This window comes from Rutidosis leptorrhynchoides, chromosome 6, assembly GCF_046630445.1.
Source record: "Rutidosis leptorrhynchoides isolate AG116_Rl617_1_P2 chromosome 6, CSIRO_AGI_Rlap_v1, whole genome shotgun sequence".
Lineage (NCBI taxonomy): Eukaryota > Viridiplantae > Streptophyta > Magnoliopsida > Asterales > Asteraceae > Rutidosis > Rutidosis leptorrhynchoides.
Genome location: NC_092338.1, coordinates 149,379,051 through 149,523,229, shown reverse-complemented (window position 1 = coordinate 149,523,229; position 144,179 = coordinate 149,379,051). Strand labels below are relative to the sequence as shown.

At 33.7% G+C, this 144,179-nt stretch overlaps 1 protein-coding gene and 1 pseudogene across 1 annotated transcript; one reads left to right on the top strand and one right to left on the bottom strand.

The window, feature by feature from the left end:
* Nucleotides 1–38,073: 38,073 nt before the first annotated feature.
* LOC139853082 (fumarate hydratase 1, mitochondrial-like) lies at nt 38,074–98,817 on the bottom strand (annotated as a pseudogene).
* A 23,947-nt stretch (nt 98,818–122,764) lies between these two features.
* LOC139854154 (uncharacterized) lies at nt 122,765–124,058 on the top strand. The gene is made up of 2 exons (XM_071843476.1): nt 122,765–123,563; nt 123,793–124,058. Exons 1-2 carry the CDS (start codon nt 122,765–122,767, stop codon nt 124,056–124,058), a joined length of 1,065 nt encoding a protein of 354 aa, XP_071699577.1.
* The last annotated feature ends 20,121 nt before the right edge of the window (nt 124,059–144,179 follow it).

Genomic DNA, 144,179 nt, shown 5'->3' with positions numbered 1-144,179 from the left:
GACAGCTATTCCGACATGAATATTTACCTAAGCTTCGAAAGCGGTGTCACCAGAATGAATCAATCGATCAGTCATCCCCAATTCATCTGATGGGTTCGTAGTCGACTTAATCAATGGAGACTCGAAGAAGGCGATTCCTTCCACCAACCGAATTCACCTCTTGACAATGAACCTGAAGCGTTTACCGGCGAACCTGTTCGAGACACCATTTTCTCTCATTTCCAGAGTATCTCATCACGATCATATACTATCTCAAATTCAAAACCTCATTCATCCGCTCGTTCCGAACGACAATCATCCCGGAGTAATAGCAAAAGTCAACGAGCTTCGCGCCCGATTTGTAGCCTTGGAAAATATGGTGCAAAACGTACCAGCTTCAGCAACATCACCGACACCAACAGTACCATCAACAACCCAAGTTTCAACGTCACGTGCCTCAACATCTCAATCTGTACCTCGAGCATAACCATCGTTCTACATGATGTTCTACATCATCTATCTTCGTTCGACATGTCGATTATGTAATCTCTAATGTTTTAGAAATTATATATTCTTGTTCTAGTGGTAAATCAAATGAGTTTAATATCATATTAACTCATTAAATCCATGATTACGTCTGAAGAAAATATATATGTATATATATTTTCATAAAGATTGTAATTAAAATTTTTTTCGTACAAACTGTTAATGGTGAAAATATTTTAACGGGTAGGTAATACCCGAGGAATATTTAGATTTCACGTTAATAGTTAATGGTGAAAATATTTTAACGGGTAGGTAATACCCGAAGAATATTTAGATTTCACGTTAATAAGTTACACTGTACATTCTTCGAATCTGATTCAATAGTCATTTACTATCCTACTTACATCCACAGATATACGTATCCATTCACCACAGAATAATCAATTTCATTCAATTTCATATTTGGATTTTGACCTATCAGAATCCAACAAGTGGCATAATGAAGAAAACATTGGACAAAATAAAATTTGTTAGAAACAAACAATTTAACTATGAGAAGAATTTTGTTAAGAATTCACGCTAACTGTTCCTAGCTAACTGTTTACATTTTATTATCGCAGTTTATTTATCGCAATTTAATTATCGCAATTTTAATTATCGTCATTTAATTTCTGTTATTTACTTTACGCACTTTATTTATCGTCATTTAATTTCTATTATTTATTTTACGCACTTTAAATATCAGGACACGTATACAAGGTTTTGACATATCATATCGACGCATCTATATATATTATTTGGAATAACCATAGACACTCTATATGCAGTAATGCTGGAGTTAGCTATACAGGGTTGAGGTTGATTCTACAATAATATATATAATTTGAGTTGTGATTGAGTCTGAGACGTATACGGGTCACGACACGTATTAATTAATTCGAATATAATATATTAAACTATATATGAATTACCGGACTGTTAACTGTGGACTATCGACTGTGGACTAATAACATTGGACAATTAAAAAGAATTAAAATATTGATTTTTAACATATGAAACTAAACAATTCTTCAAGTTTGCCACTTGATTTCATCCTAAACTTCATTTGTATCTTGACATTTACGATATGCGTTTAAACCTTTCATGATTCTTGAAAACACCTCAAGCAAGAGAATGAACCAACCGCACTTCATCTACGGAAGGAAAGATTTATGCATATAGCTATGTACGTGAAAAACTCTCGGGAACTGAGTAAACGTTTAACACGTAGCTGTGCTAACTCCTTTAGCGTTATTATTATCGAAAATAACTTTTCAATTTCTTTCCAAATTAGTCAAATTTTGTCACAGCTCCAGCAAGTCAACTTCGACTTTTCGTTCAAAACAACTTTATTATAACCTTGATATATACGTTGTCTTTTCGCCTTTGTTACTGGGAAACCTTTTATATTCTGCAATATTACCAACATATGTACCAGCAACCTCGTTGCTTCTTGGCTTAAATCTCTCTGATAAATCATTATATTTATTCATTGAGATCCTATCATATACTCATCCGCATCTTGTAACGAGAATTGTCATATCAATTATCGGGAATCAGCAATCAGTACTTTGAAAACTCATAGCATATCTACATCAACAGTTATATGTATAACATTTGTCTCTTAGAATTATGATCTTTCATTCTGAAATTCTGAAAAGCACTCAGTCTACAAATTAATACTCTGAATGTTGAAAAAGCTGAATGAAGTAGCAGAAACCGTAGACGACCGTAAACGACCTTAATCATCGGAAGTTTGATGATAAAGAATAGTATGTTGGAAAAGCTCAGAAAAGTTGGAACTGAAAAACTGATTGAGCAAACTACGAAGGAGTCTCTGAACAAATCACAAGGGCTAAACTTGTACATTAAGAATCCTGATGATTCTGATTCTGATAAAATCTTTAGCGAATATCTTGCTCCGGATTCATGTAAAAATCTTGCGGAAAATCTTTCTTCATCAACCTTCGAACTTAGAAATTCCAAAATATCATCATAAATATCTTCGATATTTCTGAGGATATTTTCATAAATATTTTTGTCTAAAATTATTTATCTCTTCCTGCTATCTATATTACATCATAAAGGAAACCATTTTAGTTTCTAAATTTCTTTAAAATTCAAATTTAAAGTATGAATATTTTTGAAGTAGTGTTAGGAACTGATGCATGAGTTAGTATAATATAATGACACTTGATTAAAGTGATTATATTACAGTAAGTCATGCTGAGTTTCTAATGAAATATGATGATTCACAGATTATAACGTCATCATGTGCCATGTTACACGACTCTTACATTCTATCTTATATATAAACATATCAAGAACATAATTTCTTAATAGATCTATATTTTCTCTGGAATTCTGGTAATTTAACCAATCAAGATCGTGATATTATAATCACTCTCTTAGAACATTAGTCATATTCATTCGAAACTCCATACCTACAAATTCTGGACAATTGCTCGCTTTACTAGAGGTCGAGAAGAGAATAAAAAGGCAAAGAGCTCCAAAATATAAGAGAAAATATAAAGCTCAATAACAACACGGAGGTTACAAACTGTGGATATTAATACAAATAACAATATAAAGACACGGTATAATTAAGAATAGTATCACCCCAAGGTAATAGTAGAAGTAAACAGATTTTTCTGGTGGAAGATTGAAAAGAAGGATGAAAGAAATGATAATTAAGAAAATATTAGGGATTAGAACTGGACTAAGCATTTTCACAATCTTTTGGATGTATGAACTAAGAAGGAAAGTATAGGAATGGTGAGAATATTGGAACGGAGGAGTTTAATTTATAATGGAAATATCAGACAGAGTAATCGAGACAGATCACCGTATTTAATTAAAGAGATCTTAATCTCCTTATTCGCCGAAGAATCAAATCTCTTAGATTTCGAAGATTTTCTTTAAATCTCTTGAATTTCGGAATTCAAACGTGACCACGTCAAAGGTTAAGACGCACCTTATTTTCTAAATTCAACCATGACTCTGTCAAAAGTTAAGACGAATCTTTACTTATTCTATTTCAATCTTTTTGTGATAATTTCACTTGTACGCTTCGAATAATTGAGTTGTTTTATTCAAATCACCTGATGGTGATAAAACTTTAATTATTGACTCAAATTCGTCATGAAAACATTTTTATTGTTAGCCATGACGACCACACTTAAATTTCGGGACGAAATTTATTTAACGGGTAGGTACTGTGACGACCCGGGAATTTCCGACCAAATTTAAACTTAATCTTTATAGGAATTCGACACGATAAGCAAAGTTTGTAATGTTGAGTCTCGAAAACGTTTGAACTATTTTTTTTTTCATGAATCTATTTGTCCTTCGACCAGTGCCGACGATTCATGAATAATTGTTTGTAAATAAAAATACAAATATATATATATGAATGTAAGTATATATAATAATTTGAAATTTATGAAATATTAATTAAACATTAAAACTAGATATGTAAACTAAAATACAAATTAAATTAGTGTAATATAGAAATGAATATATATATATATATATATATATATATATATATATATATATATATATATATATATATATATATATATATATATATATATATATATATATATATATATATATATATATATATATATATATATATATATATATATATATATATATATATATATATATATATATATGAATATGATTGTCACATATAACTAATGATTAGATGTATATTGTAATACATAAAATATTAAATATATGCGATCAGTATTATTACTTATTATTATTTATTTGGTATTATTATTTAGAATTATTATATATATTATCTAATTATATTCTATAAATTAGGAAATTGTACAATTTGTTATCTTTCACAATCAAAGTTACATACTCCTGTCTCTAATATACTAAAAATCAACTTATTCACTATAACAATCCAAGAATTAGTTAGCAATCCATTCAATCCTTATCACACTTTATGTTAATTATTTTATTTCTGTACGAATGGTGATCCTTAACGATTTCATTTGGCTACAAGACAATCGACTATCTCATATTTGTTAAAATTTCATTTGAATAAACAACACCTCTAATCTTGTGTTCTTGTTGAGAACAACCTATCTTCCTCAAACGATCCTGTACGTCGAACAATATCTTCATAAACCCAATATCACGACAACCACGACTGCTAATTCTTTCCTTCTATTTTGATTGAGTTAACAACAACCAAAAATCATCACCAAGCACACCTGCGAACCTACTTTGTTTTTCTATTTCAGTCAGCACAATGAGTAACTATCTATCTTTTTGTGTTTTCGTTTCTCGCCACTGCTATTTTCCTTTGTGCCTTTTGTCCGAATACAACCATAACCCATCGTGAAATATAAATGAACACGTTATTAAACTGCTGCAACTTCTATTGTTATTTTCTGCTGTAAAACCATCACCATCTTAAACAATCACACACCACCATCGGCAACATTATTTTTTTTCTTTTCGTTTTAAATTACCAACCCAAGAATCCATAATCACACCATCCTCCACTGCTACTACTGCAGTTTAGCTTCTGCTTTCTATTCCCATCGTGAACACCCTAAATCACCACCTCAAACTGTCGACATCTCCTATTCTTTTGTTTCTATTCTTCATGAAAACCTCCACTCAATCTTTACATTTTTTTTAGCTAATTAAAGAAGTAAGAAAGATAGAAAGGATTCAGGCTAAGTTACCCACTTTGTTACATCATATATAAAAGGCGAGTAACAACAAGCAAGTGGGATTAAGTATCCTTTCATGGCCGACAAATTTCCTAATTATAAGGTAATGGGTAATTGTTTATTTGAATGAACCAAGTGTGAATCTATAATAAGAAACAATTATGGACATATATGTGTATACAGCGAATGGGTATTAAACAATTACATGTTGGGTCTCAAATTGTGTGGATACCAGTTAGTGGACGATTATTTAAACGGTTTATATTTATTTTTTTTCTTCTCTGGTGACCAGTTTGTTCCCCGAACAACTTAATCTCATCACCATTACATTCCAATTAAACTAGTGATTGGATCTCACCTTGGGCCACAATGATTCAGATTAACTAATTAGGTTTACAGTGGGCCGAGGTTATTGATGGGCCGTCTAATTAAATCTGTTGTTGGGCCAAAGTAAGGTTGGGCTGCCAGATTACGTCCCCTACTAAATCGCTAAACAAGCTGTGATGATGATGTTTGAAGGATACGAGTATTGATGATGTTAGTTGATAATATTGATGAAGAAAACTGAATCATCATAAATAAAATCAAAAGTCATGGTTTATCAGAAAAAGGGGAAAATAGATGGGTGGTTGAGTATTGTGTTGATGAACTATAGGTCCTGAGATCGAGCAGTCTCCTTCAGTCCTATATTCTTTTTTTTTACAAAAGCAACCTGTTATTGGACTGCCATTCTGTTGGGCCGTAATTAGTTTGGGCCGAGGAATAGATATTCTGTTGGGCTTGATCTTATAAATGGATTAATTATATTTGGTTCCATATAATATCAGAAAAAAGGATTTGTAAGGGTGGTTTGGTGTGTTACTGAGTTAGCGAGAGGTCTCAAGTTCGATCCGGGCATAGGCGTTTATTCTTTTAGGACTTGATACTATAAGGTAGCCTTTTTATTATTTACTATATCTATTATTATTATTATTATTATTATATTTATTATTAATAATATTATTACTATTGTTATTAGTATTATAAATTATTTTTGTTATTAAGTAAATTATTATTATTACTAACATTAATAATATGATTATTAGTATAATTAATAGTATTATCATTATTATTACTAGTATTATCATTAAGTATCATTATTATTATTTTCATTAACACAAATTTTTTTAAAATTTTTTTATCATTATTAATAACATTAGTAGTATTATTATCATTATTATTATCATTAATATTATTATTATTATTATCACAGTATTTTTATTACTACAAACAAAACGGTTATTATTATTATTATCAAAATTATTATTAATTCACCTAAATAAAGATTATATATATAAGAAAAATATATTACATAACTTGTTCGATTACGATTATATATTTTAATATATATATAATTGATATAGGTTCGTGAATCCGAGGCCAACCCTGCATTGTTTAGTTGTTCAATGTCGTCATATGTATTTTTACTACAAAATACATTAGGTGAGTTCATTTGATTCCCTTTTACTCTTTACATTTTTGGGACTGAGAATACATGCGCTGTTTTTACAACTGCTTTATTAAATGTTGTTGAAATATATTTTGAACTGCGAATACATGAAATGCTTTTAAAAATGTTTGACGAGATAGACACAAGTAAAACATTCCTCGAATAAATTATTATGCAGACAGAAATTCTGCGGATTATTGTTGAATTATGTGGACATGATAATTGTCACGGTTGAATTATGTGGACATGATAATTGCCACCATTGAATTATGTGGATATGATAATTGCCACCATTGAATTATGTGGACATGATAATTGCCACCAATTGATATGAATGTTATGTATCAAGAGAATGATTTTATACACAGGTTATGTGTATGTTATTTTGTGCACAAGATATGTGTACGGTTACTAAGATTATGAAAAATGGTTTCGTACACGAGAAAGGTGTACTGTATTTAAAAGATATCGCATGTGCATTACAGGTGGGTATAGGATTCGGGCCCATTTGTACCATGCAGGATTTAAATCTTGTGGTTTATCAAAATGATGAATTTTATTGTTTTATGATAAACTTATGAACTCACCAACCTTTTGGTTGACACTTGAAAGCATGTTTATTCTCAGGTATAAAAGAAACATTCCGCTGTGCATTTGCTCATTTTAAAGACAGTATTTGGAGTCGATCATCGCAATGGAACCAGTTGTTGGTGACTTCGTCCAGATGGATTAGGACGGGTCCTTTCAATCATAAATACCACAACACAATTAGGATGGATTTACAAACCAACCCAATTCGACACTTAGTGCAATTTCGACCGAAATGCACTTTCAAGCACAAACCGTGCCCAAACTAACCAACATTCACTAACGCAAGTGAAAATGGTCCTAATATGCCAATTAAATCCAAACACAAGTGTTAAACAATAATCGTTCTCAAAATCGCCCATAAACCCTAATTTTGACCCATAAAGTCAAAATCTCACCAATTACAAGTTTCGACACCAAAACATATTTAACTCGGTTTTATACTTCACTTAATCCATTTTAAGTTTATAAACCTCATCGAATCGACATTCGGGTCATAATCATCAACAAACCCTAATTTTGACTCTAGTCAAAATTAGTCAACCACAAGAACCCTAAAGGTCTCCAAATCATCAATAATCACTAATACTAGTGATTATACACCATTCTCAAGTCTTAAACATAGTTAAATCATTAACCAACCCAAAACCCGCCTTTAACACTTATAAACCCGAATCTTGGTGTTAATCTTCAATTAACAACTAAATGGGTTCCATCTATGAATCATACAATCAAAAGCCCCAAATTTGAATGATGAACACAAAAACGAAATTCGAATTTAGAGCTTACCACTAGTATCACCGTGTAGCTAAGAACGAGGAGAACAAACTTGTCTACTACGCCAAAGATCAAAACCCGCTTCTTCCTTTCCAAAAATCCCTTTGAATCAAATGGGTGTTTGAGTTCTTGAGAGAAATATGAAAAGAAAAGGAAAAAGAAATGAATAAATGAAATGGGTGGATGAGGTTAAGTCCAAAAATCTGGCTCAAATGTGAAAAGACCAAAATGCCCTTTTAAAAACTCTAAAATAGCAAAAGGGGTCTGCCAGCGACATATGGCGCGGCGCGCGGCCAGGGTGCGCGGCGCGCGACTTGCCAGAATCAGAATCCAGGTCTTACAACTCTCCCCCACTTAAAATCGATCACGTCCTCGTGATCTTCACCACTTAACCAATCCGGACCCACTCAACGGTCCTAAATCATATCCCAATTCGAACTTTCCTAGACAATTCTTCCCCATGAATCACCTTTAACAACTAAATCGTCACCCGCGATTTATCAAGTCTACTATCCGAGCACTAAAACCCTGCTCATTCTCTCTCATCGGGAAAACTCATCCAATCTCTAACCGAGATATCAACCCCTAGCATACCATTACCAAGTACAATGCTAAAGTAACCACATACCAACTTAAGGTCAACCATCTAAACCGACGAAGACTGAGAAGAAGTAAATCCTTACGGATAACACTTACCACTAAACATCCCTTGTAGTGCGCAATACGACCCATATGCAACTACCGTAACATCATAATCCAACGGCTAGAACCGATAGCGCCCAAAACGACTAGGGAAATGTAAATCCCAAGGTGTACAAAATCAACTATCGTCACACCCGTAACAACATGTGAGCGAAACACGGCTATCGCCTCACAAATCAGAAAACACGGTCCTCACGACCCCACCATCGGCGTATAAAACAACCGATAGTTCCCACAACATGGTCCTTACGACCCCACCATCGGTGTATAAAACAACTGACAGATCACATAACACGAAGGCTGGCCGAAAACACACGCGCCTTAGTGAATCTGAACTACAGGCGACTCACTACCTTCACCACAACAACAATCAGGATTGGCTGAACTACACGCGCCTTAGTGAATCCGAACTACACGAGAGTCACTATCCCAAATGAATGACCGAACTACACGAGTCATTTGTGAATCCGAACTACACGAGACTCACTCCTCAATACCATGACCGAAACCACACGAGTCATTTGTGAATCCGAACTACACGAGATTCACTTCCACAATAAGATGACTGAACTACACGCGTCATCGTGAATCTGAAAACACACGCGATCCACATTCTCACACAGGAATGGTACTCGCATTTCCCAAGGGTACTCGCATTTCCCGATAATGTTATACCATACCGACATAACACTACTCCCTTGATAAAATCAGCGGACCCCGAAGGTCATGCTCCACCAATCTCAACACCGGATGAAGTCAGCGGACCCCGAAAGTCATGCTTCACCGATATAACACCACGCTCATGATGAAGTTAGCGAACCCCGAAAGTCATGCTCCACCAATCACGTACTCCCATGATGAAGTCAGCGGACCCCCGAAGGTCATGCTTCATCAATCAACGCCCTTTTGGCCTCGAACGACGAGTAGCGTAACATCGCGCTCTGCTACGCCATAGTGAATCCTAACGGATACCACTAACCATTCACACAATCGAGCAAGAACCACCTATATAGAACATAGGCACAAAACAATAATTCTCTAGAAGAGAATCCGGTACGCACATCCCTTAACCGTGGGATTTCACCTTGCTCGCCAAGCACGTCCGTTATCTCTCAACGAGATTTACCACATTACCACATCAGTGATAATTTAAATCCAAACCATAAGTACAATCTAACCGAAATTGTACTCTACCACTAATTGACCAAAACTAGGCCCCAACACAATTTTCGGATCTACTAAAAACGTCATCCAAAATCTCACACTAGAACTTCCTCGTGCGGGAGTGTAACTCCCTGATAGTGTTCCAAATGAACATATATTTAGTAGCAATATCGTTCCAATATGTAAAGTTTTTAAATGTAATTTCCTTATTTTTAGTTGTAATAGTTAAATAAATAAGTGCGAAGACGAAAGACGCAAATCGCTCGAAAATGAAGATTTAAAGACAAAAACGAAGATTTGAAAGACCAAAACGTCCAAAAAGCTCAAATGTACAAGATACAATTAAAAAGGTTCAAATTATTGATGAAGAACGTCTAAAAATGATAAGAGTACAAGTTACAAAACGCAAAGTACACGATATAAAATAGTACGCAAGGACGTTCGAAAATCCGGAACTGAGGCATGAACCAACTTTCAGCGCTCGACGCAACGGTGTAAAAATTACGAGTCAACTATGCACAAGAATAAAATATAATATTTAAATAATTCATAATAAGAATAATATTAAATAATAAAAAGTTGTTAATTGAGCATAGTTCAGGGGTCGTAAATGAAAATTCAATTTCTAATTTCGCCTATAAAAGGCGATCTATGTAACGATGAATTAAGGAAGAACTTTTCTATCTTTTTTTTTATCCGATCAAATATCTATATCAATTATCAATATCTATATTCTATATCTCTATCATAATGTTAACTTAATAAGATATAACAATAATCTTAATTTTAATTTTAAATTATGATAATAATAAGATTTATGATAGAGATCGTTTGAGTGTGTAAGTCGAAATTCTGTCCGTGTAACGCTACGCTATTTTTAATCATTGTAAGTTATGTTCAACCTTTTTACATTAATGTCTCGTAGCTAAGTTATTATTATGCTTATTTAAAACGAAGTAATCATGATGATGGGCTAATTACTAAAATTGGGTAATTGGGCTTTGTACCATAATTAAGGTTTGGGCAAAAGACCGACACTTGTGGAAATTGAACTATTGACTATTAATAGATGGGGGGTATTGTCTAATTGAGTGACAACTCATTGGAGTCTGTCGAACCTATCTTCAAATTAATTAACCTAATAATTAATAATGATTATGGTTGTCCTATTTAGTGATGTTCATATGGAATCTGTTATAATCATTTAATTAATCAATTGGGTTGGGTAATTGATTATTCATTCTGATCAAGTGGATGAATTAATATTCATAAACTAATTAAAACAGGGGTGGATTACATACAGTGATAACTGGTGTAATTGTTGACAGAAGTGATAACTGCGTCACAGTTTAAATCCTTAATCAGTTGGAATATTTGACTTCGGGTATAAGGGTAATTTGACGAGGATACTCGCACTTTATATTTATGACCGATGGACTATTATGGACAAAAACCAGATAGACGTATCAAATAAACCAGGACAAAGGACAATTAACCCATGGTAATAAATTAAAATCAACACGTCAAACATCATGATTACGGAAGTTTAAATAAGCATAATTCTTTTATTATATTTCTCATCGTATCTTTATTTACTGTCATTTTATTACTCGCAATTTTATTTACTGTCATTTTATTTATTGTCATTATTTTACGCACTTTAATTATCGTCATTTATCTTTACGCTTAAAATATAGAATCGACAAACCGGTCATTAAACGGTAAAACCCCCCTTTTATAATAATATTACTACTTATATATATATATATATATTTATATAAATATAGTTTTATAAAAATATAGTACGTAATCACTAGCTCCCTGTGGAACGAACCGGACTTACTAAAAACTACACTACTCTACGATTAGGTACACTGCCTATAGTGTTGTAGCAAGGTTTAGGTATATCCCATCCGTAAATTAATAAAACTTGTGTCATATTTTGTAGTATTTCCTAGTAAAAATAATACTATTTCGTACCCTCACGCTACATCATCAAGTTTTTGGCGCCGCTGCCGGGGACTCGGCGAAACACTATATTTTTAATTTATATTTGAAAAAAAAAAAAAAAAACGTAAAAAAAAAAAAAAAAAAAACGTAAAAAAAAAAACGTAAAAAAAAAAACGTAAAAAAAAAAAACGTAAAAAAAAAAAAAAAACGTAAAAAAAAAAAAAAACGTTATAAAAAAAAAAAAATTATAAAAAAAAATATATTTTTAAGATTTTGTCTATAAAAAAAAATTTTTTTTTTTAGTTTTATTACCTTTAGATTTTTAGACTATATTCGCAACTTTTAGTATTAAGTTTAGTTTTGCCATAGTTATTTTTACTTCTAGAATTTTTAGTTTTGCCGTAAAATCCCTTAAGTGCTTTTTCTTTAGACTAAGATTTAGGTGCCTTAAAATTTTGCGACGCCATTTTTCGCGCTATTTTCTTATTTTTATTTTTCGACGCGTTTACCTATGTATCTATTACAATTCCAATTAGTGATCTCCATTTGTAGCTTTAATTTTAAGATAGTGATAGTTATAAGGTTGGATTAACCGCGTGTTTACAAACCACTCTTCGTCTTTTTCATTTTTCGACACTTTTCGACGCGCAATCTATTTCTTCCTTATTTCTCGTCATTCTAGTTATAGGACATAGAATTTTATCTACTTCTTATCTAATATTTCTTAAACGAAAAGGAAAATTATCTAAGTGGTTAAGTTAATAGACGTTGACATTTTTCTGGTTCGTAGTAATAGTTGGATTTGTACGTGGACCGGGTTATTGGAGCCAAACAGTCCTCAATTATATTGAGACCAAACGAATCCTGCCCCTCTGCTGCATCTTTTGACTATTCGAAACGTGGGCAAAATCAGAAAAGTCTATTAATTGGATAGCTTATATAAGTTTTTCTTATTATTTTTATAACTAATAGGATATTCTGTGAATGCACCGAGCAAGACGTTCACCACCTTTTGTACGTTCACCACCTGTAACTAGATCAAGACATTTAACAAATATAGCTGCCGTTGATTTTTCTTTAGACTCGTCATCAAGTCGACCGAGTACTTCAACTCAAATTTCCGATAATCCAGTTTTTGAAACCAATATCACAATTGAGAATCCGGAGAATATTCAGGAACGGTTTGTAGATCCCGAACCATTAAACTTTCCTCCGGAACCACCAATCATTCAAACAGAGATTGTTGAGGAAAGAAACCATTAAATCAGAAACCTCTAGTGATTCAGATACAACACTTCCAATCATGGAAAATCTAGAACCTCTAAGTATGGAAGACCGAATGAGAGCTACACGCACGGGCCAAGGTCATGCCATTATTAAACCAGAAGTTAATGCTCCAGATTATGAAATCAAAGGACAAATTCTACACATGGTGACTAATCAATGCCAATTCAGTGGTGCGCCGAATGAAGACCCAAACGAACATCTTCGTACGTTTAATAGAATTTGTACACTATTCAAAATCCGAGAAGTGGAAGATGAGCAGATCTATCTCATGTTATTTCCCTGGACTTTAAAGGGAGAAGCCAAAGATTGGTTAGAATCGTTACCTGAAGGGGCGATTGACACATGGGATGTTTTAGTTGAAAAATTTCTTAAACAATTCTTTCCGGCATCTAAAGCCGTGAGACTTCAAGGAGAAATTGTTACGTTCGCGCAAAAGCCAAATGAAACATTATATGAGGCGTGGACAAGATTCGGAAGGATGTTGAGAGGATGTCCTCAACACGGTTTAGACACTTACCAAATAGTACAAATATTCTACCAAGGTGTCAACGTTGCTACACGAAAAGACATCGACATAACAGCTGGTGGTTCCATTATGAAGAAAACCGCAACTGAAGCTTACAAAATTATTGATAACACAGCCTCCCACTCGCATGAGTGGCACCAAGAAAAAGATATCTTTCGATCATCTAAAGCGGCTAGAGCCGATTCTAGCCATGACTTTGATTCCGTTTCCGCAAAAATAGATGCTTTCGAAAGACGAATGGAAAAGATGAATAAAGATATTCACGCAATACGAATCAGTTGTGAGCTATGCGGTGGACCACACTTATTGAAAGATTGTCACATTGAACCAACATTGGAACAACGAGAGAATGTTTCCTATATGAACCAAAGGCCTGGAAATAATTATCAAAATAATTATCAACCGCCAAAGCTAAACTTCAATCGAAATCAAAACATTCTTTACAATCCAAAAGGACCCGAAAATAACTGGTATAACCAACAAGGTCCGAATAACCAACCAACTCAAAACAACACTTTCAATCAACAAAGACCTGGCTTATATAAACCACAACAACAAACCGAAGAGAAAAAGTCAAATATGGAAGACGTGGTATTCAAGCTAGTTGAATCTCAAACACAATTTATTGAAACTCAAACCCAAACGAACGAGAGATTTGATCAGTCATTAAGAACTCAACAAGCTTCCATTTTGAATCTAGAAAAACACGTAGGTACTCTTGCTAGCATGATGAGTGAGAGGGAACAAGAAAAGCTACCGAGTAATACTGAAGTAAATCCTCGGAATGAGAATGTTAATATGGTTTCAACGAATTCTGAAAAACCAGCACCAGAAGATGGGAAGGTTTTAGATGAGAGTAACAATGAAGAAGTTACACCACCACCACCCGAGTATGTAAAGCCAGTGGTGGCACCATACAAACCACCCATCCCGTTTCCAAGAAAAGGAGTTGAGTATGAGCAAGTGATAGGTAATAAAGATTGTGATACCTCTGGAAAGAAGAAGAAGAAAAAGAATAAGAAAGTGCAAGAAACAAAAGCCGTAAATATAAACCCGGTGAAGACAGTTCCACCAAAACCTCCACCTAGGGTAGGTGATCCGGGTGAATTTATTGTTCCTTGTCTACTTAGTGATTGTGTCATGTATGATGCACTAGCAGATTTAGGTGCAAGTGTAAGTGTTATGCCTCTTTCCTTATATAAGAGATTAGGTGTAGGTAAGTTAAGTCCAACGGATATGAGTGTTCGACTCTTTGATCAAACCATTAAGCACCCAGTTGGAATTGCTGACAACCTACCCATTCAAGTAGGTAATTTAACCTTTCTAGTCGAATTCATTGTCATTGACATAGAAGAGGACTCAAACATTCCTCTAATTTTAGGACGACCATTCTTAGCGTCCACCGGGGCGTTATTTGATGTAGGAAATGGAAGAATGACACTTAAAAGTGGTGACAAATCGATCACCTTTATGATTCGAAAGTCTAAATCTCCACCAGCCAAAACCGTTAAACCAGTAAAAACAATTGGTAAGAACCATGTGGTTTTACCAACTCCAACGGTAATACTTAGCAATAATGAAACGCCTAAGTGTGGGGAAAATGAAGTAACACCTAATGATGACATGATAACAAAGAACCCCGTTGTTGATACGAAATTAAATGATCCCGTTATTAATAGTTCAATGAAGAAACTTATTAAACGGATTCGCGATGCTAGAACCAAGGGAAACTTTAAGTTATGTAACCGGTTAGTATCCAATCTATCACCTAAAGAAAAGGAGAAACTAGTTGAAATTATGGATATTACACAGGAATCCGACCAATGGCTTAAAGAAAAAGTCACGGATATGCAAGTTGATTATGGACCAAGAGAAATTGACGATAAAGTTAATCACAATTTCGACACCACAGCTACCTAAGTGTGGGGAGATTCGAATGTTATAAAAAAAAATGCTATCTAGAGTTAGTTGTTCTGTTCTCGTGTAGTTCCGAGAATGGAATCCGATAGGTCTTTTCCGCTAGCAGACACTAAAGAACTAGTTTTCTCCCCCCATTCTGAATTTTTGTTTTTTTTTTAGGTTTTATATGAAATTAATATGCTTTTAAGTTTTGTGTGATATTTAAAAACAAAATTTACTTTAATTCATTAAGTTGAAAAAATGATTTCTAAAATTCGTCGTGAGTTGAAGACTAGGTCATTAAGCCGAAATTGCTTTACCCGAGGGTGGGACGGCAAATTTTGTTATCATTATTTTTAATTTTATTGATCTAAAGTATGCCAAAAAGATATTAGACTTTATAAATTTTTGAACGTGGGGTAATATACCCAACTTCAAAAATATGTATATATATGTTTGTATTTTATATTATGTACAAAACAGGGTAGAACAACGCACTTTCAAAGACTAACATTAAGTTCAGCAATAGCTACTGATTTTGACGACAAGAAGCAAAATATCAAATGTGATGTAAAATAATATGCTTACAAACTGGGTATTTTTAATCACTTTTCTACACTAATCACCCTCATGAATTTATAATTATAGTCCGATTTCATGCAAATGAGGGCATTGCATGATCTCAAGTGTGGGGAAGGGTTATAAATTCTCTCGGGTTTGCACTTAGTTTATTTGCCAAATTTTGTGAAAATTTGAAAAATTTTCAACTAAATGAATTTAAAATCATGCTTATACATATTTATGAACGGTGAAAACTAGGTGATAATACCGAAATTATCGTTACCTCGAAAAGGACATAAATTGAGAAACACCCTAAAACGCTTGAATTCATTTAAAATGAAATAAAAGAAAATAAAAAGGCAAAGAAAGAAACTAAGTGTGGGAAGAATGTACCAAGTTATTCAATTTAAAACATATATCACATATTTTTGTACAAGATTATTGCAGGTACTTTTGCTTTGGACGATACTAATCAGTTTTACCCGGTTTACTGTAATACATTTGAAAGAAAGATGGATCTACACGATGAATCAATTCCATCATTAAAAGGAAGTAAAGTCTTCCGAAAAAGACACGCGCTTCTTGATTTAGGTCATGAAGTTGTCGTCCAGACCAGCTGTAGGTTGACGAAAAATCTAGAAAAGTCATCACTAAAATCAGCAGGAAATCCACGGACCTCAGCATCAAACAGGGTCGCCATGTGGTCAGATTTATCCTAACCATGAGAAGGATTTATCTCGTACAATGGGGAGGCACCGTGCAAATTAGCTGGATAAGACTATTGAATCAGATCCCCAGAAAGGATAATCTCCTTAAAAGATCAAAAATCAGCTTTTAAGCCTGATATTACTCAATCCTTGAGATTGACTTTAAAGATTGAGAATTACAAACTCATGGAATTCAATGATATCTAAACTCGAGCTTGAACGAGAAAATATTTTGATCAAAAATACAAACCGATTTGTTTTCTGAAAACCCATTTTCAATGCGTTCATTACCATTGAACGTAAAATCCTAAGAAATTCACCTGGAATTCATTAGGTCACCTGAACCAAATCGGGTGTCAACCGTAAGAACGGTGGTTGCATAGCATGGTCGGAGACAGGACCTTGTGCCAGACCGAAAAATTATAGGATGATCTTTACTATCGCTCCTACCAAGGATAGTTCTAGCATCCGACACGTTAATAAGACCATAATCATCTGCATGTCACGGGACATTGCCTTAACAGTTTCTTGTTCATCGCTTTCCTTTACAACCGGACGGTAGTTTGCCGAAAGGTAATATACGGGACAAGTAAACTGGACGTGTTGCTTTCCTAATACAAGGTTAGCAAGTGGGTAACACAAAACCACAAGTGTTGAGCTAAAATTTTCAAATCTGAAACCCACACAACCCACAAAAATATTTTGCAAACACCGGTGAAGGGTTATTCCGGAAAACTTATCTAGGGTAAAAGCTAGATTAAATTTTCAAAAAGATCAAATGTTTTCATAAAGATCCAATTTCCTTAAGGATCTACATTTTAATAGTCATGTGGGACTGTAAACCACCTTTCAAATGTGCACTTTGCTTTGGAAACCGAAAGTATATCGGCTATTTGATTGCAAGTGTCGTTGACCTAAACCCGAGGCAACTGTGGATAACACACCCACCTTTAACCATATCGTTACTATCATTGTTTATACCGCTATATCAAAATCACTGATGTACAAAATGTGATGAATAAAAAAGTGATTCATGTATGTTTTTATTTCAAGTTCTGTATTGCTTGAGGACAAGCAACGCTCAAGTGTGGGGATATTTGATAGTGTTCCAAATGAACATATATTTAGTAGCAATATCGTTCCAATATGTAAAGTTTTTAAATGTAATTTCCTTATTTTTAGTTGTAATAGTTAAATAAATAAGTGCGAAGACGAAAGACGCAAATCGCTCGAAAATGAAGATTTAAAGACAAAAACGAAGATTTGAAAGACCAAAACGTCCAAAAAGCTCAAATGTACAAGATACAATTAAAAAGGTTCAAATTATTGATGAAGAACGTCTAAAAATGACAAGAGTACAAGTTACAAAACGCAAAGTACACGATATAAAATAGTACGCAAGGACGTTCGAAAATCCGGAACTGAGGCATGAACCAACTTTCAGCGCTCGACGCAACGGTGTAAAAATTACGAGTCAACTATGCACAAGAATAAAATATAATATTTAAATAATTCATAATAAGAATAATATTAAATAATAAAAAGTTGTTAATTGAGCATAGTTCAGGGGTCGTAAATGAAAATTCAATTTCTAATTTCGCCTATAAAAGGCGATCTATGTAACGATGAATTAAGGAAGAACTTTTCTATCTTTTTTTTTATCCGATCAAATATCTATATCAATTATCAATATCTATATTCTATATCTCTATCATAATGTTAACTTAATAAGATATAACAATAATCTTAATTTTAATTTTAAATTATGATAATAATAAGATTTATGATAGAGATCGTTTGAGTGTGTAAGTCGAAATTCTGTCCGTGTAACGCTACGCTATTTTTAATCATTGTAAGTTATGTTCAACCTTTTTACATTAATGTCTCGTAGCTAAGTTATTATTATGCTTATTTAAAACGAAGTAATCATGATGATGGGCTAATTACTAAAATTGGGTAATTGGGCTTTGTACCATAATTAAGGTTTGGGCAAAAGACCGACACTTGTGGAAATTGAACTATTGACTATTAATAGATGGGGGGTATTGTCTAATTGAGTGACAACTCATTGGAGTCTGTCGAACCTATCTTCAAATTAATTAACCTAATAATTAATAATGATTATGGTTGTCCTATTTAGTGATGTTCATATGGAATCTGTTATAATCATTTAATTAATCAATTGGGTTGGGTAATTGATTATTCATTCTGATCAAGTGGATGAATTAATATTCATAAACTAATTAAAACAAGGGTGGATTACATACAGTGATAACTGGTGTAATTGTTGACAGAAGTGATAAATGCGTCACAGTTTAAATCCTTAATCAGTTGGAATATTTGACTTCGGGTATAAGGGTAATTTGACGAGGATACTCGCACTTTATATTTATGACCGATGGACTATTATGGACAAAAACCAGATAGACGTATCAAATAAACCAGGACAAAGGACAATTAACCCATGGTAATAAATTAAAATCAACACGTCAAACATCATGATTACGGAAGTTTAAATAAGCATAATTCTTTTATTATATTTCTCATCGTATCTTTATTTACTGTCATTTTATTACTCGCAATTTTATTTACTGTCATTTTATTTATTGTCATTATTTTACGCACTTTAATTATCGTCATTTATCTTTGCGCTTAAAATATAGAATCGACAAACCGGTCATTAAACGGTAAAACCCCCCTTTTATAATAATATTACTACTTATATATATATATATATATATATTTATATAAATATAGTTTTATAAAAATATAGTACGTAATCACTAGCTCCCTGTGGAACGAACCGGACTTACTAAAAACTACACTACTCTACGATTAGGTACACTGCCTATAGTGTTGTAGCAAGGTTTAGGTATATCCCATCCGTAAATTAATAAAACTTGTGTCATATTTTGTAGTATTTCCTAGTAAAAATAATACTATTTCGTACCCTCACGCTACATCATCACTCCCCCACTTGGAACTACGTCTCATAACCGCATCTCGTACAACCGTACCATGCTACCAAAGGTAGACTTTACCAACAATTGGGTTCACACGACCCATCACCATATCTTGCTCCCACCTTGAGCATACGAAGGATTTCAACCAATCCTTAAACACTTCGAACGAAAAGTGTACCGCAAATTACACCACTCTACTCTCGTAATCATCCAATTGCTTTAGTTTGTCAAATTTCACCCGATCACTCATGTACCTAAGGGTTTCACTTCGGTACCCTAAGTACAATGTAACCGCAACACAATCGGAGTTGAACACCACGCTAGTAGGTATAAAAGAGGCACCTAATGTCGCGTCATATAAACTCCATTACCAACATACATCGAGATTCAAAACACTCAATCTCAAGGGTTCCAACCACCCGACGAACCACACGGTTCATCCATTTCAACACAAAAGCGAACACGCACTTAACAACCGATACCAAAACCCATTTCCATGGCTTAGTGGAAACATTTCCAAATACTAAGGAATGCTTGGTTGCACCAAGTCTTATGCCCTTCACCCGACAATCAAACGTCACCATAGGGTACTTCCATTAGGAACGTCACCCATAACAACAATATGCACAACACAAGGCACTTAATCAATCTCAAATTCAAATGGCACTTAATAAATAATCAAAGGACATATTTATTAAAATGAAACGTACCTTAACGTCTCCTTGCCACACCCGTCCCCGCTAACTTGGGACATTCCGACTTACGATGTCCTTCTTCTTGGCAATTGAAGCACACCATGCCATCACCCTTTGGTACCGGACATTCCCAAGACTTGTGACCCCTCATTCCACAATTGTAACACCTAGACGTACTAGCATCCGATATACCCGTCCGTGTACCACCCGTGCTCACACTCGGACCCTTAGTCCTCTTACTCGGAGCACTATACGAAACAACCCTTCTCTCACTTGCAGGTACACTCTTCTTGGATCGTGAATACGACTCGAAACCTCTAGCCAAGGCGAATAACTCCGCAAATGATTTTGCTTGACCCCGGCTAATTTTATTCTTCAAGTCATCATTCAAAGTCCGATAGAAATCTTGCATCAACAAATGATCATTCCCCAAATACTCCGGGCAAAAACGAGCCTTCGCCATAAAGGTCGTCTTGAGAGTATTCAAATCCATAGAACCCTGTTGCAAATTTCGCAACTCATTACGCATTTTCGACAAATCGGCTGAAGTTCGAAACTACTCGAAGAATTCCTTCTTAAACTCGTCCCATGATAACTCCATAAACGGTTCACCACCGACAAGATCAATCTTACCATCCAACCAATCTTTTGCCCTACCCCGCAACAAACTAGTAGCGAGTCTTGTACTCTTCTCAGGAAGGCATTCAATAGTACGAAAACACCCTTCGACATCCGAGATCCAAGTTGTGCTTATCAAAGGATCCGGTTTTCCGTCGTACCTCAGGGGTTTAGTCCTCATGAAGCTCTTAAGACAATGCTCCATTTCACCACTACTCCGAGATTCGGAATACTTCCTATCCATTTCTTCTCGAAACGCACTCATTTGCTCCGCAACGGCGGCCGCAACTCTAGCATTAAACTCCACGTCGTTCGTCTCGATCCCATTTCCCGTCACCATTCTAAGGAATGCAAAGCGATTAGATCACGAACATAAAAAACCACACACACAACACCGCCCCATCTTGCTAAACACTCGTCGTACATCACTTGTTAGACACGATTTGCACCCGTAATAAGGTTTGCAAGTCCTTATTACGCACACACGCCGTATCGACTTGTTAGTACAACGGCCGTCTCGCTCGATGTTATAAACAAACACAAACAAAATTCTACGCGATATAACACACGCGAGAATTATCATCACAACACAAATAATATATTAATAATATCTGCATTACTAATATAACGTTAGTCCACCTACAAAGAAGGCACTAACTATAACCTATTTCGACCCGTAATCCTACAAGTCCCGCAACAAATTAAGCACACACAAAATTCTAAGTCTAGGCACCTATCTCAAGTCACCTAAATCCCTTAGACCATGCTCTGATACCACTTGTAACAACCCAACCCTTTATCCAACCAAAAACGCAAGATAAAAAAAAAAATTTCTTTGTTCAGCTATTGGCGCGGCGCGCCAAGACCCCGCGCGGCGCGCAGAAGGGCCTGGACATGCTGCTGTCCCAAAAAGTCAAAAACGTGAAAATGTTTGACCACTTCCCGGCGTATTTGGGCAAAACGCTTTTCAAAACACATTCATATATGTAAAACTAACACGTTCTATTAATAAAAATGGTTTTACGACACCGAGCCCACATATGCCCAAATTACCCCTTTAAGTACAAAATACAAGTTTTCGACCACAAAATTTTTAATACAAATAAAGCCGAGCATGGCGATTGGGGATACGCTACCCAATACTAATCAATCCAAAAGCAAGCCTTCTAAAGCAACTACGCAAGTCCACTAGTCCCCGCTTACCCGAGCCACTGCATCTATGCAAATCTATAAAAAAAAAGTCAACAACGAGAGGGTAAGCTAACGCTTAGTGAGTGAAAATAAACTACATACATATATATGCATAAAATGGACACGCCACAAAATATCAATTACCGCATACCGGAGCATCCAAGCATAAAAGTAAGCTAAACTAAGCATACCGTACGATCACTAAGCAACAAGCTAAATATGCATCAACAAATATAAGTTCACCAACGACGATGTGAACAACGCCAAGAAGCTACACCCAGAGGGTTAGCTACACCACGACAATACAACAATATATATATATATATATATATATTCGTTATATATATATATATATATATATATATATATATATATATATATATATATATATATATATATATATATATATATATATATATATATATAAACGAATAAGGTTAACCCCTTAACCCATTACCGAATACCAAACACCACAATGAAGATTGGCCGAACTACACGAGCCTTAGTAATCCGAAACCACACGAGATTACTATCTTCAACAAGACAACATCGAGGTTGGCCGAACTACACGAGCCTTAGTAATCCGAAACCATACGAGATTACTACCTCAATAAGATGACCGAACTACACGCGTCATCGTGAATTCGAACTACACGCGACTCACTTCTCAACATCAAAACCCTTCGCCATTGGGGTTATATCATCCACATCACAACCACGTGTGATAATGTACACACCAAATGTGTACTTCGCCAAAGGTGATTAACCAAAACGCACAACCGTGCCAATTGGACCTATACACAAGTCCATCAAAACCACCTATATGTGAAGTGAGCTCTATAACCGAGAACCACTTCACCCGACCCGCACCCATCCTACACATACATATGCACATAGGATATTAACACTCACCTTGTCGCCTTGATGAAATGCTTCCAAATAATCCGCAACTCGTCAATGGAAATTACCTATTCCATAATCATAAATACCACAACACAATTAGGATGGATTAACAAACCAACCCAATTCGACACTTAGTGCAATTTCGACCGAAATGCACTTTCAAGCACAAACCGTGCCCAAACTAACCAACATTCACTAACGCAAGTGAAAATGGTCCTAATATGCCAATTAAATCCAAACACAAGTGTTAAACACTAATCGTTCTCAAAATTGCCCATAAACCCTAATTTTGACCCATAAAGTCAAAATCTCACCAATTACAAGTTTCGACACCAAAACATATTTAACTCGGTTTTATACTTCAACTTAATCCATTTTAAGTTTATAAACCTCATCGAATCGACATTCGGGTCATAATCATCAACAAACCCTAATTTTGACTCTAGTCAAAATTAGTCAACCACAAGAACCCTAAAGGTCTCCAAATCATCAATAATCACTAATACTAGTGATTATATACCATTCTCAAGTCTTAAACATGGTTAAATCATTAACCAACCCAAAACCCGCCTTTAACACTTATAAACCCGAATCTTGGTGTTAATCTTCAATTAACAACTAAATGGGTTCCATCTATGAATCATACAATCAAAAGCCCCAAATTTGAATGATGAACACAAAAACGAAATTCGAAGTTAGAGCTTACCACTAGTATCACCGTGTAGCTAAGAACGAGGAGAACAAACTTGTCTACTACGCCAAAGATCAAAACCCGCTTCTTCCTTTCCAAAAATCCATTTGAATCAAATGGGTGTTTGAGTTCTTGAGAGAAATATGAAAAGAAAAGGAAAAAGAAATGAATAAATGAAATGGGTGGATGAGGTTAAGTCCAAAAATCTGGCTCAAATGCGAAAAGACCAAAATGCCCTTTTAAAAACTCTAAAATAGCAAAAGGGGTCTGCCAGCGACATATGGCGCGGCGCGCGGCCAGGGTGCGCGGCGCGCGACTTGCCAGAATCAGAATCCAGGTCTTACAGGTTTTTAATTATTACCCAACGACCTTGAAGTACTCCAAAAGCCCGTTCAATATAGCTTCTTGAAAGCTCTTAAATTTTGCTGCCTTAGGTGTTGGTGGACTTTTGAAAGACTTAACCAAAGTCGTCCATTCATGATATATCCCATCGGTTAAATAATAACCTTTATTGAAATTACATCCACTAACCAAGTAATTACACGCAGGTGCCGTGTCTTGAAGTAGATCGTTAAATAAATCAGATTGATTAAGCACATTGATGTCGTTGTTTGAACCGGCGGGACCACAGTAAGCGTGCCAAATCCATATGTCATACAATGCAACCGCTTCTAACATTATAGTTAAGTATCCATGATCGCCTCTTGTTAATGACCTTTGTATCTATATGGGCAATTTTTTCATGTCCAATGCATGTAATCTAGACTATCCAACATGCCCGGAAAACCGTGTATTTCAGCATGCGCGATTACAAGACGTTATACGTCTTGTGGAGTCGGTTTTTTCAAATATTCATTAGCGTACAAATGAAATACACTTTTACAAAAATTATTCAAACAATCGTATCACGTTTGTTGACCCATATGTAAGTACGCATCAAAAGCATCAGGTGCAGTACCGTAGGCTAATTGTCGTATTGCGGATGTGCATTTTTGAAAAACATTGAAACTAAGCAACCCAGTAGCATCCCGCCTTTGATGAAAATATAAAAAATAATCCGGAATAGGTTCTTGAGAATAATTAATTATACCTTGGCATATGCGTGTGAATAGTGGTCGACTCATTCTATAACGTCTGCGAAAATAATCTCCGAAAAAAATGGGATTATCGGAAAAATAATCATTCCATAACCGCATGCAGGTTCCCTCTCGGTCTCTTAATAAAAATCTTCTAGGCGCTCTTGGGATCGGTTGGACGATTTCTTCTTCTTCTTCTTCTTGATCTATCTTATCAAGCAGATCGAGTGCGACATAACCGAAATCCGAACTCGCAGCATCTATTGCAAATTTTGTGAGACTATCCAATTTTGGAGGCATTGGTTGTGATGACCCGGGAATTTCCGACCAAATTTAAACATAATCTTATATGATTCGACTCGATAAGCAAAGTCTATTAAACCGAGTCTCATTATGTTTGAACTATTTCATGATAACATTTGACCTTTAACTATTTCCGACGATTCACGAACCTTTAATTGTAACTAAGAATGTAAATATAAATAATTATATATAAAACTAATTATATTAGTATTAATGAACTATTAAGTAATTTTGTTATTATAAAAGATAACCTTTAATAACTAAAGATTTTCATTTTGAATATATATAGTATATTGTATATAAATGATTCAAACATATTTTACCAACGTTATCAAAATATTAAATGTACAATGTTATACTTTGTAGTTAATTGTTTAATATACATAATTAATCATCTACTCAACATTTAAAACATGATTTTATATATATGGTAGTATACATATATACATAAATATAACTATATATATATGATTTTATACATAATTATTATATTATGTATATGTAGAAATTTATAATATATCTATGATGAAATAATGTACTATTTTAATAAATATATATAATACTTACATATATAAAAAATTTATATTTTTCATAATTACATACATAAGTATAATATAATTAGTATGTAAATAAATATTATAATATATTTATATTAAAATGCATAAATATATAATATTCAGTATATGTTACAATACATATTACATAATTATTAAATATTACATAATAATAGATGATATTAATAAATTAAATTTAAATACAAATATAGTTGTTGTAGTAATGTTATTTGTATCGTCAAATATCAATATTTGTATTCATAATATCACTTTATATCATATAAAGATGAAATTGGATGTATAAATTAGATTATTATTACTAATATTATTATTATCGATAAAATATTAATATTATCATAATTAGTATGGTATTATTATTATTATTATTATTATTATTATTATCATTTTTACAATTATTATTATCATTAATATTATATTTATCATTATTATTAATTTTATTAATATTATTAGATATTAATAGTATTGTTATTATATATTATTATTATTAATTAAAAAAAACAGTAGGGATCTATATTATACGCTTGACCTCTGTATCCTTTATCTCTATTATTATTATTTTTTTTGTTTCTTTCCTGCTCCAAACTCGTGAACCTGTGTTGACATTTTCTCAATTTTTTATCAACCGATCTCTATTATTACAAAATGATTATGTATAATTGCAAATCAAATAAAAAGGAAATCCAATGGGATTAAAGAGCACAGCGATATTTTTTTTTTCTTCTTCTCTGCACGCTCCAATTTTTTTTCTCTTAATTCAATTTCGAATAAAGTTTCAAAATCTAAAAATGCAGAAAGGTTAGAAATCTTTCTTTGAATCTATCTGCAAAATCTCAACTCTCAAATCTTTATATCGATCTTGAATTTTGAAGTCAAAGTTTAATTTAAAAAAAGTCAACAATTGTTCTTGAGACAAATTCGCATTCGTGTATATGTTTCTGATCAAATTGACGATTCCAGTAGTTTTTATACATGTTTAGAAAACTATTTCGTGTTATAAACATTATCTATAATGTTATCTATTACGAAATCAATTTTTTTTTGTTCCAAGAACCGACGCTGCAGTAGGCCTTTAGTATTTTTTTTTTATTTTAGAACCCAAATTATTTTTTTTCTGTAATGTTTTGAAGCTTTAAAGGGAACCCCGATTTTGTTTTTTGGTTATTGATGTTTTGTTGAATCCATGAGACTTGTGGAGAAGAAGAGGAATAGAAGAAAAACATTTTATATATAAAATTTAAATTCGATATTAGTACAGAGAATCAGAATTGGTGGGATGGTCGAGAGTGTTTGTGTGTGAGCATGTGGTCACGAGATCGAGTCCAGAGGACGGCAGTTTTTTTTTTTTTTTTTTTTGAAACTCTTTTCATGTGAGGTAGTTTTCTTTTCTAATTTTATTATTGTTATTATATATTAATTATTATTAGTATTATTATTATTATTGTGATTGTTTTGATTGTTATTGTTATTGTTATTATTAGTATCATACTTGTTATCATATTTGAAAGTATTATAGACATTACTATTATTATTATGATAGGTATTAATAATATTATTATTAGTAATAAACTTATCATTTTAGTATTTTATCATCATTAGGATTATGATTATGATTATCATTATTATTATTATTATGAAGGAAATAAAAATATATTATTATCATCAATATTAGAATTTGTACCGGTTTATAAATAATAGTATCATCAGTACATTTACAATTAATAATATCATATTTATCAGTATCATCATTAATATTTACTAGTATTATTATGATTATCATTTATCATTTTATAAATATTAGAACCTTATTATTAACATAAGTATGGTATTAGTATTAATATTATTTTAGAGTTATTATTATTAGTATCATTAACAGTTATCATTTTCATTTTTTTTGCTATTAGTATTATCATTATAAAATTATTATTATTATTAGTAAATCATTATTATCTAAATTATTATTTTAACAAATAAATCTTTTGTACACTATATATATACTTATGGTATATACTAGGATTGTATTAATAATTCACATAACAAACTAATAAAATTTCATAAATACAATACTAACCACAAATATATGTATATAAATATATTAATGTCACTATTTATATAAACGTAAATCATTATAGATATATATACATAAAATCGATATATATATAAAATATAACTTAAAATATAATATAAGTATACGTTTTAAAATAAAGGTTAGAATAAATTCTACAAAACTATAATATATAAATAATACATATTAATAAATGAAATTTTGTAACTTACATTATACGTATTAATATATACACAATTGATATAGGTTCGTGAATCCGAGGCCAACCCTGCATTGTTCAATGACGTCATATGTATTTTTACTACAAAATACAGTATCGTGAGTTTCATTTGCCTTTTTACCCTTTATATTTTTGGGCTGAGAATACATGCGCAACTTTTATAACTGTTTTACGAAATTGACACAAGTACGTGAAACTACATTCTATGGTTGGATTATCGAAGTCGAATATGCCCTTTTTTATTAAGTCTGGTAATCTAAGAATTAGGGAACAGACACCCTAATTGACGCGAATCCTAAAGATAGATCTATCGGGCCCAACAAGCCCCATCCAAAGTACCGGATGTTTTAGTACTTCGAAATTTATATCATGTCCGAAGGAGGATCCCGGAATGATGGGGATATTCTTATATATGCATATTGTTAATGTCGGTTACCAGGTGTTCAATCCATATGAATGATATTTTTGTCTCTATGCATGGGACGTATGTTTATGAGAAATGGAAATCTGAAATCTTGTGGTCTATTAAAATGATGGAAACGATTGTTTAAGTTAAACTAATGAACTCACCAACCTTTTGGTTGACACTTTAAAGCATGTTTATTCTCAGGTACGAAAGAAATCTTCCGCTGTGTATTTGCTCATTTTATAGATATTACTTGGAGTCATTCATGGCATATTTCAAAAGACGTTGCATTCGAGTCGTCGAGTTCATCAAGATTATTATCAAGTCAATTATAGTTGGATATATTATGAAATGGTATGCATGCCTGTCAACTTTCGATGTAATGAAAGTTTGTCTTTTCAAAAACGAATGCAATGTTTGTAAAATGTATCATATAGAGGTCAAGTATCTCGCGATATAATCAACTGTTGTGAATCGTTTATAATCGATATGGACTTCGTCCGGATGGATTAGGACGGGTCTTCACAGTTGGTATCAGAGCGGTGGTCTTAGCGAACCAGGTCTTGCATTAGTGAGTCTAACTGATAGTCGTTAGAATGCATTAATGAGTCTGGACTTCGACCGTGTTTGCATGTCAAAAGTTTTGCTTATCATTTAGTGTCGAAAAATTATTTGCTTATCATCCTTAAAGTCTAAGACACGTCTTACTGCCTTTATTGCATAGACAGTGTATAGTTAAATTCATATCTTAGCGTATCTGTTATTGTTACCTTTGCCTGACAGCTTCCGTAGATTCCTCCGTAGCTTATGGGATTTTAGTATTATATATGCATATGTAAATTATGTATTGCAGGGTACTAATCTACATCCTATAATCTATTTCTTATCGAAAATCCTTCATCTGATCGTACGAGATGAATCCCTCAACCAGTTCGAGTCCATCTGATTTCGATAGCTATTTCGATAGTTATTCCGACAGCTATTTCGATATGGATTTCCACTCGAGCTCCGAAAGCAGAGTAACCGGAATGAATCGATCAATTAGCCATCATCTATTCTGAATGAATTGGAGATGGGTTCGTAGTCGACTTAATCAATGGAAACGCGAAGAAGGCGATCATTTCCACTAACCAAATTCTCCTCTTGACAATGGACCTAAAACGTTTACCGGCGAACCTGTTCGAGACACCATTTTCTCTCTCATTTCCAAAGTATCTCATCACGATCATATACTATCTCAGATTCTAAACCTCATTCATCCGCTCGTCCGAACCGACAATCATCCCGGTGTAATAGAAGAAGTTAACGAACTTCGCGCATAAGTTGTAGTCTTGGAAAATATGGTGCAAAACGTACCAGCTTCATCCAAATCACCGGCACCAACGGTACCACCAACAACCCAAATTTCAATATCACATGCCTCAACATCTCAATCTATACCTCGAGTATAATCATCATTCTACATGACATTCTACATCAGTTATCTTCGTTCGACATGGTGATTATGTAATCTCTAATGTTTTAGAGATTATTTATTCTAGTTCCAACTGAAAACTAAATGAGTTTAATATCATGTTAACTCATTAAATTCATGATTACATCTGAAGAAAATATATATGTATATATGTTTTCATAAAGATTGTAATTAAAAATTCTTTTGTACAAACTGTTAATAATAAAAATATTTTAACGGGTAGGTAATACCCGAGAAATATTTAAATTTCACATTAATAAGTTACACTGTATATTCTTCGAATCTGATTCAACAGTTATTCACTATCCTATTTACAACCACCGGGATACTTATCCGTTCACCAAAGAATAACTATTTTCATTCAAATTCAATTTCATATTTGAATTTTGACCTATCAGAATCCAACAAGTGGCATAATGAAGAAATAATTGACACAATAAAAATTGATTAGAAACAGACTAATTAACAATATTAAATTTTATTAAGAAACCACGCTAACAAAATCCTAGCTAACTGTTCCTAGCTAACTGTTAATTCCGTATTACATTTTATTTATCGCAATTTATTTATCGCAATTTATTTTATCGCAATTTATATTCTCGCAATTTTATTTATTGTCATTTAATTTCTGTTATTTACTTTACGCACTTTATTTATCGTCATTTAATTTCTGTTATTTATTTTACGCACTTTAAATATCGGGACACGTATACAAGGTTTTGACATATCATATCGACACATCTATATATATTATTTGGAATCACCATAGACACTCTATATGCAGTAATGATCGAGTTCTCTATACAGGGTTGAGGTTGATTCTATAATAATATATATACTTTGAGTTGTGATCGAGTCTGAGACATGTACACGGGTCACGATACGTATTAATTAATTCAAATATTATATATTAAACTATATATGAATGATTGCACTGTCAACTGTGGACTATCGACTGTGGACTAATAACATTGGACAATTAAAATGAATTAAAATATTGAATATAACATATGAAACTAAACAATTCTTCAAGTTTGCCACTTGATTTCGTCTTAAACCTCATTTGTATCTTCACGATTACATTCTGCGTTCAAACCTTTCATGATTCTTGAAAACACCTCAATCGATAGGATGAATCAACCGCACTTCATCTACGGAAGGAAAGATTTATGCATATAGTTATGCACCTGAGAAACTCTCGGCAATTGAGTAAAAGTTCAACACGTAGCCGCGTCAGATCCTTTGGCATTTATTAACAAAAACAACTTTGCGATCCCTTTTCAAAATTAGCCAATTTTGTCACAACTCCAACAAGTCAACTTCGACTTTTCGTACGAAACAACCTTATTATAACGTTTATATATACGCGTGCTCTTTTATTGTTACCAGGTAACCTTTCATATTCCATCATATTACCATCAGCGTTTAATCATCTAAAAACACAATTCTCCTGAAACCACCTCGGATTAATAACCGATGATTCAGATATCATAGCATTAAATGCAGAGGAAACAGAAAAATGGTAGATGGTCTAAACGGACAAAAGTTTGATGATAAAGAAAGGAGTGTTAGGAACGCTCGATAGAAAATTGGGTATTGAAAAACAGATTGAGTTACCCATGAAGGAGACCAAGGACAAATACAAGGACCAAATCCTATATTCAAAGGATTCAGGTAATTCTGGATCCGTTGAAATCTTTAGAGAATATCTTGCTCCGAAGTCATGTTAAAATCTTGCGGAAAATCTTTCTCCATCAACCGTCGAACTTAGAAATTCCAAAATATCATCATCAATATCTTTGATATTTCTGAGGATATTTTCATAAATATTCTCGTCCGAAATTATATACCTCTTCGTGCTTCCTGTGTATCAATATATTGGAAACATTCAATAGAAAATATAGTACCGAAAAGCAGATTATGCGAAACTATGAAGAAAGCCGTGGATAAATCACAAATAATAAGTTTGACTTCAAAGAATCCAAATAATTCAATGTCTGCTAAAGTCTATAGTGAATAACTTGCTCCTTACTCTAAACCCTTGCAGACAATAGTTTCTATCATCCTCTGATCTTTAGATATTCTGAGATATTATCGTACCTTTCATTATAAATATCCTCCATATTTCTGGAGATATTTTTATAACTATTCTTATCTGAAATCATTAATCTTTTCGTGCTATCAGTATTACATCATATAGAAACTGTTAGTTTCTATATTCTGTAAATTTTCAAGCTTAAAATATGAATGTTATTGTAGTAATGATGGGAACTGATGCATGAGTTAGTATAATATAATGACACTTGATCAACGTGATTATATTACAGTAAGTCATGCTGAGTTTCTAAATGAAACGTGATGATTCACAGATCATAACGTCATCATGTGCCATGTTACATAACTCTTTCATCCTACTTAACTCCGTAACAAATCAAGAAAATGTATTCTTGATGGTTCTATCTTCCGTGATGTTGATAAATTTGAAAATCAAATCGTGCTATCACGTTCCTTCATGCTTAGAACATTATAATCATTCGAAACTCTATATCTATAAATTCTGGACCATTATTCGCTTGACTTGAAGTCGGGAAGAGAAAACAAAAGCATAGAGCTTTGAAATATAAGGGAGAATATAAAGTCCGATAACAACACATAAATTACAAACCGTGTATATCAATGTTTATCGCAACATAAAGACACGGGAGAATTAAAAACATTATAATCCCGAGGGTGAAGTAGAAGAAAGCAAATTCCTCTGGTGGAAGTTGGAAAAGGAGAATGATTGTTGCGATAGTAAGGATGAGGACAAGGATCAGAACTGGATTAATCATTTTCAGAATCTTTTGGATGTATGAACTAAGAAAGAAAGTATAAGAATGGTGAGAATAATGGAAATGAAGAGCTTAATTTATACTGGAAATATCAGACGTAGTAATCGGGGCAGATCACCGTATTTAATTAAAGAGATCTTAATTTCCATAAATCCCGAAGAATCAGATTTTATAGATCTTCAAGATTTTCTTTAAATCCCTTAAATTCCGGAATTCAACCAAGGCAATGTCAAAAGTTAAGACGCGCCTTATTTTCTAAATTCAAACCTGACTACGTCAAAAGTTAAAAACAAATCTTTGTTTCTCATTTCATCCTTTTGTGAATAGCTTCATTCGCACTCTTCGAATAATTGAATTATTTTTATCCATATTACTCAATGATGATAAAACTCAAGTTATCAACTCATATTCGTCAGGAAAACATATTTATTGTTAGCTATGACGACCTCACTCAAATTTCGGGACGAAATTTCTTTAACGGGTAGGTACTGTGATGACCCGGGAATTTCCGACCAAATTTAAACATAATCTTATATGATTCGACTCGATAAGCAAAGTCTATTAAACCGAGTCTCATTATGTTTGAACTATTTCATGATAACATTTGACCTTTAACTATTTCCGACGATTCACGAACCTTTAATTGTAACTAAGAATGTAAATATAAATAATTATATATAAAACTAATTATATTAGTATTAATGAACTATTAAGTAATTTTGTTATTATAAAAGATAACCTTTAATAACTAAAGATTTTCATTTTGAATATATATAGTATATTGTATATAAATGATTCAAACATATTTTACCAACGTTATCAAAATATTAAATGTACAATGTTATACTTTGTAGTTAATTGTTTAATATACATAATTAATCATCTACTCAACATTTAAAACATGATTTTATATATATGGTAGTATACATATATACATAAATATAACTATATATATATGATTTTATACATAATTATTATATTATGTATATGTAGAAATTTATAATATATCTATGATGAAATAATGTACTATTTTAATAAATATATATAATACTTACATATATAAAAAATTTATATTTTTCATAATTACATACATAAGTATAATATAATTAGTATGTAAATAAATATTATAATATATTTATATTAAAATGCATAAATATATAATATTCAGTATATGTTACAATACATATTACATAATTATTAAATATTACATAATAATAGATGATATTAATAAATTAAATTTAAATACAAATATAGTTGTTGTAGTAATGTTATTTGTATCGTCAAATATCAATATTTGTATTCATAATATCACTTTATATCATATAAAGATGAAATTGGATGTATAAATTAGATTATTATTACTAATATTATTATTATCGATAAAATATTAATATTATCATAATTAGTATGGTATTATTATTATTATTATTATTATTATTATTATTATCATTTTTACAATTATTATTATCATTAATATTATATTTATCATTATTATTAATTTTATTAATATTATTAGATATTAATAGTATTGTTATTATATATTATTATTATTAATTAAAAAAAACAGTAGGGATCTATATTATACGCTTGACCTCTGTATCCTTTATCTCTATTATTATTATTTTTTTTGTTTCTTTCCTGCTCCAAACTCGTGAACCTGTGTTGACATTTTCTCCATTTTTTATCAACCGATCTCTATTATTACAAAATGATTATGTATAATTGCAAATCAAATAAAAAGGAAATCCAATGGGATTAAAGAGCACAGCGATATTTTTTTTTCTTCTTCTCTGCACGCTCCAATTTTTTTTTCTCTTAATTCAATTTCGAATAAAGTTTCAAAATCTAAAAATGCAGAAAGGTTAGAAATCTTTCTTTGAATCTATCTGCAAAATCTCAACTCTCAAATCTTTATATCGATCTTGAATTTTGAAGTCAAAGTTTAATTTAAAAAAAGTCAACAATTGTTCTTGAGACAAATTCGCGTTCGTGTATATGTTTCTGATCAAATTGACGATTCCAGTAGTTTTTATACATGTTTAGAAAACTATTTCGTGTTATAAACATTATCTATAATGTTATCTATTACGAAATCAATTTTTTTTTTGTTCCAAGAACCGACGCTGCAGTAGGCCTTTAGTATTTTTTTTTTTATTTTAGAACCCAAATTATTTTTTTTCTGTAATGTTTTGAAGCTTTAAAGGGAACCCCGATTTTGTTTTTTGGTTATTGATGTTTTGTTGAATCCATGAGACTTGTGGAGAAGAAGAGGAATAGAAGAAAAACATTTTATATATAAAATTTAAATTCGATATTAGTACAGAGAATCAGAATTGGTGGGATGGTCGAGAGTGTTTGCGTGTGAGCATGTGGTCACGAGATCGAGTCCAGAGGACGGCAGTTTTTTTTTTTTTTTTTTGAAACTCTTTTCATGTGAGGTAGTTTTCTTTTCTAATTTTATTATTGTTATTATATATTAATTATTATTAGTATTATTATTATTATTGTGATTGTTTTGATTGTTATTGTTATTGTTATTATTAGTATCATACTTGTTATCATATTTGAAAGTATTATAGACATTACTATTATTATTATGATAGGTATTAATAATATTATTATTAGTAATAAACTTATCATTTTAGTATTTTATCATCATTAGGATTATGATTATGATTATCATTATTATTATTATTATGAAGGAAATAAAAATATATTATTATCATCAATATTAGAATTTGTACCGGTTTATAAATAATAGTATCATCAGTACATTTACAATTAATAATATCATATTTATCAGTATCATCATTAATATTTACTAGTATTATTATGATTATCATTTATCATTTTATAAATATTAGAACCTTATTATTAACATAAGTATGGTATTAGTATTAATATTATTTTAGAGTTATTATTATTAGTATCATTAACAGTTATCATTTTCATTTTTTTTGCTATTAGTATTATCATTATAAAATTATTATTATTATTAGTAAATCATTATTATCTAAATTATTATTTTAACAAATAAATCTTTTGTACACTATATATATACTTATGGTATATACTAGGATTGTATTAATAATTCACATAACAAACTAATAAAATTTCATAAATACAATACTAACCACAAATATATGTATATAAATATATTAATGTCACTATTTATATAAACGTAAATCATTATAGATATATATACATAAAATCGATATATATATAAAATATAACTTAAAATATAATATAAGTATACGTTTTAAAATAAAGGTTAGAATAAATTCTACAAAACTATAATATATAAATAATACATATTAATAAATGAAATTTTGTAACTTACATTATACGTATTAATATATACACAATTGATATAGGTTCGTGAATCCGAGGCCAACCCTGCATTGTTCAATGACGTCATATGTATTTTTACTACAAAATACAGTATCGTGAGTTTCATTTGCCTTTTTACCCTTTATATTTTTGGGCTGAGAATACATGCGCAACTTTTATAACTGTTTTACGAAATTGACACAAGTACGTGAAACTACATTCTATGGTTGGATTATCGAAGTCGAATATGCCCCTTTTTATTAAGTCTGGTAATCTAAGAATTAGGGAACAGACACCCTAATTGACGCGAATCCTAAAGATAGATCTATCGGGCCCAACAAGCCCCATCCAAAGTACCGGATGTTTTAGTACTTCGAAATTTATATCATGTCCGAAGGAGGATCCCGGAATGATGGGGATATTCTTATATATGCATATTGTTAATGTCGGTTACCAGGTGTTCAATCCATATGAATGATATTTTTGTCTCTATGCATGGGACGTATGTTTATGAGAAATGGAAATCTGAAATCTTGTGGTCTATTAAAATGATGGAAACGATTGTTTAAGTTAAACTAATGAACTCACCAACCTTTTGGTTGACACTTTAAAGCATGTTTATTCTCAGGTACGAAAGAAATCTTCCGCTGTGTATTTGCTCATTTTATAGATATTACTTGGAGTCATTCATGGCATATTTCAAAAGACGTTGCATTCGAGTCGTCGAGTTCATCAAGATTATTATCAAGTCAATTATAGTTGGATATATTATGAAATGGTATGCATGCCTGTCAACTTTCGATGTAATGAAAGTTTGTCTTTTCAAAAACGAATGCAATGTTTGTAAAATGTATCATATAGAGGTCAAGTATCTCGCGATATAATCAACTGTTGTGAATCGTTTATAATCGATATGGACTTCGTCCGGATGGATTAGGACGGGTCTTCACATTGGTTATTGTTGAGTAATGTCGAGGGTATATATGTTGGTATGAGATGAGAGTAAAAATGTGATTTATGTTGATATGGGATAGGTTATATATTTAGTGGAGGTATTGGAAAAAAATAAAAAATAAAAAAAGGTTTCAATGGCTATATAGCCGTGAAATTGCATCAAACACCAAACAAGCTCGTTCTGAAAGATGCTATGATATGAAACTTTTGAGGGCGAGTAAACCAAGGGAGGCCGAGGCCGGAGAGATTGCCATCGGCGCCCTCGAATGATGGAAGTGATGACTCCTTCGAGAATGTGCCGCTAGAAATGGTGTAACACAAACTACATAAATCTAGAACGGATAGATATTACTTTTTAACTAAATTCAAGTTTCTAGATAATTTATTTAAACTTTTAAAATTTTATATTTTCAACTAGGAAAAGAATTCAAAATTATATATTGAATTAGGTTTAAGTTATAATTAATCTAATAACTATTTTTAAATTTAGTTTGTAGTTTTGATTGGATTCCGGATTCGAATTTTAAAGTTCAAAAACTAACCCAATTGCATATGACGATATCATCAAAATGATCCTTTTTTTTTTTGGATGTATTATAAAAAAGACACCATGCAGAAAAGTACCTGCAACCAGATTTATTAACTAAAATAAATATCGATAATAACTTGATTAGATTTATAAACCAAACCAAAAGAAGAAGCAATTCATGTGGTAAAAATTTGTGCTGGTCACATGGATTCCTCAACAACTTATGTTACATATTCCGTGAAACAGACTTCACTCATAAAAAAATTAGAGGCCTTGAACGAATGATTTAATAGCCAAGTGATGACTTTATGTCCCATCTCAACCCTTACAATACATGGCTTCAACTTCAATAAACATGCAACCATATCATATCTTTAATTAACATGTTGCTTCAGTCAATCAGAGGGACCAATCATTTTTTCTGGCACTACAAGCTGATCAAATTCTTCACTAGTCAGCACTTTCAATTGCAGAGCAGCTTCCTGCAATCCTGCACCATTATAAAAAAAGGTTGCAACCAGTATTGTTTAGTTCTTCATATGTTTACTCCATATATATTTTTAATTTACCATCATATCTTTTTTTTTTTTTTTTTTTTTTTTTTTTGAAAAGCAAAATTTATTTCTATGAACAAAACCCCACGAAGGGGGTATTACCATCATATCTACATTTGTAATTTTCTTACAATAATGTGTTATTTGTTTTTGAGATGTTTTTGTCTGAAGATATGTGGACCATGTCTGTAAAGAAGATGCGATCTAAAAGACTGTAAGCTGCATACTGAAGACTGTTTGTTTTTATGACTGCAAAATAACTTAATCATGTCTGCAGCACTTAGAAGCACATTTCTATGTCTGCGAGATTGCAGACAGAATAAGACATTATTTTATCTTATGTCTTCAGAAAAACAAACAGTCTGCAGTAAAAACGTATGTGAGCGCGCAGACATAAGATATAATAAGTTCTGCAAACCGAAAAACAAACGAGACCTAATAAAGTGTGTATTGCTAATACGAATTAACTCCACTATTGTATTACTATTTATATTTATAGTATATAATAAGCAATCAATGATATGATATTTAACTTAAAGATAGACAAACAGTACCTTGAGTGTACATCCCTGCTTGTGGGCTGTTTTGGCAACTGCTGCAGCATTGTTATAACCGATTTTCTGTGGCAAACATTTCAAATGGCAATTTACATTATATTTTGTTACTAAGTAGAAAACAATACTGTGTCTAACATGTAGAGATGTAAAAGCTTACAGGATTCAAAGATGTCACAAGCATAAGTGACTGCAAGGATCAAGGAAGATTAAATGACATTAAGGATAATCAGATTACACAAAATAAATTAGATTACAAAAAAAATTAAATTTCAGTTTGCAGGTTAACGTACCTCGTGCAGCAATTTTGAAATCCTCTCCCTATTAGCTTGAACTCCTCTGAGGCTAGAAGTCGTATTGACTGTAAGCAATATCAATGTAAGTTACAACAGTGGAATGTCTAGCGTAACACACGAATAATTAGTAGATGAACACACAAATATGATTGTTTAGGGCAACTTACATGTAAAAAAGTAGTAGCAATCATTGGCTTAAAAACATTGAGCTCAAAATGACCATTTGAACCACCCACTGTCAGAGCAACATGGTTTCCAATTGCCTGCATCTGATCAGACATTTTTAGTGATTAATTAAAAGAAATATGTCGACGATGATTGAAGTGCCCACTCACATACAAAGGTGGCGGTTTGGACCAACTTATTTATAAATGAGTTGATTTGGGTTGTCTTTATCTCAAAAGAGTTGAATTTGAAATTAGCTAAAAAGGGAACTAACAGAGCAGGTCGAAAATTTCCTATCGTCTATATCATTGTATATAACCTCTTTAACTGATTTTAAATTCACAATTTGTCAAGGATGTAAAAGTCGTGAGTCAAAAAAGAGTCGATCTGGACCTTGGAGGGACAAGTTGATCAAGACAGGGACGAGTCGGGCATTGACCAACGTTTGACTTTTAAGAATAAAAATTAAACATATATATTACACATAAATATATCAAACATAAATATTTCAAACATACATATATGGCACGGAATCTAAATTTAAAAAAATAAATTTTATTACCTAGCTTTGATCTTGACCTACTCGGCTGACTCAGCCAGACTTTGACCCGACTTTTTAGCATTGACTGAATTAAAGCGTCTATGGGCGATTCGTGACGGGCTAGTCACCAAGCCGACCGGGCCGACTTTTACAACTGTTCAATTTATAAATCAAGGACTGTTAATGCTATGCTTTTACAGTCTAAACCAAAAGTCAAGAAAAATACATACCTGAGCACAGATCAGATCATAGTCAGAGCTTCACACTGTGTAGGATTCACTTTCCCCTAAAGTACAATAAGATCATAAGGTAAAAACAATAGTGTTAACTTGCTAAATTGCATCCAAATTTGAGAATTTCATGATTTTGATGAAGAAGTACGTATGAGATAGTGACTTTACAGGCATGATGCTGTTACCAGGTTCATTCTCAGGAAGAAAAAGTTCCCCTAGACCGCATCGTGGACCACTGTTGACCAAAAATTCGATTTTTATAAACCAGCTGACTAATAAAGTGGATATATAATATACAACCACCATACCTTCCTAGGAATCGTATGTCATTAGCGATCTTCATAAGAGAAACAACAATTGTGTTCAGGGCTCCACTAGCTTCAACAAAAGCATCATGTACAGCCAGATTATATAATTCGACGAAAATAACGTAACTATAATGATGTAAACATGACATAAAATCCAGATACACAAGTTCTTTTCTTCTGTAGAATGCATGTCATGCAAAATTCAATGTAGAAAAAGTAAGAAGAATGAAGGTAACCAGTTCTTCAAACTTATTTTCAGCTGTTACAAATGGTAAACTTGTTTCATCAGCAACTGCGGCAGCAATCTTTAAATCAAACCTGTACAAAAATCATATGCAGGTATATAAAACGGAAAAATAGGTACCAAATTAATCAGAAAGAGTTGCTATATATAAAACAATGAATTAGCTTAAGTACCCTTTCTTTGTGTTCAATCCTGTTCCTACAACAGTGCCACCTTGTGCAAGCTACAAACATGAAAACGGATGTCGATTGGTCACATACGCAAATCTTGGTTACTAAAAGAGGTGGCAAGATGGGTGCTTCGGGATCAGTGGCGATTCTAGGATGAAATGCCAATGAGGTCCTAATTTTTTTTTTCTAAGGCTAATTATATTTGAAGGGTACTTTAGTGGTTATTTACCTCTAAAAAAACACAAATTTTAAAAATATATGGGGTCCTATACTTAAATTTAGTGGTGTCCGGTACAATTTGAAGTATACATCGTATAAATTTTTTTTCCACTAGTGGGGTCACAGGACCCCACTCCCTTCAAGGTAGAGTCGCCTCTGTTCGGGATGGTTAGGTTTGGGTTAAAACGGGCACTTTACTTTTTGGCCAAGTTGGATTGACATGCTAACACAATCTTGGTCCATTTTGAAGATACATAAACACAGTGAAAGCATTAATAATAATAACTAGTCTGGTTTGGCCCGCGCAATGCGGCGGGTTATCTCGGCCTGCATATTCATTTTTAACATAGCGTTGTGTACGTACAGATGGGGAAACGGCTAATGTGTTAAAACCCGTTTTAAATATCGGTGTTTTTAGCGTTTTAAAAAAAGTGTCTGTTTCGAACGTAGTTAGTCTCGTTTTATTCGTAAAATTATTTCAAGTTTAATGGTGGTAGCGGTAAAATTTAACTCGCGTCGAGTACGGAGATAACAGGCGTGGAAGATAATGGTGGGTGTTGTTTTTTGATTTAAATTAAAAATTAAATTTTATAGTTTATATCCATGGAAAAGTGTATAAGTTGAATTGTTTGAGAGGGTGAAATGAAATTTTATAGTGTGAAAGTAAAGTGCGGAACGAGATTTTTTTTGGTTGGAACGACTCTAAGGTCCATCACTTTTAGTATATAGAGTTTAATTTAATAATAAAAAAAAATCAGTCTTAATCTTTGAAACAATTATTCATTTTGACGTTTTTTGCATTAAAAATTAGACCTTGTGTAAGACCCTGTTTCTGTTTAAGGTCAATGGGACGCCGTCCCAAGCATTTAGACGTCGTCCTGTCCTTTGTTACTGGACGCCGTCCAGGAATCTGGACGCCGCCCAGATGAACTGGCGGGCCAGCTGTGCAGTTTTGATATTTTAAGAGGGGTATTTGTGTCTTTTCACTTGGAGCCGGATGTGTAGCCATATTATCAGTTTGGGATCCAATTTTGGATCATTTTTCACATTCACAAACACTCCCATTTCATCTTAGAGAGAGAGGGAGATTCTAGAGAGAGATTTGGAGATTTGGAGAAGAAGGAGCTTGAATTGATCAAAAGCCCAAGTGCTAAGGTTGTTCATCTCGCTCTTGGCTACGTTATGGTAGTGTTGGTAAGTTCTCACTCCGAGTTTTTATAAGCTTGATTGTTGTTCATAATTAGGGTTTGAACTTGTTTGTTGTTGAAAGACCCACTTAGTTCACAAATGAGTTTATTAAAGCTAGTTATTGTTGTTGTTGGTGGGTTTTGGGTTGGAAAACTAATTGGCCAAGTTTATGGCTTTGAATTAGGTATAATCACTAGGATTAGTGATTATGTTGTAATGGAACCCAAATGGGTGTTGTTGAGAGCTTGTTTTAGAAATGGGTCAAAATGGGCTTTGTGTAACTTGTGCTAGCAAATGTTTTGAAAGATCAAACATGGGGTTTATTGTGGAATTAGAACATAATCACTAGTTGATGGTGATTATTGACGGTTTGGGCAAGTTTTGACTTAGCCAAAATAGAAGTAGGTGCAAATGGGTCGAAATTGCACTTGTGATGTTTTGAGTACAAGCTAGAGTGTTTAGCTTATTTGTTTGTGAATTTCTTAGGTGTTTTACATTGGTTGATTGGAAGCTCAAGCGGAATTAGCGTTTCAAGTAATCGAGGTGAGTGGAATTTTTATACGTTTATGTATATAATTTGGTTGCTTGTGTACGATCTGGCGAGTGTTATTCGGTAGAATACACTTCTCTTGGGCCATATTGGGACCGGGGTGCGGGATGAGGGTTAAAGTTCGATGCGGCGATACCTCATATGTAACGACCCGGCTTTTTCGATTTGCTTTTGTGCTTTATGCTTTCACGAAACTGCGTATTTGTGCGTACTGAACTATATTATACTCAGGGATCTTACTACATGTGGATTACTTTCGTTTATATGTTAAAACGTGTCTTTAAGTACGTAGGGTACTTAACTTGATCCTCGGAAGCCTTTATGACCGTTGGTGTCACTTGACGTTTAAAACGAATTGCGTACTGTGTACACGTTTAACTTTGGTCATAATCGGAATATTATGACTACGAAATACTAATTGTTATTTTATAATAACAATTACTTGGGTTTTTGGTTGCTTAATTACCCTTAGTAATTTACTAGAGCACACTAGTTAGTCTTGTTGAACTTTCTACTTTGTTGGACTTTAGCCCACCCTACACTAGTTAGTGGACTATCAAATTAGCCCAATTATAAGTAACTAGTGACCCATTAATAAGTAAGACAAATGCCCATTTATTAGAGGGAACATGCTAGCATTTTTGTCAAGTATTATCCTTAATGTTGCATGGGATCCTAACATAAGCACCAACTTTAGACAACCATTAACCAAAAAGCAAAAATTTGTCCCTCTTGTCCCCCCCCTTAAACCCACGGTTTTGAGACACCACCCACCTCCTCACCACCTATAAATACAAGCGTTATTCCATCCATTTTACACTTGCTCTCATTTTCATTTCACACACACTTACTCTCAAATTCTTTCTCTAGTCTTTCTTTCTCTAAAAAGTGTAAGTAATTGATTTTTCTTCTTCTTCTTTCCTTCCCCATTCACGTGATCATCATCATCATCTAAGGATCTAGCTTTTTAGCTTTGATCTTGATTACATCTTGTAGATTCAAACATGGATTTGAATCCTTCAAGAACATGGAAGATTCAAGCTTTCTAGCTTTGAATCTTCACCTACTTTGTAGATTTAAATCTTTTAACTTTAATCTTGTTATTTTGTTATAAAGATTCAAACTTGTGTTTGTAATCTTCATGTAACTTAAAGATCCAAGCTTTATGCTTCAAAATCTTCAAGAACAACCAAGATGCAAGTTTTCTAGCTTGAATCTTCATATCTTTTGTTGGATCTAAGTTTTCTAACTTATGATCTCATTACTTTATTATAAAGATCAAAACTTGTGTTTATGGTCTTCATGTAACTTAAAGATCTAAGCTTTATGCTTCAAGGTCTTCAAGAACACCAAAGGTTCAAGCTTTCTAGCTTTGTAATCTTATAACTTGTGTGAAAAGGATCCAAACTCTCTAGCTTAGGGTTCCATCACCTTATTTGATTTAGATTATGTTCATACTTGTTTGATTGAAGTAAAGTTTGTAGCTTTAGTTGTAAATGGAACTTGTATTTGTGTTAAGACTAAAGATATGATGTAACCTTGGTTCATCGTCCATCTAAGACTCTTAAATGAGTTGTATTCTTACTTGGTCTTAACATATTATGTGTTGATGGTATAATCTTGGTCAAAGTGATGCCAACCCATCAATGAGTTGTACACTTGAAGCTACAAGCATCAAGGATGAGAACCGTTATGAGCATCAAGCACCAAGAACCCCACCGGAGCACTTGTTTACTGTTTTTTGGGATCTGATCAGATTCCAGGACTTCTGAAAAATTGATTTTCAGTTAGTTCGTTTCGAGTAGATGACTTTTCGTTTAGGCCTCAACTTAATCCGACATACGGTTTAGGATTTATAGCCCTCCGAAAGTCACTACGCCGTTGTAACGTTGTGCTGAAATTTCTGACCTACTCGCACTTAAACCATCGCCACGGTCAAACAAAGACGAGTTAGGTTCTGAAAATTGGTCAGCGGTTAGAGGACTCACATACGGAGCCATAACCACTGACTACGCATCTTTTTGTTTTGTATAGAGGTCGTAGAAGCTGACCGAAGTCAGCCTATTTTTTCGATCTCTATTCTTGTCAAACTTACTTAGCTTTTATGATGATGAATGATGATGACACTTAAACTTAATTTATGCACTTTTAAACTTATGGGAACAACATACTAACCTAGTGACCTTTGACTTAGATTGACGACCTTTCAGACCGACTTACTACTTGCATACTTTCCGTACCAACTTTTACTGCTTATACACTGTGAGTTATAGCATCCCTTTTTTACTTTAACTACTTTGGGACTGAGAATACATGCGATTTTTACGTTTTACATACTAGGCACGAGTAGTTAAACTTTATATATGTGTGGGTTATACAACGGCATAAACTTTCCCCTTAGCTCGGTAACATTTAATCATTGGTTTTTGAACCGGTGAACGCGAATCTTAGATATGGATCCATAGGGTTTGACATCCCCACTCGGACTAGTCGCGCTAGTATTTAACGGGTGTTTAATACTTCGTAAACTTACGCACTCGCCAAGTGTACTTTTAGGGGGTAATATTACGTTAAGTTAGTTACCGGGTGCCCACGGATAAACATATACTTTATCATACCGATTTGAAATACTGATTTGAAATGCGGGTTGAAGCACTGAAATCTCGTGGCCTACATTACATTACTTATTACAAACAAACTATAGCTCACCAACATTCGTGTTGACTTTTAAGCATGTATTTCTCAGGTGCTTAGACATTGTTGCTTCCGCTGTTAGACTTGCTGTCTTGGTGTTATAGACTTGCTGTTACGGACCTGCTGTATTAGATTTCCGCTGCATTACTTAGAGATGTCACAATCATGAAACTTTTATTTTGCATTCGTAACTTACGTTATTTTCAAACAATGGATTTATAACGACCTTTGGGTCACATACTTGTGTCAACGCTTCTATTCATAGCAAGCACATTATCTTTTGTAAAACACTATCTTTTCATGAATGCAAAAGTGATTTTCAAACAGCATATAGTGTTTGACCTTGTAATGATCCTGTTGTTGACGATCCGTACACGATGGTTTTGTGCGGGGCGTCACATTTGGTATCAGAGCATTGGTTGTAGGTGTCATACCCCGTCCAAAATCTTCCTGAACGAATACAATAACATCTGGTACCATCGCGAGGTTCTGACCTCTATATGCCATGAACGACTCCATGTAATATGAGCAAATGCACAGCGGAAGATTTCTTTCATACCTGAGAATAAACATGCTTTCAAGTGTCAACTAAAAGGTTGGTGAGTTCATAAGTTTATCATAAAAGAGTAAAATTCATCATTTTGATAGACCACAAGATTTAAATCCTGCATGGTACAAATGGGCCCGAATCCTATACCCACCTGTAATGTACATGCGATATCTTTTAAATACAGTACACCTTTCTCGTGTACGAAATCATCTTTCATAAATCTTAGTAACCGTACACATATCTCGTATACAAAATATAATATACATAACCTGTGTATAAAAATCATTCTCCCGATACATAACATTCACATCAATTGGTGGCAATTATCATGTCCACATAATTCAATGGTGGAAATTATCATGTCCACATAATTCAATGGTGGCAATTATCATGTCCACATAATTCAATAATAATCCGCAGAACTTCTGTCTGCATAATAATTCATTCGAGGAATGTTTTGCTTGTGTCTATCTCGTCAAATATTTATAAAAGCATTTCATATATTCACAGTTCAAAATATATTTCAAAAGCATTTAATAAAGCAGTTGTAAAAACAGCGCATGTATTCTCAGTCCCAAAAATGTAAAGAGTAAAAGGGAATCAAATGAAACTCACATTACTGTATTTTGTAGTAAAAATACATATGACGATATTGAACATATGCAGGGCTGACCTCGGATTCACGAACCTATACCAATGTATGTATATTAACACATATAATAATATTCAAATAAATATATATATCATTATTAGTGATATAATTGTTATATTTAATATTTTATAGGTTTTATTAATTAACTAAGTGTATTTATTTTATATATACCTTTAAAAATATTATATAGTTATGTTATATGTATCCAATATATTTTTATATAATAAATATTTATTTGTTATAATATTAATAATATGATTAGTATTAATAATAACGATGCTTATGATAATAATGACAATACTAATAATAATGTTAGTATTGATAATAAGATGATAATATTATTAAAATATATAAAATTTTAATAATGATAGTAATAATAATAAGATAAAAAGGTTGTACTATTTTTACAATAAAAATACTAATTTTTGATAAAAATTCTTAATACTAATAATACTTAATAATAATACTTATTAATAAATATATTAATGTTAATAGTAGTAATAAATATAATAATGATAATAATTATTATGAAAATGATAGTAATAATAATAATAATGATAATAATAATAATAATAATAATAATAATAATAATAATAATAATAATAATAATAATAATAATAATAATAATAATAATAATAATAATAATAATAATAATAATCATATTAATAAAAGTAATAATAAAATAGTACAACCTTTGAAGAAAGGAGCTCTAAAAATAAAACGCCACTACCCGGGTTTGAACCCATGACCTCTCAAATGAACACACACATGCTCAACCATTGAACTGCTCTCTTATTTCTGAGTTATATATATATATATATATATATATATATATATATATATATATATATATATATATATATATATATATATATATATATAATTTATATAACACGTATGGGACTGTTTAACGTCTACCATTATCATCAACACAACTTCACTTATCATCATTCATCCATCTTCTAATTACGTTTATCATAAACTGACATCATCATCATCGAAATCGTCTTCTATCATCATTAACCCAATTGTTATCATCATCATTATTATCAAAATTACCATAATCATAATCATAAAATCTTATTAATATCTTATATCATCATCATCTTACTAATCTAATCATCATCATTTTCTATCATGATTTATTATTATCATCTCCCTCACTCATCATTGTGGCTTCACCAAATTCGTTGGTATATAAAATACGCGCAGGTAGCAGCAATACATTGGCAACAACAACGGCTCACCCAATAAATCATCACTTGGCCCAAATAAAAAAAAAGATTATTTTGGCTTAAACAAGATAGATAGATCACAGCCCAATCATCCTAGTCCAAGGAGGACTCTTCGGCCAAACATATATATAAAAAAAAATGTCAAGTGATTCAATTCATACTCATCATCCACTTGATGTTTTAAATACTTCCAAAAGAAAACTGTGCCTATACACCTTTCCACGTCATGTTTCCATATTCTATCATAATTAATAGAAAAATTCGGTGCCTCATAATTAAAAAATAATAATACACCGAATCCCATATTTTACAAAAAGAATTCGAGGGTGTGAGGTAGAGTTTGTCTGCCATAAAAAGATACCCACTCACTTTGCATTTAACATGTTTTCATCATAATCAAAATATTCGCATTACTATAAACGTTTGGGAGAGAGAGAAAGGAAAGGAGGGATAGATGGTGACGGCTTAAATTGAAGAAGATGGAAGGTGGTTTTTGATCGAAGAAAAGGAGAGAAGAGTGAAAGAAATGAAGGTGGGTTTGTTGTAGCCATGATGGTGATAATTTAGAGAACCAAAACAGGAATATTAATACAAAAGTAGCGGTTGTGTTCGGGGTTAGTTCATGGCTGCAAAACAAATGGATTTCGTTGTTGGGTTTCGAGAAAACAGGATATAGGAGCAAGTATTAGTTCAAGTAAGGTGATGGTAATTAGTAGTGGTAGTGGTGTTGTTCAAAGAAGTTGTATAGCCGCAGCTATAAATAGAAGGAACAAAGAATGATAGCAATGTGGTCTTTTATTGGTGATGGTTGGAACAAAACAGTATTTGTCGCAGTAATAACCCGAAGTAGTATATTAGCATTAAAAATCCATGTGGTTTTCGATTTCATGTGAGGATGGTGGTGTTCGGGTTGCAGGAAACTGGAAAACAAGTGGGTGTATGTGGTTTATGTCGATGGTTTTTGGTTTGGTGTTCATGGGTTTCCACGAGAAGCAATAAAAAATATATGTAGAGAGAGAGTAGAGAGAGACGGTTGCTTCAATTTTTGGAATTGAATATCTATTTTCTCCTTTGAATTATGTTAACAGAAGATCTTATAGAGATTAAGTGGTAATTAATAATGAAGATCAAGAATTGGATGATTGTCAAAATACAGCTATCACTCGTTTGTTTTATAGCTTAAAGGTGTCGACAGCTTCTTCATTCGTGAGCAGAAGGATGAAGAAAAAAATAAATAAAACAAACAGAAAAGGAAACTGATTACGATTCTATAGATTCGATATCTGTATTTTAACAAGAAACCAAAATTTGTAAAGTTGAAAGTGATCTGTAAACTAATTCAATAACTCGTAACTGCTCTAATATATACATCTGATATTTATAATAATTAGATATAATAATTTCATTTAAAATAATAATACATTTATTAATATTAGAATTAATAAGAATACTAATATTAATAATATTAGTAATAATAATAATCAACATAATACCAATAATAAAATTAATGATAAAAGTAGTAATGATAAATTTTAATTAAGATGTATAATTTTTTTTTTGGTAATAATAATAATAATCATAATAATTATAATTTTTCTACTAATTATAATAATAATGATATTAGTAATGATAATGATAATTTTTAGTAATTATAACATATTAGTCGTATCAATTTCATATCAAAATATCTTATATAGTAATATTAGTAATACTGATATTAATATTAGCATTAGTATTAATATTAATAACAATGAAGTAACAATTATATTAGTATACAATTATATTTTTAATTTGTGATCACACACAATATATATATATATATATATATATATATATATATATATATATATATATATATATATATATATATATATATATATATATATATATATATAATATTCTGTATTATGTCACTCATTTGAATATTTAATATTTATATCTTTTATATATATTACAATATACATATAATAATATTTATGTATAGAATTCATATACCTTCATTTTTAAATTACTATATCTATAATTATGTTTTATTTATTAAATTTTATTACATAATAAGTATATTAGTTATATATATTGAAACAAATAAACTCAAGGTATACATTTAATACTTTGTTAACGTTGTTAATTATGTTCTAATTTATTTAGTTTCAATATACTCTCAATAATTAACTATACAGTTTTAAGTAATAAACTTTACATTATCTTTAGTTAACTAAATCACATAATGGTTTAATTTATAATGTATAATTATATTTATATATACATTTCTATTTACAGTTAATAGTTTGTGAATCGTCGAGAGCAGTCTAAGGGTAAATGATTACATGAACATAGTTCAAAGTTTTTTTTTTTTTTTTTTTTTTTTTTTTTTTTTTTTTTTTTTTTTTTTTGAGATTTCAATATTACAGACTTCTGCTTATCGTGTTGAAATCATATAAAGATTAAGTTTAAATTTGGTCGAAAATTCCGGGTCGTCACAGTACCTACCCGTTAAAGAAATTTCGTCCCTAAATTTGAGTGAGGTCGTCATGGCTAACAATAAAAATGTTTTCATGACGAATGTGAGTTGATGAATAGAGTTTTATCATTATTGATTAATATAGATAAAACGATTTGATTATGTGAAGCGTACGAATGAAGCTGTCACAAAAGATTGAGATAGAGATTTAACTTTTGATGTAGTCACGGTGGATTTTCGGAATTCAAGGAATTTAAAAGAAAATCTTGAAAATCTATAAGATCTGATTCTTCGGGATTTATGGAAATTAAGATCTCTTTAATTAAATGCGATCATCTATCTTGATTTCTTTGTCTGGTATTTCCACTATAAATGAACTTCTTCCGTTCCATTATTTCCACCACTCCAATATTTTCTTTCTCGATCCATACTTTCAATGATTGTGAATATGCTTAATCCAACTCTGGTTCTCAACCTCATTCTGACTATCGCAACAATCATTCTTCTATTCCAACTCCCACCAGAGGAATCTGTTCGCTTCTACTATTACCTTGGGGTTATAATATTTTTTTCATTCTTTCTTGTATTTATGTTGCTATACACATTGATATGCACGGTTTATGATTTCGATGTTGTTTGTTGGGCTTTATATTTTCCCTTATATTTAGAAGTTCCATGCTTTTATTTTCTCTTTCCGACTTCAAATCAAGCGAATAATGGTCCAGAATTCGTAGGTATGAAGTTTCAAATGATCATAATATACTAAGCAGAAAGGGATGTATTAGCAAGATTTGATTTGTCAAATTACCAGAATCCCTGAGGATGGAACTATCAAGAATATACTTTCTTGATATGTTCAGAGGTTAAGTAGAATGAAAGAGTTATGTAACATGACATATGATGATGATATGATCTACTGTGAACCATCATCACGTTTCATTAGAAACTCAGCATGACTTACTGTAATATAATCACGTTGGCCAATTGTCATTATATTATACTAATCCATGCTTCAATTCCCAACACTTCTCCACAATTCATTCATAATTTATACTTAGATTTTACAGAAGTTTTCAATATAATGGAATACGGAAAACACGAAGAGGTAGATAATTTCGGATAAGAATATTTATGAAAATATCCTCAGAAATATCGAAGATATTTATGATGATATTTTGGAGTTTCTAAGTTCGAAGGTTGATGAAGAAAAAATTTTAATCAAGATTTTAGCATGACTTCGGAGCAAGATATTCTCTAAAGATTTCATCGGATCCAGAATTATCTGAATTCTTTGAATATAGGGTTTGGTCATCGTATTTGTCTTTGGTCTCCTTCATGGTTAGCTCAATACGTTTTTCAGTACCAAATTTTCTGTCTAGCGTTCCCAACACACCATTCTTTATCATCAAACTCTTGGCCATTTAGGCCATCTACAATTTTACTATTTACTCTGCATTTAATGCAGCCATATCTGAATCATCAGTTATCAATCCGAGGTGGTTTCAGAAGAATTGTGTTTTTAGATGATTAAACGCTGGTTGTAATCGTCAAGATACAAAGGGTGTTTAAGATGAAACCAAGTGGCAAACTTGAAGGAATGTTTAACTATAGAAGGTGTAACTTATTAACGATATTTTAAATCAAAATGTGTTATAATTAATGTTTCCTACTCTTTTAATACGTTTTAATTGTCCAATGATAGTAGTCCAATGCTAGTAGTCCAATAGTTCAACCAAGACTAGTATCTTATAAGGAAATAGTCGTAACTGATATAGGAATAGTTAGCTAGGAACACTTAACTAGGATTTGGTTAGTATAGGTTTAAAGTTTTACGTAGTTAATTAATTGGTTACTAATCAATTTTAATTTATTCATTATTTTCTTCATTATGCCACTTGTCAAATCTTGATTTGGATTCTGATAAGTCGAAATCCAAATATGAAATGGAATGAAATTGGTTATTCTGTGGTGAACGGATTCGTATATCTGTGGATGTAAGTAGGATAGTAAATGACTGTTGTATCAGATTCGTAGAATGTACAGTGTGACTTATTAATGTGGAATCTAAATATTCCTCGGGTATTACCTACCCGTTAAAATATTTTTACCATTAACAGTTTGTACAAAAGAACTTTTAATTACAATCCTTATGAAAATATATATATACATATATATTTTCTTCAGATTTAATCGTGGATTTAATGAGTTAATATGATATTAAACTCATATGATTTTCGGTTTGAGCTAGAATATGTAATCTCTAAAACTATTAGGAATCACATATTCTTCGCAGAATATTTCTTCAATGAAGTTATGGATCAATACTTCATCGTTCATTGTTGTTGGTACTCCTTGGTATCTATGGTGCGTATGATGTTGATGTTCGAGGTATAGATTGTGATGTCGAGATGTGTGATGCGGATGTTGTTGTTGGTGGTAATGGTAATGTTGATGCTGGCGATGTTGCTGAAACTGGTACGTTTTGCACCATATTTTCTAAAGCTACAACTCGAGCGTGAAGCTCGTTGGCTTCTGCTATTACTCCGGGATGATTGTCGGTCGGAACGAGCGGATGAATAAGATCTAGAATTCGAGATAGTATATAATTGATAATGCTAAAAATGAACATATATTTCATAGCATTATTCCTCAAGAAAGACAAGCTTTTAGTTGCAATTGTTCTATTTACAAGTGATATTCGTTTAAATAATAAAAGGTGAAGACAAAAGACAGATTCGACGAATTGAAGACGCAAACGACCAAAAAGCTCAAAAGTACAAAAGACAATCAAAAAGGTTCCAATTATTGATAAGAAACGTCTCGAAATTACAAGAGTACAAGATTCAAAACGCAAAGTACAAAATATAAAATTGTACGCAAGGACGTTCGAAAATCCGGAACCAGGACCAGAGTAAATCTTAACGCTCGACGCAACGGACTAAAAATTACAAGTTAACTATGTATATAAATATAATATAATATATAATTAATTATATATATATTATATTTATATATAAAAAACCGTCGGCAGAGAAAACTCCAAGGACTGAGCTGTAAATACTATCTCCGCGACTCGCGGAGTTTGAAGAGCATTTTGCCGCGAGTCGCGGAGCCCCAAAATTCAACTCTGGCTATAAAGCAAACCGAATTCTGATCAAATTTCATATCTTATTTCTCTCATCTCTCAATATATACAATATATATATATAATTTATATTTTAATTTTAATTTTAATTTTAATTCTAATAATAAGGGTATGTTAGTGAATGTTGTAAGGGTGTAAGTCGAAATTCTGTCCGTGTAACGCTACGCTATTTTTAATCATTGTAAGTTATGTTCAACCTTTTTATATTAATGTCTCATAGCTAAGTTATTATTATGCTTATTTAAAACGAAGTAATCATGATGTTGGGCTAATTACTAAAATTGGGTAATTGGGCTTTGTACCATAATTGGGGTTTGGACAAAAGAACGACACTTGTGGAAATTAGACTATGGGCTATTAATGGGCTTTATATTTGTTTAATTAAATGAAAGTTTGTTAATGTTAATATAAAGATTTACAATTGGGCGTCCCTATAAATTACCATATACACTCGATCGGACACGATGGGCGGAGTATTTATATGTACGAATAATCGTTCATTTAACCGGACACGGGAATGGATTAATAGCCACTAGAATAATTAAAACAGGGGTGAAATTACATTCAAGGGTAATTGGTGTAATTGTTAACAAAGTAGTAAAACCTTGGTTTACACGCAGTCGATAACCTGGTGTATTCATTAAACAAAGTATTAAAACCTTGTTACAATTCGAATCCCCAATTAGTTGGAATATTTATCTTCGGGTATAATAATAATTTGACAAGGACACTTGCAATTTATATTTATGACTGATGGACTGTTATGGACAAAAACCAGACGGACATATTAAATAATCCAGGACAAAGGACAATTAACCCATGGGCATAAAACTAAAATCAACACGTCAAACATCATGATTACGGAAGTTTAAATAAGCATAATTCTTTTATTTCATATTTAATTTCCTTTATTTTATATTTAATTGCACTTCTAATTATCGCACTTTTATTTATTGTTATTTAATCACACTTTTAATTATCGTACTTTTTAATTATCGTAAGTTTATTTTATCGCACTTTTATTATTCGCAATTTCATTATCGTTATTTACTTTACGCTTTAATTTAAGTCTTGTATTTATTTTATATTTTACATTAGGTTTTAACTGCGACTAAAGTCTTAAAATCGACAAACCGGTCATTAAACGGTAAAAAACCCCCCTTTATAATAATAATATTACTTATATATATATTTGTATTTTTATAAAAGTAAACTAATATAGCGTTGAGCTTTGTTTAAAGATTTCCCTGTGGAACGAACCGGACTTACTAAAAACTACACTACTGTACGATTAGGTACACTGCCTATAAGTGTTGTAGCAAGGTTTAAGTATATCCATTCTATAAATAAATAAATATCTTGTGTAAAATTGTATCGTATTTAATAGTTTTTCCTAGTAAAATATAAACTATTTTATATACACCTCTGCTTTGACATCAAGTATTTTTGGCGCCACTGCCGGGGAACTCATCTTAAAAGCCGGAAGCGCAACGCTAATATAAAAAAAAAAAGAGTTTTAGTTAACTTTTATTAAAATTCGTTTTTGTAAAAAAATACGTTTTAATTATTCGAAAATATAAAAAGAAAAACAAAAATATAAGTATTTTTAAGATTTTGTTAAATATTTAAGTTTTATAAGTTTCTTTATTTTTATTTTAGTTTATAATAATATAAATTTTATTAAACATCTTTTAATTATATAAAAATAGAAAACAGAAAATAAAAAAATAAAAAAAAATAGAAAAACGCGTAAAAATTCTAAGCTGTCAACTGAATTTCTGAACCCCGCGAGTCGCGGGGTTTGAAGCCTTGAATACCGCAAGTCGCGGAGCCTTTCTGACACGCGCACAGAAGCCCTAATTCTGCATTAATTACGGATTTTAATTAATTATTATTATTATTTAAACCTAATTATTATTATTATTATTATTAGTTTTAATTTTACTTTTACTTTTTATTTATATATTTTAGTTAAATTAGTTTTATTAAATTGTAAAATTAGTAGTTTTATTAAAAAAATAATATAAAAATAATATTTTTATAAAAATTGTACTTTTTACAACTTTTTGTATATTTTTATATTTTGTACCTTTTTAATCGTTGTAGCGTAATATTTGTATTTCTTAGCTCATATTTAATTTTAAACTTAGTTTTTGCCATAGTCATTTTTACTCCTATATTTTTAGGCTTTGCCGTAGAATTCCTTAAGTGCTTTTTCTTTAGACTAATATTTAGGTACTTTAGAATTTTGCGACGCCTTTTTAAGTTTTAGTTTCTTTTTAAGTTATTTCTATTTGGGATTTAGTTTTTCCGGTAAGCTTTAATATTTTTAGACACCTTTTACTATGTACCAATTATCATTCCAATTAGTAATATCAATTTGCGATTATAATTTTAAGTTAGTTGTAGTAATAAGGTTAAATTAGTTAAGTATTTTTAAGTTTTTATAAGTTTCTTTTATTTTTCCGTCACCTTTTATTTTTCAACCATTTTTCTTTTTCGACCTTTTGCGACGAACTCTTTTTCTCTCTTATTTCTCGCCATTCTAGTTTTTAGGACTTAGAATTTTTTCTACTTCTTATCTAAATTTCTTAAAATTACGAAAATTTATTTTAAGTGGTTAAATTAATAGACATCAAAATTTTCTGGTTCGTAGTAATAGTTGGATTTGTACGTGGACCGGGTTATTGGAGCCAAACAGTCCTCAATTATATTGAGACCAAACGAATCCTGCCCCTCTGCTGCATCTTTTGGCTATTCAAAACGTGGGCAAAATCAGAAAAGTCTATTGATTGGATAACTTATTATAATTTTTCTTTCATTTTAAAAACTAATAGGATATTCAGTGAATGCACCGAGCAAGACGTTCATCACCTTTTGTACGTTCACCATCTGTAACTCGATCAAGACATCGTTTAACAAATATAACCGCCGTTGATTTTTCTTTAGAATCGTCATCCAGTCGACCAAGTACTTCAGTTCAAATTTCCGATAATCCATTTTTTGAACCCAACCTCACAATTGAGAATCCAGAGAATATTCAGGAACGGTTCATAGATCCTGAACCATTAAACTTTCCTCCGGAACCACCAATCATTCAAACAGAGATTGTTGAGGAACGAACCATTAAATCAGAATCATCTAGTGATACCGATTCAACAAATTCAATTATGGAGAATCTGGAACCTTTAAGTATGGAAGACCGAATGAGAGCTAAACGCACTGGCCAAGGTCACGCAATTACTCATCCTGACATTAATGCGCCAGATTATGAAATCAAAGGACAAATTCTACACATGGTGACTAATCAATGCCAATTTAGTGGTGCGCCGAAGGAAGATCCAAATGAACATCTACGTACCTTTAATAGGATCTGCACACTATTTAAAATACGAGAAGTGGAGGATGAACAGATATATCTCATGTTATTTCCCTGGACTTTAAAGGGAGAAGCCAAAGATTGGTTGGAATCGTTACCTGAAGGGGCGATCGATACATGGGATGTTTTAATTGACAAATTTCTTAAACAATTCTTTCCTGCATCTAAAGCCGTAAGACTTCAAGCAGAAATTGTTACGTTCACACAGAAACGAAATGAAACTCTATATGAGGCGTGGACAAGATATGGAAAGTTGTTAAGAGGATGTCCGCAACATGGTTTAGACACCTGTCAAATAGTACAAATATTCTACCAAGGATGCGACATCACTACAAGAAAAGACATAGATATAGCAGCTGGTGGTTCTATTATGAAGAAAACCGAAACTGATGCTTACAAAATTATTGATAATACTGCTTCCCACTCACATGAGTGGCACCAAGAAAAAGATATCATTAGATCATCTAAAGCAGCTAGAGCCGATTCTAGCCATGACTTAGATTCCATTTCCGCAAAGATAGATGCTGTGGAGAGACGAATGGAAAAGATGACTAAGGATATTCACTCAATACGAATTAGTTGTGAGCAGTGTGGAGGACCACATTTGACAAAAGATTGTCTCAATATTGAATTAACAATGGAACAAAGAGAGAATATTTCATACATAAACCAAAGGCCTGGAAATAATTATCAGAATAATTATCAACCGCCAAGACCGATTTACAATCAAAACCAGAATTATAACCGAAATATTCCATACAACAACCAACAAGGTCCTAGCAATCAACAAGTATCCAATAATACTTACAATCAGCAAAGACCGAATTTTCAAAACAAACCACCACAACAAACCGATGATAAAAAGCCGAATTTAGAAGATATGATGACGAAGCTAGTTGAAACTCAAACGCAGTTTTTCACATCTCAGAAACAAACTAATGAACAAAATGCTCAAGCATTTAGAAATCAACAAGCTTCTATTCAAAATCTGGAACAAGAAGTAAGTAACCTAGCAAGGTTAATAGGTGAAAGAAAACCGGGAAGTCTACCTAGCGATACAAATGCTAACCCCCGGAATGAAACAGCTAAAGCCATTACCACAAGAAGTGGTACAACACTTAAACCACCTGAAATACCTGTAACTTCTGATGAAACTATTCCTACTCCACAAGAACCACAACCTGATCAAGATAAGGAAAAAGAACCGGTAGTTGAAAAGGTTAATGAAAATAACACAGTTAAGGATAAACCTTATGTTAAACCATACCAACCACCACTTCCTTACCCGAGTAAAATGAAGAAAGAAAAACTTGAAGCCGAGCAATCCAAATTCTTGGATATGTTTAAACAGATAAATGCAAATCTTCCTTTCATTGATGTGATTTCAGGAATGCCAAGATATGCTAAATTCTTGAAAGATCTAATCTCAAATAGAAAGAAAATGGAAGAAATCTCGGCTGTTACTATGAATGCTAATTGTTCAGCAGTGCTGTTGAATAAGATACCAGAAAAACTATCTGATCCAGGAAGTTTCACAATTCCATGTTTTCTGGGTAGTCTTAGTTCAATAGAAGCATTGGCAGACTTAGGTGCTAGTATAAATCTAATGCCGTATTCACTATACGCTAAACTAGACCTTGGAGAATTGAAACCAACCAGAATAAGTATACAACTAGCCGACCGATCAATAAAATATCCTAGAGGGATAATGGAGAACATGCTAGTTAAAGTTGGTACTTTAGTATTTCCAGTAGATTTTGTTGTTTTGGACATGGAAGAAGATTCTCAAGTTCCTCTCATATTAGGAAGACCATTCTTAAACACGGCTAAAGCAATGATAGACGTGTTCGGTAAGAAACTGACCCTAAGTATAGAGGATGAGAGTGTTACCTTTTCAGTGGATAGAGCCATGCAACAACCACAATCTGCAGATGATACATGTTATTATATTCAAACTATAGATGCACATGCAGAATTATTAGAAGAATTTCCAGAATTACAAGGAACAGGAGAATGTTCTTTAGGAGAAGGTAATGAACCAATTGATGAAGCTGAAATGTTAGCTACACTTATAGCTAATGGATATGAACCAACAATAGAAGAAATTCAAATGCTAAAAGAAGAAGACAGATATCGATACAAATCATCGATAGAAGAACCTCCGAAATTAGAGTTAAAGCCACTTCCAAACCATTTGGAATACGCTTATTTACATGGTGAATCTGAATTACCTGTAATAATATCGTCTTCTCTTACTGAAAATGAGAAATCACAACTCATTTCTGTGTTGAAAGCTCATAAACCAGCCATTGCATGGAAGATTCATGATATTAAAGGAATAAGTCCTTCGTATTGCACACATAAAATCCTTATGGAAGAAGGTCATAAAACGTATGTGCAACGCCAACGAAGACTAAATCCTAATATGCAAGATGTAGTTAAGAAAGAGATTATTAAACTGCTAGATGCAGGTTTAATTTATCCAATCTCTGATAGTCCATGGGTAAGCCCAGTTCAATGCGTGCCTAAGAAGGGTGGCATGACTGTCATTACAAATGAGAAAAATGAGCTTATTCCTACTAGGACTGTAACAGGATGGCGTGTATGTATTGATTATAGAAAATTAAATGACGCCACCAGAAAAGATCACTTTCCCTTACCTTTCCTAGATCAAATGTTGGAAAGATTAGCCGGAAATAGTTACTATTGTTTTCTAGATGGATTTTCCGGATATTTTCAAATTCCAATAGCACCCGAGGACCAAGAGAAAACCACATTCACGTGCCCTTATGGTACTTTTGCTTACAAACGCATGCCATTTGGACTTTGTAACGCCCCTGCAACCTTTCAAAGGTGCATGATGGCGATTTTTCATGACATGATAGAAGAATGCATGGAAGTATTCATGGATGACTTTTCAGTCTTCGGTGATACATTTAAATCATGTCTAGTTAATCTGGAACGAATGCTAATTAGATGCGAAAAATCAAATCTAGTACTTAATTGGGAGAAATGCCATTTCATGGTTAAAGAAGGCATCGTTCTTGGACATAAAATTTCAAAAGAAGGAATTGAAGTGGATAGAGCTAAAGTAGATGTAATTGCTAAACTTCCACATCCCACCAATGTTAGAGGAGTTAGGAGTTTTCTAGGGCATGCCGGTTTTTACCGACGTTTCATAAAAGATTTTTCTAAAATTGCCACTCCTATGAATAAACTCCTAGAAAAGGATGCTCCATTCATCTTTTCAGATGAGTGTATCAAATCTTTTAATATTCTTAAAGAAAAACTCACTAATGCACCGATCATGATAACACCAAATTGGAATCTACCATTTGAACTAATGTGCGATGCAAGTGATTTTGCAATGGGAGCCGTTTTAGGACAAAGGATTGAAAAACGATTTCAACCTATATATTATGCTAGTAAGACATTACAAGGAGCACAAACGAACTATACAACTACTGAAAAAGAACTCCTTGATATTGTCTTTGCTTTTGACAAATTTCGATCATATCTCGTTCTAGCAAAAACGGTGGTCTATACCGACCATTCTGCTCTTAGATACCTATTTTCAAAACAAGATGCTAAACCAAGATTAATCCGTTGGATCTTACTCTTACAAGAGTTTGATATTGAAATCCGAGATAAAAGAGGAGCAGAAAATCTCGCCGCTGATCATCTTTCTCGTCTTGAAAATCCCGAATTAGAAGTTCTAAATGAATCAGCCATACAAGACAACTTTCCTGATGAATATCTATTGAAGATAGATTATAAAGAAATTCCATGGTTTGCAGACTATGCAAACTACTTAGTTTGTGGATTCCTTGAAAAAGGATTATCGTACCAAAGACGAAAGAAATTCTTCAGTGATATAAAACACTATTTCTGGGAAGATCCACATCTGTTTAAAAGTTGTCCCGATGGAATAATACGCCGATGTGTATTCGGAGATGAAGCCAGTAAAATATTAAACCATTGTCACACAGGACCAACAGGAGGGCATTATGGGCCTCAACTAACAGCAAGAAAAGTTTATGAAGCTGGATTCTATTGGCCTACAATTTACAAAGACGCACACCTTCTTTGCAAATCCTGTGATGCATGTCAAAGGGCCGGAAAAATAAGTCAACGTGATGAAATGCCACAAAATGTCATCCAAGTATGTGAAGTATTTGACATTTGGGGTATTGACTTTATGGGTCCATTTCCAAAATCTCATAATAATCTATATATACTCGTAGCCATTGATTATGTATCTAAATGGGCGGAAGCACAAGCTCTCCCAACTAACGATGCACGAGTTGTAGTCAACTTTTTAAAACGTCTTTTTGCAAGGTTTGGAACACCGAAAGCTTTAATAAGTGATCGGGGTACTCATTTCTGTAATAATCAACTTGAGAAAGTTCTTAAAAGATATGGAGTAACTCATAAAATCTCCACCGCATATCATCCACAAACAAGTGGACAAGTTGAAAATACCAACCGAGCTTTAAAACGTATTCTAGAGAAAACCGTAGGATCAAATCCGAAGGAATGGTCCATTAAATTGGAGGATGCACTCTGGGCTTTTAGAACAGCCTACAAAACTCCAATTGGAACCACACCTTTTAGACTTGTTTATGGAAAAGCATGTCATCTTCCAGTAGAAATTGAACACAAAGCATTTTGGGCTTTGAAGACATGTAATCTTGATTTACATGAAGCCAGACGTCTACGATTAAGTCAACTAAACGAATTAGAAGAATTAAGACATGAAGCATACGAAAATTCGTTAATCTATAAAGAAAGAACGAAGAAATGGCATGATAAAAGAATCAGAAGTTCAAAGGAATTTAAAGAAGGAGACAGAGTTCTTCTTTTCAATTCACGATTCAAGCTATTTCCTGGAAAATTGAAATCAAGATGGTCTGGACCATTCATAGTCAAAAGAGTTTTCCCATACGGAACGATAGAATTAATAAATTCAAATGGGATTGAATTTAAAGTTAATGATCATAGAGTTAAACATTACATACATGGTCCGATGGAAGTCGACAACGAAGTTAATCACAATTTTGACACCACAGCTAACTAAGTGTGGGGAGAATCAAGTCTTTAAAGGATAATATGTATTTCTGTTAGAGTTAGATTGTCTGTTTTCGTGTAGTTCTCGAAAATGGAACACGTATGGTCTTTCCCTAGCAGACCCTAAAGAACTAGTCTTCTCCCCCCATTCTGAATTTTTATTTTTTTAGGTTTCTACGAAATGAAGACTGCCTGTGAACTAAACCATGGTCTAATGCTACACGCTTTGATCACTAAACGTAATAATGACATACTACCGAGTGAATTAGTATCAGTAATCAGAGAAAGAATGGACGGAGTTAGAAAAGAATCCAGATGCGAAGATAATAAGTTACAATTTGGTAAAGGAAAATCAAAATCCGCAGCGAAAAGAAGAGCAAGACACCTAGAAAGATGTCACAAATGCGGAAAATGGTCACATGGAGGTAAATGTTCAAATAATCAAACCTATTCAAATACCGAATTTGTTACTTTATGCAGAGACGGACCGTTCATATGTTTAGAAGAAAAGACACTGAATGCTCGGGGTTACGCCTATGCAGCCATGGAAAACCAATTAAACCAACTATCTTATGAATGGAATAGATCATATAACTAAGAAATCTATTTCACAGGTATGTCTGTACAGTTTTTTTTTATTTTTATTTTTATTTTTAACCTTTTGATAATAAACGCTAATTTGTTCGCTAAAAAGTATTAAATTGGTATTGAATAAAATTAGGTTTGGCGACCGAAATTATTGATATCATTCAAAAATTTATTATATCACTGCGAAATTTAACGTTTATTCTTAAGGTATAAATATCTTTAAACAATCAACCCAAAATATTTCAAAAATTCGTCATGAGTTAAATTAGGTCTTGGAACCGAAATTACTTTACCGAAAAGAGGGGCGCATATTTTTGATAATATTTGATTGATTAAAGTGGGATAAAAAGACAAAAAGATTTTTAATTTTATTTTTACCATGTTTTTAAAATTAATATTTAAATCTTAAATTAATATTGTAAACTTTGTAAAAACAATATATTTAAAATTGTAAATATTTGAAAAATTAATATAAGTTTGATATGAATTTATAAATTTTTAAATTAAGTTAGTGTGAATTTTTAATTTTTAAAATATGAATTTTTAATTTTATGCATTTCAAATTTTAAGTTTGGTGTGAATTTTTAATATTAATTTTGAATTTTATATTTAAGTTGTGTGAATTTAAAAACAAAAATTTACTTTATCTCATTAAGTTAAGAATATGATTTTTAAAATTCGTCGTAAGTTGAAGACTAGGTCTTTGAACCGAAATTGCTTTACCCGAGGGAGGGACGAGAACTTTTATTATCATTATTTTTAATCTTATTGATTTAAAGTATGCCAAAAACATTAAAAAACCCGAAAATCTTAGCTTTTAAAACAATCGCTACAAAAAGACAAATTTTAAAATTTTGTCGGAGGACGGACTAGGACATCGATCCGAAACGACCTCGTCCTAAATAACAAGGGAAACAAAATTTTAAAATTAAATACTTAATTGTTTTATAAGTTAAAGATTATAAAAAAAAAAAAAAAAAAGAGCAAACTCCGCGACTCGCGGAGTTTTAAAGGGAAATCTCCGCGACTCGCGGAGGGACCAAAACCCAGAAAAAAAATAAAAATAGCTGAACGATCAGTATACTCCACAACTCAAAAACACAGCAAAAATACTGCGAAAACAGACCCGAAAAACCCGAAAAACACCCCCAAAAATTCCAATTTTTAACCGTTAATCACCAAATTTTTTGCTAAAATCATGTTGAGAAGGATGCTACTAAGAATTACTCAAGAAAAACGGTAAATTTCTACACCTAAACACCATTTAATTCGAAATTTGGTGTTCTTGAGCTATTTTTTTCCCCAATTTGATTTTGATGCTTTTTAGTGTAATTAGACTTAAATTGTTTATGTATTATGCTTGTATAACCTAGATTGATGCTGTTTAACATGATTAGAAGCCTTAAACTTCAAATTTTGAGTAATCTAGGGTTTGTGTTCTTGAGCAATTTGGGGCTTTTTGATATAAACAGGTTATGGCCGATTTTTGTCATGAATTGTTGCTAAATTGAGTAGTGTAACATGTCTAGGTAGTTAAATGATCCAAACTTTGAGCCTAAACATGATTTTGAGAATTAAAGTGGACTTTTTCAAGTCTAAAATTCATGAACTTGATTTTTGAAAGATAATGCCATTTGAGACTTGTTTAATTGCTAGTAATGATTATTTTGACATGTTATTTGAGTTGAATGCTTATGAACTTGGCGAAAATTTTCGTATATGCTTATTTGAAAAAGTGTAGATTTGATAAAAATGTGAAAATAAGCTTAAGTTTGATATAAATTGATAATGTCATTGTAATTATTTTGATTGATGATTTTGCTGACACTAATGCATATTTGGATGCACAAAATTTGTGCTTGATGTGTTTTGCAGAATGAAAGGGGTGAATCTTCATCCCAAGCCCGCAATGCTCCTGCTGAGAATTTGGAACAACAGGAGGTAGATAACTACTACAAGCAGGATGTACCTCATCCAGTCATGACCTTTTTGGATATGCACTTGGAAGAATTGCACCAGAACCTGAGATTTGACAGACTTTGGATAGATTATCCAAAATATCAACGGGGTTTGCATACTCTTCACTCTAAGGTTGTTGAGGTACCGAGGGTCATAGAATGGGGACCCTTAGAAGCTGTAGAATTGGCCGGGCCAATTAGGGAATTACTTGTACAGAGGTATGGTAATTCTTCTTTTAATGACTGGATATGTTTATTCACCATACGCAGACCTGTATATAAAGTATGGTGTGAAGAGTTGTTATGTAGTATAGAGTTGAATGATCGGGTAGCTAGTTTAACCGATCGTTCTTTTATTAGATTTTTGTTAGGCGGTTCGATGCGCCACATGTCTTTACTGGACATGGCTCAGGCTTTACGTATATATACGCCTGAGGAATTAGCGTCTGCCGATTGTAGAGGATTGATACTAAACGGTAGAAAGATAGATGAGAATTTTGATACACACGGTGTGTGGAGTCAAATGACAAGCCATCACCATTTCAAAGGGGGAAACTACTCTTATTTGGATATAGATAGAGCCGAATTAAGAGTGATACATAGGTTTTTAGCTAATTCGATTACACAAAGGGGTAAGAACAAAGAAAAAGTAAATGAACAGGATTTGTTTTACCATATGTGTATTCGAGACCCACAAAGCGCTGTAAGTATACCATATTGTGTGGGTTATTATTTATCAGCTATGGTTCGGGGGATGCGACCACATAGCATAATAGGAGGTGGTATTTTTATTACTTTGATTGGTGAATATCTCGGTGTGGATATAAGTCGGGGGGAATTATTACTAGAAGAGCCGGAACCCCGCGACACTATAGGTTTAAATGTATACCATGGTGCGAAAGTTTTGAAGAGGCGAAATAACGCCGCAGTACGATACCATGGTAGACATCCACAGGTGGAGAGAAACCAGCAGCAAGGTAATGTAGGAGGGGGGAATGAGATGCAAGAAATGCATAGGTTTATAGCTTCTCAGGAATACGAAAATGCTAGACAGAGAGCATTTGAAGATTGGCAAGTTCATCAGAACCAGATCATAGCTCATTGCCAACATATAGGTAGAAACTATATTCCTACACCGAAACCCGTCTTCCCTCCTTGGTCGATAGAGATGCAGCCACCATATCCTACGTATGACCCTGCCGAAGCATTCTATAGCACTTATGGTTATGCCTGGAACCCCTATTGGTACCAATATCATCCTTAGTTTACTTATTATTTTTTTTATTTTGTAATTTGTAATTATTGATATGTTTAATACTTTTGTTAATATTGTAATCATTTTTTTTAATTATCTAACTTTTATTCTTAGATTTTAATAATTTTTGAATGTGGGGTAATATACCAAACTTCAAAAATATGTATATATGTTTGCAGTTTATCTTATGTACACAACAGGGTAAAACAACGCATTTTCAAAGACTGGCATTAAGTTCAGCAAAAGCAACTAATTTTGACGACAAGATGCAAAATATATGTGAAATAACAACAAGACGGAATGAACAAATGATGTGCACCATTTATCATTCAGCAAACAAACGCCAATATATTTGGAAACTTTGGTAAAATTTAATCATTTTCACACAAATCACCCTCAATAATTTAAATTGTTACTGATTTCTTGCAAATGAGGGCATTGCAAGATCTTAAGTGTGGGAAGGGGTTAAATTCTTTCGGATTTTAAAATTTTTATATTAAACACTTGGTTACCATTAAAAATACTAGTAAAGCAGTAGTTGTATTAGAATCTAGTGCTCTCTGATAAAAAAAGAACAGCCCTAGTCTTATATACTGACTACCCAATTCTAGTAAAATTTTTGAAAATTTTCAATTAAATGAATTCAAATCATGTTTATACATATTTATGAACGATAAAACTAGGTTTTAAACACCGAAATTATTGTTATCTCAGAAAGAACATAAATTAAGAAACAAACTAAAATGTCAAAATTCATTTAAAAATGGAATAGAGGACGATAAAAAGGAAAATAAAAGCCAAGTGTGGAAAAATTTACCAAGTTATTTTAAACATATGTCACATATATCTGTAACAAATAACTGAAAATACTTTTGCTTTGGACTAAACTAAACTATTTTACCCGATGAAAGAAAAGAAGAGATGGATCTACATGATGAATCAATTCCATCATTAAAAGGAAGTAAAGTCTTCCGAAAAAGACACGCGCTTTTTGATTTAGGTCATGAAGTTGTCGTCCAGACCAGCTGTAGGTTGACGAAAAATCTAGAAAAGTCATCACTAAAATCAGCAGGAAATCCACGGACCTCAGCATTAAACAGGGTCGCCAAGTGGTCAGATTTATCCTAACCATGAGAAGGATTTATCTCGTACAATGGGGGGGCACCGTGCAAATTAGCTTGATAAGACTAATGAATCAGATCCCCAGAAAGGATAATCTCCTTAAAGATTAAAAATCAGCTTTTAAGACTGATATTACTCAATCCTAGAGATTGACCTTAAAGATTGAGAATTCAAACTCATGGAATTCAATGATATCTAAACTCGAGCTTAAACGAGAAAATATTTTGAAAAAAATTACAAACCGATTTGTTTTCTGAAAACCCTATTTTCAATGCGTTCATTACCATTGAACGTAAAATCCTAGGAATTCACCTGGAATTCATTAGGTCACCTGAACTAAATCGGGTGTCAACCGTAAGAACGGTGGTTGCATAACATGGTCAAAGACAGGACCTTGTGCCAGACCGACAAATTATAAGGGTGAGCTTTACTATTGCTCCTACCAAGGATAGTAATTGCGTCCGACACGTTATAGACCATAATCAAAAGCATGTCACGGGACATTGCCTTAACAGTTGCTTGTTCAACGCTTTCCTTTACAACCGGACGGTAGTTTACCGAAAGGTAATATACGGGACAAGTAAACTGGACGTGTTGCTTTCCAAATACAAGGATAGCAAGTGGGTGACACAAAACCGTAAGTTTTGAGCTAAAATTTTCAAATCTAAAACCCACCAAACCCACAAAAATATTTTGCAAACACCGGTAAAGGGTTATTCCGGAAAACTTATCTAGGGTAAAAAACTAGGTTTAATTTTCAAAAGATCAAATGTTTTCATAAAGATCCAATTTCCTTAATGGATCTAAATTTTTATAGTCATGTGGGACTGTAAACCATATCGTTACTACCATTGTTTATACCGCCGTATAGAAATCACTGATGTACAAAGTGTGAAGAATAAAGAAGTGATTCTAGTATTTCAAGACGATATTGCTTGAGGACAAGCAACGCTCAAGTGTGGGAATATTTGATAATGCTAAAAACGAACATATATTTCATAGCATTATTCCTCAAGAAAGACAAGCTTTTAGTTGCAATTGTTCTATTTACAAGTGATATTCGTTTAAATAATAAAAGGTGAAGACAAAAGACAGATTCGACGAATTGAAGACGCAAACGACCAAAAAGCTCAAAAGTACAAAAGACAATCAAAAAGGTTCCAATTATTGATAAGAAACGTCTCGAAATTACAAGAGTACAAGATTCAAAACGCAAAGTACAAAATATAAAATTGTACGCAAGGACGTTCGAAAATCCGGAACCAGGACCAGAGTCAACTCTTAACGCTCGACGCAACGGACTAAAAATTACAAGTTAACTATGTATATAAATATAATATAATATATAATTAATTATATATATATTATATTTATATATAAAAAACCGTCGGCAGAGAAAACTCCAAGGACTGAGCTGTAAATACTATCTCCGCGACTCGCGGAGTTTGAAGAGCATTTTGCCGCGAGTCGCGGAGCCCCAAAATTCAACTCTGGCTATAAAGCAAACCGAATTCTGATCAAATTTCATATCTTATTTCTCTCATCTCTCAATATATACAATATATATATATAATTTATATTTTAATTTTAATTTTAATTTTAATTCTAATAATAAGGGTATGTTAGTGAATGTTGTAAGGGTGTAAGTCGAAATTCTGTCCGTGTAACGCTACGCTATTTTTAATCATTGTAAGTTATGTTCAACCTTTTTATATTAATGTCTCATAGCTAAGTTATTATTATGCTTATTTAAAACGAAGTAATCATGATGTTGGGCTAATTACTAAAATTGGGTAATTGGGCTTTGTACCATAATTGGGGTTTGGACAAAAGAACGACACTTGTGGAAATTAGACTATGGGCTATTAATGGGCTTTATATTTGTTTAATTAAATGAAAGTTTGTTAATGTTAATATAAAGATTTACAATTGGGCGTCCCTATAAATTACCATATACACTCGATCGGACACGATGGGCGGAGTATTTATATGTACGAATAATCGTTCATTTAACCGGACACGGGAATGGATTAATAGCCACTAGAATAATTAAAACAGGGGTGAAATTACATTCAAGGGTAATTGGTGTAATTGTTAACAAAGTAGTAAAACCTTGGTTTACACGCAGTCGATAACCTGGTGTATTCATTAAACAAAGTATTAAAACCTTGTTACAATTCGAATCCCCAATTAGTTGGAATATTTATCTTCGGGTATAATAATAATTTGACAAGGACACTTGCAATTTATATTTATGACTGATGGACTGTTATGGACAAAAACCAGACGGACATATTAAATAATCCAGGACAAAGGACAATTAACCCATGGGCATAAAACTAAAATCAACACGTCAAACATCATGATTACGGAAGTTTAAATAAGCATAATTCTTTTATTTCATATTTAATTTCCTTTATTTTATATTTAATTGCACTTCTAATTATCGCACTTTTATTTATTGTTATTTAATCACACTTTTAATTATCGTACTTTTTAATTATCGTAAGTTTATTTTATCGCACTTTTATTATTCGCAATTTCATTATCGTTATTTACTTTACGCTTTAATTTAAGTCTTGTATTTATTTTATATTTTACATTAGGTTTTAACTGCGACTAAAGTCTTAAAATCGACAAACCGGTCATTAAACGGTAAAAAACCCCCCTTTATAATAATAATATTACTTATATATATATTTGTATTTTTATAAAAGTAAACTAATATAGCGTTGAGCTTTGTTTAAAGATTTCCCTGTGGAACGAACCGGACTTACTAAAAACTACACTACTGTACGATTAGGTACACTGCCTATAAGTGTTGTAGCAAGGTTTAAGTATATCCATTCTATAAATAAATAAATATCTTGTGTAAAATTGTATCGTATTTAATAGTTTTTCCTAGTAAAATATAAACTATTTTATATACACCTCTGCTTTGACATCAAGTATTTTTGGCGCCGCTGCCGGGGAACTCATCTTAAAAGCCGGAAGCGCAACGCTAATATAAAAAAAAAAAAAGAGTTTTAGTTAACTTTTATTAAAATTCGTTTTTGTAAAAAAATACGTTTTAATTATTCGAAAATATAAAAAGAAAAACAAAAATATAAGTATTTTTAAGATTTTGTTAAATATTTAAGTTTTATAAGTTTCTTTATTTTTATTTTAGTTTATAATAATATAAATTTTATTAAACATCTTTTAATTATATAAAAATAGAAAACAGAAAATAAAAAAATAAAAAAAAATAGAAAAACGCGTAAAAATTCTAAGCTGTCAACTGAATTTCTGAACCCCGCGAGTCGCGGGGTTTGAAGCCTTGAATACCGCAAGTCGCGGAGCCTTTCTGACACGCGCACAGAAGCCCTAATTCTGCATTAATTACGGATTTTAATTAATTATTATTATTATTTAAACCTAATTATTATTATTATTATTATTAGTTTTAATTTTACTTTTACTTTTTATTTATATATTTTAGTTAAATTAGTTTTATTAAATTGTAAAATTAGTAGTTTTATTAAAAAAATAATATAAAAATAATATTTTTATAAAAATTGTACTTTTTACAACTTTTTGTATATTTTTATATTTTGTACCTTTTTAATCGTTGTAGCGTAATATTTGTATTTCTTAGCTCATATTTAATTTTAAACTTAGTTTTTGCCATAGTCATTTTTACTCCTATATTTTTAGGCTTTGCCGTAGAATTCCTTAAGTGCTTTTTCTTTAGACTAATATTTAGGTACTTTAGAATTTTGCGACGCCTTTTTAAGTTTTAGTTTCTTTTTAAGTTATTTCTATTTGGGATTTAGTTTTTCCGGTAAGCTTTAATATTTTTAGACACCTTTTACTATGTACCAATTATCATTCCAATTAGTAATATCAATTTGCGATTATAATTTTAAGTTAGTTGTAGTAATAAGGTTAAATTAGTTAAGTATTTTTAAGTTTTTATAAGTTTCTTTTATTTTTCCGTCACCTTTTATTTTTCAACCATTTTTCTTTTTCGACCTTTTGCGACGAACTCTTTTTCTCTCTTGTGTAAAATTGTATCGTATTTAATAGTTTTTCCTAGTAAAATATAAACTATTTTATATACACCTCTGCTTTGACATCAATAATCATGACAAGATACTCTGAAAATGAGAGAGAAAATGGTATTTTGAACAGGTTCGCCAGTAAGTGCTTCAGGTTCTTTGCCAAGAGGTGAATTCGGTTGGTGGAAAGGATCGACTTATTCTCATCTTCATTGATTAAGTCGACTACAAACCCATCCCCAATACATCCAAAATTGATGATGGCTGATTGGTTGATCCATTCCGGTTACACTGCTTTTGGAGCTCGAGTGGAAATCCATATCGGAATCCGAGGAACTTGAACTGGTGATGAGTTCCATTTCGTACGATTGAATAAAGGATTTTTGATATGAAATGAGTTCCGGCTATCGGATGGTATTCTAATTACATAGAATATCTATATATATAGAACAAAGGATTTCGTAGATTACGGAGGGATTTACAGAATATGTCAGGCAAAGTTTTACAGTAACAGATACGCTAAGATATGAATTAGCAGATACGCTAAGATATGAGTTTTGTCTATACACTAATCATGCAGTCAATGTAGTAAGATGTGTCTAGACTAAGAATAATGAGCAGGTAATTTCCTAAGGATGAGAAGCAGGTAATTTTTGACATGAAACGATAAGCAAAACTTTTGACATGCAGACACGGTCAAAGTCCAGACTCACTAATGCATCTAAACAACTATCAGTGAGACACACTAATACAAGACCTGGTTCGCTAAGACCACTGCTTTGATACCACATGTCATACCCCGTCCAAAATCTTCCTGAATGAATACAATAACATCTGGTACCATCGCGAGGTTCTGACCTCTATATGCCATGAACGACTCCATGTAATATGAGCAAATGCATAGCGGGAGATTTATTTCATACCTGAGAATAAACATGCTTTCAAGTGTCAACCAAAAGGTTTGTGAGTTCATAAGTTTATCATAAAAGAGTAAAATTCATTATTTTGATAGACCACAAGATTTAAATCCTGCATGGTACAAATGGGCCCGAATCCTATACCCACCTGTAATGTACATGCGATATATTTTAAATACAGTACACCTTTCTCGTGTACGAAATCATCTTTCATAAATCTTAGTAACCGTACACATATCTCGTGTACAAAATATAATATACATAACCTGTGTATAAAATTCATTCTCCCGATACATAACATTCACATCAATTGGTGGTAATTATCATGTCCACATAATTCAATGGTGGCAATTATCATGTCCACATAATTCAATGGTGGCAATTATCATGTCCACATAATTCAATGGTGGCAATTATCATGTCCACATAATTCAATAATAATCCGCAGAACTTATGTCTGCATAATAATTCATTCGAGGAATGTTTTGCTTGTGTCTATCTCATCAAATATTTATAAAAGAATTTCATGTATTCACAGTTCAAAATTTATTTCAAAAGCATTTAATAAAGCAGTTGTAAAAACATCGCATGTATTCTCAGTCCCAAAAATGTAAAGAGTAAAAGGGAATCAAATGAAACTCACATTACTGTATTTTGTAGTAAAAATGCATATGACGATATTGAACATATGCAGGGCTGACCTCGGATTCACGAACCTATACCAATGTATGTATATTAACACATATAATAATATTCAAATAAATATATATATCATTATTAGTGATATAATTGTTATATTTAATATTTTATAGGTTTTATTAATTAACTAAGTGTATTTATTTTATATATACCTTTAAAAATATTATATAGTTATGTTATATGTATCCAATATATTTTTATATAATAAATATTTATTTGTTATAATATTAATAATAGGATTAGTATTAATAATAACGATGTTTATGATAATAATGACAATACTAATAATAATGTTAGTATTGATAATAAGATGATAATTTTATTAAAATATATAAAATTTTAATAATGATAGTAATAATAATAAGATAAAAAGGTTGTACTATTTTTACAATAAAAATACTAATTTTTGATAAAAATTCTTAATACTAATAATACTTAATAATAATACTTATTAATAAATATATTAATGTTAATAGTAGTAATAAATATAATAATGATAATAATTATTATGAAAATGATAGTAATAATAATAATGATAATAATGATGATAATAATAATAATAATAACAACAATAATAATAAAAATAATAATAATAATAATAATAATAATAATAATAATAATAATAATAATAATAATAATAATAATAATATTAATAATAATCATATTAATAAAATTAATAATAAAAGAGTACAACCTTTGAAGAAAGGAGCTCTAAAAATAAAACGCCACTGCCCGGGTTCGAACCCGCGACCTCTCGAATGAACACACACATGCTCAACCATTGAACTGCTCTTTTATTTCTGATTTTAATTCGCTCGATAATTTATATAACACGTATGGGACTGTTTAACTTCTACCATTATCATCAACACAACTTCACTTATCATCATTCATCCATCTTCTAATTACGTTTATCATAAACTGACATCATCATCATCGAAATCATCTTCTATCATCATTAACCCAATTGTTATCATCATCATCATTATTATCAAAATTACCATAATCATAATCATAAAATCTTATTAATATCTTATATCGTCATCATCTTACTAATCTAATCATCATCATTTTCTATCATGATTTATTATTATCATCTCCCTCACTCGAGGGTGTGAGGTAGAGTTTGTCTGCCATAAAAAGATACCCGCTCACTTTGCATTTAACATGTTTTCATCATAATCAAAATATTCACGTTACTGTAAACGTTTGGGAGAGAGAGAAAGGAAAGGAGGGATAAATGGTGACGGCTTAAATTGAAAAAGATGGAAGGTGGTTCTTGATCGAAGAAAAGGAGAGAAGAGTGAGAGAAATGAAGGTGGGTTTGTTGTAGCCATGATGGTGATAATTTAGAGAACCAAAACAGGAATATTAATACAAAAGTAGCGGTTGTGTTCGGGGTTAGTTCATGGCTGCAAAACAAATGGATTTCGTTTTTGGGTTTCGAGAAAACAGGATATAGGAGCAAGTATTAGTTCAAGTAAGGTGATGGTAATTGGTAGTGGTAGTGGTGTTGTTCAAAGAAGCTGTATAGCCGCAGCTATAAATAGAAGGAACAAAGAATGATAGCAATGTGGTCTTTTATTGGTGATGGTTGGAACAAAGCAGTATTTGTCGCAGTAATAACCCGAAGTAGTATATTAGCATTAAAAATCCATGTGGTTTTCGATTTCATGTGAGGATGGTGGTGTTCGGGTTGCAGGAAACCGGAAAACAAGTGGGTGTATGTGGTTTATGTCGAATGTTTTTGGTTTGGTGTTCATGGGTTTCCACGAGAAGCAATAAAAAATATATGTAGAGAGAGAGTAGAGAGAGACGGTTGCTTCAATTTTTGGAATTGAATATCTATTTTCTCCTTCGAATTATGTTAACAGAAGATCTTATAGAGATTAAGTGGTAATTAATAATGAAGATTAAGATTTGGATGATTGTCAAAATACAGCTAGCACTCGTTTGTTTTATAGCTTAAAGGTGTCGACAGCTTCTTCATTCGTGAGCAGAAGGATGAAGAAAAAAATAAATAAAACAAACAGAAAAGGAAACTGATTACGATTCTATAGATTCGATATCTGTATTTTAACAAGAAATCAAAATTTGTAAAGTTGAAAGTGATCTGTAAACTAATTCAATAACTCGTAACTGCTCTAATATATACATCTGATATTTATAATAATTAGATATAATTTCATTTATAATAATAATACATTTATTAATATTAGAATTAATAAGAATACTAATATTAATAATATTAATAATAATAATAATCAACATAATACCAATAATAAAATTAATGATAAAAGTAGTAATGATAAATTTTAATTAAGATGTATAATTTTTTTTTTTGGTAATAATAATAATAATCATAATAATTATAATTTTTCTACTAATTATAATAATAATGATATTAGTAATGATAATGATAATTTTTAGTAATTATAACATATTAGTCTTATCAATTTCATATCAAAATATCTTATAAAGTAATATTAGTAATACTGATATTAATATTAGCATTAGTATTAATATTAATAACAATGAAGTAACAATAATATTAGTATACAATTATATTTTTAATTTGTGATCACACACAATATATATATAATATTCTGTATTATGTCACTCATTTGAATATTTAATATTTATATCTTTTATATATATTACAATATACATATAATAATATTTATGTATAGAATTCATATACCTTCATTTTTAAATTACTATATCTATAATTATGTTTTATTTATTAAATTTTATTACATAATAAGTATATTAGTTATATATATTGAAACAAATAAACTCAAGGTATACATTTAATACTTTGTTAACGTTGTTAATTATGTTCTAATTTATTTAGTTTCAATATACTCTCAATAATTAACTATACAGTTTTAAGTAATAAACTTTACATTATCTTTAGTTAACTAAATCACATAATGGTTTAATTTATAATGTATAATTATTTATATATACATTTCTATTTACAGTTAATAGTTCGTGAATCGTCGAGAGCAGTCTAAGGGTAAATGATTACATGAACATAGTTCAAAGTTTTTTTTTTTTTTTTTTTTTTTTTTTGAGATTTCAATATTACAGACTTCTGCTTATCGTGTCGAAATCATATAAAGATTAAGTTTAAATTTGGTCAAAAATTTCCGGGTCGTCACAGTAGGGAATTAGGTTGCATTAGTGAGTCTAGACCAGTCCGAGTAGGATTCACTAATAGGACTAATCTACAACTTGCTTGTTTACTTGTTTCTGCGGAACTTACGGCATGCTACTGTTTACTTTTACTGCTATATGGTCTTACTGCATGCTACTGTTTACTTTTACTGCTGTATGAACTTGCTGCATGCTACCGTTTCCTTTTACTGCTATGTAAACTTGTTGTATGCTTTTGCTTATTCTCACTAATGCATGCTACTATCTGCTTTTTGCATGATACTTCTGTTCATACTGTTATTACTGCCATGCTATGTACTGCTGTAGACGATCTAGACTGCTGTAGTTATTATGCCTGATTACGCTCTAGCTACCCGTCTGCTATCCGCTGTACCGACTTGGAAAAACTTATCTTTCCTAGTTCAGATGTTTTTCTGAACCTTTTTCCCACACGTCTAACCCTGATGACTAGTATTGTAATCCACCTGTTACTACTGTTCCACCGTTCCAGAGACCGAAACATTACTTCACGCAATCTAGGAGGAGTCCCCCTCGGATTACTCGTCCACTAAAGTTGATCCTCGGAGAAGGAGATATGTGAGGACTTGTCGGAGTAACCGCACCCCGAGCTCACTCTAATTAGCTACGTACAACGTATGAACATCAGAAGGTTGTTCAGTTTCCGCAAGTTGACTCGTATCCCGTACGCTTTCATGACCGTCGCTTATCTCCTTCATTCTACACCACTAATCGATGATCTAACGACACTTCTGGACTTAGGTCCCTAACACTCTTAGGCATTGGAGAAGTCGGGAAGGCATCTCCTTTCACAAGGTCATAGTGTCTTCCACTGATGCTCAGCCATACCCAAAGACTTGGGAGTCGCCTCAAAACATATCGTATTACTACTTGCTACATGTACAACTCAACACGAGACCCAAATTGAATTTCTAGAAAGGAACCTAACGACGTTACCTGAACCCGAACATTTTGAAGAAATTTCGGGACATTTAGGCATTGGTGCATGACCTACGGAACCTACGCACCCACACCGAGAAACTGTGAGATTAATTATGTAGATTTTGTTTTGAGATAGCATAGATAAAGCACCGTTAGATGAAATTGAGTAGAACTGGAAGTGATCACGTTACATTGACCATATGGAGTGATATTGGAATGAACGCATGATTTAGTACAGTATAATGACGCCAGGCCAGCGTGATTATATTGAAGTAAATCATGCAGAAGTCCCAATGCTACTATATAAGGAATATGAAGTGATTCAAAGAAAATTTTGGTAGGAACCACTTGAGTATACGCATTATGGTCTGTTAGAGGTAAGGAAAGAATAACCACTTAGCCCAGATACTGTACAAGAAGGGCCTTGATTGCAAAATTGATAACCTAAAAATTTGTTATAAATATAGACACCCTGGATACTTAAGGAAAAAGTTCTCAGATAGGAAAAACTTTGGACTTACTTGTGGTAGAGCAATCGTTATCTCAACTATGGGAACTTGCATGGAATCCTGATTTTAGTTAGGGTACGTTTCGTCACAACGTTTTATTGTCTCGGAGTTATTTACTACTAGAGCGATAGAAACCTTATATCTAAAAACCTTAGTGTTATGACTAATAAGCCATTAACAACCATGAGAGTTAAGTAATTCTATAGGACAAGCTAATGGTAAGCTGGCAGAGATAGAGGAATAATTTAAGGTAGTACCTTAAAATTAACAGGTGGGTCATTTGGAGATGACCTCATGTCAGCAAAACTTGGAAGTTTTAAAGTAGTAGTGGAAATGATTAGTTACCTACGCACAAGCAGATGTTATCTGAGAAGATTGATAGAATTTTTCACGGTAGTACGATAAAATTTGGTTGGAATGAACCTTAAGATTAACCTAACACCCATCAAGTCAGGAAGCTTGATGTAAAAGTTAGAATGGACTTTAGGATTAACCTAATACTCATCAAGTTAGGAAGTTTTGATGAAATACTGGGAACGGACTGGCTTTCAAAGATGAAAGCGAAAGTTATTTATAGTAAGAAGATTATTCGTATACCTCGCGAGAATGGTGAGCCAAAAGCCATCTGGGTTACTTCAACGACCCGAGATCCCACAATGGAAATGGGAAGGGATGACAATGGATTTCATCCCGAAGCTACCAAAAACATTAGCAGTTATGACACTATCTGGGTTATCGTTGATCGCCTCACCAAATCTGCTCACTTTTTAGCCATGAAAGAAACCGATACAATGGACAAACTTACACGACGATGCATAAAGGAAATTGTATTCCGTCACTTCGGCAATTCAAATTCTATCTTAAGGACTAGCCAGGAATCTTATTTGATACTCATTCTTACGCAACTCTAAATCCTAACTTATTCTGAGAGATTCCTTGTTCGGTGATAATCACACCATCATCTTTCTTACTTTGATATTAGTCATACCAGTTCAAAATTTTCCGAATCAATGAGAGGTTAATTCTCATCCTCATACTCTCCCTTTCGTACCTCACTTATAAGCAACAACTTCACACTTAAGAATTTTTGGTCAAAGGACTTATGCCCTACTAATAGTCATCAACCACATTTACATGCAATAGTTTTCATTACCTCAAAAATCACCTGAAATTTTCAAAAATCTTTTACTCATGAAGCTTTTTCCAACTTGTAGCCTCTGAAATATGAAAATTTTGTTTGCCAAAATTTTACACACACTATTTTACTGTGCGATCCTCTCAAAGTTTTATAAAAATAAATTTATTTTATTGTCATTCATACAAATTTTAGAAACCGTATATGTTAAAGTAAATAATTACTTATTTTTACGAGTACACATGAAATTTTACTTTCACTTTTACAAATCCATTCTTTTATTCGAAAGATATGTTACTTAGAACAGTACATGTTGTACATAACTCCAGTTTACTAAGAACTTCGTTTCTTTTCTTACATTGTAACCTAAAACGATTTCTATAAACTTTTCGTTCCTTATTATATAAACTTTTTTTTTCGTTGCTTATTCGTATCCAAGTCATCATGAAGACTTCACAACCGACGAAATTGAGAGATTCGTGTGTGTGTGTGTGTGTGTATGTGTGTGTGTGTATGTGATGAAGGCACTTACTACCACGTCATGCAGAGCCTTCGGGCATCCACTAACACTTAAACCATCCGAAATTATTGCGTTACCCCAAGGATCTTATTTTCCACACCTGTTGGAACGATGTTCCTTCTTACGTAACTCTAAGTCCTGACTTATTCCAAGGGATTCTCATTTAGTGATATTAACACCATCAGTATTCCGACTTTAATATTAGTCATAACATGTTTGGCATCTTGCAAAATCAAGAAGCGATTAACTTCTCATCCTCATGCTCTATCCTTCATACCTCACTTTTTAGCAACGGCTTCGCACGTGAATATTTTTGGGCCAAAGACTTAAGTTCCTGATAATCATCAAAACTACATTTAATTCATTAGTTTTCATTACCTAGTAACATGTCAACCGATGATTCAAAGATTTTTCACTCGACCTTTTTCAACTCGTAACCTCTGAAATACAAAAAACTATGTTTATCAAAATTTTTACACGTTGATTTTACACGTTGCTTATTTGTGCGGTCCTCACGAGATTTATGGACAAATGAAAGTACTAAAAACTATTCTATAACTTACGCGATTTATAAAATCATATATGTATAAATTTACACTTACTTATTTTGGGTTAGTACATACTAAGTTATACCTTCAAGATAATTAAAAATCGCTCCTTTATTGAGTTGTTTTAAGTCAAATAATTTTGTGCAAAATGGTACTCATTATACATACTTCTAAATTTACCAAGAACTTCGTTCCATTTATGTTGTCGCATCAAACGTTTAAAGGTTTTTCAAAACTTCCTCGGTTGATTTTATTAAAGGTTTTCGTATTAGACTACACCATGTAGGGATCACATTTCTTCTCGCCCTCCGTTAGGGATGAAGCTTACTATTAAAATCTTTGTTAAAAACACTTGAGCCACTTTGGGTGGCAGATTTATAAAATTTGTTAGAAAGTCTTTGCGCTCGTAAAATGTTCCTTTTAAGGTTAGACATGGCAAAAATGCGGGCTGATGAATCAGTAGGTTGAGGTACAAGGAATCGTTTTTGAGATTCTTTTCACTTAGAGTAAACCGTTCTTTATGACCAAGGGTTCACATATCTTCTCATCCATGCATCCCCATAAGTATAAGGATAAATTCGGATCAATCCGCTCGAAGAGTTCACTCTCGTTCCAAGATTACACCTTTCGTGCGATTTTCTTTCGGAAATGTAGTATAAAATGCTTTAAGAATCTATGAATCTTGGTATCCTCTTGGAAGGGACTGCTTAAAACGTCTGTAACACGGATATGGTTACTCTACACATTCCTTCCCTCGTTGGTTGCAACTATATGTTGTTCTAGTTAATGTTAACCCTAACCTCAACATGTAACTGAAAGGATAAAGTTACATTATGGAACTGTGCTTTCATTCCATCTAAGGACAAGTTCACCTGCAGTATGGTAAACTAAGGCGATATCCTTCATTGTTCGTCCAGACCGTCCTGAAGACATTATAGATAATTATGGCTTGCATTGCAAATAAGTCCGATTAGTCACTTTCAGCTAAAATTTCAATTCATTTAGTCAAAGGAAACGTTCTTAAATATTGGGTTCTTTATGCCTATGGTCTCCTTCCGAAATCTAGGGGTTAGTAAAATCCGTGGCTAACACTATCCAGACATCAAATCGCATGGTTATGATCACCATGTTTTCCATTCTACCTGTCAGCCTTGTATTGCGACATAAGCGCTCAAAGTTTTAGATAAGTTTAGTAACATTCATGGTGTATTTCATGCATCCAGCTTACTGAAAATGCCTGTAGGGTAAAAACATCATCTTTCCTTTTGTGGGTATATATTCGGATGACATATTCGTGTTAGCAAGAAACGAAACCAAATTGTTGATCTCTTAGGACAAAAGACTTAATTAATGGCATATACCTATTCTTACTTTTATATGCCCAAGTGCCTTTAAAGGTAAATAGCTCACTTCTGAGCTCACGAGTCCCTCGGAACTTTGATACGCTCCTTCTTGTTCAAACACGGTACCATTGTTGGTCACTCCTCAAAATTTCAGAACGAAATTTTCTTTAACAGGTGGGTAATGTAACGACCCGGCTTTTTCGACTTTCTTTTGTACTTTGTGCTTTCACGAAACTGCGTATTTATGCATACTGAGCTATATTATACTCTGGGATCTTACTACATGTGGATTACTTTTGTTTATATGTTAAAACGTGCCTTTAAGTACGTAGGGTACTTAACTTGATCCCCGAAAGCCTTTATGACCGTTGGTATCACTTGACGTTTAAAAAGAACCGCGTACTGTGTACACGTTTAACTTTGGTCATAATTGGAATATTATGACTTCGAAATACTAATTGTTATTTTATAATAACAATTACTTGGGTTTTTAGTTGCTTAATTACCCTTAGTAATTTACTAGAGCACACTAGTTAGTCTTGTTGAACTTTCTACCTTATTGGACTTTAGCCCACCCTACACTAGTTAGTGGACTATTTAATTAGTCCAATTATAAGTAACTAGTGACCCATTAATAAGTAAGACAAATGCCCATTTATTATAGGGAACATGCTAGCATTTTTGTCAAGTATTATCCTTAATGTTGCATGGGATCCTAACATAAGCACCAACTTTAGACAACCATTAACCAAAAAGCAAAAGTTTGTCCCCCTTGTCCCCCCTTAAAACCACGGTTTTGAGACACCACCACCTCCTCACCACCTATAAATACAAGTCTTATTCCATCCATTTTACACTTGCTCTCTTTTTCATTTCACACACACTTACTCTCAAATTCTTTCTCTAGTCTTTCTTTCTCTAAAAAGTGTAAGTAATTGATTTTTCTTCTTCTTCTTTCCTTCCCCATTCACGTGATCATCATCATCATCTAAGGATCTAGCTTTTTAGCTTTGATCATGATTACATCTTGTAGATTCAAACATGGATTTGAATCCTTCAAGAACATGGAAGATTCAAGCTTTCTAGCTTTGAATCTTCACCTACTTTGTAGATTTAAATCTTTTAACTTTAATCTTGTTATTTTGTTATAAATATTCAAACTTGTGTTTGTAATCTTCATGTAACTTAAAGATCCAAGCTTTATGCTTCAAGATATTCAAGAACAACTAAGATGCAAGCTTTCTAGCTTGAATCTTCATATCTTTTGTTGGATCTAAGTTTTCTAACTTATGATCTCATTACTTTGTTATAAAGATCAAAACTTGTGTTTATGGTCTTCATGTAACTTAAAGATCTAAGCTTTATGCTTCAAGGTCTTCAAGAACACCAAAGGTTCAAGCTTTCTAGCTTTGTAATCTTATAACTTGTGTGAAAAGGATCCATACTCTCTAGCTTAGGGTTCCATCACCTTATTTGATTTAGATTATGTTCATACTTGTTTAATTGAAGTAAAGTTTGTAGCTTTAGTTGTAAATGGAACTTGTATTTGTGTTAAGACTAAGGATATGATGTAACATTGGTTCATCATCCATCTAAGACTCTTAAATGAGTTGTATTCTTACTTGGTCTTGACATATTGTGTGTTGATGGTAGAATCTTGGTCAAAGTGATGCCAACCCATCAATGAGTTGTACATTTGAAGCTACAAGCATCAAGGATGAGAACCGTTATGAGCATCAAGCACTAAGAACCCCACCGGAGCACTTTTTTACTGTTTTTCGGGATATGATCAGATTCCTAGACTTCTGTAAAATTGATTTTCAGTTATTTTGTTTCGAGTAGATGACTTTTCGTTTAGGCCTCGACTTAATCCAACATACGGTTTAGGATTTATAGCCCTCCGAAAGTCACTACGCCGTTGTAACGTTGTGCTGAAATTTCTGACCTACTCGCCCTTAAACCGTCACCACGGTCAAACGAAGACGAGTTAGGTTCTGAAAATTGGTCAGCCATTAGAGGACTCATATACGGAGCCATAGCCACTGAATATACGTCTTTTCGTTTTGTATAGAGGTCGTAGAATCTGACCGAAGTCAGCCTATTATTTCGATCTCTATTCTTGTGAAACTTACTTAGCTTTTATGATGATGAATGATGACGATGACACTTAAACTTAATTTATGTACTTTTAAACTTATGGGGACAACATACTGACCTAGTGACCTTTTACTTAGGTTGACGACCTTTCGGACCGACTTACTACTTCCATACTTTCCGTACCAACTTTTACTGCTTATACACTGTGAGTTATAGCATCTCTTTTTACTTTAACTACTTTGGGACTGAGAATACATGCGCTTTTTACGTTTTATATACTAGGCATGAGTACTTAAACTTTATATATGTGTGGGTTATACAACGGCATAAACTTTCCCCTTAGCTCGGTAACGTTTAGTCATTGGTTTTTGAACAGGTGAACGCGAATCTTAGATATGGATCCATAGGGTTTGACATCCCCACTCGGGCTAGTCGCGCTAGCATTTAACGGGTGTTTAATACTTCGTAAACTTACGCACTCGCCAAGTGTACTTTTAGGGGGTAATATTACGTTAAGTTAGTTATCGGGTGCCCACGGATAAGCATATACTTTATCATACTGATTTGAAATACTGATTTAAAATGCTGGTTGAAGCACTGAAATCTCGTGGCCTACATTACATTACTGATTACAAACAAACTATAGCTCACCAACATTCGTGTTGACTTTTAAGCATGTATTTCTCAGGTGCTTAGACGTTGTTGCTTCCGCTGTTAGACTTGCTGTCTTGGTGTTATAGACATGCTGTTACGGACCTGCTGTGTTAGATTTCCGCTGAATTACTTAGAGATGTCTCAATCATGAAACTTTTATTTTACATTCGTAACTTACATTATTTTCAAACAATGGCTTTGTAACGACCTTTGGGTCACATACTTGTGTAAACGCTTCTATTCATAGCAAGCACATTATCTTTTGTAAAATGCTATCTTTTCATGAATGCAAAACTGGTTTTCAAACAACATATAATGTTTGGCCTTGTAATGATCCTGTTGTTGACAATCCGTACACGATGGTTTTGTGCGGGGCGTCACATCATATGTATGGATTTAAAGTTCGATGATGACGACGCCATACTACTATTGTATTATTCAATGCGGGACGAGGGTTAAAGTTCGATGCGGCGATACCTCATATGTGTGGACTTAAAGTTCGATGGGACGATGCCATACCACTATTACGTTGTTCGATGAGGGTTTAAGTTCGATGTGACGATACCTCATATGTATGGATTTAAAGTTCGATATTGACGATGCCATACCACGATTGTTTGTTTGATGAGGGTTTAAGTTCGATGTGACGATACCTCATATGTATGGATTTAAAGTTCGATATTGACGATGCCATACCACGATTGTTTGTTTGATGAGGGTTTAAGTTCGATAGTGACGATACCTCATGTATGGATTTAAAGTTCGATATTGACGATGCGATACTACTATTGTATTGCTTGATGAGGGTTTAAAGTTCGATGTGGCGATACCTCATATGTGGGCTTAAAGTTCGATGAGACGATACCACATGAAGCATGAAGAGTGGGTTTGAAGTTCGATGAGACGATACCACTCATGGAATTGGATTCTTGATACTATTCGATGTTATGAACATCTGTGGCTTTTTAAAGGGGATTATTCCTTTGTGATCTTGATTTAACCGGTGGGTTGTGCGTGTTCATTTTTAGCATTGTAATATTGACGTGACCTTTATGTTATCGATGTTGGCTTATTGTACAATTGAATAGGTGATATTATGTTTTGCTAATGACGTGTGTTATTTTGTGTAGGTGAATGCAAGTAATTGAATTATGTATATATGTATGCGTATAAGTATTGCACTCACTAAGCAATTAGCTTACCCTCTCATTGTTTATATTTTTAGGTTCGGAGGCGGACGTGGCAAGGGTATGCTCGGGATTAGATGATTTCCCTTTTTGGTTGCTTGCTTGGATTACTTTTGGGTTCGACCTAGGATTGGGTAGTTTATCCCCAAACATCATGATCGTAGTTGTTTGGAACTTAAACTCATTTGGGTCGAAACTTGTATTTTGTACGAAATTCGTAAAACGGGTCGATGCGGCCCCGGTGTTGTAAAACTCAATTTTATTATTGAAATCTCTTAGTTTTAATTATTATAACGTGTTGTGAAAGTCATTTTGTTTGGAAGTGTCGGGAAGCGGGTTTTTCGTTCGCTTAAGTTGGACTCCGGGGACAGCCCCTGGCAGTTCATTTGGACGCCGTCCTGCCCTTCACTACTGGACGCCGTCCAGATTGTTGGACGCCGTCCAGATGTACTGTTTTAGATTTTTTTTTTTGGGTTGTGTTTTTGGTATAACGAGGGTTGGGTCGTTACAAGTGGTATCAGAGCATGGTCTAAGGGATTTAGGTGACTTAAGATAGGCGCCTAGACTTAGACTTTTGGGTGGGCTATTATGCGTGACTTGTAGGATTACGGGGCGGTTCGGGATTTAGCTACGTGTTGATTATTGTAAGACCCCAATATTTATGGCACACAGCGTTTTAAATGATGTACGTATAGTGGATGAAGCTTAGTGTAAAAGTTAAAAGGTCAGAATCTGCCCAGACATGGGTGCGCACCGCGCACCATAAGGTGTGCGCGCCGCGCACATGCCTAGCGACAGAATTCTGCCTTTTTCTATTTTAAGTTTAATGAAGGGCTTTTTGGTCTTTTCTCTTGAGGCCGGATCTCAGGCCTTATCAGCTGGTTTGGATCCACTTTTGGATCATTTTCACATCCATTCATCACTCTCAAGTATCTTAGAGAGAGAGAGAGGGAGAATTCTAGTGAGAGAATTGGGGTTTTGGAGAGGAAGGAGCTGGAATTGATCAAAGTCTCAGGTTTTAAAGTTGTTCACCTCGTTCCTAGCTTCGTTTTGGTTGTTGTGGTAAGTTCTAACTCCGAATTTCATTGTTTGATTTTGATATTCAAGTTAGGGTTTGAACTTAAATTATTGGTAAACCCATTTAAACTCATGAAGTGAGTTTAGTGTTGCTTGTAATCGGGTTTATTGTTATTATTGGTGGATTTTGGGTTGGTGAACAAATTGCTTATGATTAGGACTTGTAATTGGGTTTAATCACTAAAGATCTATATATATATATATATATATATATATATATATATATATATATATATATATATATATATATATATATATATATATATATTGATGTATTGTTGTGATGTAGCTAACCCTCCGGGTGTAGCTATTTGGCGTTGTTCACATCGTCGTTGGTGAACTTATGTTTGTTGTTGTATCTTTAGCTCGTTGCTTAGTGATCGTACGGTATGCTTAGACTAGCTTGCCTTTATGCTTGGATGCTTCGGTATGCGGTATTTGATTATTTGTGTGGCGTGTCCATTTTATGCATATATATGTATGTAGTATATTTTCACTCACTAAGCGTTAGCTTACCCTCTCGTTGTTTACATTTTTATAGATTGCATGGATGCGGTGGCTCGGGTAAGCGGGAACTAGTGGACTCGCATAGTTGCTTTAGAAGATCTTGCTTTTGGATTGATTAGGATTGGGTAGCGTATCCCCAATCGCCATGCTCGGTCTTTATTTTGTGTTAAAAATCATGTAGTTGAAAACTTGTATTTTGTACGAAAGTCGTAAAACGGCCGATGTGGGCTCGGTCTCGTAAAACTCATTTTATTATTGGAACGTGTTAGTTTTAACTAATATAAATTGTTGTGAAGAGCGTTTGGTCTAAAAGTGTCGGGAAGCAAGAGATCTTTTTGCGAAAATTGAAAAAAATGGACAGCGGACTTCCAGGCCCTGTGCACGCCGCGCACAGGTGTGGGTGCGCGCCGCGCACCCCATATGGACAGCTATGTTCTAATTTTTTTTTTATGCTGTGTTTTTGGTCGGTTAACGGGTTGGGTCATTACAAGTGGTATCAGAGCATGGTCTAAGGGATTTAGGCGACTTGAGATAGGTGCCTAGACTTAGACTTTTGTGTGTGCTTAATTGTTGCGGGACTTGTAGGATTACGGGTCAGAATGGGTTATAGTTAGTGCCTTATTTGTAGGTGGACTAATATCGATATTGGTAATGCGGATATTATTAATATATTATTGTGTTGTGATAATAATTCTCGCGTGTGTTTATATCGCGTAGAATTTTGTTTATGTTTGCGTTTATATATATTATCGAGCGAGGCGGTCGTTGTACTAACGAGATGATACGGCATGTATGCGTAATAAGGACTTGCAAACCTTATTACGGGTGCAAATCGTGTCTAACAAGTGATGTACGACGAGTGTTTCGCAAGATGGGGCGGTGTGGTGCGTATGGTTTTATACGTTCGTGGACTAATCGTTTTGCATTCTTTAGAATGGTGAAGCAAAACGAGATCGAGACGAATGACGAGGAGTTTAATACTAGAGTTGCGGCCGCCGTTGCGGAGCAAATGGGTGCGTTGGAAGAAAGAATGGATATGAGGTATTCCAAATTTTGGAGTAGTAGTGAAATTGAGCGTTGTCTTAAGAGCTTCATGAGGGCTAAACCTCTGATGTACGATGGGAAACCAGATCCCTTGGTAAGCACCACTTGGATCTCGGATGTCGAAGGGTGTTTTCGCACGATTGAATGTCCTCCCGAGAAGAGGACAAGGCTCGCTACTAGTTTGTTGCGGGGTAGAGCAAAGCATTGGTTGGATGGTAAGATTGATCTTGTCGGTGGTGAACTGTTTATGGTGTTATCATAGGATGAGTTTAAGAGGGAATTCTTCGAGGAGTTCCGGACTTCAGCCGATTTTTCGGAAATGCGGAATGAGTTACGAAATTTGCAACAAGGATCAATGGACTTGAATAATCTAAAGACGACCTTTATGTCGAAGGCTCATTTTTGCCCAGAGTATATTGGGAATGATCGGATGTTGATGGAAGATTTCTATCGGACTTTGAATGATGATTTGCAGGGCAAAATTAGCATTGGCCAAGTGAACTCATTTGCGGAGTTATTTAACATGACTAGGGGTTTCGAATCACATTCGCGATCGAAAGCTAGGGAGCTTTCAAGTAAAAGAAGGGTTGATTCGTATGGTGCTCCAAGTAAGAAAACTAAGGGCGCATGTGCGAATATGGGTAATGTGGGGAAAGGTTCGACGAGTTCTCGTGCGCCTAGATGTTTCAATTGTGGTGTTAGGGGCCACAAGTTGTGGGAATGCACAATGCCGAAGAGTGATGACGGAATGTGCTACTATTGTCATAAAGAGGGACATCGCAAGCCGGATTGTCCCGAGTTGGCGGCGGCGAATGCCGCAAGGAGATGTTAAGGTACGTTTCGTTTTAATAAATATGCCCTTTGAATATTCATTTATGTGTCGATGCTTTCGGGTTTGTGGGTTGCATAGTGTTTTGCATGTTATTGTTATGGGTGACGTTCCTAATGGAAGTACCCTATGGTGGCATTTTGATTAATGGGCGAAGGGCGTAAGACTTGGTGTAACCAAGCATTCCTTAGTATTGAGAAATGTTCTACCAAGCCTTGGGAATGGGCTTTGGTGTTCGGATGTTAGAGCGTGTTCGCTCTCGTGTTGAAATTGATGAACCGTGAGGTTCGTCGAGTGGATTGGAACCCTTGAGATCGAGTGTTTTGGATCTCGATGTAGGTTGGTAATGGAGTTTACATGACGCGACATTAGGTGCCTCTTTCATACCTACTAGCGTGGTGTTCGACTCCGATGGTGTTGCGGTTACACTGTGCTTAGGGTACCGGAGAGAAACCCTTAGGTACATTAGTGACTGGGTGAAGTTTGGCGAGCTATAGCAATTGGATGATTGCGAGTGTATAGTTGTGTAATTTGTGGTACACTTTTCGTTCAAAGTGTTTAGGGATTTGGTTAAAATCCTCCATGTGCTCAAGATTGGAGCAAGAAGTAGTGATGGGTCGTGTGAACCCAATTATTGGTAAAGTCTACCTTTGGTAGCACTGTACGGTAGTACGAGTTTTGGTTATGGAACATAGTTCCAAGTGGGGGAGTTACACTCCCGCACGAGGAGGTTTTAGTGTGAGACTTCGGATAATGCTTTTGGTAGATCCGGAAGTTTGCGTTGGGACCTAGTTTTGGTCGATTTGTGGCAGAGTACAATTTCGGTTAAATTGTACTTATGGTTTGGATTTAAATTATCACCGAGGTGGTAATGTTGTGAATCTCGTTGAGAGATAATGGACGTGGTTGACGAGCAAGGTGAAATCCCTCGGTTCAGAGATGTGCGTGGTAGATTCTCTTTTAGAGAATTATTGTTTGTGCCTATGTTTGATATAGGTGGTTCTTGCTCGATTGTGTAAATGGTTAGTGGTATCCGTTAGGGTTCACTATAGTGTAACAGAGCGCGATGTTGCACTACTCGTTGTTCGAGGCCAAAAGGGCGTTGATTGGTGAAGCATGACCTTCGGGGTCCGCTGACTTCATCATGGGATTTTGATTGGTGAAGCATGACCTTCGGGGTCTGCTGACTTCATCATGGGAGTAGTGTTATATCGGCATGGTATAACATTATCGGGAAATGCGAGTACCGGTGGGAAATGCGAGTACCATTCCTTGTGTGTGGTTTGGGATGTGAATATCGGGTTGTTCGTATTCACAATGTTTCGGGTTGTACGATTGTCCCTGCTGTTTGGACTCATAGTTTGAGGTAGTGAATGTCGGGTAGTTCGGATTCACTAAGGCTCGGGTTGTACGGCCATCCTCGGTTATACTATGTGGCGGAGGTAGTGAATATCGGTTTGCGCATATTCACAATGACTCGGGTTGTGCGGTCATTTCGTTGTGGGATATATGGATTGGGTTGGTGAATTTTGGGTTGTGCGAATTCACTAAGGTTCGGGTTGTTTCGACCATCCTCCATATGTGTTTAGGCTCGGGTTGTTTCGGCCATGTTGTGTTGTGTGATCTATCGGTTGTTTTATACGCCGATGGTGGGGTCGTGAGGACCATGTTGTGAGATCAGTGATGCGATAGCTGTGTTTCGCTCACATGTTGTTACGGGTGTGACAATAGTCGATTTTGTACACCTTGGGTTTAGCGTTGCCTTAGTCGTTTCGGGCGCTACCAGTTTTAGTCGTTGTTATGATGTTACGGTAGTTGCATATTGGTTGTGTTGCGCACTACAAAGGATGTTTCGTGATTGGTGTTATCCTTAAGGTTTCGTTTGGTTCGGTCTTCATCGTTTCGGGTTGTTGACCTAAGGGTGAGACTTGGTTGCTTTTAGCCTTGTACTCGGTAAGGGTACGCTAAGGGATTGATATCTGGGTAAGAGACTGGATGAGTTTTTCCGATATGAGGGAATGAGCAAGTGTTAGTGCTCGGATTTGCGGATTTGATAAATCGCGGGTGACGATTTAGTTTTTAAAGGCGATTCATTGGGAAGAATTGCTTAGGAAAGTCGGATTGGGACTTATGTTTGAGGACCGTGGAGTGTGGTTCGTTTGGTTAAGTAATGAGGATCACGAGGACGTGATCGATTCTAAGTGGGGGAGAGTTGTAAGACCCCAATGTTTATGGCACACAGAGTTTTAAATGATGTACGTATAGTGGATGAAGCTTAGTGTAAAAGTTAAAAGGTCGAAATCTGCCCAGACATGGGTGCGCGCCGCGCACATGCCTAGCGACAGAATTCTGCCTTTTTCTATTTTAAGTTTAATGAAGGGCTTTTTGGTCTTTTCACTTGAGGCCGGATCTCAGGCCTTATCAGCTGGTTTGGATCCACTTTTGGATCATTTTCACATCCATTCATCACTCTCAAGTATCTTAGAGAGAGAGGGAGAATTCTAGTGAGAGAATTGGGGTTTTGGAGAGGAAGGAGCTTGAATTGATCAAAGTCTCGGGTTTTAAAGTTGTTCACCTTGTTCCTAGCTTCGTTTTGGTTGTTGTGGTAAGTTCTAATTCCGAATTTCATTGTTTGATTTTGATATTCAAGTTAGGGTTTGAACTTAAATTGTTGGTAAACCCATTTAAACTCATGAAGTGAGTTTAGTGTTGCTTGTAATCGGGTTTATTGTTATTATTGGTTGATTTTGGGTTGGTGAACAAATTGGTTATGATTAGGACTTGTAATTGGGTTTAATCACTAGGTTTAGTGATTATGGAAGTATTGGAACCCTTTTTGTGTGTTTGAAAGACTAATTTTGGAATTGAGTCAAAATTAGGGTTTTTGGGTGATTTTGAGATTGATAAGTGTTTAACACTTATGATTGGGTTAAATTGGCATATTAGGACCATTGTCACTAGTGTTAGTGATTATTGGTTAGTTTGGGCGCGGATTGTGCTTGTAAGTGCAATTGGTCGAATTTGCACTAAGTGTCGAATTGAGTTGGTTTGTAAATCAACTCTAAGTGTGTTGTTGTAATTGTGATAATGGAATAGGTACTTTCCATTGACGAGTTGCGGATTACTTGGAAGCATTCATCAAGGCAACAAGGTGAGTGTTAATATCCTATGTGCATATGTATGTGTAGGATGGGTGCGGGTCGGGTGAAGTGGTTCTCGGTTATAGAGCTCACTTCACGTATAGGTGGATTTTTATGGACGTGTGTAATAGGTCCAATTGGCACAGTTGTGCGTTTTGGTTGACCACCGTTGGCGAGTTGCACACTCGTGTGCACGATATCACATGGATTGTGATTTGGAGTTATAACCCCGACGGCGTGGGTTATGGAGTGGGAAATGAATATCGGTTTGCTAGTATTCATAATATTTTGAGTAGTGAATCTCGGGTAGTGCGGATTCATGATGACTCGGGTTGTTCGGTCATCTTGTTGATGAGGTAGTGAATCTCGGGTTGTGCGAATTCACTAAGGCTCGGGTAGTTCGGCCAACCTCGGTTGTTGAATTGGTGAAGAAGTGAATATCGGGTTGTGCGAATTCACTAAGGCTCGGGTTGTTCGGCCATTCTTCATTGTGGTATTTGGTTCCCGGTATTGGGTTAAGGGGTTAACCTTGGACGTTTATATATTGTTATATATATATATATATATATATATATATATATATATATATATATATATATATATATATATATATATATATATATATATATTGATGTATTGTTGTGATGTAGCTAACCCTCCGGGTGTAGCTATTTGGCGTTGTTCACATCGTCGTTGGTGAACTTATGTTTGTTGTTGTATCTTTAGCTCGTTGCTTAGTGATCGTACGGTATGCTTAGACTAGCTTGCCTTTATGCTTGGATGCTTCGGTATGCGGTATTTGATTATTTGTGTGGCGTGTCCATTTTATGCATATATATGTATGTAGTATATTTTCACTCACTAAGCGTTAGCTTACCCTCTCGTTGTTTACATTTTTATAGATTGCATGGATGCGGTGGCTCGGGTAAGCGGGAACTAGTGGACTCGCATAGTTGCTTTAGAAGATCTCGCTTTTGGATTGATTAGGATTGGGTAGCGTATCCCCAATCGCCATGCTCGGTCTTTATTTTGTGTTAAAAACCATGTAGTTGAAAACTTGTATTTTGTACGAAAGTCGTAAAACGGCCGATGTGGGCCCGGTCTCGTAAAACTCATTTTATTATTGGAACGTGTTAGTTTTAACTAATATAAATTGTTGTGAAGGCCCTGTGCGCGCCGCGCACAGGTGTGGGTGCGCGCCGCGCACCCCATCTGGACAGCTCAGTTTTAATTTTTTTTTATGTTGCGTTTTTGGTCGGTTAACGGGTTGGGTCGTTACAATTATGTGTTACTAATTATGTTGTTTTGTGATGAACATCTAGCGAGATGGTTGTTGTATTCATGAGCTCGGCATGGCGTGTGAGCGTAATAATAATTCGCGACCATTATTACGGTTGCAAGCCAAGTCAAGCAAGTGATGTACAACAAGTATCGAACTAGATGGCGTGTACGAACGGTGACATATTTATATGATTGCTAATATAGATCTTGGCGGTGTATGTAAAATTATTCGTGTTGCATTCCTAACCGAGTTCATTTCTTAGAATGAAGGCGAGGAATGGACATGATAACGATGATCAAGGCGAAGACTCCGAGTTCACGGCTAAGGTTGAGGCCATCTTTAAACGTCAAAAAGCGGAGTTTCTCGAGGATGTTAGAAAGGTCTTCCAAGACTCGGTCAATGGGTAAGTAACCGAGTTAATCAATGAACGAATGAATGCCGCGATCGAAGAGGCACTCGAGGCTAGAAACATCCATCCTCGTGGTGAAGGGGGTGATGGTAATGGGGGACATGTAAGGCGGGACTTCCATTACAAAAATTTTAAGAATGCTCAACCTCCTATGTTTAATGGGGTGAGGGATCCGTTGAAGACTACATGTTGGGTTTTCGATATTGAGGGGGCTTTCCGTACTAGTGAACGTCCTCCCGAGAAGAAAACGAGATACGGTTCTAGTATGTTACGTGAAGAAGCCAAGATGTGGTGGGATGACAAGATTCAATTGTATGGTGAAGAACAATGTATGAGCTTGTCATGGGAAGAGTTTAAAAAGGAGTTCTTTGATGAATACCGAACTCAATCCGACCTTAATAAAATTCGGGACGAGTTGCGCGATTTGCGACAAGGTTCGATGGACTTGGTTACTCTCAAGTCTACTTTATTGTCAAAAACTCTTTTTTGTCCGGAGTATGTCGGTGATGACCGGATGTTGATGCTAGATTTCTATCGTACTTTAAGCGATGAATTGAAACGTAAGATTAGTGGGGGATGGCTAAGTCTTTTGAAGAGTTGTTTGAGTTGGCTCGGAGTTTCGAACCGGAGGTGTCGAAGGCAAGTGTTTCCGATGTTAGTAAGCGAAAGTTCGAAACTACGATGAGTTCGAATAAGAAGAGTAAAAGTGCGACCGAAGATGTCGGTAGCGTGAAGAAGGATGGCTCCAGAAATTATCTCCCTACTTGCTAAAACTGTAGGTTACGGGGTCATTTGTCTCGAGATTGTATAGAGCCATCTTCCAACCAGGTTACATGTTTTAATTGTCAGAAAAAGGGACACCGAAAGTCAGAGTGTCCGAAATTGGTTGGTGATGCCAGAAGGCGCAACTAGGTGATAATTAGTGATGATGCGCGAGAACCTGATGACGATGTTTCAGGTACTTTTTGATTTCTCTATTGAAATGTACCTACGGTTTCGATTTGATGCATTTTGTTAGTGCGTAGTGTAATGAAGGGTAGGATTCCTTTCGGAATTACCCCATGATGGTGTTTGGGTTGACGATCGAAGGGCGTAAGACTTGGTGCTTCCAAGCATTCCTTAGTGTCGGGTAAAATCTTTTACCAAGCCATGGGAGTAGGCTTTGGTGTTACTTGTAGGCGCGTGGTCGCTTTTGTGTTGTAAGATTACGAGCCATAAGGTTCGACGAGCAAAGTATGACGTAAGGTCATTCTAATTAGGTTATGGGTGTCCTCGGGCGGATGGAACCCTAGGTAACAAGTCTTTTGACTTTGATAAATGTTAGTAGTGGAGTCTAAATGACGCAGCGTCAGGTGCCTTTTCATACCTGCAAGCGTAATGTTCGACTCCGATGAGGTGATGGTTACATTGGACTTAGGACACCGGAGTGAAACTCTTAAGTATATGTGTGACGGTGAAGGTGTGACAAGCGTTAGCAATTGGAAAATTGCAATATAAAGCTTGGATAAATTGTAGTGAGATCTTTGTAGAAGTGATGAAAGATAATTCGAAATCTTTCGTATGCTCGAGGATGGAGAAAATATTGTGACATATGAATCGTGTTGGTTTTAAATCATTGTTTAGACGACGCCAATGGGTGGCGATGAGTGCTAATTTCCCTCGTTGGAAACGAAATGGTGAACGGAGAAGACTATGACCGACGAGAGGTATAGTCGTGTAATTCGGGAAATGATATTTATCGCCGGATGATAATAACTTGACAATGTGATTATGGGACGAGATCCTAAGTGGGGGAGTGTTACTCCGCACAAAGGGATTGTTATGTGAAAATTTCGAACGGTGTTTGTGATAGATTTGGAATTAGTGTTTAGACCTAGAATGGTCGGATGATGGAAAGGTACAATTTAGGTTGAAATTGTATGTATTGACTAGATTTAAGTTACTACTCGAGGTAGTAGCATTGATAACTCATCGAGAGTTAAGTTAGCGGAAATTCCAAGTCGAGTGGAATTATACTAAGTATGTGTACATACTTAGCGTACGTGCAATGAGGGTTAAAGTTCGATGCGACGATACCTCATTTGCAAAAGCGGTTGACGGAGATATGGGTTTAAGTTCGATTTGACGATACCATATCAAGGAGTGAGTTGGCATGAGATATGGGTTTATGTTCGATTAGACGATACCATATTGATAGGTGCGTTAGTATGTGATGTGGGTTTAAGTTCGATTTGACGATACCATATCACTTGGTGCGCTTGCTTTCTTGCAAGTAATATGTCGAGCGTTATCCAATCGTGAGGATACGCCTTTTGTTGGCTCCGTTGAGCCGTTTGTGACCATGTTAGTGGTACAAACTTTATTTTGGCAATGTACGTGATCGAAGTACGCTAAGGAAATTACTAACTCGGTACGAGATTTGGAGTGTTAGCTTGTATATGCCGGGTGATTGGAGCATGAGTTCGTTCCGGTTGGGGAATGAAGCGAGACTTAGTGCTTGATTTTGATAGATTTGGTAAATCGCCGACGACGATTTAGTCGGAAAAGGTAACTTAATGGGAAAACCTTCGGATTATCAGAAATTGTGCGGAAATCAAGTTCGGATCTATGTCAAAGGACCGTAGAGTATAGGTCCGGTTGGTTAAGCGACGAAGATCACGAGGACGTGATCGAGTTTAAGTGGGGGAGAGTTGTAAGACCCTGTTTCTGTTTCAGGTCATTGGGACGCAGTCCCAAGCATTTGGATGCCGTCCTATCCTTTGTTACTGGATGCCGTCCAGGAATCTGGACGCCGTCCAGGTGAACTGGAGGGCCAGCTGTGCAGTTTTGATATTTTAAGAGGGGTATTTGTGTCCTTTCACTTGGGGTCGGATGTGTAGCCATATTATTAGTTTGGGATCCAATTTTGGATCATTTTTCACATCCACAAACACTCCCATTTCATCTTAGAGAGAGAGGGAGATTCTAGAGAGATATTTAGAGATTTGGAGAAGAAGGAGCTTGAATTGATCAAAAGCCCAAGTGTTAAGGTTGTTCATCTCGCTCTTGGCTACATTGTGGTAGTGTTGGTAAGTTCTAACTCCGAGTTTTCATAAGCTTGATTGTTGTTCATAATTAGGGTTTGAACTTGTTTGTTGTTGAAAGACCTACCTAGTTCACAAATGGGTTTATTAAAGCTAGTTATCGCTGTTGTTGGTGGGTTTTGGGTTGGAAAACTAATTGGCCAAGTTTAGGGCTTGAATTAGGTATAATCACTAGGATTAGTGATTATGTTGTAAATGGAACCCAAATGGGTGTTGTTGAGAGCTTGTTTTAGAAATGGGTCAAAATGGCTCTGTGTAACTTTTGCTAGCAAATGTTTTGAAAGATCAAACATGGGGTTTATTGTGGTATTAGAACATAATCACTAGTTGATGGTGATTATTGCCGTTTTGGGCAAGTTTTGACTTAGCCAAAATAGAAGTAGGTGCAAATGGGCCGAAATTGCACTTGTGATGTTTTGAGTACAAGCTAGAGTGTTTAGCTTATTTGTTTGTGAATTTCTTAGGTGATTTACATTGGTTGATTGGAAGCTCAAGCGGGATTAGCGTTTCACATAATCGAGGTGAGTGGAATATTTATACGTTTATGTATATAATTTGGTTGCTTGTGTACGACATGGCGAGTGTTATTCGGTAGAATACACTTCTCTTGGGCCACATTGGGACCGGGGTGCGGGATGAGGGTTAAAGTTCGATGCGGAGATACCTCATATGTATGGATTTAAAGTTCGATGATGACGACGCCATACTACTATTATATTATTCGATGCGGGACGAGGGTTAAAGTTCGATGCGGCGATACCTCATATGTATGGACTTAAAGTTCGATGGGACAATGCCATACCATTATTACGTTGTTCGATGAGGGTTTAAGTTCGATGTGACGATACCTCATATGTATGGATTTAAAGTTCGATATTGACGATGCCATACCACGATTGTTTGTTTGATGAGGGTTTAAGTTCGATGTGACGATACCTCATATGTATGGATTTAAAGTTCGATATTGACGATGCCATACCATGATTGTTTGTTTGATTAGGGTTTAAGTTCGATAGTGACGATACCTCATGTATGAATTTAAAGTTCGATATTGACGATGCGATACTACTATTGTATTGCTTGATGAGGGTTTAAAGTTCGATGTGGCGATACCTCATATGTGGGGTTAAAGTTCGATGAGACGATACCACATGAAGCATGAAGAGTGGGTTTGAAGTTCGATGAGACGATACCACTCATGGAATTGGATTCTTGATACTATTCGATGTTATGAACATCTGTGGCTTTTTAAAGGGGATTATTCCCTCGTGATCTTGATTTAACCGGTGGGTTGTACGTGTTCATTTTTAGCATTGTAATATTGACGTGACCTTTATGTTATCGATGTTGGCTTGTTGTACAATTGAATACGTGATATTATGTTTTGCTAATGACGTGTGTTATTTTGTGTAGGTGAATGTAAGTAATTGAATTATGTATGTATGTATGCGTATAAGTATTGCACTCACTAAGCAATTAGCTTACCCTCTCGTTGTTTATATTTTTAGGTTCGGAGGCGGACGTGGCAAGGGTATGCTCGGGATTAGATGATTTCCCTTTTTGGTTGCTTGCTTGGATTACTTTTGGGTTCGACCTAGGATTGGGTAGTTTATCCCCAAACATCATGCTCGTAGTTGTTTGGAACTTAAACTCATTTGGGTCGAAACTTGTATTTTGTACAAAATTCGTAAAACGGGTCGATGCGGGCCCGGTGTTGTAAAACTCAATTTTATTATGGAAATCTCTTAGTTTTAATTATTATAACGTGTTGTGAAAGTCGTTTTGTTTGAAAGTGTCGGGAAGCGGGTTTTCCGTTCGCTTAAAGTTGGACTCCGGGGACAGCCCCTGGCAGTTCATTTGGACGCCGTCCTGCCCTTCACTACTGGACGCCGTCCAGATTGTTGGACACCGTCCAGATGTACTGTTTCTTTTTTTTGGGTCGTGTTTTTGGTATAACGAGGGTTGAGTCGTTACACCTTGGGAGACTTTTAACTGATTTGACCCATTCCCCTCTTCGATAATTCTTTTTGTTTGACTTAATTCACATAAAACATAACCCAAATCGACCCGATCATAAAAAGAGGGTAAGAAATGCCATCTCTAATTCACATAAGAAACCTGATTGCTAACCTGATACATGCGAGGGAGAGTACACAAGACCCGATCGATTCCATACTTCACCTGTAAAAACAAAATAGTTAGTCCAAAACAAATATATTTGTTTTGTTTTTCGAAATCAAATTATTAGCATAGATTTATAATTTATTTCCAAAGGGTGATGTAAAAGTAGCTTACTTGTGTCGTATAGCCACTAAACTCTTGCCCAAGAGTTAAAGGTGTTGCATCTTGAGTATGAGTATGCCCAATTTTGACGATATCAGAGAACTCAGTTGTCTCCACAAAATAAAAACACTCGGTAAGATTCACAAAAGATTAAAAAATGTGCATATTCACATATTATTTTATATCATTGGTTTTGTGTGGTTATCTTCATGCTCTATATGACAAGAAAAGTGCACGAATGGACTCATGAAAACATATACAAACTGTGTAATAATGCCAACTGAACTTGAAATTTTGCTTGCAATTGTATACTTAATTACCTTTGCTTGTAGGCAAGCATGTAACTGTTTAAGTTTTGGGATGAGTCTTGAGTTAATTTCTGTTGCAGCTGCAATATGCATTACTTGTGAGCAAACAATCAATGATCGATACCTGGAAGTTCAACATGACAAATTATATAAGATACAACCAATGTTTCCAAGTAGCTTACAGTTGGAAATGTATCATTTGAAGATCTGTTTACATGGTCATTCGGATGCACAAACTTATCACCATGCTTATGGCCTAGTATTTCAGCTGCTCTATTTGCAATGACCTATTACACCATGTTTTAAACAATAAGTAATAAGATTCTTCATCAATACAACAGATAAGGTCAATTAATGTTGACATATAATGACTAAACTAAACCACGAGAACATGATGAATGGTATAACTATTAACTATAATTACTATAATTCAATTATTCAATAGCTACTAATTTTTTAGTAAACAATGAAACATTAGTACATATAATCAAACATGTGCAATTAGTTTAAGATGAAATGGAGCCAGATTACGTCAAACATGTTTCAATTATGTGTTAATAGAACATTTATAATGCCATAACTGGTTATTCACAAACTTCAGTGCGAAAAGAGAGAAGATTTTTAAGTTATGAGCACCTTAGCAGCACACTTCTTAAGGATTCCAAAAGAACGATGATTGGTTCTGGCATTCTCTCACGATCACCTCCGATTTCAAAATTCTGTAGAGTTCTTTGGGTTTGAGCTCTCCATAACCTGAAAAGGAGGGGATATAATTACTGAAAAGATACAAAAGCCCGTGATAAATTAGATTGATTTGCATTGCTCTATCTAATGTATATTTTATGTTTGAATGATCTATTGAGATTATATTGTTGAGTTTGATTGATAATCCATCGCTATATGAGTTTTAAGCTTTAACTTGATCATATAAATTGTTGAGCATTTTTTAGTGATTTGAATTGGGATTTAATTTATACTTCAAAACTATTTGGTGATCTAGACAATCAAAAGAAGGATTTCAAGTTATTGTGTCTTAATTTTGGTTGGTGTTCAAAGGGCTTTTAGTTAAATACGAACGTGTTAATCATTTCAAGTGATTGTTATGAATAAGAGTTTTATGTTTAATCCAAGGTCAAGTCTTAACGATTTTCTCAACATAACTTGGTCTAGTGAGTGCATTTATGTGAGTTTATGAATTTGTTTGATCAAGGTTTGGTGGTGACACTATAAACTAAAACTATTTCAACATCATTTGTTATACATTGTAAAAAGCAATTCAAGTCATTAAGTTGATTAGTCAAGAGGACACGTGTTAGTTTATTGAAAATCTCGTTTGCTTTACTTGCTAGTTGCAATATAGTTTAATATCAAAATTATCTCATAACCCCCTTTACTAGGATAATTATTAGTTTTCATAATCCGATTTAAAACGCGCTCTATGTGAAACGTACTCTGTGAAATACATGCATGCAAATTGCTATGATGATCGAGTTATAGTTTCGTGTGCTTATATGTGGTATTTTAACGTAGTCTCTTTATAAAAGCACACAATAGTATCACAAAGAGGGGTTTTAATCACCTTCGCGATCATATATCACCAAAAACATCTCAAAATCAAAGATGAAGATGATCTACTTGAACAACAAACACATAAAATAATAATGGTCAACTTAGTGCTCTGCAAAACCATTACTGAAAAGAGGCGCACAAAAAAAATCGGATCCGATCCGAAAAAATCCAAAACTGGATTCATCATGAACCGAATCCACCCAAAATCCTGATCTGGATCCGTGATCCGATCCGGTTCTGATCGGATCTGGATTTTGTCAAAAACCGGATGTATTCCGTATATCCAGTTTTAGATCTGATCCGGATCCAGTTTTAGATCTGATCCGGATCCGGATCCGGCTTTCCATTAAAACCATATGAAACTAATATGACCACAAGGTTTTATGATTTATTATAACACAAGAAGAAATAAAGCCCAATGGCCAATGTATTCATTTGTGTGATCACCAGACTACATGACTCATGGTTCTTTTAAAGGCTTGATTATCAGGCCCATAGTTTACAACCATTGTTTAATTGTTAAAAAGAGACCAGAGACCATTTTATAGATGATTCTCATCCGCTCATTTTCTTTTACTAGTGATGTGGGAACGAGGGATCATTTTATAGATATCTCCCATCCTCTCATTTTCTTTTACAAGCCATGTGAGAATGTGAAAGGAATGGCTGGCTGATGCGGTGCACAAATAATTCTAAATATTGAATATTGATAAATATTGATTGATTATATATTTTATTTATAATATAATTATTAATTATAAATAATTTATAATACTGTATTAAACTACATTAATTTTTTGTTATATGATACTTTTATTCAAACGTTAAAAAAATCGAACTGGCAAAATCGAATTCTAGTTCGAAAAAACACGGTCGAGAACAAAAAAAAAACCAATTTCGAGAAAAAATTCGAAAAAAATCCGATGCCGAGAACCAGAACCATATCCGGAAAATCCAAACAAAAAAATCCGGATTTTTTTGTTTGTCCGTATCCGGTTTGTGCACCTATACCCAACACACACATTAAGAGAAAACTTAAATTGTAACAACCCTAAGAGTACGATTGAAGGTCGGATGATCTCGATATATATAATATTGATGATCTCCATCTCGATATATATATATATATATATATATATATATATATATATATATATATATATATATATATATATATATATATACATAGATACATACATATAAAACGGTTTTGATTCATCCGATTTGTCAATCAGCCCGTTAATTAAGGCACATATGAGAGAATTTTGTCTCACAAAAAACCTATATATATAAAATTTTTGTTGTTATTTTTTTACCTCACACCTGACCTATATATATGAATACATACACCACGTCACCATCCCATATGGCTGAAGATAACGTGATCAGTTTGAATTCAAAATATATATCTTTACACCAAAAGGCAACTTTTTGAACTAATCACAATTTTCAACCACATTTTAAAGTAAAAAAATTACTTTTTAGTATAGAAAGTGGTGAGAAAATACTATTTTTTTCAAAAAGACACTTAATGCACACATTTACCAAGATATCTTATGTTGACATATCTCAATTTCCCTTAATCCCACCCATTATACCATTTTTTTCAAAATCAGCTTTCTTATTTTGAATTCCAATTCTCTTTTGAATCAAATTCGAAAACTCTTCAGGTTTAATTTTTTTTACTCAACTTCCATATTCTTATTGTTTTTGAAATGATGATTTAATTTTGTTTTGCTTACATATCCATAACTTATTTATTTCATGATAATTACTTTTCTTAACTTATGTTTCTTTTCATTTTAGTTTTAAATAATGGCCACATTAAAGAACATCATTACTGTAGGAGATATTGACTGACGCAAAGTTAATTTTGGCATTAAAATTAAAGTCGTTCGACTGCTTCAAAAGCTTGGATACGGTTATGATGAAGGCAAACCCACTTTGAAGCTAATAGTGGCAGATGAAATGGTTTGTGTTCATTTACTTTTTTTAGTAGATATCGTATATCTCTTTTCATTTTAGAACCTTTTATATTATTATTTTTTTGTTTAATTTTGTTTTCTCCATATTAGGACGATAAAATTGTAATCAACATTCGTAACTCTCTTAAGTCAAAATTTGATAACCTCATCAAGGAATGAAGCCACTTTTGTATTTCTTATGCTGCTGTAGTTGATAGTTCGATTCAATACCGGATCGAACATGTGCAACATGAGTACAAACTCATGTTTACTAAGAAAACAACAGTTGTGTCATTCCTAGAGACCGAATGCACTGGGACTAATGGGTTTAATTCCATCCTAAATTGCACAACGATTTGTACTTTTAAATGCTATACACCTTATATATTTATTTCTTTATAAGCAATTTATACATCTTTTTCACATATGATTAACAGTTTTTGTATTAGAATCCTTGTTCTTATTGATTGTATATACCAACTTCTTTTGTTTCTGAATGCTGCAGACAAGCTGGCAGTGTCTACCAACTGGAAGAACACTAATGTTTTGATAGACACCGATCAATCGCAGATCGTTGAGTTCAAACAACGGCACATTATGACAAAAAGATTTACTTCAATCTCTCTTAATTTCACAACAGTTAAAGCATATTATTATTGAATACTTTATATATGTTCAATTTAACTTATCTGAAGTATTTTCCAAAGAAACTAGACAAATATAATTGTCACTCAACCATTTTCCTATTAAATGACTAAATATATAAAGTGTGCATTTATTTTTTCTTGGCACTTTGCTAATAAATGACTACTTGTTTAAATGATCTCAAGCAATTTACAAGTAACTAACTTGCTGACATAATATACAATTCTGTTTTATTCATTAAATGTTATTACTGATTTAGTATTTGTAGCAATTCCCAAAACAACTAAACCAATATAATCGATCATCAATCATTTTTTCAGTCCATAATGACTACATTAAGTGTGCATTTATTGATAACCTTCAGTTTGTTAATACATGACTACAAGTTTAAATCATCTCAAGCAGTTTCCAAGTAAATACCTTTGTGACATAATTGACAATTCATATTTGCATTCAAGATATTATATTGGATTTTACTTCACTTCAAGAACTAACATGCTTCATGGTTTTTTGGTTATCATAGCATCACTTAAATCCATTCTTCTGAAAATTCCATTGGTTCGTTAGCTCATTCGTTGTCAAATTCTCCTGCACGTGATCCAAAGTCTTTTTTTTATAAGCAAGTTATGTTGGTTTAGATCAGTTGAACCCTACAATGGTAATTATTTTAATGAATTTTTTCAACAAATATGTAACCATACCTAACTCCAATATTAAACTTTTCAAATGAAATACTTTCAGAAAGGTACGTTTATTCTTCAGGCCACAATCAATATCATTCTTCCCGACGACACTTGGTACTACATTGCATGCAAGAAGTGTAACAAGAGTGCTAAACTTGTTACCCCCAACTCTGATCTTACATTGGACATTGATGATCTTTTAGCCTTAGAACGCAAGTGTTTCGGTTGTAGAGATAAGTCGGAGGTGGAAATGAGGTGAATTACAAAACACTCTAAACATATTTATCACAGATTCATTTGTGTCTTTACTCATCCTTTATCTGTATTGAAATTTGTATACATACTAGGTTTAAAGTGCCAATTCGGGTAGAAAATCCATCTGGCACAACCTCTTTCACACTATTCGAATCGTTTGTGAAGAAGTACGTTACCCCTTCGGCTTATGAGTTAATGAAGGCTTTGTGTGAAGATGATGATTATCTGGACGAGTTGGAAGTTCTATTACAGAAGACCCTTCTTTTTAAGATAGATGTCAGTGGTTATAGCAGAGACCGGGGTATTTGCAATTACACTGTCAAAGATGTGACCGATGACCCAACATGTTTGGAAATGTATGACACTTTCAAGGTAACATTTAGTACTTTAGATTAATTTTTCTGGATATAATATATATCTTTCACAATTGACCGGTGGTTATTTGTATTATTCATTTTAACTATCTGTTTATATGCTATTTAAAATATCAATAGTTTCTTAACCCATATTTAAAATCAATTAGGTCAATCATCAAGCAGTTTTTGAATATGTTGAGGTTGAAGAATCGTCTTCCAGACACACTTCTTCTGTTAATGTATGAATACTTACTATAATACTCAGTTCAAAATTTATTGCATATCACATTCATTTTTAAGAAACATTATTAAACTCATTATATTTAACTTTGTAGTGTTTTCTAATGCTTTTGGAAATCGGACGTTTGATCTCAGTCAGGAAACTGGCTTCAGTCCACACTGAAAAAAAATCAAACAAGAAGGAATAACATCTCCGGCATCTGTTCATTCTTCAAAAAAAAGGTTAAATGGTTCGATCATTCTAAACAATTACCTCATCTGATTCACGATTTAAACTACTTTCATTTGTTAATCGTTAATGTTGATTTCATGTTACCGAATTCCATTGGCATGTAAACTATACAATTATGTTTTTTCCATAACTATTTGTGGTGGTAGCCATATCCACTTTGATATTCAAACAACCTAATCTATTTTGAGCGGTTAATTTATTGGAGTTTTTCACATAAACCCTTAACGTACTTTTGGGAATGATTCATAAGACCAAAATCTTTGAATGATTCACTTTATTTAATAGCTTCAGTCGTCGATAGTTTGTGTTAAGGTTGATGTTATGTTAAATTTTAATAATTAGGTCTTTAAACATTATAAATCTCTTGATAAATTAATTAGACCACTATCAATTAATAACTATAAATTTCGTTCTTTCAAGAAATTGGTTAATTTCTTAAATTTATAATTCTAATTTTTTTATCCGCGATTACAACCAATATTTCACTAATTAAAAACTTTAAACCCCAATTCTTGTTGAAGATATTTGTATTTTAAAAAAATAATAATATTAATCATATTAACAATAATAAAATAATAGTATAATATTATTAATAATATAAGAAAGTGGGAAAAGAGGTGGGTTGTTCTTAATGGTACAAATGTATATGCATGTAGTATGTAGTGACCCGAACTTTTCCATGTTTATATATATTAATTGAGATTGATATTTACATGATTAAATGTTTCCAACATGTTAAGCAATCAAACTTGTTAAGACTTGATTAATTGAAATATGTTTCATATAGACAATTGACCACCCAAGTTGACCGGCGATTCACGAACGTTAAAACTTGTAAAAACGACATGATGATATATATATGGATATACATATGGTTAACATGAGATTATGATAAGTAAGTATCTCCATAATTATATTAACAATGAGTTATATACATATAAACAAGACTACTAACTTAAGGATTTCGAAACGAGACATATATGTAACGATTATCGTTGTAACGACATTTAAATGCATATATATCATATTAAGATATATTAATATATCATAATATCATGATAATATAATAATTTAACATCTCATTAGATATAATAAACAATGGGTTAACAATATTAATTGAGATCGTTAACTTAAAGGTTTCAAAACAACACTTACATGTAACGACTAACGATGACTTAACGACTCCGTTAAAATGTATATACATGTAGTGTATTTAGATGTATTAAAATACTTTTGGAAGACTTCAAGACATATATCAAAACACTCATACTTAACGAAAATGGTTACAGTTACTTTCCCATTCTTTTCTTTCATCAAGAAATCTAGTCGTATTCTTACCCGTATTATACACAGCTTCAAAACGTACTTACTATGGGTATATACCAATAGGAACTAGCATGGGATTCCACTCTTGATTATGTCATGTATGACTAATCAATTTTAACTTCTACCATGAGCTAGTCAACTAACTAGACTCCTTTTAACCCCACTCACCACTCACCAATTAACACTCATCATTCACTCCATTTCACTTCCAAATCTCTTTCTAATTCTCTCTCAACACACCCACACTATTATGAATGTATTTTTCCAGTAGTTAATCATCATCTTCATTAAAAATCACTTCAAGAATCAAGCTATAATCATCATAGGAAGAACACTTCAAGAATACTTCAAAAATCCCTTCAAGTTTACTAATTTACTTCCAAGCTTTCTAATCCATTCCAAGTAATCATCTAAGATCAAGAAACCTTTGTTATATACAGTAGGTTATCTTTCTTATTCAAGGTAATATTCATATTCAAACTTTGATTCAATTTCTATAACTATAAACTATCTTAATTCGAGCAAAAATCTTACTTGAACTTGTTTTTGTGTCATGATCCTACTTCAAGAACTTTCAAGCCATCCAAGATCCTTTGAAGCTAGATCATTTCTTGTCACTTCCAGTAGGTTTACCTACTAAACTTTAGGTAGTAATGATGTTCATAACATCATTCGATTCATATATATAAAACTATCTTATTCGAAGGTTTAAACTCGTAATCACTAGAACATAGTTTAGTTAATTCTAAACTTGTTCGCAAACAAAAGTTAATCCTTCTAACTTGACTTTTAAAATTAACTAAACACATGTTCTATATCTATATGATATGCTAACTTAATGATTTAAAACCTGGAAACACGAAAAACACCGTAAAACCGGATTTACGCCGTCGTAGTAACACCGCGGGCTGTTTTGGGTTAGTTAATTAAAAACTATGATAAACTTTGATTTAAAAGTTGTTATTCTGAGAAAATGAGTTTTATTATGAACATGAAACTATATCCAAAAATTATGGTTAAACTCAAAGTGGAAGTATGTTTTCTAAAATGGTCATCTAGACGTCGTTCTTTCGACTGAAATGACTACCTTTACAAAAATGACTTGTAACTTATTTTTCCGACTATAAACCTATACTTTTTATGTTTAGATTCATAAAATACAGTTCAATATGAAACCATAGCAATTTGATTCATTCAAAACGGATTTAAAATGAAGAAGTTATGGGTAAAACAAGATTGGATAATTTTTCTCATTTTAGCTACGTGAAAATTGGTAACAAATCTATTCCAACCATAACTTAATCAACTTGTATTGTATATTATGTAATCTTGAGATACCATAGACACGTATACAATGTTTCGACCTATCATGTCGACACATCTATATATATTTCGGAACAACTATAGACACTCTATATGTGAATGTTGGAGTTAGCTATACAGGGTTGAGGTTGATTCCAAAATATATATAGTTTGAGTTGTGATCAATACTGAGATACGTATACACTGGGTCGTGGATTGATTCAAGATAATATTTATTGATTTATTTCTGTACATCTAACTGTGGACAACTAGTTGTAGGTTACTAACGAGGACAGCTGACTTAATAAACTTAAAACATCAAAATATATTAAAAGTGTTGTAAATATATTTTGAACATACTTTAATATATATGTATATATTGTTATAGGTTCGTGAATCAACAGTGGCCAAGTCTTACTTCTCGACGAAGTAAAAATCTGTGAAAGTGAGTTATAGTCCCACTTTTAAAATCTAATATTTTTGGGATGAGAATACATGCAGGTTTTATAAATGATTTACAAAATAGACACAAGTACGTGAAACTACATTCTATGGTTGAATTATCGAAATCGAATATGCCCCTTTTTATTAAGTCTGGTAATCTAAGAATTAGGGAACAGACACCCTAATTGACGCGAATCCTAAAGATAGATCTATTGGGCCTAACAAACCCCATCCAAAGTACCGGATGCTTTAGTACTTCGAAATTTATATCATATCCGAAGGGTGTCCCGGAATGATGGGGATATTCTTATATATGCATCTTGTTAATGTTGGTTACCAGGTGTTCACCATATGAATGATTTTTATCTCTATGTATGGGATGTGTATTGAAATATGAAATCTTGTGGTCTATTGTTACGATTTGATATATATAGGTTAAACCTATAACTCACCAACATTTTTGTTGACGTTTAAAGCATGTTTATTCTCAGGTGAATATTAAGAGCTTCCGCTGTTGCATACTAAAATAAGGACAAGATTTGGAGTCCATGTTTATACGATATTGTGTAAAAACTGCATTCAAGAAACTGATTTCGATGTAACATATTTGTATTGTAAACCATTATGTAATGGTCGTGTGTAAACAGGATATTTTAGATTATCATTATTTGATAATCTACGTAAAACTTTTTAAACCTTTATTTATGAAATAAAGGTTATGGTTTGTTTTAAAAATGAATGCAGTATTTGAAAATCGTCTCATATAGAGGTCAAAACCTCGCAACGAAATCAATTAATATGGAACGTTTTTAATCAATAAGAACGGGACATTTCAGTTGGTATCAGAGCGTTGGTCTTAGAGAACCAGAATTTTGCATTAGTGTGTCTTATCTAGTTTGTTAGGATGCATTAGTGAGTCTGGACTTCGACCGTGTTTACTTGAAAAATGATTGCTTAACAAATTTTGTTGGAAACTATATATTTTTAACATGTGAATATTATGTGATATATTAATCTCTTAACGCGTTTGATATTATGTGATAGATGTCTACCTCTAGAACAAGTCCCATTGACTCACCTAATAATAATGAAGAGTCAAATGTAAATTGGAATGATTCGTGGACTGATTCACAAGTTCCCGAAGAGGAACCGGAAGAAGAGTCGGAACCAGAAGAAGAATCGGAACCGGAAGAAGAATCGGAACCGGATGAAGAAATAGAACCGGTGGGGGAAATAATAAAACGGTTAAGTAAAAGAAAATCCTCAACCAACCGACCAAGGTTAATTATGGTCAATGGTGTTTCCGCTAAGGAAGCAAAATATTGGGAGGATTACCAATTCTCCGATGAATCGTATTCCGACGAGAATTCCGGTGATGTTATAGAAATTACCCCAACTGAATTTAAAAAGGCAAAAGAAAATAATAAGGGAAAGGGCATAAAAATAGAGAAATCTAATTCCAACCCCGATGAACTTTATATGTATCGTCAACCCCCGAAGTCCTTAAGTTGTAACAATGACCCGGGAACCTCTAAACCACCAGGTTTTTCTAAACCAATGTGGAAAATAACGGCTCGTATTAGGGGAACATCATATATCCCTAGAAACTTGGGAAAACGAACCAAAACCAAAGAAGAAGAAACAAGCGAGTCGGAATAAGATAGTTGTATTCGTGTGGTATAATATATGTAATGTAGTGTGCTTATGCTTTATGATATATGTAAAAATTGCTTGTATTAATAAGTATTTTTTTTATGAATCTAACTCTTGTCTATTTTACAGTATAAAAACACAAAATGGATAGACAACCCAATATTTTAAGAGACCTACCCGGAGACATGATTGATGAAATCTTGTCTAGAGTTGGTCAGAATTCTTCGGCACAACTATTTAAGGCGAGATCAGTTTGTAAGACATTCGAAGAACGTTCCAAGAATACCTTGGTTTATAAAAGGCTTTCGTTCGAAATATGGGGGATATCACATTGGGAAATCCATAAGTTACGATGTGTTTACTTTGACGCATATATTGCGGGGAACCCAAATGCTATTTTACGCAATGGGTTAAGAAATTATTTTGACTCAATATATCCGAATATTGGACTTCGTGATTTAGAAAAAGCGGCTAACATGCAACATAAAGAAGCATGTTATGCTTACGGATTAGTAATGTTCGCTTCTCACCAAAGTGAGAACAAGAACATCGGGCTACAACTATTAAACAAAACGTTTCCACAAGTGACGGAGTCGGTAATTGGGGTAAGAAATGAGGTTTTTAGATTGTTACGGGACTGTTGGACATTACGTAACCCTCGTCCCTTTGACGATGTTACAACACGCTGTCTTATCAACGGCCATAACGGTTATGTTCCACAAGACCAAGGATGGGAAGTAGTCCTAGTAAAACCAGAATGCATGACTTGTTTCTGGACGTATGAATTACGTGTCTTTATTGCCTTTGCTGAACAACTTGTGTACTAGCTAGAATTATCTTCACAACTATCTTGTATCAAAGTTATTGTCTGCTATATTTCATGCTTTATGTAAAATAAGTGGTATTGTAAGTTTGTAAAATATTGTATAAAAGTTTGAACGCGAAATATAATTATAATCAGTTTTTCATATAGAATTGTAGTAGTTGAATTGTATATTAGCTACTAAGTATGAACTTAACGGGTAGGTACTACCCGAATTTAAACTTATAAAACGCTAATATGAAGAAAAAGCTTTTATAAATGAGTTCATATTATGCTACGAAATACTATTAACTACTCTTAATATTCTGTATGATTAACTTGTTCCATTTGACTATTTTGAAGGAAATGGCACCGACTACTCGACACACCGTGAATATGAATGAAGAGGAATTCCGTACTTTTCTAGCTTCAAACATAGCCGCAGTACAGGCTGCGCTACATACCAACAATAACCTTAGTTCTAGCAGTACAGGAAATCGTGTAGGATGTACCTACAAAGAATTCACTGCCTGCAAACCTTTGGAATTTGATGGAACCGAAGGACCGATCGGATTGAAACGGTGGACCGAGAAGGTCGAATCGGTGTTTGCCATAAGTAAGTGTACTGAAGAGGACAAAGTAAAGTACGCTACGCATACCTTCACAGGTTCTGCGTTAACATGGTGGAATACCTATCTAGAGCAAGTGGGACAAGACGATGCATACGCACTACCGTGGTCAGCATTCAAGCACTTGATGAACGAGAAGTACCGTCCCAGAACCGAGGTCAATAAGCTCAAGACAGAACTTAGAGGGTTACGAACCCAAGGATTTGATATTACCACGTACGAAAGACGATTCACAGAATTGTGCCTATTGTGTCCGGGAGCATTCGAAGATGAGGAAGAGAAGATCGACGCGTTTGTGAAAGGATTACCGGAAAGAATCCAAGAAGATATAAGTTCACACGAGCCCGCCTCCATACAACAGGCATGTAGAATGGCTCACAAACTAGTGAACCAGATTGAAGAAAGAATTAAAGAACAGACTGCTGAAGAGGCCAATGTGAAACAAGTCAAAAGAAAGTGGGAGGAAAACGGTGATAAGAATCACCAATACAACAACAACAGCAATTACAACAATAATCGCAACAATTATCCCAACAATCGCAACATCAATCGCAACTACAACAAACGGCCCAACAACAACAACAACAACAACAGCAACTACAACAATCATCCCAACAACAATAATAACCGCAACAACAACAACAATCAGAAGCAGCTATGCCAAAGGTGTGAAAAGTATCACTCGGAGTTCTGCACCAAATTTTGCAACAAGTGTAAAAGAAATGGTCATAGCGCGGCGAAGTGTGAGGTCTACGGACCAGGGGTTAATAGAACGAAAGGAACAAATGGTGTCGGAACGAGTAATGGCGGAGCAAGTAGTGTCGGAGCAAGTTATGCCAATGTAGTTTGTTATAAATGTGGAAAACCGGGCCACATTATTAGAAATTGCCCGAACCAGGAGAACACGAATGGACAAGGCCGCGGAAGAGTTTTCAATATTAATGCGGCGGCACAGGAAGACCCGGAGCTTGTTACGGGTACGTTTCTTATTGACAATAAATCTGCTTACGTTTTATTTGATTCGGGTGCGGATAGAAGCTATATGAGTAGAGATTTTTGTGCTAAATTAAGTTGTCCATTGACGCCTTTGGATAGTAAATTTTTACTCGAATTAGCAAATGGTAAATTAATTTCAGCAGATAATATATGTCGGAATCGAGAAATTAAACTGGTTAGCGAAACATTTAAGATTGATTTGATACCAGTAGAGTTAGGGAGTTTTGATGTGATAATCGGTATGGACTGGTTGAAAGAAGTGAAAGCAGAGATCGTTTGTTACAAAAATGCAATTCGCATTATACGAGAAAAAGGAAAACCCTTAATGGTGTACGGAGAAAAGGGCAACACGAAGCTACATCTTATTAGTAATTTGAAGGCACAAAAACTAATAAGAAAAGGTTGCTATGCTGTTCTAGCACACGTTGAGAAAGTACAAACTGAAGAAAAGAGCATCAATGATGTTCCCATCGCAAAAGAATTTCCCGATGTATTTCCGAAAGAATTACCGGGATTACCCCCACATCGATCCGTTGAATTTCAAATAGATCTTGTACCAGGAGCTGCACCAATAGCTCGTGCTCCTTACAGACTCGCACCCAGCGAGATGAAAGAATTACAAAGCCAATTACAAGAACTTTTAGAGCATGGTTTCATTCGACCAAGCACATCACCGTGGGGAGCTCCTGTTTTGTTTGTCAAGAAGAAAGATGGTACATTCAGGTTGTGTATCGACTACCGAGAGTTGAACAAACTTACCATCAAGAACCGCTACCCACTACCGAGAATCGACGACTTATTTGATCAACTACAAGGCTCGTCTGTTTATTCAAAGATTGACTTACGTTCCGGGTATCATCAAATGCGGGTGAAAGAAGATGATATTCCAAAGACTGCTTTTAGAACACGTTACGGTCATTACGAGTTTATGGTCATGCCGTTTGGTTTAACTAATGCACCAGCTGTGTTCATGGACCTTATGAACCGAGTGTGTGGACCATACCTTGACAAGTTTGTCATTGTTTTCATTGATGACATACTTATTTACTCAAAGAATGACCAAGAACACGGTGAACATTTGAGAAAGGTGTTAGAAGTATTGAGGAAGGAAGAATTGTACGCTAAGTTTTCAAAGTGTGCATTTTGGTTGGAAGAAGTTCATTTCCTAGGTCACATAGTGAACAAAGAAGGTATTAAGGTGGATCCGGTAAAGATAGAAACTGTTGAAAAGTGGGAAACCCCGAAAACTCCGAAACACATACGCCAGTTTTTAGGACTAGCTGGTTACTACAGAAGGTTCATCCAAGACTTTTCCAGAATAGCAAAACCCTTGACTGCATTAACGCATAAAGGGAAGAAATTTGAATGGAATGATGAACAAGAGAAAGCGTTTCAATTATTGAAGAAAAAGCTAACTACGGCACCTATATTGTCATTGCCTGAAGGGAATGATGATTTTGTGATTTATTGTGATGCTTCAAAGCAAGGTCTCGGTTGTGTATTAATGCAACGAACGAAGGTGATTGCTTATGCGTCTAGACAATTGAAGATTCACGAACAAAATTATACGACGCATAATTTGGAATTAGGCGCGGTTGTTTTTGCATTAAAGACTTGGAGGCACTACTTATATGGGGTCAAAAGTATTATATATACTGACCACAAAAGTCTTCAACACATATTTAATCAGAAACAACTGAATATGAGGCAGCGTAGGTGGATTGAATTATTGAATGATTACGACTTTGAGATTCGTTACCACCCGGGAAAGGCAAATGTGGTAGCCGATGCCTTGAGCAGGAAGGACAGAGAACCCATTCGAGTAAAATCTATGAATATAATGATTCATAATAACCTTACTACTCAAATAAAGGAGGCGCAACAAGGAGTTTTAAAAGAAGGAAATTTAAAGGATGAAATACCCAAAGGATCGGAGAAGCATCTTAATATTCGGGAAGACGGAACCCGGTATAGGGCTGAAAGGATTTGGGTACCAAAATTTGGAGATATGAGAGAAATGGTACTTAGAGAAGCTCATAAAACCAGATACTCAATACATCCTGGAACGGGGAAGATGTACAAGGATCTCAAGAAACATTTTTGGTGGCCGGGTATGAAAGCCGATGTTGCTAAATATGTAGGAGAATGTTTGACGTGTTCTAAGGTCAAAGCTGAGAATCAAAAACCATCAGGTCTACCTCAACAACCCGAAATCCCAGAATGGAAATGGGAAGACATTACCATGGATTTCATCACTAAATTGCCAAGGACTGCAAGTGGTTTTGATACTATTTGGGTAATAGTTGATCGTCTCACCAAATCAGCACACTTTCTGCCAATAAGAGAAGATGACAAGATGGAGAAGTTAGCACGACTGTATTTGAAGGAAGTCGTCTCCAGACATGGAATACCAATCTCTATTATCTCTGATAGGGATGGCAGATTTATTTCAAGATTCTGGCAGACATTACAGCAAGCATTAGGAACTCGTCTAGACATGAATACTGCCTATCATCCACAAACTGATGGGCAGAGCGAAAGGACGATACAAACGCTTGAAGACATGCTATGAGCATGTGTTATTGATTTCGGAAACAGTTGGGATCGACATCTACCGTTAGCAGAATTTTCCTACAACAACAGCTACCATTCAAGCATTGAGATGGCGCCGTTTGAAGCACTTTATGGTAGAAAGTGTAGGTCTCCGATTTGTTGGAGTGAAGTGGGGGATAGACAGATTACGGGTCCAGAGATTATACAAGAAACTACCGAGAAGATCATCCAAATTCAACAACGGTTGAAAACCGCCCAAAGTCGACAAAAGAGCTACGCTGACATTAAAAGAAAAGATATAGAATTTGAAATTGGAGAGATGGTCATGCTTAAAGTTGCACCTTGGAAAGGCGTTGTTCGATTTGGTAAACGAGGGAAATTAAATCCAAGGTATATTGGACCATTCAAGATTATTGATCGTGTCGGACCAGTAGCTTACCGACTTGAGTTACCTCAACAACTCGCGGCTGTACATAACACTTTCCACGTCTCGAATTTGAAGAAATGTTTTGCTAAAGAAGATCTCACTATTCCGTTAGATGAAATCCAAATCAATGAAAAACTCCAATTCATCGAAGAACCCGTCGAAATAATGGATCGTGAGGTTAAAAGACTTAAGCAAAACAAGATACCAATTGTTAAGGTTCGATGGAATGCTTGTAGAGGACCCGAGTTCACCTGGGAGCGTGAAGATTAGATGAAGAAGAAATACCCGTATCTATTTCCAGAAGATTCGTCAACACCTTCAACAGCTTAAAATTTCGGGACGAAATTTATTTAACGGGTAGGTACTGTAGTGACCCGAACTTTTCCATGTTTATATATATTAATTGAGATTGATATTTACATGATTAAATGTTTCCAACATATTAAGCAATCAAACTTGTTAAGACTTGATTAATTGAAATATGTTTCATAAAGACAATTGACCACCCAAGTTGACCGGCGATTCACGAACGTTAAAACTTGTAAAAACGACATGATGATATATATATGGATATACATATGGTTAATATGAGATTATGATAAGTAAGTATCTCCATAATTATATTAACAATGAGTTATATACATATAAACAAGACTACTAACTTAAGGATTTCGAAACGAGACATATATGTAACGATTATCGTTGTAACGACATTTAAATGTATATATATCATATTAAGATATATTAATATATCATAATATCATGATAATATAATAATTTAACATCTCATTAGATATAATAAACAATGGGTTAACAATATTAATTGAGATCGTTAACTTAAAGGTTTCAAAACAACACTTACATGTAACGACTAACGATGACTTAACGACTCCGTTAAAATGTATATACATGTAGTGTATTTAGATGTATTAAAATACTTTTGGAAGACTTCAAGACATATATCAAAACACTCATACTTAACGAAAATGGTTACAGTTACTTTCCCATTCTTTTCTTTCATCAAGAATTCTAGTCGTATTCTTACCCGTATTATACACAGCTTCAAAACGTACTTACTATGGGTATATACCAATAGGAACTAGCATGGGATTCCACTCTTGATTATGTCATGTATGACTAATCAATTTTAACTTCTACCATGAGCTAGTCAACTAACTAGACTCCTTTTAACCCCACTCACCACTCACCAATTAACACTCATCATTCACTCCATTTCACTTCCAAATCTCTTTCTAATTCTCTCTCAACACACCCACACTATTATGAACGTATTTTTCCAGTAGTTAATCATCATCTTCATCAAAAATCACTTCAAGAATCAAGCTATAATCATCATAGGAAGAACACTTCAAGAATACTTCAAAAATCCCTTCAAGTTTACTAATTTACTTCCAAGCTTTCTAATCCATTCCAAGTAATCATCTAAGATCAAGAAACCTTTGTTATATACAGTAGGTTATCTTTCTTATTCAAGGTAATATTCATATTCAAACTTTGATTCAATTTCTATAACTATAAACTATCTTAATTCGAGCAAAAATCTTACTTGAACTTGTTTTTGTGTCATGATCCTACTTCAAGAACTTTCAAGCCATCCAAGATCCTTTGAAGCTAGATCATTTCTTTTCACTTCCAGTAGGTTTACCTACTAAACTTGAGGTAGTAATGATGTTCATAACATCATTCGATTCATATATATAAAACTATCTTATTCGAAGGTTTAAACTCGTAATCACTAGAACATAGTTTAGTTAATTCTAAACTTGTTCGCAAACAAAAGTTAATCCTTCTAACTTGACTTTTAAAATTAACTAAACACATGTTCTATATCTATATGATATGCTAACTTAATGATTTAAAACCTGGAAACACGAAAAACACCGTAAAACCGGATTTACGCCGTCGTAGTAACACCACGGGCTGTTTTGGGTTAGTTAATTAAAAACTATGATAAACTTTGATTTAAAAGTTGTTATTCTGAGAAAATGAGTTTTATTATGAACATGAAACTATATCCAAAAATTATGGTTAAACTCAAAGTGGAAGTATGTTTTCTAAAATGGTCATCTAGACGTCGTTCTTTCGACTGAAATGACTACCTTTACAAAAATGACTTGTAACTTATTTTTCCGACTATAAACCTATACTTTTTCTGTTTAGATTCATAAAATACAGTTCAATATGAAACCATAGCAATTTGATTCATTCAAAACGGATTTAAAATGAAGAAGTTATGGGTAAAACAAGATTGGATAATTTTTCTCATTTTAGCTACGTGAAAATTGGTAACAAATCTATTCCAACCATAACTTAATCAACTTGTATTGTATATTATGTAATCTTGAGATACCATAGACACGTATACAATGTTTCGACCTATCATGTAGACACATCTATATATATTTCGGAACAACCATAGACACTCTATATGTGAATGTTGGAGTTAGCTATACAGGGTTGAGGTTGATTCCAAAATATATATAGTTTGAGTTGTGATCAATACTGAGATACGTATACACTGGGTCGTGGATTGATTCAAGATAATATTTATTGATTTATTTCTGTACATCTAACTGTGGACAACTAGTTGTAGGTTACTAACGAGGACAGCTGACTTAATAAACTTAAAACATCAAAATATATTAAAAGTGTTGTAAATATATTTTGAACATACTTTAATATATATGTATATATTGTTATAGGTTCGTGAATCAACAGTGGCCAAGTCTTACTTCTCGACGAAGTAAAAATCTGTGAAAGTGAGTTATAGTCCCACTTTTAAAATCTAATATTTTTGGGATGAGAATACATGCAGGTTTTATAAATGACTTACAAAATAGACACAAGTACGTGAAACTACATTCTATGGTTGAATTATCGAAATCGAATATGCCCCTTTTTATTAAGTCTGGTAATCTAAGAATTAGGGAACAGACACCCTAATTGACGCGAATCCTAAAGATAGATCTATTGGGCCTAACAAACCCCATCCAAAGTACCGGATGCTTTAGTACTTCGAAATTTATATCATATCCGAAGGGTGTCCCGGAATGATGGGTATATTCTTATATATGCATCTTGTTAATGTTGGTTTCCAGGTGTTCACCATATGAATGATTTTTATCTCTATGTATGGGATGTGTATTGAAATATGAAATCTTGTGGTCTATTGTTACGATTTGATATATATAGGTTAAACCTATAACTCACCAACATTTTTGTTGACGTTTAAAGCATGTTTATTCTCAGGTGAATATTAAGAGCTTCCGCTGTTGCATACTAAAATAAGGACAAGATTTGGAGTCCATGTTTATACGATATTGTGTAAAAACTGCATTCAAGAAACTGATTTCGATGTAACATATTTGTATTGTAAACCATTATGTAATGGTCGTGTGTAAACATGATATTTTAGATTATCATTATTTGATAATCTACGTAAAACTTTTTAAACCTTTATTTATGAAATAAAGGTTATGGTTTGTTTTAAAAATGAATGCAGTATTTGAAAAACGTCTCATATAGAGGTCAAAAGCTCGCAACGAAATCAATTAATATGGAACGTTTTTAATCAATAAGAACGGGACATTTCATAGTACACATTCTAGAAATATGTAGGGAGGTAGTTCCTTGATGTTACTAATATAAATTCATGTTGTACAATTGCTAGAAGCATGTACCAAGTTACAAATTGTTAAAATTTGATTAACGTGTGAATAATAATAATAATAATAATAATAATAATAATAATAATAATAATAATAATAATAATAATAATAATAATAACTACTACAACATTTAACTAAAAAAATAGAAAATTCGAAATTCCTTTTTTATTTACTTATAAAATTAAAAATAAAATTAGACTTTCCATATTTCTTTTTAAAATTAAATTTAGAAGTATATTTTAATTATAATTTTATCATCATTTAAGGTCACATATGTTCACATACCACGTCGATTAAGTAGCCCCAAAAAACTACTTTATAGCCTTACTTGTCAGACGGCAAGTTGCATAATTCTGAACTATTTTCTTCTTCTACAAGACCTCTCAAGTACACATCATTCATAAAAACTTCTACTTCATTTCCACCTTTTTAATCTTTTTTAAAATAATACAAAAAATGGATCTTATTGAAAAGAATATTGTCGAAGATCTCCCTCAAGATATGCTTGGTTAAATCTTATCAAGAGTCGGCCGAGAATCATCGGTTCAGTTGGGGGTTGCGAGATTGGTTTGCAAAGCCTTTTTTAAGCAAGTCGAACATCCATTGATTTTTTAAAGGCTTTCCTTAGATAGGTGACCTCTATTATCTTGGGGTATGCCTGAGATGGTTTATATTTACCATCGTTGTTGGGTAAATAGAAACCCTAATGCAATTTTTCGCTAGGGTTTGGTATGTTATTTTGATGGTAAATACACCTATGTAGGGCTCCGTTATTTAGGAGAAGCTTCAAACTGCCAACTTATAGAGGTAGTTTATTTTTATGGTTTGGTCATGTTTGCCTCTAATGATGTATAGGAAAAGGATATCGGTTTACAAACTCTTAATCAAACATTCCCACCATTGCTGGATTTGGTGGTTTCTGTGAGAACAAAGGTTTATGATTTATTACAGCAACTATGGAGAAGGAACCGCCATCCTTTTGCTGACGTGGCAACCAGGTGCCCTATATCCGGCCACAGAGGTTATTTCTCACACATTCATGGGTTTGAACTCACGATACCAGAATACATGTCATGTTTTTGGGCCTATGAGTTGGGGCTTTTTGTGGATTGATTTTGGTATAATTAGATTTATGTTAGTATTATGGGAAAAAACTTTTTGATATTGTATAAAATTTACTCATGTAATATTAATATAAATTTCTATTATGATGTCAGTATCAATGTTCCATTTTTTCTTCTTATTTTGTGTGTTAACAATTTATCTATTTGTAACATCACTATAGTTAGGTAAATAATGTTTAAGTATAGTAATATACACTAATAATAAACTAATAAACACTAATATAAAAAGTTCTTAGTTGAGTGGATAGTAATTACTTTCAAATCAAAGTGACCTTAGAGTAATCCCTACATAATGAGGATGTAAATTCCTGTTACCGATAAAGTCAATTTCAACACAAAAAATTTCTTTATCTGTTGGGATTTAGTCAATAACCATTCTCTCATTTTGAATTTTGAAATTTGAAATTTGTGTATCATAAGAAACATAAAATCTCTCATCATCTTCAAAGCACACATAGTTTTTGGATATCTTTGATAAAAATTGATTGTCATGGATAATATGTTGAGAAGATATTCACGTATCAATAAATCAAAACAAAAAGAAACAAATGTTTCTGAACCAGTTACAAATAAGTGAAAACATCCAACAGTAACTATTTTTTTAATGTTAATGGCTCAAATCCAGGTACTACTTAGTGTTTTTATGAATATGAATTTAAGAGATAGTAACTCTTTCCATCTTAGATCATATTTAGTATACAGCCATATTTCGTATACATCAAAATTAAATGCTAATACATCTCTATCATTGTTAGAAATTTCCTCCACTGCAAAGAAAATCATTGGTAACATTAAAATGAAACACAAAAATGAAACAAGAAAAGCAGCAATTGGACAACAATCCTCCCCATCGGGTTCAATATTAACAGGTATTTTGTCTATTACAACTATGTCTGTGTGATATATGGTGTATATATCTATATGAATTCATGCTGAATTTCTAAACAAAACTCTAATACATTAGTTATTCAGATTTAACCAACACAACTAGATCAACGTTTGTGAATTCATGTAGAACACATACATCAACTATGATGAAAGAAAACATTTTTGAACCGACGACATATACAACGTTTGAATCTTCATATAACATCGCAACTCCTGCACCGTTAACACCATCCCTGAGAATAGCAAATCAATCACTTACAAATAGTGACAAATGTTACACTACATCATACAGTGGATCCAAAGGTAATTATTTGTGAGACATATAATATTGAAACCTGTTTAATTTTTAAAATTTACATACTTAGTTTTTTAAGTGTGCATTTATAGATGCACGGTTAAAGCGGAATCAATACAACAAGCATCAGAGGAAAATTATTACACCGATACCTTTTGACATTGACCAACCAAACTCCGATGATCTTCAAAATAAATCATTCAAAGGAATTTCAAAGGGTTGTGATTTTAACTTTTTTACATTTGGTAAACTATTATATATTTTTAAAGTAAACCTATTAATTGTTATTTGTGGCAGACTACATTGATTACGTAGATCTTACTTTATATATGTTCAGTTTGTGGTGCTAAATTATGGCATATAGAGACGAAAGTAGGAAAAGTGACAGAGTGACAAACGGTTTCACCGGGGCATTCTCACTCTATTATTTAAAAGGTAAAATAATGCTCCCGAGTTCAACAAATCTCCTCCTAAACTCATTTGGGATCTATGTACTAACAATCATCTGAAGAGTAAACATTTCATTGAGAATGTTCGATAGTACAACATGATTTTTTTTCCATGGGTGGTAAGGTGGACAATCGTTTAAACAAAATTCGTGTCCCTTATACCCTTTGTATTCGTAGACAAAATTATCAATAATATGCAAGTTTATTGCCAACGGATGGTCAAAAACTCATATTCGGACAGTTATACATATATGATACTTTAAATGAAACAAATAACAACAAAGAATCAATCAGGTATGATTTCTCTAATTCATGTAGATTAACATCAAATAACCAACGTAGGAGATAAATAAATGAGAATATTAACATTGGTATTTCTTATTTGTTCAATTCATAACTGTGGGAAAAACAAAACGAAGGCTTCGTCTTCACGCTATGAACTCGACGAGGATCTCATTCGTCAAATAATGCAAGTTCTCGATGAACATAATCCTCTTGTCAAGATGTTTAGGATGGCTCGTGACCAGTTTAAAGGAAAACCGGATATGCAGCTGAAAATTAAATTAATTGGTAGACGAACCAAAGATGGACGTAATTACAATCTTCCAACGGTAGACGAAGTTGCAGCACTTATTGTTGGTGATATTAATGTATCTTCCTATGACGAAAGGGATATAACAATTGACAGTCGTATTGAAGGCTAAAAAAGAATTTCTGAGCTTCACACCGAATATTTAGCTCTACAATATCCACTTCTGTTTATTTATGCAGAAGATGGGTACTGGACAGACATTCTTCATCGTGATGTCAATGAGCATTCCACAAGATTCAAAAAGAGGGTTAGTAAGTTGTACCCACACTTGTGCACTTGGGTCGTAAGTTGTATCAAAAATTTGTAGTAGATGCTTACACTATGATTGAGGCCGAAATATTCTCACACATAAGGAAAAATTAGAATATTCTAGGAGCGGATACTTTCACCAAATTAATGAATGCATTAGCATCAGGTTCTGCGAAGAATAGTATGATGGGAAATAGGATAAAATTTCCTTCCTCATTCACGGGTAGTGCTAGATATATGATTGAGAATTATTGTGATACTGTGGCACTATATCGTGTATTTGGCTATCTCGACTTATTTTTAACTTTCACATGTAATCCAAAGTGGCCAGTAATCACAAGAGAATTGGAAGGGACCAGTTTTAAACCAGAAGACAAATCATCTTTATGTGCAAGGATGTTTAAAATGAAGCTCGACCAACTGATGAAAGATATAAGGGAAAAAAATTATCTGGTACTGTTAAAGCAGGTTTGTCTATTGCCTTTTAATTATTTTTCATATTTAAGATTTTGTTAAATGATTTTTTATAGGTAATGCGTAGATACTATGTCAATAATGACTAATATACAACAAACTTTAGATTATCACATAATACAAGACATCCTTAATAATAATTTGTTTCTTTATTTTTTAGAAGTCTATACCGTGAAATTTTAGAAACGTGGTTTGCCTCATTCCCATATATGCTTATTCCTTGATGAAGTAAACAAAATGCCTCAACCACAAGATGTAGATAAATATATATGCACTAAAATACCGGATGAAATCAACGAACTTGAATTTTATCAACTCGTGTCAGATTTAATGATACACGGCCATTGTGGTCAAATGAATCCATCATGCCCGTGCGCTGATTCAGACAAAAAATGTACAAAAAGGTTTTCAAAACCTTCTCAGATCTCACAAAAGCTGATGAAGACGATTATCCAACTTATAAAAGAATGGATTATGGAAGAATGGTCAGAAAACAAGGTCACAATTTGGATAACAGAAGTGTGGTAGCTTATAACTCTTACCTTCCCAAAAGGTACCAATCTCATCTCAATGTTGAGTGGTGTAACAAAGTCGCTTCAATTAGTTATTTGTTCAAATATATCAACAAAGGTAATGATAGGATTACAACGCAGCTCTATGATCAAGAAACTGATGAAATTAAAGAATACTATGATTGTCGATATGTTTCATCTTGTGAGGCCATTTGGAGGATTTTAAAGTTCGATATACATCATCATTGCCCCACAGTGATTAGACTACCGTTCCATTTGGATGGCCAACATCAAATCATTTTTGATGAAGACGAAGTAATAGAAGACGTATTAGAAAAGCCATCAGTTAATACGTCAATGTTTATCGGATGGATGAAGTGTAACGTTTCCAACCAAGAAGCACGTGAGTTGACTTATGTTGAATTCTCGACAAAGTTCATTTGGAGAAAAGATAATAGGATTTGGAGTAGGCGTAAAAATAACATCGGTGCAATTGGAAGTATTCATCATGTGGCACCAGCGTTTGGTGATCTGTTTTATCTTAGAATTCTATTCAACAAGGTTAAAGGTCCAACTTTCTATCAAGATATCCGGACGGTAAATGGTAATATATTTAATAACTACATAGATGCTTGCTACGAATTAGGTTTATTGGATGACGATAAGGAGTATATAGACGGTATAAAAGAGGAGTTTTTTGGGGAGGGTGGTCATTTCATCAGAAAATTATTTGCACAATTACGGTTAGCTAACGCTATGAGTCGACCATAAGTTGTATTTGATAAAACATTTAAATTTTTATCGGTTGATGTCGTTCATCCCCACAGAATAGGTAACGATATTTAAATTATATTATACTAAAATTGTCATATTTACTATATTAATAAATTAAGTTTAATTAATTGCAGGAACACATATTGAGATTGAACTTTTAAAAGATTTGACTTTACAAGACATTGAAAAATTACTTCAACGCAATAGTAGTTCATTGAGAAGTTTTAGTTCAATACCTTTCCCATCTTTTAATAAAAGGAATATTTCAGAAAACCATCTTATTGTAGATGAGCTCTCCTACGATAAAAGTACACTTGCAAATGAACATTCAGATTTCATTACAAAGTTAACATTCGAACAAAAGGTTGCATACGATCATATAATAAAAGTAGTTGATTAGGGTAAAGGAGTGGTTTTCTTTTCGTACGGTTAAGGTGATACTGGAAAAACCTTCCTTTGGAAAACACTCTCAGATGCGTTACACAATAAAGGAGAAATTATTTTAAATGTTGTGTCGAGTGGGATAGCAGCATTGTTGTTATCTGGAGGTCGGACATCTCATTCACGTTTTCACATACCCTTCATCCTACAGATGTACTATTACTCCGGGCAGCATATCGCGTGAGCTCATTAGGAGGGCAAAACTTATTGGGATGAGGCTCCGATGGTTACCCGAATATGCGTTAAAGCACTGGATCATTCTATGCATGATATATGTCGTCAATGCAATCCTGATAGCATGGATACCCTGTTTGGTGGTAAAATAGTTGTGTTTAGTGGTGATTTAGACAAATATTACATGTTATTCAAAAAGGTAAAGAGAAGATATAGTAGCTACATCTCTAAATTCTTCCTACTTGTGCGATCATGTTACTGTTTTAAAACTTAAAGTTAACATGAGATTATGTGGTATTGATATGACCAAAATGGACGGTTTTATTTCTACGATGTCGTTAGGTCGTAGGACGTTAGAATCAGCTATTAGGAGAGGATGCAATAGTTTTTGATATTTATATTTAGTGGAGCCTAAGTCGTACTAATCCTTATTATGGTGAGTAAGGGAAGTATGACCTAGGGTCGAATTTTTAAGAGATCAGTAGAATCGAACATATATTTATAACTTAAGATAATCCTAAAGTGAATGAGTAGTTTGTATATTACCTAATTTTGGGTTTCTAGTTTATAAGATAAATAAAGTAAATGGGATAAAATTTGTAATTCAGATAAAGTTAAAGCCAGTGCATACTATAATTTCGTTAGTTACTTTGCCGAGATTATGGAATGCTAGCTCATGAATAGGTAGTGACCTTGTATTTATTACACTGGTCCTACCGCCCATGTCATAAGACATGTCACTGGGTAATGCATTAGGCTTGAAGATTCTGAATAGATAGCAACGTCCCATACCCCCGACGCCCGTGCAGCTTGACTATAGGCATACACGTTCAAAGGGCTCATCTAATTGAGCGACTCGTTTAGATGACGTATTAACATTCCAAAAGATCTAAACTTTCTTAAGCATAATGAAGTACAAGGCATGCCGTATTCGAGAGACGTGATGTGTATCGATGCTTTCATTAATGATTGATTTTAAAAAATATTTAGGCCCGTAAAAAGAGTTTAATCATAAAGAACACCATGGCCAAGTCGATGTGACTTCCAGGAACACGTTCGGTTATCCTAACGGTCCAATTCTTTATGAGTTTAAACAAACAGTTCCTTAATTAACTAAGAATCCCTCAAGCGGGGTACAATATTTGAGACCGCGTTATGGTGAAGTGTACTAATCAGCACTGACCGGGTTCCATGGCCTTACTTAGCAGAGGTACAGCTTACAACAACTGTTGTGCTTCAGCATGCATGTACGAAGTTTATATGCTTATTGACTACACTAGTATGGTCTAGGACCTACAATGTACTATGGCCTAGTTAGAAGTTTCACTACGAAAGAGTTCTCAGTCGGAATCCAAAGCTCGATGGACTTACTACAACCGGTGTGCCTCAGTCAATCTTGCGTTGTATCCGATAGATTTCTCTTACCAAAGGGTGACACAGATAATGTATTCTGATTTGGGGTTCGCGACTTCCCAATAACAGAGCCGATAACTACGTTCTATTAGTTGGAAAACTGATTGAGTTTAAAGCATTATCGGAAAGCATCTCAACGACATACACAAACCATAACATTATTTCGACATTATAACTAACTACATCATAGCATACACTAAAGATAACTACTCACTAATCATGTTAACAATATCATAAATTATAATAATGGTAGACATTATATAAAGCCAAATGATAGAAGTACCAGTAGATTAAACGAGTTCTGAAAATACAAAAGTGACAACTTCAAACTCCAGACCGCTCCTAATACAATCTTCGGCATTCTTCTCCGGGTACTAAGTTTCCCACTCGGAGTCGAAGACCTTGAAAGTATGGCTAATTATTGTAGAAAGAGAGAGAAAGAAGAAAATTGAAGTGTGTGCAAAAATAGACGACAAATGGACCATTTTATAGTTGAGCTTTTGCTGGAAACGGCTGGCAGGCCAGCGCCAGGGGCCGGTGCCAGGCAGCCCGTTTCCCTAGTATGTTTCTTATAGCCGGTGGCCAAGCCAAGTGGAAAGCCGGCGCCATATGTAGTGACCCGAACTTTTCCATGTTTATAGATATATATTAAATGAAATTATTATTTACATGATTAAGTGTTTCCAACATGTTAAGCAATCAAACTTGTTAAGACTTGATTAATTGAAATAGGTTTCATATAGACAATTGACCACCCAAGTTGACCGGTGATTCACGAACGTTAAAACTTGTAAAAACTATATGATGACATATATATGGTTATATATATAGTTAACATGATATTATGATAAGTAAACATATCATTAAGTATATTAACAATGAACTACATATGTAAAAGCAAGACTACTAACTTAATGATTTTGAAACGAGACATATATGTAACGATTATCGTTGTAACGACATTTAATGTATATATATCATATTAAGAGATATTCATACATCATAATATCATGATAATATAATAATTTAAAATCTCATTTGATATTATAAACATTGGGTTAACAACATTTAACAAGATCGTTAACCTAAAGGTTTCAAAACAACACTTACATGTAACGACTAACGATGACTTAACGACTCAGTTAAAATGTATATACATGTAGTGTTTTAATATGTATTCATACAATTTTGAAAGACTTCAAGACACTTATCAAAATACTTCTACTTAACAAAAATGCTTACAATTACATCCTCGTTCAGTTTCATCAACAATTCTACTCGTATGCACCCGTATTCGTACTCGTACAATACACAACTTTTAGATGTATGTACTATTGGTATATACACTCCAATGATTAGATATTAGCAGCCCATGTGAGTCACCTAACACATGTGGGAACAATCATTTGGCAACTAGCATGAAATATCTCATAAAATTATAAAAATATGAGTAATCATTCATGACTTATTTACATGAAAACAAAATTACATATCCTTTATATCTAATCCATACACCAACGATAAAAAATACCTACAAATACTTTCATTCTTCAATTTTCTTCATCTAATTGATCTCTCTCAAGTTCTATCTTCAAGTTCTAAGTGTTCTTCATAAATTCTACAAGTTCTAGTTTCATAAAATCAAGAATACTTCCAAGTTTGCTAGCTTTCTTCCAATCTTGTAGAGTGATCATTCAACCTCAAGAAATTTTTCTTAATTATAGTAAGATATCTTTCTAATATAAGGTAATACTCATATTCAAACTTTGGTTCAATTTCTATAACTATAACAATCTTATTTCGAGTGATGATCTTACTTGAACTTGTTTTCGTGTCATGATTCTGCTTCAAGAATTTCGAGCCATCCAAGGATCCGTTGAAGCTAGATCCATTTTTTTCTTTTCCAGTAGGTTTATCCAAGGAACTTAAGGTAGTAATGATGTTCATAACATCATTCTATTCATACATGAAAAGCTATCATATTCGAAGTGGTAAACTTGTAATCACTAGAGCATAGTTTAGTTAATTCTAAACTTGTTCGCAAATAAAGTTAATCCTTCTAACTACACTTTTTAAATAAACTATACACATGTTATATATCTATATGATATGCTAACTTAATGATTTAAAACCCGGAAACACGATAAACATCACCGAATTTACGCCGTCGTAGTTACAACCGGGGGCTGTTTTGGTTTGGATAATTAAAAACTATGAAAAACTTTGATTTAAAAGCTATACTTCTGAGAAAATGATTTTTCTTATGAACATGAAACCATATCCAAAAATCATGGTTAAACTCAAAGTGAAAGTATGTTTTTCAAAACAGTCATCTAGATGTCGTTCTTTCGACGGAAATGACTACCTCTTTCAAAAATGACTTGTAACTTGTATTTCGGACTATAAACCTATACCTTTTCTGTTTAGTTTCATAAAGTCAAGTTCAATACAAAACCGTGGCCGCTTAAATCACTCAAAACGGATTAGAAACGAAGAAATGGCGAGCAAAACAAAATTGGTAAAAACTACTCATTTTAGCTACGTGAAAATTGGTAACAAATCTATTCTAACCATAACTTAATCAACTTGTATTGTATATTATGTAATCTTGAGATACCATAAACACGTATACAATGTTTCGACCTATCATGTCGACACATCTATATATATTTCAGAACAACCATAGACACTCTATATGTGAATGTTGGAGTTAGCTATACAGGGTTGAGGTTGATTCCAAAATATATATAGTTTGAGTTGTGATCAATACTGAGATATGTATACACTGAGTCGTGGATTGATTCAAGATATATATATTAATTTATTCATGTACGATCAATTGTGGACTTCTAACATCGGACCGCTAACTGGACAACTAAAAATCATCAACACGTAATAAAGAAAATATTGTGAATATATTTCTATTATATTTTGATATATGTACATATTGTTATAGGTTCGTGAATCAACCCGTGGCCAAGTCAAATTCTCGACGAAGTGATATTTGGTGAAAGTGAGTTATAGTCCCACTTTTAAAATCTAATATTTTTGGGATGAGAATACATGCAGGTTTTATAAATGATTTACAAAATAGACACAAGTACGTGAAACTACATTCTATGGTTGAATTATCGAAATCGAATATGCCCCTTTTATAAAGTCTGGTAATCTAAGAATTAGGGAACAGACACCCTAATTGACGCGAATCCTAAAGATAGATCTATTGGGCCTAACAAACCCCATCCAAAGTACCGGATGCTTTAGTACTTCGAAATTTATATCATATCCGAAGGGTGTCCCGGAATGATGGGGATATTCTTATATATGCATCTTGTTAATGTCGGTTACCAGGTGTTCACCATATGAATGATTTTTATCTCTATGTATGGGATGTATATTCAAATATGAAATCTTGTGGTCTATTGTTACGATTTGATATATATAGGTTAAACCTATAACTCACCAACATTTTTGTTGACGTTTAAAGCATGTTTATTCTCAGGTGAATATTAAGAGCTTCCGCTGTCGCATACTTAAATAAGGGCAAGATTTGGAGTCCATGCTTGTATGATATTGTGTAAAAACTGCATTCAAGAATCTTCTTTCGTTGTAACATATTTGTATTGTAAACCATTATGTAATAGTCGTGTGTAAACAGGTTATTTTAGATTATCATTATGTGATAATCTACGTAAAGCTTTTTAAACCTTTATTGATGAAACAAAGGTTATGGTTTGTTTTAAAATGAATGCAGTCTTTGAAAAACGTCTCATATAGAGGTCAAAACCTCGCAACGAAATCAATTAATATGGAACGTTTTTAATCAATAAGAACGGGACATTTCAGTTGGTATCCGAGCGTTGGTCTTAGAGAACCAGAATTTTGCATTAGTGTGTCTTATCGAGTTTGTTAGGATGCATTAGTGAGTCTGGACTTCGACCGCGTTTACTTGAAAAATGATTGCTTAACAAATTTTGTTGGAAACTATATATTTTTAACATGTGAATATTATGTGATATATTAATCTCTTAACGCGTTTGATATTATGTGATAGATGTCTTCCTCTAGAACAAGTCCCATTGACTCACCTAATAATAATGAAGAGTCAAATGTAAATTGGAATGATTCGTGGACTGATTCACAAGTTCCCGAAGAGGAACCGGAAGAAGAGTCGGAACCGGAAGAAGAATCGGAATCGGAAGAAGAATCGGAACCGGAAGAAGAAATAGAACCAGTGGGGGAAATAATAAAACAGTTAAGTAGAAGAAAATCCTCAACCAACCGACCAAAGTTAATTATGGTCAATGGTGTTTCCGCCAAGGAAACAAAGTATTGGGAGGATTATCAATTCTCCGATGAATCATATCCCGACAAGGATTCCGATGATGTTATAGAAATTACCCCGACACAATTTAATAAGGCAAAAGAGAACAATAAGGGAAAGGGCATAAAAATAGATAAATTTGATTCCAAACCCGATGAACTTTATATGTATCATCAACACCCGTATTTCTTAAGTTGTGACAATAACCCGGGAACCTCTAAACCACCAGGTTTTTCTAAACCAATGTGGAAAACGACGGCTCGTATTAGGGGAACATCATATATCCCTAGAAACTTGGCAAAATGAACCAAAACCGAAGAAGAAGAAACGAGCGAGTCGGAATAAGATAGTTGTATTCGTGTGGTGTAATATATGTAATATAGTGTGCTTATGCTTTAAGATATATGTAAAAATTGCTTGTATTAATAAGTATTTTTTTTATGAATCTAACTCTTGTCTATTTTACAGTATAAAAACACAAAATGGATAGACAACCCAATATTTTAAGAGACCTACCCGGAGACATGATTGATGAAATCTTGTCTAGAGTCGGTCAGAATTCCTCGGCACAACTATTTAAGGCGAGATCAGTTTGTAAGACATTCGAAGAACGTTCCAAGAATGCCTTGATTTATAAAAGGCTTTCGTTCGAAAGATGGGGGATATCACATTGGGAAATCCATAAGTTACGATGTGTTTTCTTTGAAGCATATATTGCGGGGAACCCAAATGCTATTTTACGCAACGGGTTAAGAAATTATTTTGACTCAATATATCCGAATATAGGACTTCGTGATTTAGAAAAAGCGGCTAACATGCAACATAAAGAAGCATGTTATGCTTACGGGTTAGTAATGTTCGCTTCTCACTAAAGTGAGAAAAAGAACATCGGGCTACAACTATTAAACAAAACGTTCCCACAAGTGACGGAGTCGGTAATTGGGGTAAGAAATGAGGTTTTTAGATTGTTACGGGACTGTTGGACATTACGTAACCTTCATCCTTTTGACGACGTTACAACACGTTGTCTTACTATCGGTCACAACGGTTATGTTCCACAAAACCAAGGATGGGAAGTGGTATTAGTAAAACCAGAATGCATGACTTGTTTCTGGACGTATGAATTACATGTCTTTATTGCCTTTGCTGAACGCCTTATTTATTAACTTGAATTATCTTCGCAACTACTTTGTATCAAAGTTTTATGTGCTATATTTCATGCTATATGTAAAAAAAAGCGGTATTGTAAGTTTGCAAGTTATTGTATAAAGGTTTGAATATGATATTTTTTTTTGTGATAAGTTTTTCATATAGAATTGTAGTAGTTGAAATGGTATGTTAGCTACTAAGTATGAACTTAACGGGTAGGTACTACCCGAATTAAAGAGTATAAAACGCTAATATGAAGAAAGAGCTTTTATAAATAAGTTCATATTACGCTACGAAATACTATTGACAACTCTTGATATTCTATATGATTAACTCGTTTCATTTGACTATTTTGAAGGAAATGGCACCGACTACTCGACACACCTTGAATATGAGCGAAGAGGAATTTCGTGCCTTTCTTGCTTCAAACATAGCCGCAGTACAGGCTGCGCTACATACCAACAATAACCTTGGATCTAGCAGTACAGGAAATCGTGTAGGATGCACCTACAAAGAATTCACTGCCTGCAAACCTTTGGAATTTGATGGAACCGAAGGACCGATCGGATTGAAACGGTGGACCGAGAAGGTCGAATCGGTGTTCGTCATAAGTAAGTGTACTGAAGAGGACAAAGTGAAGTACGCTACGCATACCTTCACAGGTTCTGCGTTAACATGGTGGAATACCTATCTAGAGCAAGTGGAACAAGATGATGCTTACGCACTACCGTGGTCATCATTCAAGCACTTGATGAACGAGAAGTACCGTCCCAGAACCGAGGTCAATAAGCTCAAGACAGAACTTAGAGGGTTACGAACCCAAAGATTTGATATTACCACGTACGAAAGACGATTCACAGAATTATGCATATGGTGTCCGGGAGCGTTTGAAGATGAGGAAGAGAAGATCGACGCGTTTGTGAAAGGATTACCGGAAAGAATCCAAGAAGATATAAGTTCACACGAGCCAGCCTCTATACAACAGGCATGTAGAATGGCTCACAAACTAGTGAACCAGATTGAAGAAAGAATTAAAGAACAGACTGCTGAAGAGGCCAATGTGAAGCAAGTCAAAAGAAAGTGGGAGGAAAACAGTGATAAGAATCACCAATACAACAACAACAGCAATTACAGCAATAATCGCAGCAACTATCCCAACAATCGCAACATCAATCGCAACTACAATAAACGGCCCAACAACAACAACAACAACAACAACAACAACAACAACAACAACAACAACAGCAGCAACTACAACAATCATCCCAACAACAATAATAACCGCAACAACAACAACAATCAGAAGCAGCTATGCCAAAGGTGTGAAAAGTATCACTCGGGGTTCTGCACCAAATTTTGCAACAAGTGTAAAAGAAATGGTCATAGCGCGGCGAAGTGTGAGGTCTACGGACCAGGGGTTAACAGAACGAAAGGAACAAATGGTGTCAGAATGAGTAATGGCGGAGCAAGTAGTGTCGGAGCAAGTTATGCCAATGTAGTTTGTTATAAATGTGGAAAACCGGGCCACATTATTAGAAATTTCCCGAACCAGGAGAACACAAATGGACAAGGCCGCGGAAGATTTTTCAATATTAATGCGGCAGAGGCACAGGAAGACCCGGAGCTTGTTACGAGTACGTTTCTTATTGACAATAAATCTGCTTACATTTTATTTGATTCGGGTGCGGATAGAAGCTATATGAGTAGAGATTTTTGTGCTAAATTAAGTTGTCCATTGACGCCTTTGGATAGTAAATTTTTACTCGAATTAGCAAATGGTAAATTAATTTCAGCAGATAATATATGTCGGAAACGAGAAATTAAACTGGTTAGCGAAACATTTAAGATTGACTTGATACCAGTAGAGTTAGGGAGTTTTGATGTGATAATCGGTATGGACTGGTTGAAAGAAGTGAAAGCAGAGATCGTTTGTTACAAAAATGCAATTCGCATTATACGAGAAAAAGGAAAACCCTTAATGGTATACGGAGAAAAGGGCAACACGAAGCTACATCTTATTAGTAATTTGAAGGCACAAAAACTAATAAGAAAAGGTTGCTATGCTGTTCTAGCACACGTCGAGAAAGTACAAATTGAAGAAAAGAGCATTAATGATCTTCCCGTCGTAAAAGAATTTCCCGATGTATTTACGAAAGAATTACCGGGATTACCCCCACATCGATCCGTTGAATTTCAAATAGATCTTGTACCAGGAGTTGCACCAATAGCTCGTGCTCCTTACAGACTCGCACCCAGTGAGATGAAAGAACTACAAAGCCAATTACAAGAACTTTTAGAGCGAGGTTTCATTCGACCAAGCACATCACCGTGGGGAGCTCCTGTTTTGTTTGTCAAGAAGAAAGATGGTACATTCAGGTTGTGTATCGACTACCGAGAGTTGAACAAACTTACCATTAAGAACCGCTACCCACTACTGAGAATCGATGACTTATTTGATCAACTACAAGGCTCGTCTGTTTATTCAAAGATTGTCTTACATTCCGGGTATCATCAAATGTGGGTGAAAGAAGATGATATTCCAAAGACTGCTTTCAGAACACGTTACGGTCATTACGAGTTTATGGTCATGCCATTTGGTTTAACTAATGCACCAGCTGTGTTCATTGACCTTATGTACCAAGTGTGTGGACCATACCTTGACAAGTTTGTCATTGTTTTCATTGATGACATACTTATTTACTCAAAGAATGACCAAGAACATGGTGAACATTTGAGAAAGGTGTTAGAAGTATTAAGGAAGGAAGAATTGTACGCTATGTTTTCAAAGTGTGCATTTTGGTTGGAAGAAGTTCAATTCCTCGGTCACATAGTGAATAAAGAAGGTATTAAGGTGGATCAGGCAAAGATAGAAACTGTTGAAAAGTGGGAAACCCCGAAAACTCCGAAACACATACGCCAGTTTTTAGGACTAGCTGGTTACTACAGAAGGTTCATCCAAGACTTTTCCAGAATAGCAAAACCCTTGACTGCATTAACGCATAATGGGAAGAAATTTGAATGGAATGATGAACAAGAGAAAGCGTTCCAGTTATTGAAGAAAAAGCTAACTACAGCACCTATATTGTCATTGCCTGAAGGGAATGATGATTTTGTGATTTATTGTGACGCATTAAAGCAAGGTCTCGGTTGTGTATTAATGCAACGAATGAAGGTGATTGCTTATGCGTCTAGACAATTGAAGATTCACGAACAAAATTATACGACGCATGATTTGGAATTAGGCGCGGTTGTTTTTGCATTAAAGACTTGGAGGCACTACTTATATGGGGTCAAAAGTATTATATATACGGACCACAAAAGTCTTCAACACATATTTAATCAGAAATAACTGAATATGAGGCAGCGTAGGTGGATTGAATTGTTGAGTGATTACGACTTTGAGATTCGTTACCACCCGGGGAAGGCAAATGTGGTAGCCGACGCCTTGAGTAGGAAGGACAGAGAACCTATTCGAGTAAAATCTATGAATATAATGATTCACAATTACCTTACTACTCAAATAAAGGAGGCGCAGCAAGGAGTTTTAAAAGAGGAAAATTTAAAGGATGAAATACCCAAAGGATCGGAGAAGCATCTTAATATTCGGGAAGACGGAACCCGGTATAGGGCTGAAAGGATTTGGGTACCAAAATTTGGAGATATGAGAGAAATGGTACTTAGAGAAGCTCATAAAACCAGATACTCAATACATCCTGGAACGGGGAAGATGTACAAGGATCTCAAGAAACATTTTTGGTGGCCGGGTATGAAAGCTGATGTTGCTAAATACGTAGGAGAATGTTTGACGTGTTCTAAGGTCAAAGCTGAGCATCAGAAACCATCAGGTCTACTTCAACAACCCGAAATCCCGGAATGGAAATGGGAAAACATTACCATGGATTTCATCAATAAATTGCCAAGGACTGCAAGTGGTTTTGATACTATTTGGGTAATAGTTGATCGTCTCACCAAATCAGCACACTTCCTGCCAATAAGAGAAGATGAAAAGATGGAGAAGTTAGCACGACTGTATTTGAAGGAAGTCGTCTCCAGACATGGAATACCAATCTCTATTATCTCTGATAGGGATGGCAGATTTATTTCAAGATTCTGGCAGACATTAAAGCAAGCATTAGGAACTCGTCTAGACATGAGTACTACCTATCATCCACAAACTGATAGGCAGAGCGAAAGGACGATACAAATGCTTGAAGACATGCTACAAGCATGTGTTATTGATTTCGGAAACAGTTGGGATCGACATCTACCGCTAGCAGAATTTTCCTACAACAACAGCTACCATTCAAGCATTGAGATGGCGCCATTTGAAGCACTTTATAGTAGAAAGTGCAGGTCTCCGATTTGTTGGAGTGAAGTGGGGGATAGACAGATTACGGGTCCGGAGAAAATACAAGAAACTATCGAGAAGATCATCCAAATTCAACAACGGTTGAAAACCGCCCAAAGTCGACAAAAGAGCTACGCTGACATTAAAAGAAAAGATATAGAATTTGAAATTGGAGAGATGGTCATGCTTAAAGTTGCACCTTGGAAAGGTGTTGTTCGATTTGGTAAATGAGGGAAATTAAATCCAAGGTATATCGGACCATTCAAGATTATTGATCGTGTCGGACCAGTAGCTTACCGACTTGAGTTACCTCAACAACTCGCGGCTGTACATAACACTTTCCATGTCTCGAATTTGAAGAAATGTTTTGCTAAAGAAGATCTCACTATTCCGTTAGATGAAATCCAAATCAACGAAAAACTTCAGTTCATCGAAGAACCCGTCGAAATAATGGATCGTGAGGTTAAAAGACTTAAGCAAAACAAGATACCAATTATTAAGGTTCGATGGAATGCTCGTAGAGGACCCGAGTTCACCTGGGAATGAGAAGATCAGATGAAGAAGAAATACCCGCATTTATTTCCAGAAGATACGTCAACACCTCCAAATGCTTAAAATTTCGGGACGAAATTTATTTAACGGGTAGGTACTGTAGTGACCCGAACTTTTCCATGTTTATAGATATATATTAAATGAAATTGTTATTTACATGATTAAGTGTTTCCAACATGTTAAGCAATCAAACTTGTTAAGACTTGATTAATTGAAATAGGTTTCATATAGACAATTGACCACCCAAGTTGACCGGTGATTCACGAACGTTAAAACTTGTAAAAACTATATGATGACATATATATGGTTATATATATAGTTAACATGATATTATGATAAGTAAACATATCATTAAGTATATTAACAATGAACTACATATGTAAAAGCAAGACTACTAACTTAATGATTTTGAAACGAGACATATATGTAACGATTATCATTGTAACGACATTTAATGTATATATATCATATTGATAAGGCTAAAAAGGAACATATATTTCATAGCATTATCCCCCAAGAAAGACAATATTTTAGTTGCAATTGTTCCATTTTCAAGTAATATTCGTTTGTATTAAATAAGTGCGAAGACAAAAGGCGAAAACGACGAATTGAAGACACCAAGGTCCAAAAAGCTCAAAAGTACAACATACAATTAAAAAGGTTCAAATTATTGATGAGGAACGTCTAAAAACAACAAGAGTACAAGTTACAAAACGCAAAGTACACGATATAAAATAGTACGAAAGGACGTTCGAAAATCCGGAACCAGGACATGAGTCAACTTTCAACGCTCGACGCAACGGAGCTGAAAGTACAAGTTAACTATGCACAAGAATATAATATAATATTTAAATAATTTATAATAAGAATAATATTAAATAATAAAAATTTGTTAATTGAGCATAGTTCAGGGGTCATAAGTGAAAATTCAATTTAATATTTTGCCTATAAAAGGCGACGTATTTCGTTGAAATGGATCATCCCTTTTTCTATCCTAAAAATCTATTATCAATATTGATGTTAAAGCTAAGGGGTATAAAATACTATTAAATTTTAGCAGGAAATACTATTAAATACGATACAATTTTACACAAGATATTTATTTATTTATAGAATGGATATACTTAAACCTTGCTACAACACTTATAGGCAGTGTACCTAATCGTACAGTAGTGTAGTTTTTAGTAAGTCCGGTTCGTTCCACAGGGAAATCTTTAAGCAAAGCTCAACGCTATATTAGTTTACTTTTATAAAAATACAAATATATATATATAAGTAATATTATTATTATAAAGGGGGGTTTTTACCGTTTAATGACCGGTTTGTCGATTTTAAAACTTTAGTCGCAGTTAAAACCTAATGTAAAATATTAAATAAATACAAGACTTAAATTAAAGCGTAAAGTAAATAACGATAATGAAATTGCCAATAATAAAAATGCGATAAAATAAAATTGCGATAATTAAAAAGTACGATAATTAAAAGTGCGATTAAATAACAATAAATAAAAGTGCGATAATTAGAAGTGCAATTAAATATAAAATAAAGGAAATTAAATATGAAATAAAAGAATTATGCTTATTTAAACTTCCGTAATCATGATGTTTGACGTGTTGATTTTAGTTTTATGCCCATGGGTTAATTGTCCTTTGTCCTGGATTATTTAATATGTCCGTCTGGTTTTTGTCCATAACAGTCCATTAGTCATAAATATAAAGTGCGAGTGTCCTCGTCAAATTATCCTTATACCCGAAGTTAAATATTCCAACTAATTGGGGATTCGAATTGTAACAAGGTTTTAATACTTTGTTTAATGAATACACCAGGTTATCGACTGCGTGTAAACCAAGGTTTTATTACTTTGTTAACAATTACACCAATTACCCTTGAATGTAATTTCACCCCTGTTTTAATTATTCTAGTGGCTATTAATCCATTCCCGTGTCCGGTTAAATGAACGATTATTCGTACATATAAATACCCCGCCCATCGTGTCCGATCGAGTGTATATGGTAATTTATAGGGACGCCCAATTGTAAATCTTTATATTAACATTAACAAACTATCATTTAGTTAAACAAATATAAAGCCCATTAATAGCCCATAGTCTAATTTCCACAAGTGTCGTTCTTTTGTCCAAACCCCAATTATGGTACAAAGCCCAATTACCCAATTTTAGTAATTAGCCCAACATCATGATTACTTCGTTTTAAATAAGCATAATAATAACTTAGCTACGAGACATTAATGTAAAAAGGTTGAACATAACTTACAATGATTAAAAATAGCGTAGCGTTACACGGACAGAATTTCGACTTACACCCTTACAACATTCGCTAACATACCCTTATTATTAGAATTAAAATTAAAATTAAAATATAAATTATATATATATATATATCGTATGATAAGAAGAAAAAAAGATGATGAATTTTGATCAGAATTCGGGTTGCTTTATAGCCAGAGTCGAATTTTGGGGCTCCGCGACTCGCGGCAAAATGCTCTTCAAACTCCGCGAGTCGCGGAGATAGTATTTACAGCTCAGTCCTTGGAGTTTTCTCTGCCGACGGTTTTTAATATATATATATAATATATATATAATTAATATAATTAATTATATATTATATTATATTTATATACATAGTTAACTTGTAATTTTTAGTCCGTTGCGTCGAGCGTTAAGAGTTGACTCTGGTCCCGGTTCCGGATTTTCGAACGTCCTTGCGTACAATTTAATATCTTGTACTTTGCGTTTTGAATCTTGTACTTTTGTAATTTCGAGACGTTTCTTATCAATAATTGGAACCTTTTTGATTGTCTTTTGTACTTTTGAGCTTTTTGGTCGTTTGCGTCTTCAATTCGTCGAATCTGTCTTTTGTCTTCACCTTTTATTATTTAAACGAATATCACTTGTAAATAGAACAATTGCAACTAAAAGCTTGTCTTTCTTGAGGAATAATGCTATGAAATATATGTTCGTTTTTAGCATTATCAAATATTCCCACACTTGAGCGTTGCTTGTCCTCAAGCAATATCGTCTTGAAATACTAGAATCACTTCTTTATTCTTCACACTTTGTACATCAGTGATTTCTATACGGCGGTATAAACAATGGTAGTAGCGATATGGTTTACAGTCCCACATGACTATAAAAATTTAGATCCATTAAGGAAATTGGATCTTTATGAAAACATTTGATCTTTTGAAATCTAGTTTTTACCCTAGATAAGTTTTCCGGAATAACCCTTTACCGGTATTTGCAAAATATTTTTGTGGGTTTGGTGGGTTTCAGATTTGAAAATTTTAGCTCAAAACTTGCGGTTTTGTGTCACCCACTTGCTAACCTTGTATTTGGAAAGCAACACGTCCAGTTTACTTGTCCCGTATATTACCTTTCGGTAAACTACCGTCCGGTTGTAAAGGAAAGCGTTGAACAAGCAACTGTTAAGGCAATGTCCCGTGACATGCTTTTGATTATGGTCTATAACGTGTCGGACGCAATTACTATCCTTGGTAGGAGCAATAGTAAAGCTCATCCTTATAATTTTTCGGTATGGCACAAGGTCCTGTCTTTGACCACTATGCAACCACCGTTCTTACGGTTGACACCCGATTTAGTTCAGGTGACCTAATGAATTCCAGGTGAATTCTTAGGATTTTACGTTCAATGGTAATGAACGCATTGAAAATAGGGTTTTCAGAAAACAAATCGGTTTATAATTTTGATCAAAATATTTTCTCGTTCAATCTCGAGTTTAGATATCATTGAATTCCATGAGTCTGTAATTCTCAATCTTTAAGGTCAATCTCTAGGATTGAGTAATATCAGTCTTAAAAGCTGATTTTTAATCTTTAAGGAGATTATCCTTTCTGGGGATCTGATTCATTAGTCTTATCAAGCTAATTTGCACGGTGCCTCCCCATTGTACGAGATAAATCCTTCTCATGGTTAGGATAAATCTGACCACTTGGTGACCCTGTTTAATGCTGAGGTCCGTGGATTTCCTGCTGATTTTAGTGATGACTTTTCTAGATTTTTCGTCAACCTACAGCTGGTCTGGACGACAACTTCATGACCTAAATCAAGAAGCGCGTGTCTTTTTCGGAAGACTTTACTTCCTTTTAATGATGGAATTGATTCATCGTGTAGATCCATCTTTTCTTTTCTTTCATCGGGTAAAGCAGTTTAGTTTAGTCCAAAGCAAAAGTATTTTCAGTTATTTGTTACAGATATATGTGACATATGTTAAGATAACTTGGTAAATTTTCCCACACTTGGCTTTTATTTTCCTTTTTATCGTCCTCTATTCCATTTTAAATGAATTTTAACATTTTAGTTTGTTTCTCAATTTATGTCCTTTCCGAGGTAACAATAATTTCGGTGTTAAAACCTAGTTTTATCGTTCATAAATATGTATAAACATGATTTTGAATTCATTTAATTGAAAATTTTGAAAAATTTTACTAGAATTGGGTAGTCAGTATATAAGACTAGGGCTGTTCTTTTTTATCAGAGAGCACTAGATTCTAATACAACTACTGCTTTACTAGTATTTTTAATGGTAACCAAATGTATAAAGTAAAAAATTTTAAAATCCGAAAGAATTTAACCCCTTCCCACACTTAAGATCTTGCAATGCCCTCATTTGCAAGAAATCAGTAACAATTTAAATTATTGAGGGTGATTTGTGTGAAAATGATTAAATTTTTACCAAAGTTTCCAAATATATTGGCGTTTGTTTGCTGAATGATAAATGGTGCACATCATTTGTTCATTCCGTCTTGTTGTTATTTCACATATATTTTGCATCTTGTCGTCAAAATTAGTTGCTTTTGCTGAACTTAATGCCAGTCTTTGAAAATGCGTTGTTTTACCCTGTTGTGTACATAAGAATTATTAAAAATTATTAAAATCTAAGAATAAAAGTTAGACAATTATAAAAATGATTACAATATTAACAAAAGTATTAAACATATCAATAAATACAAATTACAAAATAATAAAAAAATTAATAAGTAAACTAAGGATGATATTGGTACCAATAGGGGTTCCAGGCATAACCATACGTGCTATAGAATGCTTCGGCAGGATCATACGTAGGATATGGTGGCTGCATCTCTATCGACCAAGGAGGGAAGACGGGTTTAGGTGTAGGAATATAGTTTCTACCTATATGTTTGCAATGCGCTATGATCTGGTTCTGATGAACTTGCCAATCTTCAAATGCTCTCTGTCTAGCATTTTCGTATTCTTGAGAAGCTATAAACCTATGCATTTCTTGCATCTCATTCCCCCCTCCTACATTACCTTGTTGCTGGTTTCTCTCCACCTGTGGATGTCTACCATGGTATCGTACTGCGGCGTTATTTCGCCTCTTCAAAACTTTCGCACCATGGTATACATTTAAACCTATAGTATCGCGGGGTTCTGGTTCTTCTACTAATAATCCCCCCCGACTTATATCCACACCGAGATATTCACCAATCAAAGTAATAAAAATACCACCTCCTATTATGCTATGTGGACGCATCCCCCGAACCATAGCTGATAAATAATAACCCACACAATATGGTATACTTACAGCGCTCTGTGGGTCTCGAATACACATATGGTAAAACAAATCTTGTTCATTTACTTTTTCTTTGTTCTTACCCCTTTGTGTAATCGAATTAGCTAAAAACCTATGTATTACTCTTAATTCGGCTCTATCTATATCCAAATAAGAGTAGTTTCCCCCTTTGAAACGGTGATGGCTTGTCATTTGACTCCACACACCGTGTGTATCAAAATTCTCATCTATCTTTCTACCGTTTAGTATCAATCCTCTACAATCGGCAGACGCTAATTCCTCAGGCGTATATATACGTAAAGCCTGAGCCATGTCCAGTAAAGACATGTGTCGCATCGAACCGCCTAACAAAAATCTAATAAAAGAACGATCGGTTAAACTAGCTACCCGATCATTCAACTCTATACTACATAACAACTCTTCACACCATACTTTATATACAGGTCTGCGTATGGTGAATAAACATATCCAGTCATTAAAAGAAGAATTACCATACCTCTGTACAAGTAATTCCCTAATTGGCCCGGCCAATTCTACAGCTTCTAAGGGTCCCCATTCTATGACCCTCGGTACCTCAACAACCTTAGAGTGAAGAGTATGCAAACCCCGTTGATATTTTGGATAATCTATCCAAAGTCTGTCAAATCGCAGGTTTGGGTGCAACTCTTCCAAATGCATATCGGAAAAGGTCATGACTGGATGAGGTACATCCTGCTTGTAGTAGTTATCTACCTCCTGTTGTTCCAAATTCTCAGCAGGAACATTGCGGGCTTGGGATGAAGATTCACCCCTTTCATTCTGCAAAACACATCAAACACAAATTTTGTGCATCCAAATATGCATTAGTGTCAGCAAAATCATCAATCAAAATAATTACAATGACATTATCAATTTATATCAAACTTAAGCTTATTTTCACATTTTTGTCAAATCTACACTTTTTCAATAAGCATATACGAAAATGTTCGCCAAGTTCATAAGCATTCAACTCAAATAACATGTCAAAATAATCATTACTAGCAATTAAACAAGTCTCAAATGGCATTATCTTTCAAAAATCAAGTTCATGAATTTTAGACTTGAAAAAGTCCACTTTAATTCTCAAAATCATGTTTAGGCTCAAAGTTTGGATCATTTAACTACCTAGACATGTTACACTACTCAATTTAGCAACAATTCATGACAAAAATTGGCCATAACCTGTTTATATCAAAAAGCCCCAAATTTGCTCAAGAACACAAACCCTAGATTATTCAAAATTTGAAGTTTAAGGCTTCTAATCATGTTAAACAGCATCAATCTAGGTTATACAAGCATAATACATAAACAATTTAAGTCTAATTACACTAAAAAGCATCAAAATCAAATTGGGGAAAAAATAGCTCAAGAACACCTAATTTCGAATTAATGGTGTTTAGGTGTAGAAATTTACCGTTTTTCTTGAGTTATTCTTAGATAGCATCCTTCTCAACATGATTTTAGCAAAAAATTTGGTGATTAACGGTTAAAAATTGGGATTTTTGGGGTGTTTTTGGGTGGTTTTTCGTGGGTTTTTCGCAGTGTTTTCGAGTTGTTTTTGTGTGTGGGAGCTGATCAGTTCGTGCAGCTCTTTTATTTTTTTTTCTGGGTTTTGGTCCCTCCGCGAGTCGCGGGGATTTACCCTCCAAACTCCGCGACTCGCGGAGTTTGGTATTTTTTTTTTTTTTTATATAATCTTTAACTTATTAAAACAATTTAGTAATTAATTTTAAAATTTTGTTTCCCTTGTTATTTAGGACGAGGTCGTTTCGGATCGATGTCCTAGTCCGTCCTTCGACAAAATTTTAAAGTTTGTCTTTTTGTAGCGATTGTTTTAAAAGCTAAGATTTTTGGGTTTTTTCAATGTTTTTGGCATACTCTAATTCAATAAGATTAAAAATAATGATAATAAAAGTTCTCGTCCCTCCCTCGGGTAAAGCAATTTCGGTTCAAAGACCTAGTCTTCAACTTACGACGAATTTTTAAAAATCATATTCTTAACTTAATGAGATAAAGTAAATTTTTGTTTTTAAATTCACACAACTTAAATATTAAATTCAAAATTAATATTAAAAAATCACACCAAACTTAAAATTTGAAATGCATAAAATTAAAAATTCATATTTTAAAAATTAAAAATTCACACCAAACTTAATTTAAAAATTCATATTATAAATTCATACTAAACTTATATTAATTTTTCAAATATTTACAATTTTAAATATATTGTTTTTACAAAGTTTACAATATTAATTTAAGATTTAAATATTAATTTTAAAAACATGGTAAAAATAAAATTAAAAATATATTTTTTTTTTTCTTTCCACTTTAATCAATCAAATATTATCAAAAATATGCGCCCCTCTTTTCGGTAAAGAAATTTCGGTTCCAAGACCTAATTTAACTCATGACGAATTTTTGAAATATTTTGGGTTGATTTATTAAAGATATTTATACCTTAATGATAAACGTTAAATTTCGCAGTGATGTAATAAATTTTTGAATGATATCAATAATTTCGGTCGCCAAACC

Coding starts and splice junctions, on each gene's coding strand:
- LOC139854154 (XM_071843476.1), top strand. CDS start 122,765: ATGTACAAAAAGGTTTTCAAAACCTTCTCAGATCTCACAAAAGCTGAT. Junction 123,564..123,792: donor CGATAAGGAGTATATAGACG/GTATAAAAGAGG, acceptor AATTAATTGCAG/GAACACATATTGAGATTGAA.